Source organism: Ornithorhynchus anatinus, chromosome 2 (assembly GCF_004115215.2).
Source record: "Ornithorhynchus anatinus isolate Pmale09 chromosome 2, mOrnAna1.pri.v4, whole genome shotgun sequence".
NCBI lineage: Eukaryota > Metazoa > Chordata > Mammalia > Monotremata > Ornithorhynchidae > Ornithorhynchus > Ornithorhynchus anatinus.
Genome location: NC_041729.1, coordinates 70,238,168 through 70,382,346, shown reverse-complemented (window position 1 = coordinate 70,382,346; position 144,179 = coordinate 70,238,168). Strand labels below are relative to the sequence as shown.

Sequence of the window (144,179 nt, the reverse complement as noted above, 5' to 3'; positions counted from 1 at the left end):
CAGAGCATTGTGCTTGGAAGAGTACAGTATAACAATAAGCAGGCACATTGACTGCCCACAGTGAGCTTACAGTCTAGTCTCCAGTCTTACAGTTTGCAGTTGATGAAACTGAGGCACAAAGAAATCAAGTGATTCAACCAAGGTCACAGAGCAAGTAAGTGGCAGAGCAGGGATTAGAACCCAAGTCCTCTGCCTCAGAGGCCCGTGCTTTAACCACTAGGTCACACTGCTTCTCACGCTGCTTCTACCTGGGGACAGACTTTGAGTGGTTGAGACTGTTGGTCCCAGATTGGCTTTTTCATCCATATCCACCCCCATGCAACAGTCAGTGATGTTATATACAGTGTACAATCTAGCTACCCAGTCATCTGAAATTCTCTCATTTCCCCCCAAACTCTGGGTAGAGACAAATGTGCCATTTTCAATATTTCTAATGCTGCTTTTGAATGTTTTTTTCACCTCACTTGTTTTCTGTGGAATCTCAGATGTTCCCTTTATCCTCGGCAGTGGGACTGAACAATCTTAATAACCCAAAGCCTAATCTCCCCATCATTCCAAGTCATTATTTTGGGTGTGATTGGCGTGCCAGGTAATCTGCCTGCCTTTGGGTGATTTTTTTTTTGCCACCCACAAATAAAGGTGGGGATTGTTTTTGTTCATGTGTTTTTGTTCCCATTTAGCCTCACAAGAAACCAATGAACAGGAGAACCCATTTTCACTTACTGTCAACTTTTTCTGCTTTAATCTGAACCCTATTCCCTTCCATCCAGAGCTTTTTAGACAGCTTCCAAGATTGCATGTGTTAGTGATCACATTTATATCTACCTGGGACTCTGCAGCTCAGAGCTTCTCTACTTCTGACTCCAACAGACCTTTCGCAGGCTCGCATACTGTAAGAACAGCCAAACCCACTTTCCCAGAAAAGACAGATCATCTTTGGGAACCTGTGCCAGGTAAAACCCCAGTGGAAGCCTCATTAGGAGCACAGGTATCTTCTGGTGATCTCTTGGTTACTCGAAAGGAATTATCTTAAATTTGAGATATGGTTCATCATCACAGAGCGTGCCAGCTGTTTCAGAAAAAAATGCTCACAATTGTTATATTGTACTCTCCCAAGCACTTAATACAGTGCTCTGCACACAGTAAGCACTCAGTTAACACGATTGACTGACAGTAAGCGCTCAATAAATACAATTGACTAAGGAGATATTATTATTATTATTGTAATTTTGGTATTTGCTAAGTGCTTAGTATGTACCAAGCACTGTTCTGAGCACTAGAATAGATCCAAGTTAATCAAGTTGGACACAGTCTCTGACCCACGTAGGGCTCCCAGTGAAATATCCATCATCTCTTCAACAGGACCTATTGCAGTGGATGACAAGGCTTGAAATCCTCCCCAGTGTGTCATTTCTCTTCTTTCCTCTCCTCCACAGTAGCAAAGAGGACCACATGCTCTCCGTGGGTGTTTCTGCTACTCAAGATTAGAAATTTAATGCATACCATGTAATTACCTTGCAACAGCTCATAACAAATAGGCTCGTTCTCTTAATTACTCCCAAGTATCCAAGGAATTTGACAGCACTGGTTGTGAAGTTGGCATTTGTTTATGCAAACACATTATTGAAAAAGTTAAGTAAGCTAAACTTAATACTGAGAAATGTCATGGTTTGAAATCAAAAACACATTGCCTTTGTACCTTAACTTGGATTATAATGCTGGGCGTTTTCACTGTCATTAGGGACAGTAAAAACAGAAATTCTCCCTTAGGATAATGTGTGTCTTATTGAGAATTGAATTTGCGTTATCCTGGCTTTGTGAATTCATCCACGATCTCACCACATGTTTCTTCCCATTGCCCTTTCAGAGTCCCATGTTGCTTCTGTTCAGACCTTGAGCAGGAGGGAGGAAAATGAGAAAGTTAAAAATAGATTTCATGAAAAGCATTTTCAAAGCCCCCAAAAGGGACTGGGTAATTGCTTGTAGGAAACAAACTTTTAGCTTCCAAGCAGTCAGATTAAGTTTGGTCCGGCTCAGAAAAGATCAGAAGTTCTCCTTTTGTGGGTCCCAAGTTATGAGCTGCTGGGGCCTATCCCACCCTTGCTGGGTCCAGGGCTGCATTCCCCAATAGCCTTCCAAAGCTGAGTCAGAGGAGTCAGAGAACCTGGGTTCTAATCCTGCCACTGCCACGTTTGCAGTGTGGTGGGCAGTGAATGTCACTGTTTATTGTTGTGTTGTACTTTCCCAAGTGCTTAGTACAGTGCTCTGCACACAGTCAGCACTCAATAAATAGGATTGAATGAGTGAATGACCTTGGGCAAGGCACTTAATTTCTCTCTGCCTTAGTTACCCCACATGGGACAAGGATATGTCCTACCTGATTAGCTTGTATCTATCCTAGTGTTTACCTACAGTGCCTGGTTCAGAGTAAGTGCTTAACAAATGCCTTTAAAAAAAAATTAAAAAGCTGGCTTGGTATTGGTCCTGAGAACAGAAGGGATAAGATCTGAATGGCCAGCATGGCCTATGCAAAGTGAATTACACACTGATGTGTGACCAAAAGCACTGCACAGGGATGAAAGAGGAACAGAACTAAGGTGGGTGATTTGAGATTTCCATTCTTAAAAGGTTTATGGGACTTCGGCTATGCATAGATATGTTTGGATGCTTACCTGAAGCTTTTATTGTGCGATGCTAGGTACAGTAGAATTTGGTATAAATGCATTTAGCTCTCTTGGTAAAACAAGGTGGCAGTGGGCTGAGCCAAAAGTTGTAGTAGTAATATTAATAATTGTAATATTTGTTAGGTACTTACTATGTGCCAGGAACTGTACTAAGTGCTTGGGTGGATACCAGCAAATCAAGCTGGACACAGTTTTTGTCTCACATGGGCTCACAGTCTTAATCCCCATTTTACAGCTGAGGTAACTGAGTCACAGAGAAGTGAAGTGACAGAGAAATGAAGTGACTTGCCCATGGTCACCCAGCAGACAAGTGGCAGAGCTGGGATTGAACCCAGGTCCTTCTGATTCCCAGGCCCATGCCCTCTCTGTTAGGCCATGCTGCTTCTCTATAGTAGTAGTACTAGTGGTGGGATTTATTGAGCACCTACTCAGCTCTTTGGGCTTTATTAACAAATTTAAATATTTCCTTTTTGCAAACAGCACATCTGGAGTTTTCTGTGCTCTTGCTATCATGGAGCAATATAGAAGATCACTGTGGCCTAGTGGATAGAGCAAGGGTTGGGGAGTCAGAAGGACCTGAGGGCTAATCCCGGCTCCACCACTTGTCTGCTGTGTAAACTTAAGCAAGTCACTTCACTTCTCCATTTTAGTGCCATTGTTCTTGTCTGTCCGTCTCCCCCGATTAGACTGTAAGCCCGTCAAACGGCAGGGGCTGTCTCTATCTGTTGCCGACTTGTTCATCCCAAGCGCTTAGTACAGTGCTCTGCACATAGTAAGCGCTCAATAAATACCATTGAATTGAATGAACTTCTCCATGCCTCAGTTACCTTATCTGTAAAATGGATATTAAGACTTTGAGCCCCATGTGGGACAGGGACGGTGTCCAACCTGATTAACTTGTGTCTACTCCAGCCCTTAGGACAGCACTTGGAATATAAGTAAGCATTTAACTATTCATTCATTCATATTTATTGAGTGGTTACTGTGTGTAGAGCACTTTACTAAGTTCTTGGGAGAGTACATTAGAACAATAAACAGACACATTCCCTGCCCACAAGGAGCTTAAAGTTTAGAGGACGAGCTTATTGCTAGTAATTATTAAGAGCACTAAGGTGCTGGGAGTTGATAGTCACTATCAGCAGATGGTCCTGGTAGAGATTGATCTCCTTGAGCAGAGGCTGAAAGGAACCTGGGCCAGGACCTGGTTCCTGTGAAAGGAAATATCCCAAAGCAACTAATCCAGGACCAAAATTTTTTCAGTGCAGTGGCGGCCAGGGAGGCCCTTCCAAGCTGGTAAAGAGGTAGCATCTCTGCCCTCATGGGCCTTATTTGGTGAGGGGCAGCAGCCCCAACTTCTGCTTCAGCCCCTGCTGTCTTCCATTTTATTCAGTCAGTCACTGCACTGAGCACTTGGGAGAGTACAGTCTAACAATACAACAGACACGTTCCCTGCCCACAACAAGCTTACAGTCTACAGGTAAGGATGGTATTTGTTAAGCATCTACTATGTTTCAAACAGTGTTCTAGGCGCTGGGGTAGATACAAGGTAAGCAGGTTGGACATATTCCCTGTCCAACATGAGGCTCACAGTCTTAATCTCCATTTTATAGATGAGGTAACTAAGGCCCAGAGAAGTGAAGTGACTTGCACAGGTCACACAGCAAGACAAGCAGCAGAGATGGAATTGGGACCCAGGTCCTTCTGACTCCCAGACCCGTGCTCTATCCACTAAGCTATGCTGCTACTTTACTCCATGGTTCTGTTCTGTATGCCTGGTGTGCCCTTGGAGCTGGAAGTAGCTAAGATGGAGATGGAGCCAGGGTAGCAGCCCCATTCCTTAAGCACTCAAAGAATATGACTGAATTGAATTGAAATTCCTCTGCTGGCAGGACCCAGGCCCCAGCCTGGCCCAAGAACCTCCCCCTGGAGGCCCCATTCTCACCTCTTCCTCTTCTAGGACAGCACATGCTTTCCTATGCCTCTGTCACCCTGCCCACCTTGGGATAATGCCTATTCCTCTCGGCCTCCATCCCTGCAACTTTCCCCACCATACATGAAGCTGCTTGTCTGCAATGATGGCCACATTCCCAATAGAATTTTTTTTTTAATTTCACTCCTAGGCTTCCTACTTCAGTGCCCTGAGAGAGCAAGAGAAAGATTCAAAAATGCCACAGTATGAATCACAGAGGGACAATCTTAGAAGCAATCTTACAGCAGTTTTTTAAGCTCATTGATGGCATCTCTCCATCAGAAGCAACAACTTACAATGCAAAATACATAAATAATTCTGGTACTTGTTAAGCATTTACTATGTGCCAAACACTGTTCTAAGCACTGGAGTAGATACAAGTTAATCAGGTTGGACACAGTCCCTGTCCCACGTGGGACTCACACTCATCTCCATTTTGCAGATGAGGCAACAGAGGCACAGAGAAGTGAAATGACTTGCCCAAGGTCACATGGTAGACAAGTGGTGGAGCCAGAATTAGAACCCAGGGCCTTCTGACTCTCAGGCCTGTAGTCTACCCATTAAGCCACATTGCTTCTCTATATTGATTCTATAACTGATGATTGACCTTCTTGCCCAAAATGTCACAGAAATCATAATAATCACATGAGACTAGGAATCCCAATTCATAAGATTTAATATGGGGATCAGGACCTTTGGAGGTAGGGGGCCAGGAGACCCTAGGTAAACCCAGTTTCCCCAATCTCCTCAGATGGCTGTGCCAGCAGGGACCTCAGAACACCAGAGATCACAGTACCCAATGTTACTGGAGGCACTGAGGCAGAAGCCAAAAGAGCCCTGTCATCATTTTTGGATTATAGCATTCAATAACTTTTCAAAACAAAACAAAACTCTCAGAGTTTTCTCTATGTAAAGCATTAACTATGCACATCTGAAGAATCAGTTACAAGGGCACTTATTCAAGCTTGCCTTTGGGAAACTGATGTCACCCACTTCCTCTTTTATAGAAAGCCCAAACCAATTTTAACTGAGTATGTTGTGCAATTTATTGAAAGATGGTTGTGAACCCTCCCATGTGTTCTTCATGCTTCTCAATTTAATTATAAGGCTGAGAGCACCCTTGAATCATCACTCTTTTAAGTTATTTCTCATCTCCAAGTCTCCTATTTCCTGAAAAATAGTGTTCTGTGTACTAGGAGTAAAATCTGGAATACATTTGTGACTATTTTTATCCCCTTTATATTTAAGTGTGATGGTGGGAAACCTCTTGAACCAAGTGGCAAATTTTAAGGTACTAATTCCCTTAGGTCCCCACAACCTCTCTTTTTGGCACTGGTTATGTCTATTAACTCTGCTGTATCGTACTTTCCCAAATGCTGAGTATAGTGCCCTGCACACCTTAAGCGCACAACAAATACCATTCAGTGACTTATAAAATGACTCCACTTCTTTTCAAAGGCAGCCTACCCCTGGGAAAGCCAGAATAATAGAGACATTATTGATTGTATTTCAGTAATAATTCCTTCTTAGTGATTTAGAGGCCAACTAATAGATCTGCTTGAATTTCCTCCAGATGTTAGTGTACCTCAGTCCTTGTCAATGGTTGGAAAATATTCTCAGTGAGAGCAAAGGTTTGAATTTTCCTACCTCAGTTCCTTTTGTTGGCACTCTTTGCAGTTTCTGCCTCTGTTTTAGCCCCCTCTAGGTAGATTTTCCTCGTTAAATGAAGTACTGTCTTACATTAACGCTGAAAGTAAGTCAGACCTGAGAAAAAGACCCAGAGCAGCTGTTCTGGGCTTGTGGGAGGAGCAGGAGATGATGGGGGAATCTGCCTTTCTTCTGGCCCCCCACAGATCTACCCTCCACCATTCCCTGCACCACCAAAAACCCCCGTGGCCACCGGGACAGTGTTCCCATCAGACTTTTTAAACAATTTCAGCAGTGTTTGCATGCAAATATATGTTTATAATTTTAGGGCTTCCGTTTCTAGATACTGTTCATATGAAGCCGCTACATACTGCTGCTGATGAAAAAAACACGCACCAACATAAAACTCTTTCTGTTAAACTAGAGCAACGGCTGATTCCCAAAGCCAAATTGAAGCCAGCAGCCCCACAAAATTTGTTTGAAAGAACAATTTGCTCTAACCAGCTCAGTGCATTAGCTTGCTTTCTTTTAAGTGTGTGAAATCTTCTGGGTATTTTTTTATGGTATTTGTTAAGTGCTTACTGTGTGTAAAGCACTATTCTAAATGCTGGGGTAGATGCAAGCTAATCAGGTCGGACATAGTCCCTGTCCCAAGTAGGACTCAGAGTCTAAGTAGGAGGGAGAAGAGGTATCGTTCCACATTTTACAGTTGAGGAAACACGTGCAGAGTAGTTTGACTTGCCCAAGGTCACACGGCAGACAAGTAGAGGACCAGGATTAGTACCCAGAATCTCTGACTCCCACGTCCATGCTGTTTCCACTATGGGTTCTAATTCTATCCCCACCACTTGTCTGCTGTGTGACCTTGGGCAAGTCACTTCACATCTCTGTGCCTCAGTTACCTCATCTGTAAAATGGGGATTGAGACTGGTAACCCTATGGGGGGACAGGGACTGTGTACAACCTGATTTGCTTGTATCCACCCCAGCACTTAGTATAGTGCCTGGCATATAGTAAATGCTTGAGAAGCATCATGGCTTAGTGGGAAAAGCCCGGGCTTGGGAGTCAGAGGTTGCGGGTTCTAATCCCGACTCCGCCACTTGTCAGCTGTGTGACTTTGGGCAAGTCACTTAACTTCTCTGTGCTTCAGTTCCCTCATTTGTAAAATGGGGATTAAGAATGTGAGCCCCACATAGGACAACCTGATTACCTCGTATCTACCCCAGCGCTTAGAACAGTGCTTGGCACATAGTAAGCGCTTAACAAATCCCAGCCTTACTTAACAGATACAATCACTAGGCCACACTACTTCCCAAACTGTGGGGAACAGAGTGGATTGGCACTTTTAAATATGGCAGATCACTGCTTCTGGGAAAGTTTAAATAGCTAATCACTTTGCTGATTCATGGAGGGTATTTTTTCCTCATGTCCAGTTTAATCATCACTGTCATTTGAAAAGCAACAGAGTTGAAGACATTGGAGAAGTCCAATCTAGGATTCAGGAAAGGGGTTCAGCTGTGAATACTAGTTCCTGAAGTGTTCCCATCCACAGAAAAAGCTCACCTCCAATTTCTCCACTCAATCTGGCATTTGTACCATGACTTAGGTTTCAAGGAAAAATCTAGGTCATAGGATAGCCCAGTTTCCAGGCTCTTGTTTAATCTGTGGCTTCTCCTAAACCTACAGCTTCCAAGATGTGCCAAATAGAATTTATTAGAATGTAGTTAATGCAATGAGGACATCTGTGGCGCCTCACATGTCTTGAAGCAGCATGGTCAGTGTAAAGAGCACGGGCCTGGGAGTCAGAGGACCTGGGTTCTAATACTGGTTCTGCAGTCATTGTGAAGCGACACAATGTCCCAAAATACTGTACTGTTTTTATACGTTTTCTTTTAGTTCAAACTCCATAACTTGATGACTGATTTAGTTGATACAGCATGTACTCATTTAACCACGGACAAAGACCCAGAAAAGAAGCATTTACAGGCTTCACTTCACTTCTCTGTGCCTCAGTTACCTCATCTGTGAAATGGGGATAAAGACTCTCAGATGGGGCAGGGATTGTGTCCAACCTTATTAGCTTGTACCTACCCCAGCACTTAGAACAGTACTTAGCATACAGTAGGTGCTTAACAAATACCACAGTTATTATTATTACTGCAATAGCTCTCTTGCTGTTTTCCCTGCCTCCAGAGTGGAAGCATCCCATTCTTACATTGTGAACCCCTTTGAGGGGCAGGGACTGTGTCTAATTCCCTCCTCAGTATACTTTCCCAGCACTTAGCACAATGCATACAGTAGCACTTAATAAATACTATTTCTACTGCTAAATAAAGAAGTAGCAAGATATTTATTTACACAGTCCTATAATCTGTAAGCTTGTTGTGGGCAGGGAATATGTCTACCAACTCTGCTATAGTGTTATTTTGTATTCTCCCAAGCGCTTAATACAGTGTTCTGCACATCGTAAGGCTCAATAAAAAAACATTGATTCATCACGATTAAAAGGAAGCTAACCAGAGGATTCTTACAGTTGGAATTTAGAGTTGGGTCACATGTCAAAACATCTTTCCATAGTAAGGTCGAACATATTTCATTGTCTCAGGATGCAAAAGTTTTACCCTTACTGTATTAATGCCTCAGTTACCTCATCCATAAAATGGAGATTAAGATTGTGAGCTCCACATGGGTTAGGGACTGTCCAACCTGATTATCTTGAACCTACTCCAGCACTTAGTTCAATGCCTGGCACATAGGAAGTGCTTAACAAATACCATTAAAGAAAATCAGTCAATGGTATTTATTGAGTGCTTACTGTGTGCAGATCACTGTAATAATGTTGGTATTTGGTAAGCGCTTACTATGTGCAAAGCACTGTTCTAAGCACTGGGATGGATACAGAGTAATCAGGTTGTCCCACTTGAGGGTCACAGTCTTCATCCCCATTTTACAGATGAGGTCACTGAGGCACCGAGAAGTGAAGTGATTTGCCCAAAGTCACACAGCTGACAAGTGGCGGAGGCGGGATTAGAACCCATGACCTCTGACTCCCAAGTCCGTGCTCTTTCCACTGAGCCACGCTTTAAGTGTTTAGGAGAGTACCACACAATGCGATTTGGTAGACACAATCCCAACCCACAAGGATTTTACAGCCTGAGAGAGGCAGTACTTTAATGCTCATCTTACGGGTAGCTTTCTGTGTTTCTCTGAACTGACGGTATCAATCAATCAATCAGTTGTATTGATTGAGTGCTTTCTGGTTGCAGGGCACTGTACTAAGTGGTTGGGAGAGTATAGGTCAACAATATAACACACATTCCCTGCCCACAACAAGCTTACGACCTAGAGGGGTCTAGGGTACATATTAAAAATCTATTCTTCATACTTATACATTCACAAAAGTTTGGCTCAGTGACTGAATCTAATTCAGTTCAAGAAATATAATTCATAATCTCAAAGCCCAGAAATAATAAAAAATAGAGTGCTAGTAGGATCTCTCCAGATATTTTACATCTTCTCATTGGTCTATTTGAGGAGTCAACAAAATTTATTCTATCAAGACTCTGAGGTTCACTTTACTGGGTCTCTGTCCATCGTTAAATGAGTGCACGCTGTATCAACTAAATCATCAGGTTATGGAGTTTGAACTGGAAGAAAATGTACAACAACAATACAGTATTTTGGGACATTGTAGATTTCATGGTTCTAGTCTAATGAGGCATTATTATAGTTATTATTGTTATTATTGTATTTGTTAAGCACTTTCTTTGTGTCAAGCACTGTTCAAAGAGGTATTAATCAGGTCAGATATAGTCCCTCTCACCACATGGGGCTCACAGTCTGAGTTGGAGGAAGAACAGGTATTGAATACCCATTTTACAGATGAAAAACAGAGTCATTGAGAAGTTAAGTGATTTGCCCAAGGTCACACAGTAAGATAGTGACAGAGCTGGGACTAGCACCCAGGACCTCTGAGTCCCAGGTTCAATCCTCTTTCCCCTAGGCCATGCTGGCTAGTGCTAGACAAGACCTGGAAGTTTCCCATCAGAGTTGAAAAGATCCAAAGTAGTCATCCTGTGCCCTGTTTGTTCTTTGAAGCTACCCATTCCCGATTCTCATCCCCTTACAATCCCTGCTCCCTGTGATCAGAGGGAAAATTTAGCACGTGTGGCAATGACTTTGAGCAGCCTCCGATATCAAGTGCTGAGGAGTGAAAGAGTAATAATAATAATAATGTTGGTATTTGTTAAGTGCTTACTATGTGCCAAGCACTATTCTAAGTGCTGGGGTAGATACCAGGTAATCAGGTTGTCCCATGTAGCGCTCACAATCTTCATCCCCATTTGACAGATGAGGAAACTGAGGCATAGAGAAGTTAAGTGACTTGCCCAAGTTCACACAGCTGACAAGCGACGGAGCAGGGATTGGAACCCACGACCTCTAACTCCCAAGTCCGGGCTCTTTCCACTGAGCCACAGAAGTGCTCACTCCATGGGGACCTCTGGGGATTGGGCACACAGCTGAGATGGTTTCATTGGTTTGCCCCTATAAACATTTGGGTGGGAAAGTTGGTGTAATCATCCCCCCCCCCCCATACACACCTTGTATTTAGAAAAGAATAAGAGCAAGTTGTTTTCTCCACCTCTTGCTCCTGTCAGCTGCGGCTGGAATTCTCACAGTCACTCTGAGGGTGGGGTTCCCAAGGTATGAGTCGACACTGGGATCTCCATAGTCCCCGTAAGAACTGGGCATAGGCTGGGGTCTTCACGACCTGAAGTGGAGTTGGGGGTCTCCGCAGCGTAAGCCAAAGATGGGCCCTGAATGATGTTAGTATGAGTGTGAGTTGGGAACAAACAAGGCTGCCACAGTGAAGTGTGCAAGAAGTGTGTCCATTATATTGTCATATTGATCTCTCCCAAGCACCTGGTACAGTGCTCTGCACACCGTAAACACCCAATAAACACGACTGATTGGTTGATTGATTGACTTATGTGGCATGTGAATGTGCAGGGCTGAAACATGCAGGCGGACAGGTCCAGGGTGTAGACAAAAGGAGTCTCTCGTGATCAACCCCTCTGTCCAGTAAGAACCAGAGATGAGGTGGTGGAGAAGGAGGTGACAGTCTCATTTTGTTAGGGCTTATTGCATGGTGCCCCATCCCCAATGCTCCACCCCAACAAAGTTCCACCCCAAGTTTGCCCCTACACTCAAAAGAAAAGTTGTTGAGACTTTTATGACAAGATTCCCACCAGTAGTGACTTAATCTAATGGGGGAAGACAGTCTAACTTGAAACATGAAGTAAGTGCCAAAATTCAGACATGTGGTCTTAACTAAACACATTCAGAAGAAACAGTAGTTAATAGTGACTAAGGTGGTCAGGGAAGAAGTGCAAGTTTATACTAAATTGCATATGCAACCAACCACCCAAAGCATGCTCTTAATGAACACAGAGAGGAGTTACCAATTTTCAGATAGGGAAATCATCTGGGTAGACACATAAGTGCACATATACACTCACACACACACACACTCTCTCTCTCTCACGCACACTGTCTCTCACACACACACTCACACATACTTGGACCTCTCAGTCCTATCCCATATGTTTATATTTTGACAGGATTGAAACCAGGGAATCTCAGGTAAAGAGCAAGGCATCACTTACTATGCACTTACTATGTGCCAAGCACTATGTTAAGCACTGAACTAGGTAAAACAAAATCAGGTCAGATTCAGTCCCTGTCCTTCTTGGTGCTCATAGTCTAGGATGAGCGGGTATTGAATTCTCATTTTACAGGTGTGGAAACTGAGGCACAGAGAAGTTAAATGACTTCCCAGATATGGTCATACCAAATATCAGAATGAGAAAAATATTTTTCCATTTCAGACTTATCTGAGGCCAGTTTAATTTTATCTGCATGTTTTACCTCCACGTTTCAGTTTGTCATGAGTGAAAGAGAGGGACAGAAGAAAGAACAGGTAAGGCCTGATTGTCCCTTCTCGATTTGCCATTGGCTGAATAGTTGTGCAACTCTGAACCAATTCCTTTCTGGGTTGCTTCAGGAAGTATTAAGGAGGACCAAGCTCTTTGAGATTTTCAGATGAAAGGTATCAAGGCTGCTTACGGTATTATAATGGTAATTAATGAAAGCTACATATGTTGTTGAAAGATGTAGATGAGATAACTGGGCAAGTATCATGCAAATGGGAACCTGGAAGACCTGAATGAATGTTTCACCGACTTACTCTTCTGGTTCCCATGGAAATTATTTTAAATGGAAGCCGCTAGGCGTTCCCAGAAAAGAAGTGGCAGCCCCCAAACCCCAAGTTAAAAAGTCAACCAAGAATTGGCATAAGTAATACTTAAAACATTCCTCAACTATGTTTTATCAATACCCATCTAGTAAAAACAGATTGAAACCGTAATTTTAGTTCCACATTATTGCTGCTTTGACTTCATATTATACACTTAACTACTGTGCTTGAGTTAGGGGTTAAACCTTAATTACAGACTAAAACCCTCTCTAGCTGCCACAGCTAGTTCTTAGTTCACATGGCAAATCTACATCATTCAGTATGACAACCTAGCTAAAGCAGTCTACAGTGGAAGAGTTAATTATGGCTATAGGGTGCATGCACTATCTTGCATGTGCCAAATGTCTTTTAAGGAAGGGTATTAATGCAATCTTCTTCGGGTATTGTTGTGTTTGAGTCTTCCATTTTGAGAGCTCGTAATTGCAGCTCTGTGAGGACAGGGATTCCATCTACTAACTGTATTGTATTCTCCCAAGCACTTAGTACAGTCCTCTGCACCCATTAAGTGCTCAAGAAGTGCTACTGATTGATAAATAAATGCCAATGATGATTGTGGTATTTGTTAAGTGCTTAGTATGTGTCAAGCACTGTACTAAACCCTGGGGTAGATACAAGCTCATCAGGTCCCACATGGCGTTCATAGTAGGAAGGAGAGCAGGCACTGCATCCCCATTTTGCCAATAAGGGAACTGCGGCACGGAAAAGTGAAGTGACTTGCCCAAGGTCACACAGCAGGCAAGTGGCAGAGTAGAGATTAGAACCCAGGTCCTCTGACTCCCAGGCCTGGGCTCTTTCCACCAGGTCATGAAATGTGGTTGGAATACTAAAATGTTGTGAGTGACCATCTCTTTGTAATACCTTCTCTCCCAGGCAATACCTCAGATTGGAATAGAAGCTCATTTTTATTCATTCAAATTTTTATACCAATATTTTAGAGAGATTAAATTATGTTTAAATTATGAAATCCCCATAAAAACTCTGTATTTCTTTCATTTTACAATTGCTCCAAGTTTTCAGAGAGAACAAAGGAAATGCCTTTCTTTTTATGATCTAAATGTAATAGCTTGTAAGGTGGTAGGACTTGTCTCGGTCGTATGGGTTCTTGCGAAAGATTTTACTACAATAAAAATACCAGTCAGTTTGAGCAAAGAAAGAACAATCAACTTATATACTTGGGCTTTAGGAGTTTACAAGAACGCCACAATTAACTGTCTACTCCAAGTAGTGCAGCTGTCGAAGGATTTAATATTTTACCTTGCATTTCATTGAAACAGCAGGGAATGAGCTGAGTGATGCAGAAACTTGCAATTAAAAACAACCTAATTGATCATTTAAAGACCATCTGGAAAACTTGCCTCCAGCCCAACTGCCAGACAACACAGGACACTGAAGATTTAAGCAAAATAACTGCACCACTGTTACCTTGTTGGAGGATTTGACCCTAGTAGTGTGGCAAGCCTTCTATTCTGGCCTAACGGCCTGCGTTTAATGCTTAGAATGGGTTCTATTCAGAAATAAACAGGATTTCTGAGTAACTTTGATTCCTGTTGGTGGCATGCTTCCTTCTCCATTAAGAAAACCTAGGGAAAGGAGAATAGGGCTTTGGGGGAAAGAGAGGATCCTGGTAGTAAAACCATACATGGAAGGAGAGAACAAAACAGATCTTCACTAGACAAGTAAAGCCCAGAAGCGAAGCCAACATTGTCAGTTAATTACTCAATCAGTGGTATAGATTAAGCATCTACTGTGTGCAGAACACCGTATTAAACAATTGGGAGAGTACAATGCAAAAGAGTTGGTAGACGTTCCCTGCCTCCAAGGTGCTTACAGTCTGGAGGTGGACACAGACATTGATATAAATAAATAAATTATTGATATGCACACAGTGATGTGGGACTGAGGGTGGGGTGAATATTAAGTGCCAAGAAAGTACAGATTTAAGTGCCTAAGTAACACAAAAGGGAGAGGGAGTAGGGGAAAAGAGGACTTAGTCAGGGAAGGCCTCTTGGAGGAGCTGTTATTTAATAAGGCTTTGACGGTAGAGAGAGTGGCAATCTGGCATGTAAGGAGGGGAATTCCTAACCACAAGAATGATTGTGGGCAGGGGGTCCGCAGCAATATAGATGAGATCATGGTACAGTGAGTAGGTTGGCATTAGAATAGTGAAGTGTGTGGGCTGGGCTGTAATAGGAAATCAGGTGAGTGCTTTCACGTCAGTCACTGAATTGCATTTATTGAACGGTCACTCTGTACAGATCACTGTACTGAGCGCTTGGAAGAGTACAATATAACAATAAACACACACATTCCCTCCCAGCAACAAACGTACAGTCTAGTGGAGAGAAAAACAGTAAGGAATTTCTGTTAGATGCTGAGGTAGATGAGCACCCACTGAGGTCCTTGAGGAGTTGGGAGATGTGGACTGATTTTTTTTTTTTGAAAAATAATCCTGGAACTTTATCATTTAAGCACAAAAATGGTTTTACCTAAATTGTCTAGTTGACTTAACATTCAATTAAAATTTTTTTTTTTAAAGTATTTGTTAAACTCTTATAATGTGCCAGCCAATGAACTAAGCTGAGGAGGAGATAGAATATAATCAGACTGGACACAGTCCATCTCTCGCATGGGGCTCACAGTTTTTATCCCCATTTTATCAATGAGGTACCTGAAGCACAGAGAAGTTAAGTGACTTGCCTAAGGGCTTTCAGCAGACAAGGAGAGGAGCTGAGATTAGAACTCAGATCCTTCTGAATCCCAGGCCTGTACTCTATCCCTGTTCACTTGGCTTTGACTTGTAAAATTCTCACATTTTGAAAAATATGGACTTTCTTGTGTCCCACCCACTTTAGTTTTCTATATAGGGCTATTGATGATGATAATAATCATAACAGTTATTATTCATTCATTCATTCATTCAATCATATTTATTGAGTGCTTACTGTGTGCAGAGCATTATACTAAGCAAGTGGAAGAGTATGATACAGACACATTTCCTGCCCACAACAAGTTTACAGTCTAGAAGGGTGGAGACAGATATCAATACAAGTAAATAAATTACAGACATGTACATAAGTTCTGTGGAGCTGGGATCAGGGAAGAGCAAAGGAAGCATGTCAGGGTGATGCAGGAGGGAGTGGGAGAAGAAGAAAGGGAGGCTTAGCCTGAGAAGGCCCCTTGGAGGAGAAGTGCCTTCAATAAGGCTTTGAAGAAAGGGGAGTAATTGTCTGTCAGATTTGAGGAGGGAGGGCATTCCAGGCCAGAGGCAGGACATGAGCTAGGGGTTGGCGCGGTGAGATAAGTGAGAAAGAGACACAGTGAGAAGGTTAGCACTAGAAGAGTGAAGTGTGTGGACGAAGTGAGAGTAGCAAGGTGGGGTAGGAGAGGGCAAGGTGGTGGAGTGCTTTAAAGCCAATGGTGAGGAGTTTTTATGTGATGTGGAGGTGATGGGAAACCACTGGAATTTTTTGAAGAGTGGGGTGACACGTTCTGAACACTTTTGTAGAAAAATGATCTGACCAGCAGAGTGAAGTATGGACTGGAGTGGGGAGAGACAGGAAGCTGGGAGATCAGCAAGAAGGTTGATGCAGTAATACCGGCAGGATAGGATGAGTAATTGTAACAATGTGGTAGCAGTTTGGATCGAGAAGAAAAGGTAGATTTTAGCCATGTTGTGAAGATGGGACTGACAGAATTTAGTGATGGATTGAATATGTGGGTTGAATGACAGAGAGGAGTCAAGGATAACACCAAGGTTACAAGTTTGTGAGACAGGAAGGATGGTGGTGTCTACAGTGATGGGAAAGTGAGGGTGAGGTCAGGATTTGGATGGGGAGATGAGGAGTTCAGTCAGACAGCAGGCAAGTGGCAAAGCTGGGGTTAGAACTCAGGTCTCTTCCTGACTCCAAGTTCTGCTTTCTTTCCAATTACACAATTCTGAAAGAATAAAAGCGAAAGAAAAATAGACGGAAAGTCACAGGATATGATTACATCATGAGCATCCAAACCTCTTTGATAATGGGATCCTCTAATTCCTCAGTATAATTATATGCTTTGACATTTTTTAGTAAACACAAGTGCCTGAAGCTACCAAGAGTCCATATTGTTATAAAGTTTTGACTTTTAGAATAAATGTGATCCTATGTAGTCTAAAAATGTATTAGGACAGTCCCATTAGATAACAAAAACTCATTTGTTTTTGGATGGTCACTAGCAACATCACTATAATAGCTCTTCCCAAGGGTAAATTCCTTGATCCATGTAATGGTCCACTGAATCCTGGTTTTGCCATGCTTCTTACCATCAGGGCCGGCTCCAGGTATTTAGCTGCATTGAGGCAACTCTTCCCTTTCCGGACCAAGTCATTTTGTTATACTAGGTATGCGTATACTTTACTGACATAAGAGAGAAATGTGGTGGGAATCCCCTGGGCCTAGAACTTTTCTCCAGTGGGGTTCCTGACCCTTCACCTTGCACCAGAACCACTGCTTTCCTCCCACAAGTCTCCATTCACCCAACCACATTTTTTCTGTATTTTTTTATAACTGGTATTTGTTAAGTGCTTACTATAAGTTGAGCACTGTTCTAAGTACCAGGGAAGACAAAAGATGATCTGGTTGGATTCAGTCCCTGTCTCACATAGAGCTCACAGTCTAAGTCAGGGGGAGGAGAAGTGAATTCCCATTTTTCAGATAAGGGAACTGAGGTACAGAGAATTTAAGTGGTTTGACCAAAGTTACACAGTAGAGAAGTGGCAGAGGAGGAATTAGGGCCTCTGATTAGGGCCTGGGTCCTTCCCACTCAGTTTGGATTCTTTAAACAATCAAGCAGTGTTAATTTCATTCATTCATTCATTCATTCATTCATTCGTATTTATTGAGCGCTTACTGTGTGCAGAGCACTGTACTAAGCACTTGGAAAGTACAATTCGGCAACAGATAGAGACAATCCCTACCCAACAAGGGGCTCACAGTCTAGGGTGGGGAGACAGACAACAAAACACAACAAGTAGACAGGCATCAATAGCGTCAAAATAGACAAATAGAATTATAGATAGGTACACATCATTAATAAAATATATAGAATAATAAATATGTACAAATATACACAAGTGCTGTGGGGCGGGGAAGGGTGTAGAGCAGAGGGAGGGTGTAAGGGTGGTGGGGAGGGGAGGAAGAGCAGAGGAAAAGAGGGACAGTCTGGGAAGGCCTCCTGGAGGAGGTGAGCTCTCACTAGGGCTTTGATGGGAGGAAGAGAGCTAGTTTGGCGGAAGTGAGAAGGGAGTGCATTCCAGGTCAGAGGTAGGATGTGGGCCAGGGGTCGACAGTGTGACAGGCGACAATGAGGCACAGAGAGGAGGTTAGCAGCAGAGGATCCAGTGTGTGGGCTGGGCTGTAGAAGGAGACAAGGGAGGTTAGGTAGGAGGGGGCAAGGGCATGGAGAGCTTTGAAGCCAAGAGTGAGGAGGAGGGGATTGGCATGCCCAGGGCCTTTCTATAGAAAGATAATCTGGACAGCAGAGTGAAATGTACACTGAAGTGGAGAGAGAGAGGAAGTTCATTGTAAGGTCGTTGGTAATTGACCTTATGGGTAGCTAAGGATCCATTTCCTAAGAATCCTTCACACTAATTATTCAACTTCAGGAGATAAAGTGCTCAAAACATTATTTTTTTTGTTTTTAATCTCACAAGAATCAGGAAATTGATTCAAATTATTTTAATAATTTAATTTATTGAATGCTTACTCTGTGAGCCCTATACGAAGTTCTTGGGAGAACAGAGTTGGTAGACATGTCCCTGCCCAAGGACCCTACCTGCTAAACCTGAATTTAGATTTTGAATTCTCTCTCAAGAGTTGTTAGTTTTTTTGTTCATTTGTTTGATTTTTATAATAGTAATAATATTTAAGTGTTTACTATGTGTCAAGCACTGTTCTAAACTCCGGGGTAGATAGAAGTTAATCAGGCTGGACACAGTCCCTGCTCCACTTGGGGCTCACACTCTTGATTCCCATTTTTGAAACAAAAACTCTCAGGCTTCAGTAGGTGCCTTTTGTCTTGGTGTTGTGACACATCTCAGTGTCAAGGAGGGCAGCCATCTCAAGGAACACTCAGATTTTGGTGTCATTGTCTGCCTCAGAATGTGGGGTTGATTCACTTTTCTGACCCAATTTGGCATTTTTTAGGTTCTTATGTTGTAAGGAAGACTGTTTCTGGATTCTGGCCTGAATTCTGTAGAGCTGTGAGGAAACCATATGCAGAGTGCTTTTTTGAGGAAGTGCTGCAATTACTTGGGAAGTTGGGAGGGAACAGGTTAGGAAAGATTCAAACCAAGGGAAAAGAAAATAGAAAGTACAGCAAGCTAGTTTACTTAAGCAGTAAAAAAAGGACCAAGAAACAAATAATCTAAATTGGTGCTTTCCGGTCATGAGTCACAAAATTCCTTTTGATTTAAGAGTAGGCCCAAGAATAGAATTGAAAATGAGAGCCCATTTTTTGATCAAATAAGACAGCAGTGCTGAAGTTAGTTTTTCCCATTCACAGATATTTCGGTTGGTAGCAATAATAACTTTAGATGCTTTATATTCAGAAGAAAACCTTTATCATCAGACACTCAAAAATTAAATGTATGAGATTTTAGCCAAAGACTAAGGTATTAAAATAAGGATTGTAAATGGAAAACCAAACAAATATATCATCAGCCTTTGTCAGGAGTGAATTTTCAAACTGTGCATTAAAATTCATAAGTTCAAAATCTTACTAATGAAACAAGTGTAAAATACCAAGGAGCCTCAATAAAATTGAGAATTTTTTTTCCCAAAGTTGAGCCTCCTTCTAGACTGTAAGCTCGCTGTGGACAAGGAACATGTCTACTAAATTCATCACACTGTACTCTCTCTCAAGTGCTTAGCACCGTGCTCTGCATACAGTAAGCACTTAATAAATGTGATTGGTTGATTGATCGACTGGTTTTTAAGAGGTTCGAAAAAGGAGAATCTGCTTGGGTCTTTTGTTTTCATTTTTGTATGCTTTGGTATATCTGATTCTGAGCTGGGAATGGAGGTGAGTCTAACTGCTATTCATTCATTCGATCCTATTTGTTGAGTGCTTACTGTGTTCAGAGCACTGTACTAAGCACTTAGGAGAATACAGTATATGAGGATAGATGTTAAATCCTTAACTTAGGTTCTGACCTGTAATATAACCATGGGCATCAACAATCAGTTGAAAAATTTCTGATAAAAGTTTTGGGAATTTGAACCACCTCCCCACCCCCACCCCCCACCACCGGCCCCATCCCTGTGCTGTTAGTTTTGAGTTATTAGTTGGTTGAACTGTGCCTGCCAAACAGCTGAATTTCTGTCTCTCAGTGGAAAACGTTCTCTGGAGATTTAAAAGGCCCCAGTTTTTCCCTTGTATCCCTGTCAATTCATCCAGAATAATAATAATAGTAATCATATTTGTTAAGCACTTAATATGGGCCAAGTGCTGTTCTAAGCACTGGAGTAGAACACAGTCCCTGTCCTACATTGTGCTAACGGTCTTAATCAACAGGGCTGCTTGTTGATCCTAATCTCAATTTGACTTCTACTGCTTTCCACCCATGGGGAGATCTGGGAGTGGCCGAGGGTGGGTGGGAAGGGGGAAAGCAGTTGAGTAGAGCTCTGCCCCAGCTCTCGGACTGCATCTCAGCCTTCAACTACCCTCTCTATGTGGATGACTCCTAAATCTACATCTCTATCCCTGACCTCTCTCCTTTTCTGCAGTCTCACATCTCCTCCTGCCTTCAGAACATCTCTACTTGGATGTCCTCCAGACACCTTAAACTTAACATGCCCAAAACAGATGCTCATCATCTTCCCACCCAAACCTAGTCCTCCTCCTGACTTTCTCCTCACTGTAGACAGCATTGCCATCCTCCCTGTCTCACAAGCCCGTAATCTTGGCGTTATTCTTGAGTCACCGCTCTCATTCAACCCAGTTATTCAATCCATCACCAATCTGTCAATCAGGGTGTGTGCGTGTATTTGTGCGCACACACGCTATAGTGTCAAGCATGTTGATTGTAAATGCTATTGTGAGGTTGGAATCTTACTGAGTAGTCTTGGCACTACTTTGGTTTGGCATGTTTTACTGTAATGCTTTGTGTTGTCTCGGTGAGGAAAAAGGAGAGTCCTTTCCTTTTGGCACTATGCTCATTTCCTCTTCTGACTACAGGTGTCTGGTTCTGTGTCCATCTATTTGGTGTTTTTTCTATATTGTTTCTGTTTTGTGACAGGTGAAGGAAAGCCTTTTGTTGCTGCCATCACCACCACTGCTATTTTCTATAGTCTTAATTGTCCAAGCAAATTAATAGTAATAATAATTATTATTATGGCATTTGTTAAGCACTTAGTAGGTGCCAAGCACTGTTCTAAGCACTGAGGTAGGTAACACTAGGTAATCAGGTTGTCGCACATGGGGCTCACAGTGAACGCTGAGGTTAATTTACCATGCAACACAAGCTCTTAGTAATTTCTGATTTAGCCAAGAGATTCCATTTGCATGAAATAGGATCATGATTTTAAAGTTCACTGAATCTCCCTGTAAACCAAGGAGACTTGTTTGGGGAGGGAATCTCCAGTTTTCCATCTTGATCTTGAATGATTTACCAACTCTGTTATATTGTACTCTCCCAAGCGCTTAGTACAGTAAACAGTTCACGGTAAACACTCAATAAATATGATTGACATTGATTAATCCTATCCATTCTAGCTTCACATCAATGAAATTTTCACTTCCCTCTCCATCCAAACTGCTGCTATGCTGATCCAAGCATTTATCCTATCCTGACCTGATTATTGTATCAGCCTCCTCGCCTTCCTCCCTGCCTCCTGTCTCTCCCCACTCCAGTCCATACATCACTCTGCTGCCCAGTTCATTTTGGTAAAAAAAAAAAAGTTCAGCCCATGTTTCCCCACTCCTCAAGCATCTCCATAGGTTGCCTGTTTACCTCCAGCCAAACATCAACCCCTTATCATTGGCTTCAAAGGACTCAATCAAGTTTGCCCCATCCTATCTTGCCTTGTTGATTTCCTTTCACAACTCAGTCTGCACACCATGCTCCCCTAATACCAACCTACTCACTGTACTTCAGTCTGGTCTATCCTGCCACTGATGCTTTGCCCACGTCCTGCTTACCTCTGGCTTGGAACACCTTCCTCTCCATCAATCAGTGATATTTATTGAGTGCTATAGTGTGTAGAGCACTATATTAACTGCTTATGAGAATGCAGTCCAGCAGATTTGGTATGTATGTTCCTGGGAGGCAGCATGGTATAGTGGAAAGAACATGGACCTGGGAGCCAGAGGATCTGTGTACTAATCCCTGCTCTGCCACATGTCTCCTGTGTGACCTTGGGCAAGCCACTTTACTTCTCTGTGCCTCAGTAACCTCATCTGTAAAATGGGACTTAAGACCAAGAGCCCCATGTGGGATAGGGACTGTGTCCAAAGAGATTAGCTTGTATCTACCCCAGCACTTAAGAGCAGTTCTTGGCACATAGAGCTTAACAAAGACCACAATTATTGTGATTATTATTATTACCCACAGTGATCTTACAGTCTAGGAGCTTATAGTCCACATATGTGCCAGACTACCATACTCCATACCTTCGAAGCCTTATTATGATCACATCTCTTCCAAGAGGCCTTCCTCAAATAAACCTTCATTTCCCCTATTCCCTCTCCCTTTCACATTGCTCTTGCACTTGGATTTGTACCCTTCACTCACCCCATCATCAGCCCCATAACACTAATGTACATCTCCATAATGTAATTTAATGTCTGTCTACCCCTCCAGACTGTAAGCTCTTGTGGGCAGGACATGTGTCTACCAACTTGGTCTATTGTTTACTCCCAAGCACTTAGAACAGTGCTCCACACACAGTAAGCTCTCAGTAAATATGATTGATTGATTGATTTGCAGACCCTCATGTTAGATCAGGCAGCTCTTCTGGCTGAGGGACCTTTCCCACATTTCCAGGAATCTCCTCTTTCTTCGTCTTCTTTTTCAACCTCAAGACACAGACACACAGACAGAGAGGCGCGTGTACGCACACACCCACCCCGTTCCCCCCTCCCAACAGCTCTTTAGGTTTACATTTAATTAAATATTTTAGTTATGCCACTGTGTTTGCTCATTGATATTTCTATAGTAAATTCAAAGCTGAATCCCAAGATTGCATTCAACCAAGACCCAGGGAAATGAAAGGTAGATTTAAAAAAAATACAGATAATTCAATAAATCCAAATTCAATTTTGTTTTTAACTCTAAAGTTTGTCTCCACCTAAAACAACTTCTGACATCAGCCATAATAATGATAATAATTGTAGTGTTTGCTGAGTGCTCTGCTATGTGTCAAGTACTGTTCTGAGAGCTGGAGTAGATATAAGATTATCAGATTGGACACAGTCCCTATCCCTTCGGGGGCTCACAGTCTAGGTAGGAGGGAGAAACAGATAATGAATCCTTATTTTATGGATTAGGAGACTGGGGCACTGAATGGTTAAGTGACTTGACCAAGTTCACAGAACAGGCAAGTAGTGCAGCCAGAATTAGAGGCCACCTCATCTCATTTCTAAACCCATGTTCATGCCCTGCCACACTGCTTCTCTACTGCAGCCACTTCTGAGAAGCAGCATGGTCTGGTGGAAAGCAAATGGGCGTAGGAACCTGATTTCTAATCCTGGCTCTGCCACTCGCCCGGATGTGACCTTTGGCATCACTCTAACTTCTTTGTGGCTTAGTTTCCTCATCATTAAAATGGAAATTTAATACCTTTTCTCTCTTCTATTTAGACTATGAATGTCATCCTCTAGACTGTAAGCTTGTTGAGGGCAGAGAATGTGTCTACCAACTCCATTGTATTGCACTCTCTAAAGAGTTTAGTACAGTGCTCTGCACACAGGAAATTCTGGATAAATATAACTGAATGACTGATTGATGTGGAACAGGGACTGTGTCTGACCTGTTTATCTTATGTCTACCCCAGTGCTTAGTCAGCCAGTCAATAGTATTTACTGAGTATTTATTATATGCAGAGCACTGTACTAAATGCTTGGGAGAGTACAGTATGAAAATATAACAGACATTCCCTGTCCACAACGAGATGACAGTCTACTTGGCACAGTGCTTGGTACAAAATTCTTAACTAATACCACAATTATAATTATTTAGAAAATCACAACACCTTTGATGTGTGCATAATAATAACAATAATAATAATGTTGGTATTTGTTCTATCCTCCCACCCAGCACCATGAACACCAACCTCCGTCCCTTGTAGAAGCAGAAGATGGATCAAAGCCACAGCCACAATATTAAGATGTTCAGAGAGGTGAAGCTCTTTGGAGCCCTAAAAAGGGAGCAATTAAATGTTTTCCTCCTTTCCTCCTTCCTCCTCTACTTCTGTCCTGCTACCTCCACCCTTAAATTATAATCCCCCCTGGGCAAGGGACCACATCTGAAACTCCAAATTCTTCCCTGTCTTTAGTACAGTATCTCATACATTACCAGCATTTAGTACATAATAATTATAGTATATGTTAAGTGTTTACTACATGCCAAGCACTGTACTAAGTGCTGGGATGGGTAGGAGATCCCTGGGTAGGACACAGTCCCTTCCCCACATGATGCTCACAGGCTAAAGAGGAAGGAGACCAGAAATTCCCATTTTACTGATGAGAAAACCGAGACACAGAGAAGCTAAATGACTTACCCAAGGTCACACAGCAGACTGTGACTCTAGACTCTGAGCTCATTGTAGGCAGGGATTGTCACTACTGTTTTTTTGTACTTTCCCAACCGCTTAGTTCAGTGCTCTGTATACAGTAAGAGCTTAATAAATATGATTGAATAAATGAATGAATGAAATGGTGGAGTAGGATTAGAACCCATGTCCTCTGACTTCCAGGCCCATGCTCTTTCCTCTACTCCATGTTTATCATTGATTGATTGATTGATTGATGTCATTTCAAATGTGCTGATTAAAATCATGATTATATCACAGGAAAATCCAGGGTTAAAGAATGTCATCTGTTTATTTTCTGGAGATATTCAAGCAATATTAATGTTAACTTAACCTATTGATATCAAAACATTAAAGGATCAGTAACATTTATTTGTCATGGCTTTGAAAATATAATTTCCATTGGTTTTTTAGTGGTATTTGTTAAGTGCTTACTGTAGTAATAATAATAATAATAATAATAATAATAATACTTGTTAAGCACTTACTATGTGCCAGGTACTGTTCTAAGCAGTGGTGTAGATGCAAGATATCTGGATTAGACACAGTCCCTGTCCTACATAGAGCTCAAAGTTCTAATCTCCATTTTACAGAGGAGATAACTGAGGAACAGAGAAGTTAAGTGACTTGCCCAAGGTCACAGAGCAGACAAGTGGCAGAGGTAGGATTAAAACCTGTGTCCTTCTGAAACCCAGACCCATGCTTTATCCACTAGGCTCTGCTGCTTCCCATTGGCTCCTACTGACAATGTTTTTGTTATCTGTTTCCTGTTTGATGGTTCATCGAGATTTTTAGTTCTGTTTCACATGTTTTCAAACCACCTAGTAATTTATTCCTGGTTATTAGTCAATAGTAATAATTGAGTATTGCCTATGAGCAGAGTCAACTACTATGTCCTCTGGAGATTTTAGAGGAAATCAAAGTATAAAACAATGGTTCCTTCCCTCAAGCAGCTCAGCCTAAGTGGAAAGATAAATTAAGCAAATACTGCATTCAGGTTTAAAATAAATCAAATTTGGTTAAGCAGGGTGATCAGACTTTCAGTAGTATTTATTCAGTGCTACTGTAAGCCAAAGAGTGGGAGAACAACTGAGTTAGTACAGATCCCTGCCCTCAAGGAGTTTACAATCTGTCAGGGGAGCACCAACACTGGGAGCCCAGAGATCAGGGTTCTAATTCCTGTTCTACCACTTAATAATGTTGGTATTTGTTTGTTAAGCGCTTACTATGTGCAGAGCACTGTTCTAAGCGCTGGGGTAGATACAGGGTAATCAGGTTGCCCACGTGAGGCTCACAGTTAATCTCCATTTTACAGATGAGGTAACTGAGGCACAGAGAAGTTAAGTGACTTGCCCACAGTCACACAGCTGACGAGTGGCAGAGCTGGGAGTCGAACCCATGACCTCTGACTCCGAAGCCCAGGCTCTTTCCACTGAGCCACGCTGCTTCCCCACTTGCCTGCTGTGTGACCTTGGGCAAGGCACTTCACTCTCTGTGCCTCAGCTCCTTCACCTACAAAATGGAGAGTAAATATCTGTTCTCCCTCCCTCTTAGGCTGTGAATAGTAATAATGGCATTTGTTAAGCACTTACCTGTGCCAGGCACTGAACTAAGCACAGGGGTGGATACAAGATTATCAGGTTGGACATCCCTGTCCCACATGGGGCTCACAGTCTTAATCCCCATTTTACAGATGAGGTAACTGAGCCTCAGAGAAGTTAAGTGGCTTGCCCAAGGTCACACAGCAGACACGTGGCAGAGCTGGGATTAGAACCCACAACCTCTGACTCCCAGGCCCGTGCTATTTCCACTAGGCCATGCTGCTTCTCTTGTGGACTCCACGTGGGACAAAGACCATTTCTGTTCTGCATATATCTGTTACCAATTTGTATATTCCAAGCGCTTAGTACAGTGCTCTGCACATAGTAAGCGCTCAATAAATACTATTGAATGAATGAATGAATATATCATATCTACCTAATACTTAGCACAGTGGTTAGCACACAGTAAGTGCTTAACAAATATTACTATTATTATTATTGTTATCATGATCAGTCAGGCACTAAAATAAATTTCAGATAGGAAGAAAGTGGTGAAATTTAGAATATTTAAGGTATGTACAAAAGCGCTTTAGAAGACTGCCAGTAATAATTATGGCATTTGTTAAGTGCTTATTCTGTGCCAAGTTCTGTACTATGTGCTGGGGTGGATATAAGCAAATTGGGTTGGACACAGTCCCTGTCCCTCAGAGGGCTCACAGTCTCAATCCTCATTTTACAGGTGAATTAACTGAGGCACAGAGAAGTGAAATGACTTGTCCAGGGCCACACAACAGGCAAGTGGTGGAGCCCACATTAGAACCCAGGATCTTCTGACTCCCAGGCTCATGCCCTAACCACTATGCCATGCTTTCGGTGACCCAAAAGAACTGAGCAGGCAGTTGTGGGGATGTTTGCCCCACCCTAACCCCCACAGCACTTATGAACATATCTTTAAATTATATATTATAAATTATTGATTTACGTTATGTCTTCACCTCTAGACTGTAAACTTGTTGTGGGGAGGGAACATGTCTGCTAAGTCTCTTGCATTGTGTACTCTCCCAAGCATTTAGTACAGTGCTCTGCAACAATAAGTGCTCAATAAATACCATTGATTAATTGATTGGGGATATAAGACGGGGACTTCTTGTCTGCTGTGTGACCTTGGACAAGTCACTTAACCTCTCTTTGCCTCAATTACCTCAACTGTAAAATACTGTGAGCCCCACATGGGACATGGATGGTGTCCAACCTGACTAGCTTGGACCTTCAAAAACCTAGTCTCACAGGAGAGAAGCCTGCAGAAATCAGAGATTAGAGAGTCAAGAAGGGAGCTGAAGGAGTTAGAGTTGAAGCATTTGGTATATTCAGAACAGCACATCCAGGAACAGCTTTATGTTAGTCATAGATCAGATTACAAACCACCCCCTCCCCAATTAAATTGCAAATTCCTGGAGGGCAGGGCCCATTTCCCTTATATCTATTATACTACTTTTCTCAAACACTTCAAACAGTGCTGTGCAAACACTAGTTGTTTGGTTTTCAGTTTGTTTGTTTGTTTGTTTTATTGTATTTGTTCAATGATTACTATGAGTCAGGTACCATACTTAAAGCACTGGGGATGATACAATCTAATCAGTTGAACACAGTCCATGCCCCACATAGCTTTCACAGTCTTAGTCTTATTTTTTAGATGAAGTAACTGAGGTACAGAGAAATTAAGTGACTTGCTCAAGTCATACAGAAGACAACTGGTGGAGTCAGGATTAGAATCCAGGTCCTCTGTTTTCCAGGCCCATGCCCTTTTCACTAGGCCACGGTGCTTCTCTTTCAAAAAGCACAAGTGACTGGTTGATTAGCCTTTTTGGCCTCATTCCACATAGGTGGTAGCTTCATAAATAAAGGACATGAGTGCTCACATATGTTAATGGAACTATTCTTCAACAAAATTAGTTCAGTTCAGAAGCATATTGACTACATTAATGAAAAACGAATATTGCATTCAGAGACACAGCATGGCCTAGTGGAAAGACCTCGGCCCTGCAAGTCAGAGAACCTGGATTCTAATCCTAGCTTCTCCAATTGCTGGTTGTGTGACCTTAGGCAAGTTACATAACTTCTCTGTGCCTCAGTTTTGTCATCTGTAAAATGGAGATTCAATATCTGTTGTCCCTCTTAGACTCTGAACCCCATATTAGGCAGGAACTGGGTCTGACATGGCTGCCTTGTATCTACCCCAGTGCTTGGCACATTATAATTACCTAAAAAATACTACAGTCATCATTACTGGTGATAAAAAGGAGACTTATTTTCAGCAGTCTTTCTGGGGCACTAAAAAAGGAGAAAGCTACAAGAGAACTCCAGATAAAAATATCTTGGGAAGGAAGATATTTTGGTAGAGTGGATGGTCACTTGTCGAAAAATGAAGACTCTATCAATTAGCAGAAAATTATATAATTTAATCCACAGAACACGATGTTCACAATCCCGGAGAGACAACACTACTAATGACGAGCAATATTCAAGTGTGTGGAATGGAAAACAGAAACCATCACATCTTGGCTCTTACTAGAGTGCGAAAAGATGGAAACCTTCTGGAGCAGTAACTGACAATTTACAGACAATGGTTGATGTTCCGGATATGCACTCTCTGCAGATCTGCCTGCTTAATGACCCGTCTGACTTGGATCTTAACAGTCACTACAAAGAATGTGGCTGGAGAGCCATTTCCAGTTGGCAGGAAATATGTACTGCTTCACAGGAATAAGGAAGTGACTGCAACTAACCAGGAGAGTGGACAAATGTTATGGACTGCTGGATTCGTTTGAAAAAACTGAAACCAAGGATCAGAGGCTAATAGGGAATATCTGGTACAAAGGTTGAGTGTAGGTGTTTGGATGTGTTCTAAACTAAACAAGTTATGCACAAGTTAGGAAGTGAACTGGGGCTAGAATTGAAAAACAAAGCAGATATCTCTGTACTAAGAACAACAGCAACAACAAACCTAGTTCATGTATCGCTACCTTGGAGCTTTGCAGTGAACATTCTCATCATTATTAGTATTTGTTGAGGCTATATTAAGACACTTAGACATAGACTGAAGCTCCCTGTGAGCAGGGAACATGTCTACCAACTCTCCCAGTGCTTAGTACAGTGCTCTGCACACAGTAAGTGCTTAATAAATGTGATTCATTTACTGATGTAAAAAGACTAGGCCAATGTATGAGTTATGTCCAGGATTTTGTCCCTTTTTAAACAGAGCTTTCATTTTAACATCACCTCAAACTTGCTGATTGCAAGATGTAGACAAACACTTTCAGTCTGATGGGGCAGAGAGAAATTCCTTGGCCTTAACTTTAGGATCTCGTTGTATCATCGTGATTCAAACTTCACCAACTGAATGACCACTTTCCACTGAAGTCACAGTGAGTAGTAGGCTCTCAGATTTTATTATCAGCCTAGTGTTGTAGTATTGGGAATCTGGACCCTAAGTCTTATGCTGAATGGCAGGCGAGGTCAGTTGATTACACAGTGAAATCAGTGATATTTATTGAGAGCTTACTTAAGTGTAGAGCACCATACTAGGTGCTTGGAATAATAATAATGATGGTATTTTTAAGTGCTTACTATGTGCTAAGCACTATTTTAAACGCTGGAGTCGATACAAGGTAATCAGGTTGTCCCACGAAGGGCTCACAGTCTTCATCCCCATTTTATAGATGAGGGAACTGAGGCACAGAGAGGTTAAGTGGCTTGTGCAAAGTCACACAGATAATAAATGGTGGAGCCAGAATTAGAACCCATGACCTCTGAATCCCAAGCCTGTGCTGTAAGAGTACAGTAACAGATTTGGAAAACATGCTCCCTGCCCACAAGAAGTTTACAGTCAGGAAAAGATATTGTAGCTTTACCTTTCCTTTCAGTCAATCCATCACTCACATTATTGAGTGCTTACTGTATGCAGAGCACTGTACTAAGTATGTGAAAGTACAGTGTAACAATATAGAGAGTTTGTAAACACATTCCTGGCCCACAACTAGCTTACAGTTTAGAAGGGAAGACAGACATTAATATAGACTGTGAGCCTGTTGTTGGGTAGGGATTGGCTCTGTCTGTTGTCTAATTGTACTTTACAAGAGCTTAGTACAGTGCTCTGCACACAGTAAGCACTCAATAAATGATTGAATGAATGATATAAAAAAGTAAGTTATGGATGTGTATGTAACTGCTGTGGGGTTGAGGCTGAGTAAAAGGAGCAAATCAGGGAATAGGTGAAGAGGAAATGAGGGTTTAGTCAGGGAAGCTATCTTGAAGAAGATGTGTTTTCAATAAGAGTTTGAAGATGGGGAGAGTAAGCATCTGTCAATATGAAGAGGGAAGACTTTCCAGGCCAGAGGCAGGATATGGGAGATATGCCGGTGATGAGATAGACAAGATCAGGTTTGAGTGAGTAGGTTGGATTTAGAGGATCGAAGTGCATGGGCTGGGTTGTAGTAGAAGGGCAGTGAGGTGGGGTAGGAGGGGGCAAGCTGATTGAGTGCTTTAAAGTCTATGGTCAGGAGTTTCTATTGAAGCAGAGGTGGATGGGCAACCCCTGGAGGTTCTTGAGGAATGGGAAAACAAGGACACGTTTTTGTAAAAAATTGATCCAAGCAGCAGAGTGAAGTATGGACTGGAGGAGAAAGAGTGGAGTGGAATATGGAATGGAGAGGCAAGGAGGTCAGCAAAAAAGCTGATACAGTAATCAAGGTGGGGTAGGATAAGTGCTTGAATTAACATTGCAGCAGTTTGGATGGAGAGGAAAGGGAGGATTTTATCAATGTTGTGAAGGCTGAAAGAAACAGGATTTAGTGATAGACTATGTGGGTTGAATGAGAGAGATGAGTTAAGGATAACACCAAGGTTATGGACCTGTGAGACAGGAAGGATGGTGATGCTGTCTCCAGTGATGGAAAAATCAATGGAAGGACAAGGTTTGGGTGGGAAGATAAAATGTTCTATTTTGGACATTTTAAATTTAAGGTGTTGGTGGGACATCCAAGTAGAGCTATCCTGAAGGCAGGAGGAAATATGAGACTCAAGAGAGAGAGACGTAGATTTGAGAATCATCTGCATAGATGTGATAGTTGAAATCATATGAGTGAATGAGTTCTCCAAGGGAGTGGGTATAGATGGAGAATAGAAAGGGAGCCAGAACTGTACCTTGAGGGACTGCCTCAGTTAGGGGGTGGGAGACGAAGGAGGAGCCTGTGAAGGAGACTTAGCATGAGTGGCCAGAGAGACAGGAGGACAACCGGAAGAGGACAGCGTCAGTGAAGCCAAGGTTGGATGATGTTTCCAGGAGAAGGAGGTGGTCGACTGTGTCGAGTGCAGCTGAGATGTCGAGCAGGATTTGGATAGAGTAGAGGCTGTCGGACCTTTGAGAGGGCGGTTTCTGTGGAGTGAAGGGAATGGAAGCTAGATTGGAGGGGTCAAGGTGAGAACTGGAGGAGAGAAACTTGAGACAATGGAGATAGACAACTTGCTCAAGGAGTTTGGAGAGGAATGGTAGGAGGGAGATGGGACACTAACTGATACTTCTGATGCTTATACTGATACAGATACTTTCCTAAAGTACTTAATAATAAAAATTATGGTATTTGTTAAGCCCTTACTCTGTGCCAGAGCTGTACTAATTGCTGGAGTACATACAAGATCATCAGGTAAGGTCACAGTCCTAAATAGGAGGGGAACAGGTATTTAATCTATTTTACAGATGAGGAAACTGAGGCTCAGAGAAGTTAAATTATTGACAGAGGTCACACAGCAGACAAATATGGGAGCAGGATTAGAGCCCTGGTCTCCTGATGCCTGGGCTCTCTTCATGCAAGCATGCTGCTTCTTAGAGGGCTATTTTTCATTTGTTTTCCTCAGATTCCTCCAACAGTTACTCTTTGTTTGTTGTATCTGACACTTCTCAGATACATACCTGAGCCAGTCGCATATCATTTTAGGTTTTCCATATAGAACAATATATATGACAATAGTCAAAGAATCAATCAATGGTATTTACTGTGTCCTTACTGTGTACAGAGCACTGTATTAAGCACTTGTGAGAGTACAATGCAACAAAATTAGCAGACTCGTTCCCTGCCCATAATGAATTCATACAATTAGATTTGCTTCCTTGAAGTGAAATAATGGACCCAAGGAATCCTTTAATGTTTGTGTCCACTGGAACATAATACTCAACCAAGTCTATCAGTCCCAGAATTTTTAAAGGAATAGGTACCCTCCTTGACATTCACCTTCATGATTAGGGAATGTATTCATTCATTCATTCAGTTGTATTTATTGAGTATCTACTATGAGCAAGGCACTTTAGTAAGCACTTGGGAGACTGCAATACAACTACAAATAGACACATTCCCTGCTCATTCATTCATTCATTCATTCATTCGTACTTATTGAGCACTTACTGTATGCAGAGCACTGTACTAAGTGCTTGGAAAGTACAATTCAGCAACAGATAGAGACAGTCCCTACCCAACAACGGGCTCACAGTCTAGAGGGGACCTTCTACCACCTCTAAATTTTCCACTCAGTACTTTTTTATGGATCTGTTATTGTGAATTTAATTAAACACTTTTTAAGCAGATAATTTCTGCCCACACAATATATTGTAACACATTCTCTGTGCTTACAATGCACTTCATGAAGTACCACATCCTTTAGTCTATCAAGCCTCCTTTAAAGCTTTGGTGGTTGACTCCAGAAAAATAAATTAATTTTTATTTCTCATAAACAGTTATATGTCCTGCTTTTCTTTTAGATTATTAATAATTTATGCTTCAAATATATACTCTGTTATAATAAAGCAGGCAGATATCTCTCATAGATGTCAAGGATCCAACTCATTAATGTTAGTAACATCACCTGAAATACTTGGATAAAAGAAGCAGCATGGCCTACTAGTAAAGCACAGGTCTGGGAGTCAGAAGGACCTGGGTTCTAGTACAGGCTCTGCCACTCATCTGCTGAATGACCTTGTGTAATAATAATAATAATGTTGGTATTTGTTAAGCACTTACTATGTGCAGAGCACTGTTCTAAGCGTTGGGGTAGACAGAAGGGAATCAGGTTGTCCCACGTGGGGCTCACAGTCTTAAACCCAATTTTACAAATGAGGTAACTGAGGCACAGAGAAGTAAAGTGACTTGCCCACAGTCACACAGCTGACAAGTGGCAGAGCCGGGATTCGAACCCATGTCCTCTGACTCCAAAGCCCGTGCTCTTTCCACTGAGCCACGCTGCTTCTCTGGGCCTCAGTTACCTCATTTGTAAAATGGGGATTAAGACTGTGAGCCCCATGTGGGACCGGAACTGAATCCAAACTGATTTGCTTATATTCCTCCCAGTGATTTCTTGCCTCCCAGTGCCTGCCACATAGTAAGCACTTAAAAGATACCACCATTATTATTATTATTGTTAATAAAAGGCACTAGAGACTGTAAATTAATAAATAGAGAAAGGAAAAAAGAAAAAAGAGCCCTTGTGGACGTATAGCAAGTCCGTAGCCAGAAGCAGAGTAAGAATGGTCAGCAAAAACTCCTTACCCTTTTTCCATGTACTTGGGTCTGTACCCCTTCAACACCCCAATCCCAACCCCACAACACATATATATATATATATATATTCCAGTCATTTCCCTTATCTGTAATTTATTTTAATGTCTGTCTCCTTCTCTAGTCTGAAAGGTCTGTGTAGGCAAGGATCATGTCCACCAACTCTATCACATTTTACTCTCTCAAGCACTTAGTATAGTGCTCTGCACTCCTAAGTGCTCATTAACACCATTAATCGATTGATTATCTCTTAAAACCCTGAGATAAAACTCTGAGTGCTTGGCAAAGCAGATACCGGGCATAGTGGAGAGCGATTCAATTCTGTCATGAATATTTCTCACCACATCTTTTTCCTGTAGCATGAAGAGCTAGACAGTTCCTCAAGTTTTTTTTTTTTAACAATTTAATTTATTCCCATTCTCTGTGGAATCAACTAAAATACCTGTGAGGCTTTAGGAAGTGCAGTACTGATTACATTAAGATGTCATTAGCAGATCTATTTGTGGAGACCCAATTGGTAGACAGTGCAAAAAGCTACTTTATGAATGCTTTAATTTGCATATTTGAAATGATTAAAATAATTTTAATAAATTGCCCAATTCTTGTGAGATTAAAACCAAACCAAACAAAAAAATAATGTTTTGAGGACTTTATCTCTTGCAGTTGAATAATTAATATAAAGGATTCTTAGGAAATGGATCCTTAGCTACCTGTAAGGTCAATTACCAATGATCTTACAATGAGCCTCCTCTCTCTCCCCACTTGAGTGTATATTTCACTCTGCTGCCCGGATTATCTTTCTATAGAAACGCTCTGGGCATTCATTCATTCATTCATTCATTCATTCATTCATTCATTCAATAGTATTTATTGAGCACTTACTATATGCAGAGCACTGTACTAAGCGATTGGTATGTACAATTTGACACTCCACTCATCAAAAACCTCCAGTGGTTGCCTGTCAACCTTCGCATGAAGCAAAAACTCCTCACCCTTGGCTTCAGAGCTCCCATCACCTGGCTCCCTCCTACCTCACCTCCCTTCTCTCTTCTCCAGCCCAGCTGGCACACTCCACTCCTCTGCCGCTTACCTCCTCACGGTGCTTCGTTCTCGCCTGTCCCACTGTCGACCCCTGGCCCACATCCTACCGCTGACCTGGAATGCCCTCCCTCCTCACATCTGCCAAACTAACTCTCTTCAAAGCCCTTCTGAGAGCCCACCTCCTCCAGGAGGCCTTTCCAGGCGGAGCCCCCCCTTTTCCTCTGCTCCTTGTCCCCTCCCCAGTACCCTTACTCCCTCCCTCTGTTCTACCCCCTTCCCTGCCCCACAGCACTGGTATATATTTGTACGTATTTATCATTCTATTTATTTTATTAGTGATGTGTATATATCTATAATTCTATTTATTTTGATGCTATTGATGCCTGTTTACTTGCTTTGTTGTCTGTCTCCTCCCTTCTAGACTGTGAGCCCGGGGTTGAGTAGGGATTGTCTCTGTTGCCAAACTGTATTTTCCAAGAGCTTAGTACATGCTCTGAACACAGTAAGTGCTCAATAAATACGATTGAATGAATGAATGAATGATGTATTATCGTGGTCATGACGGTAAGCAGGCACAAACCTACCTCAAGGATGTTTTGCGAAAAGTACTATACTTTCGGTTATGGCTTGGAAAATGGTTATGGTTTGTATGAAAGACTACACATAAATATGAGCCATTATCGCCCACCTGAGGGAATTGGTTTGGAGAAAACATTAAATTAAACCATTTTGAATTCATGTGTCAAAAACCAAAATTTATTTCAAAAGTCCCCAAATCACATAAAAGACAAATCCAAAGAAGACATGGACCTAGCTTTGTAGCTTTTTAGATTTTCAATTTTTTACAGTATTGCTTTAAGTTGGTGGTCTAAGCATCTTTGTGGTTTAGAACAAAATGCTTTTTTGGTTTCTCTCTTCCTGAAATAATCCAGTAAAGCACAAAAAATACACCAAGCCTGAAAACTCATGTTCCGTTAAGAACAACTACATAAAATGTCCTGCTTTGAAATCCACTATGTCAGCACCTTCTCGGAGTGTGGTGATGTACTCAGTGGGAGTTTGGGAGATGGTTTCATCAGACCAGAAGTTGATGCTCAATCAATCAATGGTATTTATTAAGCAATTACTGTGTGCAGAGCATTGTACTAAGCACTTGGCAGAGTACACTAGAACTCAGAGGAGCCAAATGAAGGCTCTTGGAATTAGGGCTCCGAAGGAGATTTTCAGGAAAGACCACGGGGACCGTTGAATCTGGTGCCAGTATCGACATTGACCCAAACCAACAGGATGTTTTTTTCTTCCCTTGCATGGCCAAAAAGCTAATTCCTTGATGCTGACATTAGATGGCCAAGGCTTCAGAAATTAGGGCTCAGTAACCCTACCAGTTTGGAGGATCAACTTGGTACTGCAAGTTGATTAGTCTTTAGATGGTAAATTCATTGTGGACAAGGAACATGTCTACCAACTTTATTTTCCTACTCTCCCAAGTGCTTAGTACAGCAAGTACAGCTTAGTATAGTACAGAGAAGTAGCATGGCAAAGTGGATAGAGCAAGGGCCTGGGAGTCACAAGGTCATGGGTTGTAATCCCGGCTCTGCTACTTGTCTGCTATGTGACCTTGGCCAAGTCACTTCACTTCTCTCGGGCTCACTTATCTGTAAAATGGGGATTGAGGCTGTGAGGGACTGTGTCCACCCCGATTTGCTTGTAACCACCCCAGTGCTTAGAACAATGTCTGGCACATAGTAAGCTCTTAACAAATACCATAATTATTAGTGTTCTGTGCAGAGTAAGTGCTCAGTAAGCTTGTTGTGGGCAAGGAATGTCACTGTTTTTTGTTGTGTTGTACCTTCCCAAGTGCTTAGTACAGAGCTCTGCACACAGTAAATGCTCAATAAATATGATTGAATGAACGAAATATGATTGATTGATTGTTGAGGACAGACAAACTGGGACAGTGAAAGGCTGGCAGAACCCTGTGAGAGCAACCCACTTCTAGGGCTCTTGGGATAACTTTCTCAGCAAAGGGCAATCAGTGATCATTTCAGAGGATAAGCTTTAGTTTGAGCCGTTGCACTTTCCTAGAATAGAGACATCAACATAACAGAAACATCTAACCCCACTGCCTTGGATAGAGAGGGCTACTCTGAGAGAAGCAGCAGAAGAAAGACTTGCCTTGTCTTATGCTGTCCAGTCGTTTCCGACCCACAGCAACGCCATGGACACATCTCTCCCAGAATGCTCCACCTCCATCTGCAAACGTTCCGGTAGTGTATCCATAGAGTTTTCTTGGTAAAAATATGCAAGTTGTTTACCCCTGCTTTCTTCCTCAGAGTAAACTTGAATCTCTGCCCTCAACTCTCTCCCATGCCACTGCTGCCCAGACAGGGGAGTTTTGACTTGTAGCAGATTGCCTTCCCCTTGCTAGCCATTGCCCAAGATAGGAATGGAATGGCTATGCCTCTCCTCGACTCTCCCTCCCTTATCAGAGACTGAGAGGAAGGCCTAGGCTGAGGAAAATGAGGGAAATCACTCAAGGAAAAATGAAAACCCCTCTTTAAGGGGACACTGAAAGAGAAGAACAGACTATGGCCCATCTTAAAAGCAGGTCAATAGGTGCACTTGGATTTACACCCTTTAGTCACCCTTCCCTTAGCCCCTCTGCACTTGTGTATGGATCTGTAATTTATTTATGTTAATGTCTGTCTCCCCCTCTAGCCTGTAAACTCACTGTGGGCAGATAATATGTCTGCCAACTTTGTTGTGCTCTCCCAAGCACTTAGTACAATGCTCTGCACACACTAAGCCCTCAATAAATATGATTGATTGACTTGTCCAGCAGAAATTTGGGCTGGAAGGAGTCAGGTTGCACCAGTGAGGGGCCCCCTGGAGGACATCTCAGGGAACAGGAATGTGTTTGTTTACTGTTATGTTGTACTCACCCAAGTGCTTAGTTCAGTGCTTTGCGCATAGTCAGTGCTCAATAAATACAAATGAATGAATGAATAATAATAATAATGGTATTGGTTTAGCACTTATAATGTGCCAAGCCCTGTTCTAAGTGCTGGGGTAGATACAAGGTTATCGGGTTGGATGCAGTCCCTGTCCCAAGTGGGGCTCACAGTCTTAATTCCCATTTAGCAGTTGAGCTAATGGAGACAGAGAGAAGTAAAGTGACTTGCCCAAGGTCACACAACAGACAAGTGGAAGAACCCCGGTCTTTCTGGATCTCAGACCCCTGCTTTATCCACTGTGCCATGCTGGTTCTCAAATGAATAAATGAATGAATGGAATAGACACCAGAGGGTGAAAGATGGACACTCCCCTAGTAATAATAATAATGATTATAATAATATGATGCTTTTTTTAAGCACTTACTGTGGGCCAGGCATTGTACTAAGTGTTGGGGCATATACAAGCAATAGGGTTGGACACAGTCCCTGTGCCATGCGGGGCTCACAGTCTCAATCCCCATTAGTACAGATGAAGTTACTATGGCACAGAGAATTGGGGTGACTTGCCCAAGGCCACACAGCAGACAAGAGACAGAGCTGGAATTAGAACCCATGATTCTCTGAATCCCAGGTCCATGTTAATAATAATAATAATGTTGGTATTTGTTAAGCGCTTACTATGTGCAGTGCACTGTTCTAAGCGCTGGGGTAGACACAGGGGAATCAGGTTGTCCCACGTGGGGCTCACAGTCTTAATCCCCATTTTACAGATGAGGTAACTGAGGCACAGAGAAGTGAAGTGACTTGCCCACAGTCACACAGCTGACAAGTGGCAGAGCTGGGATTCCAACTCATGACCTCTGACTCCAAAGCCCGTGCTCTTTCCACTGAGCCACGATGTTCTATCCACTACACCATGCTGCTTCTCAAGAGAGAAGCACTATACCATGATATTTCAGTAGAGAGAGGGAGTGGGTTTCCTCTAAAAGGAATAATTGCACAACCTGGATCATCACCCCAGAATGGGGCTGAGAACAGTAGAGAACTGAACCAAAGTTCCAAGAAACTTCAAGCCTCTCCGTCTTTCTCCCCACCCTCCTCCTGAACCTGCCAAGGACAGTAGCCCAGAGACCCCTAGGGGACTTGGGATGCTGCTGGCTGAGACATGCTGGTGAAGGCGGTGCCCAGAATGCCTTTATTGAGGGAGGCAAAGGGAATACAGCAGGATAGACTGGGGATGTCTGGAGGGGAAGGCAGGATGCGAACTAGCAAGCCCAGTTTGGAGCCTGGTTCAGTGCCATGCCCTCAGTGGGTGTTCAATAAATGCTTGATGTTGATGATGAAGCCTTGTTAACCCTGAACCTCCAAGTATCACCCATGACATATGCATTACTCATAAACTAATTCATAAGAGGTTTGATTTAAGGATACTTACTTCAGAAAACCAGTGATTTTATTTAGCTTTTATTTAAAATATCTTCCAAACCTTGAGTTTTGACTTAGACTTGGTTTCTTTGATTCCTGAGCTATTGTACCTACCTTTGGAGCTGCTGCTGCTGCTGCTGATAATAATAATAACAAGAATGGTATTATTTGTTAAGCACTTGCTCCGTGCCAAGTACTGGAGTAAGCACTGGAGTAGATACAAGATTATCAAGTCAGACAGTTCTTGGTTCGCCAAATTAATCACTGTGGTGGTAATAATAGTAATTATTAGGGCATATGTTAAGTGCTTACTATGTGCCAGGCACAAGTTTAAGCACTGGGGTAGACACAAGGTAATTAGGTTGGACACAGTCCCTGTCCCACATAGGGCTCACAGTTTTAATCCCCATTTTACAGATGAGAGAAATGAAGCAGAGAGAAGTGAAGTGACTTGCCCAAGGTCACACAGGAGACAAGTGGTGGAGCTGGGATAAGAACCCAGGTCCTTCTGACTCCCAGGCCCATGCTCTATCCACTAAGCCATGCTACTCTATCCACTAATACCATGCTGGAATTAAATAATTATGTGCCAAGCACTAGAGAACACACAAGATAATCAGTTAAGACAGTGTCCCTGCCCCACCTGGGGATCACAGACTAAGAAGGAGGAAGCTCTTTAATCCCCATTTTCCAGATGAGGAAACTGAGGGCACAGAAGTTAAGTGACTTGATAAAGCAGGCAAATATCAGAATCAGGTTAGAGCCCCCATTTCCTTAACTCCCATACCCATGTCTTTTCCACCAGGCCATGCTACTTAATAATAATAATTATAATGATGATGGTATTTGTTAAGCACTTACTATGTACAAAAGCACTGTTTTAAGTGCTCTCAGGTTGTCCCACATGGGGCTCACAGTCTTCATCCCCATTTTACAGATGAGTGAACTGAGGCACAGAGAAGTGAAGTGACTTGCCCAAAGTCACACAGCTAACAAGTGGTGGAGCTGGGATTAGAACCCATGACCTCTGGCTCCCAAGCCCGAGCTCTTTCCACTGAGCTATGCTGCTTCTCTAAACTCATTGCGGGCAGGGAATGTGTCTTTTTATTGTTGTAGTGTACTCTCCCAAGGGCTCAGTACAGTGCTTAGCACCCAGTAAACACTCATTAAATACAATTGAGTGACAAACTAGGCCACCATGCTTCTCATGGTAATGTCTTGGTAAAGTCTTGGACGCTGGGTAATTCTCATAACCTGAAGCTAAGGGATGATATAAGAAAACAGACAGAAATACCCAGATCATTCCATCTGTGTGGGCTTGAGTGATGGTAGGTAGTTAGTACTGTATAATACTTAGTCAGTCCACAAGAATGTTTTGAGCTCTTTGGAGATCCACACATGGAGCTATATTCAGTGCTTGGTAAAGAGTAGATATGCTTCCAACTCAAGGTGCTTACAAAAGGTGAATGCCTAATGAAAACGAACTACAAAACATTTGCTGGTATGGCATTTCATGATAAAAATGACCTTCAACATTACTGCTAACAAGAACAGTAAATTAGGCAAGGAAACAAGCCAACCCACTGCAAGTTGAAATTTTAATGCTGGTTTATAAGTGTCCTTTCAGGATAAAAAAAGTCACTTACCCCTAACATTCTCTCTAGACTAAAAGTAAGAATGAAAGGCTAAAATCTTGAGCCCATTTTACATGAGGTGTTTCATTAGAGGTGGAGTTCGTTTTAAAGTGTCTGTAAATGGCCCACAAAGTCCATTCTTTTGTTGTTGATAAAAAAGTAGGCAGCTTTGCACTCTATTGCCACTCCAAAAGTGACACATGGTTCTTACACAACAACGTATACTCTTTGGGAGCAAGATGGATAGTCATTCCACCCCCACCCGCCTTTTGTATAGTAAGTGCAGAGAGAATGAGAAAGAAGGAGGGGAAGGGGGGAGAGGAAGAGGGAGACAGAGAGGGGAAGGGGGGAAAGGAGGGGGGAGAGAGGGAAAGGAAGAGAGAGGGAAAAGGAAGAGGGAGAAAAGGGAAGGCGGGGGGGGGGAAAGAAAGAGGGAGAAGAGGGAGGACAAGGGGGGTAAAGGAAGAGGGAGGGAAGAGAGGGGGGAAAGGAAGAGGGAGAAAGAGGGGAAGCAGGGGTAAAAGGAGGAGGGAGAGAAGGAGGAAAAGGGGGGCAAAATAATAATAATGTTGGTATTTGTTAAGCGCTTACTATGTGCCGAGCACTGTTCTAAGCGCTGGGGTAGCCACAGGGGAATCAGGTTGTCCCACGTGGGGCTCACAGTCTTAATCCCCATTTTACAGATGAGGTAACTGAGGCACCGAGAAGTTAAGTGACTTGCCCAAAGTCACACAGCTGACAAGTGGCCGAGCCGCAATTCGAACCCATGACCTCTGACTCCAAAGCCCGTGCTCTTTGCACTGAGCCACACTGCTTCTCAAAAGGGAGAGAGAGGGAGGGGAAGAGAGGGGGGAAAGGAAGAAGGAGAAAAAGGAGGGCAAGAGAGGGGGAAAAGGAAGAGGGAGAAAAAGGAGGGGAAGAGAGGGGAAAAGGTGGAGGGAGAGAGGGAGGGGAAGAGAGGGAAAGGAGGAGGGGAAGAGAGAGAAAAAAGGAAGAGGGTAAGAAGGAAAAAAGAAAGGGAGGAAGGGAGAGGAAGAGAGGAAAATGAAGGGGGGGGGAAGGAGGACGGGGAAAAGGAGGGGGACTTGAGGAAAGGGAAGGGGGAAAAGGAGGAGGGGACAGAAGGGGAAAAGGAGGGGTGGAGGAGGAGGAAAAAAAGGGAGGGAGGGGAAGGGAGCGGAAAGAGAGAGGAGAAGAGAGAGAAAAAAGAGGGAAAGGAAAAAGGAGGGCGGGAGTCCGGGGGCGGGGCAGCGGGCCCTCCTCCTCCCGCAGTTTCCCTCCGGCCCCGCCACCTGAAACCCGAGCCCGTCCACCCTGTCCCCCGCCCCGTCCCGCCCCTTTCCGTCTGCCTGCCCGGGAGGGAGCTCCGCAGCTCCCAGCCCGCAGCCCGGGGACGACGACGACGAGGAAGAGGAGGAGGAGGACCAGGACTCCCGGGAGGGAAGGCGGGGGAAGCGACCCCTACCCGCACGCACAGACAGAGCGGAGCGCGCAGCGCAGGAGGAGCGGGAGCAGGAGGTGCAGCAGCAGTAGCAGCAGCAGTAGCAGCAGCAGCAGCAGCAGCAGCAGCAGCAGCAGCAGGAGGAGGCGTTCTGGAAAAAGGGCGTGCAATCCCACTTGGGTGCGAGCAGCGGCGGCAGGAGCTGGGGAGCACCATGGGGGCCTGGAAGCGGAGTCTGTAGCGGGAAGAGAGGAGCAGGAGCAGCAGCAGCAGCAGCAGGAGCAGCAGCAGCAGCAGCAGCAGGAGCAGTAGCAGCAGGAGCAGCAGCAGCAGGACCAGCCGGACCAGCAGGAGCAGCAGCAGCAGGAGGAGCAGGATCGGGAGGATCCCCGCTGCTCCCGGAGACGTTTCCCTCGGCGGGTCCGGGCCGGGGCCGCGCATCATGGAGCCCGTGACCAAGTGGAGCCCCAAGCAAGTGGTGGATTGGACCCGAGGTGAGAGGAGGTCGGCCGGGGGCGCGGATCAGGATCAGAATGTTGGTATTACGGAGTGCCCAGCACTGTTCTGAGCGCTGGGGGAGAGAGAAGCTCATCAGGTTGACCAACACGGGGCTCACAGTCTTCACCCCCATTTTAATAAATACTAATAATCAGGTGGGTATTTGTTAAGCGCTTACCGTGGGCAGAGCACCGTCCTAAGCGCTGGGGGAGATAGAAACTCATCAGGTTGGCCCACACGAGGCTCACAGCCTTCACCCCCATTTTAATAAATACTAATAATCATGTGGGTATTTGTTAAACGCTTACTGTGGGCAGAGCACTGTCCAAAGCGCTGGGGGAGATAGAAGCTCATCAGGTTGGCCCACACGAGGCTCACAGCCTTCACCCCCATTTTAATAAATACTAATAATCATGTGGGTATTAAGCGCTTACTATGTGCAGAGCACTGTTCTAAGCACTGGGGTAGTTACAGGGTAATCAGGTTGTCCCAGTCTTCATCCCCATTTTACAGAGGAGGTCCCTGAGGGCACAGAGAAGTGAAGTGACTGGCCCAGGGTCACACAGCAGAAGCGGGATTAGAACCCATGACCTCTGACCCCCAAACCCGGGCTCTTGCCACTGAGCCACGTTGGATGGAGCCGCGGACCCCGGCATCGGACTCTCCGACCCGCTGCAGCCCCCGCCCCCAACCCTGAACCCCAACTTCTCCAAAAAGCGGCTTCTCCCCGGTCCCTTTAAACTTTTCCCAGCGGCCAGAGCCATCCGTCAATCAATCCATCAGTCGATCAAATTGATCGGGCGCTAACTGCGTGATGATGATGGTATTTGTTAAGCGCTGACTATGTGCAGAGCACTGTTCTAAGGGTTGGGGTAGATACAGGGTCATCAGGTTGTCCCACGTGGGGCTCACAGTCTTCATCCCCGTTTCACAGATGAGGGAACTGAAGCCCAGAGAAGTGAAGTGACTTGCCCACAGTCACACAGCTGACAAGTGGTGGAGCCAGGATTAGAACCCACGACCTCTGACTCCCAAGTCCGGGCTCTTTCCAATGAGCCACGCTGCCTCTCTATTTGTTAAGCGCTGACTACGTGCCGAGCACTGTTCTGAGGGCTGGGGTAGATACAAGGATAGTGAGGTGGTCCCACGTGAGGGTCACAGTCTTCATCCCCATTTTACAGATGAGGTCACTCAGGCAGCGAGAAGTGAAGTGACTGGCGGAGTCGGGATTAGAACCCACGACCTCTGACTCCCAAACCCGGGCTCTTTCCATGCGCAGAGCAGCGGAATCGCCCAGGAGCAGCAGGGCGTAGTGGAGAGAGCACGGGCCTGGGAGTCCGAAGGTCATGGGTTCTAATCCCTACCCCGCCACTGGTCTGCTCTGTGACTTTAGGCAAGTCATTTCGCTGCTCTGGTCCTCAGTGACCTCATCTGAAAAAGAGGACTAAGAATGTGAGCTCCACGTGGGATCGGGATTGGGTCGAACTTGATTTTGCTTGTATCCATTGCAGCGTTTAGTACAGTGCTCGGCCCATAGTAAGCGCTTAACAAGTACCATAATAATAATAATTATTATTTATTGGGTGCACAGTGTGTGCAGAACACGGCACTAAGCGCCTGGAAGGGTACAATAGAATTAAGTGGGGAAAGTGGGCAGGAAAAGTATCTGATATTCTAGTGTCCTCTCGCAAGGGCTTAGTGCTTTACACACGGTAAGCGCTCAGTAAGCACACTTTATAAGCATAACGAGTTAGTCGAGTTAGTCTAGTGGGGGAGACACTTAAATATAAATAGATAAATGACAGAATGGATGTGAGTGATGCGGGACTGGTGGAGGGGTGAATAAAAGGAGCAAAGCCAAGTGCAGGGGAGATGCAGAAGGCAGTGGGGGAGTAGGGAAAGGGAGGGCTCAATCCGGGTAGGCCTTTTGGAGGAGGTGTGCCTTCAATAAGGCTTTGAAGGTGGGGAGAGTGAACGTCTGTCGGGGAAGAAGAGGGAGGGGGCTATAATCGCTGCAGGCCGTCTGGGACCTCTTGACTGTAAACTCACTGTGGTCAGGGAATAATAATCATAATAATCACAATAATTGTGGTATTTGTTAAGCGCTTACTATGTGCCAAGCACTGTACTAAGCGCTGGGGTGGATACAACCCAGGTTGGACACAGTCCCGGTCTCACATGGGGTACACAGCCTCAATCCCCGTTTTACAGACGGGGGAACTGAGGCCCAGAGAAATGAAGTGACTTGCCCAAGGTCACACAGCAGACAAGTGGCGGAGCTGGCATTAGAACCCATGACTTTCTGACTCCCAGGTCCGTGCTTTATCCACTATGCCATGCGGAAGGCGTCTGCTACATTTGTACCCTCCCCAAACGCTTAGTACAGTGCTCCCTACACAATACGCGCTCAATAAATGCGCTCGACCGAGGGACTGGAAGAGCCGGCCCCGGGGGCACAGCGTTGTCAGCAGCGCGTACTTTGTGCTGAGCACTGGGAAGAGCACACGCAAATCCATCGCGGTCCTTGTCCCACGTGGAGAGCTCCCTGTCCGAGGGAAGGGGCGGGAGAACTCTTCTGTAATCCCGTTTTGCAGAGGTGGAAACTGAGGTAGAGAGAAGTGACTCGCCCTAAGTCACCAAGCAGACGAGGGGCAGAGTCGAGATTAGAACCCAGGCGTCCAGACTCCCAGCCTAGTGTCCTCTCCACCAGGCCACAGTGCCTTTTCGAGGGTCCCGTGCGAAGTGGCCAGAGAGGCGGTCTGAGGCTGTGTTTGGACACTTAGGCAGAATTAAGAGCGAGATCCGTTTTGGGGAGGGAGCTCCCGTCCGGTGTTGGGGAAGAAGGGGACGTGGAGGTGGGTTGTCCTCAGTTTATTTTGGACTGGGATTGCAATTTCCTCGGGCTTCCTTTGTTGCTGAGCCAGGGTGAGCCACTTCCAGGCACTCTCACTCTCAGCTGACTTGCTCGCTTCTCCGAGGCCCCAGGAACCCAGTGGGAAAGGTCATGAACCTCAAAGAGAAGGGGGGCTGTCCATCAGAGCAGGAAACCAGGGGCTTTCTGAAAACACTAGCTCTTTCAAAACACACCACCTTCTTTTCTAAGGTGTTCCTTAGATGGGTTTATAACAGGACCCCATCTACCTCCTGTGTGGCATTTCCAAGCGAGCAATGGTATTTGAGTCCTTACTGTGTGTAGAGCCCTGTACTAAGCACTTGAGACTGCGGAGTTGGTAGACATGTTCCTTGCCTGCAAGAAGCCTTTAGTCTAGAGAGGGAGACAGGCATTAATATAAATAAATCTTGGATATGTGCAATCATGTGCATATCCCAGAGAGGGATGATCAGATGGGCTGTTTCCAGTGGGGTAAAAGGGATTGTTGGAATCCCATTGATCTTTTTGGCCCCAACTGCCCATGTGGCTCAAGTATTAATATTGTTTTAATTAATGAATTAATTTAAATCACTATTAATACCGGTATTAATAACAGTAATAATAACAGTAATGGTATTTGTCAGTGCTGACTGTGTCAAACACTGTTCCAAGTGGCAGGGTAGATGCCAGCTAATCAGGTTGGTCACAGTCCCTGTGCCCCTTGGGGCTCACAGTCTTAATCCCCATCTCTACAGAGGAGGGAACTGAGGCACAGAGAAGTGAGGTGACTTGCCCAGTCACCCAGCAGACAAGTGGCGGAGCCGGCATTAGAACCCAGGTCCTTCTGCCTCCCAGGCCTGTGCCCTGTCCACTAGGCAACGCAGCTTCTTTGACTGTAGAAGCCAAAGAGGAGCTCACTGGTACTGGGGATCACACCAAGCGTGTCCACACTAAATACTACCATTATCTACTACTACTACTTCTACCACCACCAGTACTGCTCCATGTATTTTTACATGTCTACTGAAGGTACATTATTTCAAACTTTTGGGCCATCTCATTTTGAAGTCCAGGACAGAAAGAGACCAGTAGTCTCTCTGGGGAACAGTTGGGTCGAGGCTTGGAAATAAATAGTCTGTAGACTTCTGAGAGTTAATGAGTAGGAAAGACCTGATTCGGTGCCTTTTTCTAAGTTGTTTGGAAACTTCTGTTTTGTCAAGAGACTGGGGCTGAGCGAGGCAGGGAGTCCCACCCTTATTGCTGTGGGAGTGTGAACAATTGGCTCTGCCTTCTCATCTGGAAACTCCTGGGGGCTATAGTCCCTAACACCCCCGCAAATTTGTCACCTAAGCTTTCAAGTCCATATATGGTAAAGACAATATGAGGGCAGGGCAGAGAAACTGTGTATAAGAAGGTTGGGCCTGTCAGAATATTCTCCAAACCAAGATTTGCAAGAACTATACCACCTCAATCAAAAAGTGGTATTTACTGAGCACTCTCTGTGGGCAGAGCACTAAGTGCATGCATCGGAGAGTGCAGTGCAAGTACAGGACAATAGAGTTCAGTCAGTCAGTCAGTCGTATTTATTGAGCTGTGCAGAGCACTGTTCTAAGTGCTTGGGAGAGTGTAATATAACAATATAACAGACACAGTTCCTGCCCACAACAGGAGTTTATAAACAAGAACAACAATATAAACGAGAGTTTATGATCTAGAGGACTATCCTTAGATAAGATTACATAATGACCAGAATCCTTTTGTTCAGGCCTGCCTCAAAACAATGATTAAGAAACAGCAGGTGGCAAATGTTAGGCAGTAGCTGGTTTTTGTTTAGGAAAACAAATCCCACAAATAGATACAGTGATCACCACCCTGTGGCAGAGTCTCATCACCCTATCAGGTACCATACATCTGCCTCTGGCTCAGTTTTTTTTATTATTATTTCTAGGTGATTCCCAAATGACTGAAGTTTTGTTCTTTATTATTCCGTCACCAGGAAATAAAACGACTAAATCATGCTAACCAGTTTCCAAATCTCTGCAGCAGATAACTTGAGCTCATTGTGGGCCAGGATTGTTTATTGCTTTTTATTGCTCTATTGTACTTCCCCAAGCGCTTAATACAGTGAGCGCTCAATGAATACGATTGAATGAATGAGTCCTTGAATGGGGCTTCATATACAGGACTCTCTATTCACCCCAGTGCTTTTGATTGGAGTATAAATTCCTTTTTTTTTAAATGGTATTAAGTGCTTACTATGTGCCAGGCACTGTTCTAAGCACTGGGGTACAAACTAATCAGGTTGGACAGAGGCCATGTCCCACATTTGGCACACAGTCTTAATCCCCATTTTACAGATGAGATAACTGAGCCACAGAGAAGTGAAGTGACTTGCCCTAGGTCACAGAAAAGACAAGTGGTGGATGTGGAATTAGAACCCAGGTCCTTTTGACTTCCAGGCCCTTGCTCTATCCACTAGAATGCACTGCTTCTCCCTTGTGGATAGGGGATATGTTACTTTTGTTGTGTTCATCCCAATAAGTACTGTTACCATAGAAAGCATTTTTACTGATCTCTGAAGGAGTGGAAGGTGGATAAAACTTGCAGTCACTGGATCTGGAACCCCAGTCAGTCAATCAGTTGTGTTTATTGAGTGCTTACCGAGAGCAGAGCACTGTACTAAGCACTTGGGAGACTACAATAAAACAGAGTTGGTAGACACAGTCCCTGCTCACAGTCTAGAGGGGCACCTAGGAGATTGGGATGTTGTCAGTCAAGGTTGAATCTGTTTGGAGTCACGCCCTGAAGTTTATTTTCTTCTGATTAGCTATGGTATTTATTAAGTGCTTATTATGGGCTAACCACTGGGGTAGAAATAAGTGAATTAAATCAAGCACAGCTGACTTTTAATCTAAGAGATAGGGAGAGCAGATGTCTGTGTTTTCTCCCCTCTTTCGCAGAGGCACAGAAAGCCTAAGCAACTTGCATAGGAAGCCAGTGGCAAAAATGGGATTATCTTTCCATCAATCATGCATGTTTATTGAGCTCTTGCTGCACTATCTTGGGAGAGCACAGTATAACAGTTGTTAAACACGTTCCCTGCCAACAACGAGTTTGCAGTCTGTAGGATTAGAACCTGATCAATCAGGTCTCTTGACTCCAAGTTCTCTGTTCTCTCCACGAGGCCACAGTGTCTCCCCATTCATTTTGTGTATTTTCTGCAGAATGTATCCCACTCTTCCTTTTTGAGGTTTCTCCCACTCTTAACCTCACCCAACTTCCCACTTAGATTGAGGACCTTCTGGGCTAGGTGTATTTCTCCAAAGTATCACGTGTTGCATGTGTAAAATAATAATATTTGTTAAGCGATTACTACGTGCAAAGCACTGTTCTAAGCGCTGGGGAAGATACAAAGTGATCAGGTTGTCCCACATGGGGTTCACAGTCTTAGTCCCCATTTTACAGATGAGGTAACTGAGGCATAGAGAAGTTAAGTGACTTGCCCAGGGTCACACAACTGACAAGTGGTGGAGCCGGAATTAGTACCCATGACCTCTGACTCCTAACTCCGTGCTCTTTCCATTGAGCCATGCTGCTTCTCATAATAATAATGGTGGTATCTGTTAAGTGCTTACTATGTGCAAAGAAGGGTTCTAAGCGGTGGGGGGGGGGGATACAAGGTGATCAGGTTGTCCCATGTGGGGCTCACAGTTTTAATCCCCAGTTTACTGATGAGGTAACTGAGGCCCAGAGACATTAAGTAACTTGCTCAAAGTCACACACCTGGCAACCAGCGGAGCTGGAATTAGAACCCATGATCTCTGACTCCTAACCCCGGACTCTTTCCACTGAGCCACGTTGCTTCTCTAATTATGGTATTGGTTAAGTGCTTTCTGTGTGCCAGAAGCTTTCTAACACTTCATTCATTCAGTCTTATTTATTGAGTGCTTACTGTGTGAAGAGCACTGTACTAAGTGCTTGGAATGTATAATTCAGCAACAGCTAGAGATAATCCCTGCCCAACAACAGGCTCACAGTCTAAACGGGGAAGACAGCAAAACAAAACAAGTAGGCATCAATACCATCAAAATAGACAGAATCATAGATATATACACATCATTAATACAATAGAATAATAAATAATTTATACAAATATACCCAAGTGCTGTGCAGAGAGCAAGTGGGTAGAGCAGAGAGAGGGAGTAAGGGGAATGGGGAGGGGAGGAGGGGCAGAGGGAAAGGGAGGGCTTAGTGTGGGAAGCCCTCATGGAGGAGGTGAGTGGTGTGGTAGATTCAGGGTTGGACCCAGGCCTTGTCCTGCATGGGCCTCACACTCTAGGTAGGAGGGAGTAGGATTTAATCCCCATTTTACAGATGAGGAAACTGAAGCACAGAGAAATTAAGTGATTTGCCCAAGATCCCCCAGCATACTAGTGGCAGAATGGGGATTAGAACCCAAGTCATCTGACTCCCAGGCCCATGCTTTTACCTCTAGGCCCAACTGCTTCCCTGATTAATACATCCGTTAATACTATATAAGCAATGGTTCCAGGGGAAGAAAGGTTTAAAACTTAGTTGCAAATGGAGTGAGCACCTACCAACTACCTGGTAATATAGACAACTAGAAATGAGCATAACACAACCAGCCAAAAGTGAAAGTTTCACATCCTGTGAAACATCTCTTTCAGGAGTGGAAACTTGCATTTTATTATATTGGGGGAAGATTTGTTAGAAAAGGCAGATTGAAATGTGTTTTTAGCTTCCAATTATCATCTTGTGACTTAACTGAGAGGACTTTCTTATGTGGAGGAGGGGAAAGGTTTTCTGCTGACCTGAATTTGGGGCACAATATGGTTTGTCTCAAGGCTCTGAATACTGAGTAGCGCACATACCCATGGTCAGCCCCGGGCGACACTTTGTAAATACTATATTAGTGGCCATTTGATACGATGACAGACTGCTCTGTGTGAAATCAGTGATAGGATTCCATGGGCTACAGTAGGAAGGGTGAGAAAGTGTCTCACTTCATAAAAAAGCTACACTTTATGTCATGTACAAATTATTTTAATGACTAGGGAGTGACCCAGTTTTTGGCGAAATAGTAATTCAGTGGCTTCTTTCCTTGTTTGGCCTGGGAACTGAAAACCTGTATTCCTAAACTTAGTTTTTTATTGGATAATCACTTAAGAGTTATTAATTGTGGGTTGGGTTTTTTTTTGCATACTCCCTACTTTAGTAAGTACCTCTTTAAGCAGTTCTTACAAAGGTTTCTGCTCAGCAGTGTTGAATCAGTCGAAATGTCATGATAATCCTTAGGTGAAAGAAATGCAAAATATCTATATTCCTGAATACAATCTGCAGCCGAATCTCATGTTTATGAAATTAGAGCCATGTGTTCTGAAGAGAGGAGGTTGATGGCTGAATGAACAAATTAAATCTGTGGCTATTAAACTTTAGCATTCAAACATGACTCTAACCTCTTGCTTCATATAGTCATTTCTCCAATAAGACAGCTTTGCATTGTTGAAGAATGCTATGTTAAGGAGAACTTGTGTGTTATTGTTCATTCTGTGTTCGTAGACACAGTGCTTTCTAATGACATTGTGTTCTGTGCAGACAGAAACACTCTATTGGAACAACGTTTCCTAATTTCCTCTCAGTGTCTTACCTAAAAGTTGAGCTGAAAACATGCATTGCAGAAGAGCTGACTGTTTTTTAGGAATTTAGGAGGCTTGACTTCTATGACTGTATTTTTATAACTCTATCTTTAGAGTTCATTATGGTATTAATGCAGTCTCCAAATTCCAGTCACTTGTGAAGTTGGTAAATGCATGACAAATTTGTGTTAATGAGGTGGGAACAGGGAGAAACTCTTTGCATCCACTGAATTGTAAACTCCTTGAGGGCATAGGCAGTAAACATGCCTACCAACTCTGTTTTATTAAACTCCCGTAGACGCTTACTCCAATGCTTTGCACATAGTAAATGCTAAATAAATGCTAGTGTTGATAACTACCAACTCTACTGTATCATGCTATCCCAAGCGCTCGGGTCAGTGCTCTGCACACAGTAGGTGCTCAGTAAATATCACTGATTAGTTGCCTGTTCCCGATTTACTCTTGGGCATTCTGTTTGTAATTAAGCATGTGATTGCCAAGGCATATTATGCTACTCCACGGCCTTCCATAGAAGGGTTTCGGTTTCTTTGCTAGGCTGAGGACTTACATTTATTGTCTTTCTTTTTTTTAATTTTTTTAAAAATCTGATGACTCTGGGTCTGTGAATTTTAAAGATTAGCTCTTTAGGCTTAGCAGCTAATTAGAGTAGAAATAAATCTTACTGCTTGCTTATATGTGCAAATACCTCCCAGCAACAGCACAAGGTAATTCTCGGCATGGTTTTTAGCAGGTATTTCTCTTGGGAAATGCATGTTCTGTCTGGAAGAGTTCTTCTTACAGGTATATGGTACTGGGGAAAATTGCAGTGGTGGGAGTCATCAGTGGATCAGTGGGCAGTGGTACTGAGTGTTTGGACCTGCTGCCATATGGCTAAACTAGCCACTTGCCTTTCTCACTATTACTTGGTGGGAAAGGGCTTCTGGAGAAGGGAAGGGTGTTTCTTGTGAGGGGGTGTGGTTTTCCCCTTTCTCAAAGATTTGGACTTTGATGGGAGAGGGCTATGTTATTGTCATCTGTGTGGCTTTGGGCAAGTCACTTAACTTCTCTGGGTCTTAGTTACCTGACTTGTAAAATAGGGATTAAGACTGTGAGCATCATGTGGGACAACCTGATCACTTTGTATCCCCCCCCAGTGCTTAAAACAGTGCTTTGCACATACTAAGTGCTTAACAAATACCATCATTATTATTATTATATAATATACAATTGTTATAATAGACAGTATTTGTTCAGCACTTACAACCTGTCAAACACTGTTCTAAGTCCTGGGGTAGCTACCAGTTAATCAGGTTGGACACCCTCCCTGTCCCCCATTGGGCTTAAATACTGTAATTATTATTAATAATGGTGTTTATTGAGCATCTACTATGTTCAGAGCTTGTTTTTCGCTGTCGAGTCGTCTCTGACCTATAGCAACACCATGGACACATCTGTCCCAGAAAGGCCTGCCTCCACCTGCAGTTGTATGGTAGTGTATTCATAGAGTTTTCTTGGTAAAAATATGGACGTAATTTACCACTGCCTCCTGTGCAGTAAGATTGAGTCTCCACCCTCGACTCTCTCCCATGCTGCTGTTGCTAAGCACATGGAGAGAATACGATACAACAGATATATTTTCTCCCCACAGCAAGGGCTCACAGACTTAAAAAGGAGGAAGAACATTTTACAGTTGAGGAAACTGAGTCTCAGAGAAGTTAAGCGACTTGCCCAACGTCACCCAGTAGGCAGTTGGCAGAGCCCACATTAGAATCCAGCAGAACCCAGCTCTTCTGACCCCCAGGCCCATGCTCTTTCCACTAGGCTAGATATTAACTTTGCATTTATTAATGAGAAATGGGTGTAGTAGTTTTAATAGAGAACTCTAAGCCCACTCCTCAAAGTCGGATGAAAGATGGTTTGTTCTGCTAATGCCACAGCATCTTAGCTTTAGTTTTGTGGGGGTCAGGGAAGAGTGGATGAATGATATGCTCCAGGCAAATTCAGAGCTCACCTTTGATCAAGACCTTAGGTTGGGGCCAGTTGTCTTAATGGATACATCACTGGAGGAGTGTGAGTACTCTATCTTTTCTTTCCCCAGATATTTACAACCAGAGCTAACATTTTGGGTCAGTTTCAGCTCAGTGAACTGAAACCTCTATTTCTCCTTTCCTGACCTTTGGAGAAAATCAAACTGCCCTCCTTCTATAACCTCAAATATGTACTCGTAATGCAGGGTCTTTACTGTTCTTAGCCACCCTTCTATTTTCACTTCTTTCCATTTGGCTTCCACAGTTCTGCATTGGTATCTTCATTGGCTTCTTACAGTTTCAACAGGTCAACTAGGATTTACCTAACTTTTCAATGTTTATTTCCCTGTGGTTTTCCACTCCAGTGAATGCACAACAACAATAGAGGACATTCCAGGCTTGCCCATTAGTTCCTTGAGTTTGTATGCTTGTGGTTCTTTATTTTTATGCAGTTTGTCGATTCTTAAAGTTACAAGACAAGTCATTTAGCCTTGAACTAAGTATTCCCTTCCTTTGATCTCCATTGTCTCCGCGATGTTGTTTTGATGCAGTTGAGTTTAGAGAGCCTCTATTCTTCTGAATGACATGAGAAGCAGCATGCCCTAGTGGATAGAGCACAGGCTGGGGAGTCAGAAGGATTTGGTTCTAATACCAGAACTGCCACTTGTTGCCTGGGTGACCTTGGGCAAGTCACTTAACTAATCTGTACCTCACTTACCTCACCTGTAAAATGGGGATTAAGGCTGTGAGCCCCATGTGTGACAGGGACTGTGTCCAACCTGATCAGCATGTATTTACCCCAGTATCTGGCACTTAGGAAGCGCTTAACAAATACTTTTTTAATGAATAAAGTCGATTATATCTGCCTTACATAGAAACGTTAGGACTAGAAACTTTCTCTTTGTGCTTGGGATGAACTCATAATGTTGGGTGGAGCTACAATCGTAGCAGTCATTCACCGGTATTTATTAAATGCTTACTTGTGTGCCGAGCACTGTGTTAACAGGGAGATCTCCCCAGGACATATGGGTTGAAAGGGGCCCATCTGAGATCCTCTGAAGGTCCACATCCCCCCCCCTTTGTGTGTCTTGTTCCTGTGTTGTTTGTGCCCTCACACTTAAGCTTGGAACTAAACACCATTGAGTGTCTATCTTGGATGTCCACATTTGTGGTTCGGGCTGGCTTCAGTCTGTCATGTGCTTTGAGGGCGCAGCGTGATGATAGTCTAGTGGAAAGAGCATGTGTCTGGGAGCCGGAGGACCTGGGTCTAATCCTGGCTTTTGCCACATACCCGCTGTGTGACCTGTGTGACTTCACTTCTCTATGTCTCAGTTCCCTTGTCTGCAGAATGGGGATTCAATACTTGCTTTCCTTCCTACTTAAGACTGTGAGTCCCATGTGGGACCTGATTATCTTGTATCTACCCCAGTGCTTAGTGCAGTGCTTGTTACATAGTAAGCACTTAACAAATTCCACAATATTTATTATTGGGTTCTCTGTGTGTAGCCATCAAATAGTAGCTTTCTAGACTGTCCTGCTGCACTCTCCCATGGCAGCCTGGTCCTCTGTTCCCTTCCACACTTTCCAGCTCCTCCATACTGTCCATTTCTGACACCTTCCAGCAGGGACCCAGAAGTGGAGCCTGGATTTACCTTGACTTAACCCCTCCACCCACCCCCATTGGGGACCCAGGCCCCGAAGCAGGTGGTGCCCAGCTCTGAGAGTGGTTCATTTTCTGACCTAGTTTCTCTGTGGGCATTGTTAGACACCCGGGATGAATTGCTTTACTCATTTTGGAACTGACATTCGGTAGAACTGTGTAAGAATGGCTTTGAGAGTCTTGTGAACACCTATGTTGTCTTTCTCAGGATGTTTGTATGTTATGTTCCATATTTCCCCAAACTCTGATTAAATAATCAAGTTTAAAACTTGGGGGTAATAATGAGCCTTGCTGCCAGGAGTTTTAGTTTAGCAAGAACTAAATTAGACCACTTACCACTTTTTTCCTTTTCTATTACCGTGAACATGATTGAGTGTCATCAACAGGTCTGCGATTACCCATGGGGTCATGTAAAATTGTTTTTCATTAACAAGCTTCATTCATGTCATTGGTTTTTTTTGGGGGGGGGGGCATGTAGTTGCTGGGGGCTGCAGTTTCTGAAGCTATTCAGCCGTTCTATGAAATGAGTTTTTGTGAAAGTGGATATAGCCCAGTCTGTTTTCTTTGACATCAAATGGCTGATCAAACAGTTTTTTGAACCAAAGGAACAAGAGTGGAAAAGCAAAATGCAATGGGGTTATTTTAAAAACAGTTTTAAAATATGAATCCTCAACAGATTTTTAAAAATAAGGAATTTCCTGTATACAACCATTTCACAAATTGTGTTGCAAAATAATAAGTGTGTAGATAGTATTTGGTGGGAATAGGGCTAGTAAATGAAGAATTTGTATTTTTTTTCCCTTAATATGTTCATCAACTGTGGCTTTTTCTTTTGGATAACTTTCAGTATTTCTACTCTGAGTAACATTTAATGAGGAATACCTCCTTGTTGTTGAGTTCATTGTCACTGAGGCCACCTCACAAACTGTGTTTCGGGAGGAATAAGTTTCTTTCCTTTTAATGAACATGCCTGAATTGAGCAACTCTAGGATTGTCTTCCCTGGCATGCCACTGTAATCCATTCTGCTGTGAGTTTGTATTATAGGTTTGTGCTTTTGCTTTGTTTTTTTTCTCTGACATTTGATTCTAAAACTGTGAGAAACTGGCTTAATGTGTGCATGGTGAAACACCTGTTAAAAGTTGTCATCCCTATCTTAACATAGATTCGGGCTGAACTTTAGCAGTTGATCCCCCATATCAATAGCATTTAAGAGAGGAAGACTCCCTCCTCCACTAACATTTAAAATGTTAGCAATAATCACACTGTACTTAAAAATACTCAAACTGAATGCCTGTGTTAGGGAAGCTTGTCGTACGGGATGTGAGGTGGCTTGATTAGAAATGTCTCTTAGCCTATGTGCAGATTAGACTGACAGCCTGTTGGTGAAATAATTCAAGGGAATGATGGTGGGGAAAGCAGTTAGTGTGAGAGGGACTGGTTTAAAAAAAATAAAAACCCAAAAAAGTCAAGGGATTTTTCCTGCCTTCTGCCTGTAAAGGATCATTGTCTGGAATTCGAAGAGGGGGAGGTCCAAGACCATCATTAGGAATGGAACCTACTGGCTCGGCATAGCCTCAAGCTTAGTCCCATCCTCATTTTCTTCCCATCATTCCTTTCACCTATCAAACAAACTCACATTTTGTTCTTGGAAGTTGAGAGCAGAGCCCTGGCAGCAAGCATCAGGAGGACGCTGGTGCTCCTGATTTGATCTTGAAGAAGTTTTAGGGAATTTTGTGATAGCAGGTGGGACCAATGAAGAGATAAGACTGAAGATGGCTGGAATATCTTACAAGTTGTTGGAAGAGGAGGGTGAAGAATGAGATGGTTATGTGAAGTCTCATTAGTGGGCTTCAAATGGGTGAGGCAGCATTCCCCTCCACCAGGGCTTATTCTGTTGAAGGAGAGGTGCCTAAAAGGGAGGGAAGCAGTTGAGAGGGGAGTAATTCCCTTTAATTACAATAATAATAAGGATAGTCTGGTATTTGTCAAGTTCTTACTGTGGGCCACGCACTGTACTAAGGTCAGGGGTAGGTAGAAGGTGATCAGGTTGGACACAGTCCCTGTCCCACATGGAACTCACAGTCTAGGTAGGAGGGAATGGGATTTAATCCCCATTTTACAGATGTTTTTTGTAGGATTTAATACCCATTTTGCAGATGAGAAAACTGAGACACAGAGAAGTTAAGTGACTTGCCGAAGGTCACCCAGTAGATAAAGGCAGAGTCAGCATTAGAACTCGTCCTCTGACTCCTAGGCCCATGTTATTTCCACTTGGGCCACACTGCTTCTCTCTTAACACTGCTTTAGGGAAGGCATAAAATAGAATTTTCTGACTGTGAGAATTGATAGACAATGATGTTTTTGTAGAACCTCCATATTTAGGGTATTTTTATAAACAAGTTAACTCATTTGTGAGGGGAGGTGATTAACTAGTTCTGCCCTGCCTGGAGGCAAGGGATGGGCTAGATGATTAATTCTTAGTATTCAGCTTTTCCAATTTAGGTGTATTGAGGAAGATAACTCTCTTTTTTCCTTCTCTCTCTCCCCACACCAACCAGAGACTTGACTTAACCTTAAAGAAATAAATGAAATTTTAAATGTGGCATGATTTTGATTTCAGAGGCCCTAATATTGGGATTTTTTTTTTAGCCATCACTCTTAATGTGAATACAATTTTCCAAAATAATTGATGCCTCTGGAGAGGCCTAGATAGAAAAGTCACAAGGAAGAAAGTAAAAAATCAGATGAGTTCACGAGTTACAATGATGCTAAGCAAAGTTCTACCCAATTCACACTGAGAAGCAGTTTGGCGTAGTGGAAAGGTCATGGGCCAAGGAGTCACAGGACCTAAGTTCTAACCCTTGCTCCACTACTTGTCTCCTGTGTGACCTTGGGTAAGTCACTTGTCTTGTCTATGCCTCATCACATCCGTAAGATGCGGATTAAGACTGAGAGCCCCATGTGGAACAAGGAACTGTGTCCAAGCTGATTATCTTGTATCTCCCTCAGTACTTAGTACAGTGCCTGACACACAGTAAGCGCTTAACAGATACCATAAGATAAAAAAAAATCTTCCATTTCTTTTTAAAAACTGTGGGTATTTTTTTCACAGAGCAACAGAGCACAGTGAGTGCTCCAGAAACCTTCATTCTCTTTTAAGCTTTCAAGGTATTTTAAAAATGTTTGCTCCCATTTTTATCCTATTAATCCTTTTAAAGTTGATTCCTTTTGTGGAAGAGTATGTGCTTCTTAGCTTTGTTCATGCCCTAGTGAACTTTGCTCTGCTACAAAGTTCCTTCCAGTTGGCTATTGCTGTTCTTCCTTTTTGGATTTGGGTACCGGAGAGTGGGGTAGGGGACTGAGGGGTTTGGAGAAGTTAACAGCCACATACATATCTGCACATACTGCTAGATTTTAGTAACTTTGGTTCCATGCCAGGCAGAAACAAACACTGAAGAGGAATTTGAAGAACTCATTATAATTGGCATTGTTGATTTGTAAGCAAGAATGATTTTAAACATCCTCTATTTCCTGTCCAGTAATTCCCCTATGTTGATCTCTCTGTGGAGAAGTAATATTGTGAGGGTTGAGGAGCACACAGGAAAATTGAAGAGTCATTTCATTCTGGAAAGGTTTTGGTTTTTTTTTTTAAGGCTCATTTTTATGAATTCCAGTGAGTAAGTCACATTTTCCCAAAGAGGTTACTTTCCTGATTCCTTTAGAGGAGAAGATGTAGCCTGGGACCCGAGGTGGAACTTTTCCCCTCTCTTTGGCTCCCTGCTGGCTTGGGAAATAATTGCCTTTACCTAGTAACAGCATCATCTTTGGGTATTGGACCCAGGGATGTTCTTTAAACAGGCTTTGAAGATGAAAGCCTGGAAGTTCTGATTGCAAAATCCCTTGATTCCTCTCCAATTCTCATTCTATGAAATTGATTGCAGAGTTAAAAATGTATGTGAAAGCCAAATGAGTGCTAAAGCACACAATCTTTTAGGCAAACTTTTATTCCAAGGAGCACAGGGGAAACTACTGCAGATATTTTTACCATTTTGTAGGTTGACCTGGATCATCTCAGAGTGGGAAGTTGCTGGCCTGGATTAAGACTGACACCACAGAGTAACTGTTCAGGGCTCAGGGAACATTGTTCTAGAGCACTGATGTTGACTGCTTCCGGCCAAGCAGCTAACATTCATTTCTGCCCCATAGTCAGTCTTATTTACTGAGCACTTATCATGTGCAGAGCACTATACTAAGCACTTGGGAGAGTACACTATAACAATAAACAGACTCCCTATCCACAACAAACCTCTGCCTGTATCCAAATGGAAGCCAAAACTGAACTGTCGCTCCCCATCCCCACTCCAGCCTTGCTGCGAGACCATTGACAACCTTAATTTGGCACTTGGTGTGTGTGTGTGTGTGTGTTGGGGGGTTGGGGGTCAGTATTAATGCCTGTCAAGCTTGAGTAATGTAGTCCTAAGGAGGGAACCTTCTAGGTAACCTTGGGCCATCTCTTAACTCCTCTGTGCCTTAGTTTTCTCATCTGTAAAATGGGGATTCGGTACCTGTTCTCCCTCCCCCTGGAGTGGCCATCGGAGTTCTTTATAAACACCTCCCCACCCTCTATCCCTGCCACTCCACTTCAGATATTCTAAATGAATAACTGGAGCCCAGATAATTCCTTGAGAATCAATCAGTGCTGTTTATTGAGCATTTCTTGTGTGAGGAGCTCTGCACTAAGCACTTGGTAGAGTATAGTACCACAGAGTTGGCACGCATTTTCCCTGCCTACCAGAAGCTGAAAGCCTACAGGGGAGGGGGAGATGGACAATAAAATAAAGTATGGCTATAAACTGAGAGGGTGGGGTGAATATCAAGTGCTTCAAGGGTACTGATCCCAGGCCATAGGTGAGAAAGAAGGGAGAGAGAGTAGGGAGGATGAAAGTTGGGAAAAGCCTATGGGAGGAATTATGATTTTAATTTAATGTTTTGAAGGTGGGGAGAGCCATGGTTTGTGGTATATGGATGGGGAGGGAGTTCCAGGCCAGAGGGAGGACATAGGGGTTCGACAACAAGGCAGACAAAATCGAGATTCCTTGAGTAGGTTGCGTTGGAGGAGCAAAGTGTGTTGGCTGAATAGTAGGAAGTCAGTGCAGTAAGATAGATGAGCTGATTGAGTGCTTTAAAACCAGTGATAAGGAGTTTCTGTTTAATGTGGTGGTGGATGGGCAACCATTGGAGGTTTGTGAGGAGTGGAGAAATGTGGACTGAACTGCTGATTAGAGTGATCAAGGCAGCAGAACGAAGAATAGGCTGGAGTAAGGAAGTTGATGCAGTAGATTGAGATGGGGTTCAAGGTAGTCATACTTGCGGGCTGTTGCCCCAAATCACACTTCTTATTGTGATTAGGGTAGCATTTTATGGTGGTATCTCCCATGATGTTGAGAATAAATGACCTTTAGGGGCTTATTAATACCAAGCACTGTGCTAATTGCAGAAGATAAAATACAGTCAGTTCAGACATGGTCTGCTTCTCACTTGGGACTCAAAGTCTAAGGGAGAGGAAGAACAGGTATTGAATCCCCATTTTTCAGGTGAGGTAACTGAGGCACAAAGAAGTAAAGTGAATTGCTCAAGGGCACCCAGCAGGGAAGTGGTGGAGTAGGCAGTAGAACTCAGGTCTTCTGGCGCTCGGTCTTGCGTACCTTCCTCTAGGCCACACTGCTTCTCGTCGCAAGTGATGGGTGAACCTCAGGTCAGGCACAAAAGTTCGGGGATCAGGAACCAGCCTGATGAAGGTTACTATGATGTCTGTGGTTTGTGCATTGTCACCTGTGTGCTCTTGACGTAATCACACACACATCTGCTGGAGATGTGGGTACAGCCTCCTCCCCTCTAGACTGTAAGCTCGTGGTGGGCAAGGAAGGGGCCTGTTATTATGTTATATTCTCTCAAGCACATAGTACTGAATTGTACATACAGTAAGAGCTTAATAAATATGACTGACTGATTGTAGCAACCATATGGAGTGGCAGAAGTACTGCACATTGCAAAGTGCATGCATGATTTTTATTAGGAAACCTGTTAGAGCTAAAGTGACCAGCATAGAGACAGTGCTATGCCATGCATTAGTAGGTACTTGCCAGGATATCCACCTCAGTAGCCACTGCTCTATTGCCTGTCTTCTTCAACCAGATGTTTTCAGCATTACGGTGGAGACTGTCAGCCCTAGAGGTGCCTCCTTTAGAGTTTATTCAGGCCTTATTCACTTATGAGAAGCAGCATGGTGTAATGGATAGAGCATGGGCCTGGGAGTCAGAGGTCATGGGTTCTAATAATGGCTCTGCCACTTGTCTGATGTGTGACCTTGAGTAAGTCACTTCACTTCTGGGCTGCAGTTACCTCATCTGTAAAGGGGGGATTGAGACTGTGAGCACCAAGTGGGACAGGGACTGTCTCCAAACTTATTTACTTATATCCCCCAGTGCTTAGTAGAGTGCCTGGCAAGTAACAAGAGCATAACAAACACCATTATTATGATACACTACTGTTGTCTCCTTTTTTTTTTTCCCTCCACTTGTTTGGGTTTTCTACTGCAAAGGTTTTGTTCAGATAAGATAGGCAGTCTTTAGCGGATGTTACCTTTTTCTTTTTTCTGGCCAAGGAGGTGCTGAGACTGAATCTGTATCATGCAAATCAAATTTCTATAATGCCTAGTGAGGAGGAAAAAGATTCCTAGACCCTTTGAAGATGAGTCACAGGTTTGACATTCAGAATTTAGGAGCCATTCAAATTAGCATTCACTTTCTAGGTGTTGAGTTCATCCCCGTATTACAGGTTCTGCTCATCTGAAAGGACTCAACTAGGGTTTGGTTGTGGCAAGGTAAAGGAAAAAAACTTAATGGGTGTGTCTATGTTCTCCTAAAACCATCTCTTTGTGTTGTAATGTTTTCCCAAATTGTTATGGGCTCAAATGGTTCTTTGGATTAAACATGCACTACAGCTATAAGGAAGCTTTACAGTTTCTCTGTAAATAAGATCTGTACCCTTTATTCACCCCACCCTCAGGCCCAAAGCACTTATGTACATATATGTAATTTATTTTAATGTCTGCCTTCCATGCTCTAAACTGTTAGCTCCTTGTGGTCAGGGAACCTATCTACCAACTGTTACATTGGACTCTCCGAAGCATTTAATAAAGTGCTCTGCATACAGTAAGTGCCCAGTAAATATGATTGTAGTATGAAAATTGCAGTTGAGAGAAGAGTTAGAGGTAGGGCGACTAGTGGAAAAGTACTAGGATGACATGAAAGACCTATCCTTGACCTGGTGAGCACAATCAAGTTTCTTATCCACTGTGGTTCTCAGTTCTCTCATCTGTCAAGTGCATGTAATGTCTGCCCTGTACTCTCAACAGGGATATCGAAGAACACAAAGAGAATCAATAAAATACCCTGTAAACTCCAGATATTAGCATTTCATATTTATCACTGAGAATGCTCTGACAGGGGTAGGTGATAACCTGATAACCTGACTCACCCCTCTCCTTGATAAAACAAAGTTGTATTTGACTAGAATGACTCGGTGTAAATTACTTTACTCTTTTTAGCATCATTGGCTGGCTATGATAGCCAAGCAAGTTGAAATCTGTTTTTGCTCAACAAGGTATCCTATTTTGGAAGTTGGAGGGCAAGACTTAAATCATAGGATATTGTTTACCTTCTAAGACTATCAATTGCAATAAAAGGTAAAGAGCCTTGTACTTTTAAAGGAGGGATGGGAATAGAAAAATATTTTCAAGTAAAGGTGCCAGGGATTGTTACATACTTAATCTCATTTTTCACAAACATCATATATAATTCGTTAAAAATACTTATAGTAAATTAGACCCCATTTGAGCAATTACATTCTAAAAAAAATTTAGACGTACAGTTTGTGTTTACATAATTTAGCACGTGACCATAGGCCTGGGAGTCAGGGGACCTGGATTCCAATTCCGGTTTTGCCAAATGCCTGCAGTGCGCCTTTAGGCTAGTCACTTAACTTCTCTGTGCTTCAGTTTCCTCATCTGTAAAACAAGGCCTGAATACCTGTTCATCCTTCTACTTAGACATTGAACCCCATATGAGGCAGGGACTGTGTCTAACCTGATTGACTTTTATCTACCCCAGTGATTAGAACAGTGCTTGACATATATCTATCCCGGTACTTAACAAGTACCACCATCATCACAATTTAAATTTTTTTTAAGCAAACTTTTCTTTGGAATAGGGGAACAAGAAAGAAGAGGAAAATAAATGAAGGTGTCCCACTTACATTAACTGGGGAATCCTTCATTCATTTTATTTGTTTTTGATTTAAAATTGTACAATGGATATGCTGAAAGGGGAACCTTGAAGTATGTCAGTGAGGGAGATGTGATGACCCTTTGTTTGGGAACTTTTTTGCTACAGTCAGCCAGATAGATTGTGGGCAGTTTTCATATGGGGATCTCAAAACATTTTTACTCATTTGTGGGGAATCGTTTAATAATAATGTTGGTATTTGTTAAGCGCTTACTATGTGCCAGGCACTGTTCTAAGCGCTGGTTTAGATACAAGGTAATCAGGTGGGTCACAGTCCCTGGCCCATATGGGGCTCACAGTCTTAATCCCCATTTTACAGATAAGGTAATTGAGGCTCAGAGAAGTGAAATGACGTGCCTGTGGTCACCCAGCAGACAAATGGCAGAATCAGGATTAGAAGCCCCATCCTCTAACTCTCAAGCCCATGCTCTTGCCACTAGCCCATGCTGCTTCTCACTAAGTTTCTCGTTGAGTCATTCATCATATTTCAGGATCTAGGTATCCAGCTTCCTTTGGTGGTGAGTTGCCCTTAGTCACCATAAGGAATAGAAATACCTGTATTAAATTACGGAACTTATTTCCATTTGGGCATAATTGTTCTTGTTAACATGCAAGCAACCATATCCAGCTGATGTTTTTACATTGCCATGCCAGTCAGATTGCAGGTGAAATGGGTGGGGTGACTGCCTAGGTTTGAGGCGCAGGCTGTAATGGGGCAGCTGCTGCCGTGGGATCTAGCCCTGCCACCCAAAAGCCCCTTTCGTGCCCCTGCTTCCAAGTAGAGGGATGGGTGTGGGTACCTGGGGAGACCCTGAGTGCACAAGGAAACATTCATTCATTCAGTTGTACTTATTCAGGGCTTACTGTGTGCAGAACTCTGTACCAAGCGTTTAGGAGAGTACAGAACAACAATAAACAGACACATTCCCAGCCCACAACGAGTGGGCAACCCACCTCACTAGGTGTGGGTGTGGATGGAATGAGAGCATCATCTAGACTGTAAACTCGTATGGGTGGGTAACGTGTCTGTTGTACTCTCCCAAGCGCTTAGTACAGTGCTCTGCACACAGTGGGTGCTCTATAAATACAATTGACTGACTGCCTGGGACCATGAATGTTTTGGGTCCCTAGTCTGTTTATGTTGGGCATGAGACGCATTGCAGTGCAACAGCAACAACTGCTATCTTCCTGCAGGAAACTGGGCAGCAACCGCTGCTTTCCGGGTTTGGCATAGCAGGATCATATCTCCCTGCCACCTCTGGTACGCCGTCCTGGAAGTGCTTGGGGTGGAGAAGTCCCTCCCTAGCTTGTTACGGCTTTGTAAACGTTAGGGCCTCACCCCAAAGCTTCCCTTATAGAAGGGGACTCTGGGCTCTTCGTTGCCCTAGAAGGGTTGGGGAGACTGGGGAAGGGTGGGTGACACAGGTTGAGCCAGGCAGAATGACTTGGGATAACCATATTTGCCAGTGCTGTGTGAAAGTTCCTTTGAGGGCCTGCAAGTGTTGTCAGCTTCTGGAACTGACCAGTTTACTTCAAGGATGCAGAATTGGACACTGAGGGAAAACTAGGGCCCATTAGGGGATGTTGGAGACAGCACACAGGTGATACAGCTCTTTACCGAATTCACTACCTGTTGGAATGAAACTTTTCTGATCATGCCTATTGGAGAGACTGACTTCCTCAAGGGTTATTAACTGAGTTTGGTAGAGAGAAAATTATTTTTTTTTACAGTTCTGCAATGAGTGAATATTACAAACCTGAGAAAGGGGAATAATTTATTATTATTAACAGTGATAATACTTGAAGTATTCTTAAGCACTTACTCTATGCCAAGCACTGTACTAAGTACTGGAGTAGATATAAGACAATCAAGTCTGTTACAATCCCTGTTCCACGTGGGGCTCACAGTCTAAATTGGAAGGAGAACAGATGTTGAGTTGCTGTTTTACAGAAGAGGAAACTGAGACACAGAGAGGTGGCTGGTCCAAGGTCACACAGCAGATGACTGGAGCCTGAATGAGAACCCAGTTCCTCTGACTCTTAGGCTTGTGTTCTTTACACTAGGCCATGCTTTTTCCTTATTTTTATGATGTTTTGGTGAAATTATGTGTTTGGGAAAGTAGAATTGAAAAGTACACAGGTCACATGTTAAAAGGAATAACTCTCCACATTTCCAAATTGAATGCTGACTGACATTTGCTCTTTTTCAATTACAAGATAAAGAGCTGTGAAAACCACTTTTCAAGCATGGTTAAAGCATCGAATTTAGTGAAAACCCCAATAGGTACAGTGCCATATACATAAAACTGGATCCTAAAATGCATGACCCATTTGATAAACAGTCTCTAGACTGTGAGCCCGTTTTGGGTAGGGATTGTCTTTCTCTGTTGCCGAATTGTACTTTCCAAGCACTTAGTACAGTGCTCTGCACACAATAAGCGCTCAAATACAATTTGAATGAATGAATAACATTAAATAACAAATCTTTACTTTTTTTCTCCCTCAATGTGCTTGTGTTTTCATGTGTCTTGCAAGCTGCTAATAGTAGTTCTATAGTAGGCAGGACCTGAACAGATGGTGAAAACTGGTTACTTTGAATACGATTTTAATTATGTTTTAACTCAGTTTAAAAAATTACAGGTTCACTACCTTATCCTCCCTTTACTGTGAAGTTGTTTCTTTTAACCGATTTGGGCAGTATGTAAATGTATGCATACAAGGGAAAAGCCAATGAGTAATAATCTGTGTCATAATGTACTAAAACAGTTCCACATGGCAGCATCGGAGTCCAGCCAAGTCCAATTAAGGAAAAATCAGCTCATTTCTTCTTGGGAGTCAAGAAGCATTTCACAAGATTGGCTGGAGCCACTTCCACTGTGGGAATAGACATCAGAATGGTAATTACTGATGTTCATTATTCACCAAGACTGCTTCCCTTTAAACTATTCCTAAACCACAAATACCCATCAACCTCTGAATGAAGCCGGCTGGTAGGTGCATTTTGAGGGGAAGAAAGTGACTGCATTAGTATTCAACCACAATTATCTAGTAGATAAGCCTCATGTGAGAAATATAAACAAGCAACATGTAGCATAATGTTAGTGTTTAACAATAAATTTAGGCTCAAAATTGGCAGGCTCTATGCTGTTCTTTTTGCATGTTGGTGGGCTTGTTAAATGCTTCAGATGGCATCCTGGTGAGCTATTTAGGAGATAAAGTAAAGCTCTGGAAAGGTGCAGTCTGTGAAACTTGAAGATTCTAATTTTTTTTTATTGGTAATTACTGAACATTAAAACCACTTGCCTTAAAAAGAAAAATAGTACCCCCTAGTAGCCAGTGTCTTTTCAGATGCTGATTATAGCTCTTTCTAGACAATTTTTAATCCAAGGATATTCACTAAATTTCATTGAAGTGGGTCCCATTGTTTGTTCTTAGTTTCTATTTATCATACAGTACCAAGAATTCCTTCTTATACTTAGCTTTAAGTGTTTCACAGATTAGGAGTTGAAAATTTAGAAAGTAAGCGGCGTGTCCTAGTGGAAACAGCACGGGCTTGGGAGTAAGAAGGAACCTGGATTCTAACCCCAGCTCCACCTCTTGTCTGCTGTGTGAGCTTGGGAAATTTCCTTAACTTCTCTGTGCCTCAGTTCCCTCAACTGTAAAATGGGGATTAGGGCTGTGAGTCCCACTTGGGATATGGACTGTGTTCACCCTGATTACTGATTACCTTGTATATACTTCAGTGTTTAGTACAGTTCCCGGTGTATAGTGAGTGCTTACCAAATACCTTAAAAAAGAAAGCAATGAAATGTGCATAGCCCTTCTTGGCTTTCAAAGTTGAAGTCTGAGTTTCATTGTGAAGGAAAACCAGTGGTTTGTAGAACCAGGACCTTGAAAGTTTTAAGCACCTGGGTGAGTACAATGGACTGTGAGAACTAGATTCCTTAGTTCACTAGGTCCTAGTTTTTTTTTTTTAATGGCTTTTGTTAAGTAAGTGCTTACTATGTACCAGGTACTATACTAAATGCTGGGTTAGGTACAGTCGGTTGGGACACAGTGTCTGTCCCAGATAGGGCTCACAGTCTTAATCCCCATTTTACAGATGAGGTAACTGAGGCAGAGAGAAGCTAAATGACAGCAGTCAAGTGGTGGACCTGGGATTAGAACTCATGTCCTCTGTCATTCCCGGGCTCTTTCCACTAGACCACACTGCTTCCCTATTCAGGTTGGTGACAGCATATCATCTGGCCCTGATTCTTATCTGGGGGCATATGTGAAGAGGAAACCTGAGTTGCATTCAGTGAACTGAGGGTTAAAGGGCGCTTAACTTCCACTCTTCCTCTCAAGCTAACTTCACTCCCCCTAATTTTCTGTCAACTACTATCAAGAAAATATGCAACAATATTTATCTAACAATCAACAAATGGTATTTGAGCCTTGCTATATGCAGAGCACTGTACTAAACTCTTTGGAGAGTATAATACAACAGAATTAGTGGACATATTACCTGCTCATAATGAGGTTACAGTTCTAGAATTGTCCTTGGATTGAGAAATTGCAAACATTTTCTGTTTGCTCTCTGTGATGTAGATGAGTAGCAGGAATCCATCCCTAGAGGTTTAGAAATACTCTTGCCAGCACACAGTCTCTGGTTGATTTCCCAAGGTACATGGGCACCTGCCCAACAGAGCCCCTCTTGCCGCGGCCTGGCTTTGCTGGGTTTAGACTCGTGAAGACTTGGAGTCAGTCCTGGATTTTGTGGGCAAGAATCTCCCCTGGTTTAACTTTTCCCACCCGGTTCCTTGCTCTGGTCTCTGAAGTCCACTAGACTGGGAGCTGTTAGTGGAGTACTAAGTGCTTAGTACTGTGCGCTGCACCGAGTAAGTGCTCAATCACTACTGTTGATTGATTGACCTTTGCTTGGGCTGGGTGCTGGAGAGAGTTACTTTATCCCTGATCCCTGGAGGTCATCTTTTATGAACTTTCATTCTCACTCGTGTCCATCTGTTTTTTTTTTAATTTATTATGTAATTGCTTTTATAGAGTTTTATTATTTAAACCCTGGCCCATGTACGTTTGGCGAGTAATGTTCTCTTGTCTTCTTCCTTTAGATGGTTAACTCTTTGAGAGAAGGACTCTATTTCCAAATATACAAGTGCTCAAAAAGTGAGGCTGATGATGCCTTCTTACTGAATTCATCTTTTTTTTTCTTCTGGCTATTTATGTATTGGCCTATTGAGATCAGGAAAAGGTCAACATGACTGTAAACAAAAATCAATTTTAAAGCAAGATTTATGGAGTGTTTTCACTTTTGAAAACATGCTCTATTTGAGTAAATACTATTTCAATTTTTTTTTTTAGCTCCATTAAGAAAATGAAAAAAAATCTTCCCCAGTCAGTCGATGTACACATCATCCATTTGGAGAACAGGTTTTTTATCAGTCTAGATAATTGCCTCACTGGTGATGTGCCCAACTCGTGTCTTGCCTCTAATTATGTTAAAAAATCCCTCAGGGGCGCTAACACATTTATTTCATTATTGGCTCAGGTCGAGACCCAGCTTGACAGACGCCATAGAGAAACCAAATTATCCCGTAAACAATGAGTTGTCCTTTCTCTCCTGAGGATGACTTTGCAGAAAATATTTTGGAAATGCCATATTTGTGAGGACTCCATTTTTCCTAGTTTCCTCACCAACAAAATTGGCAGCATTTGCTCTTAACAAGAATTCAATCAACATTTTACGTTTTAGTCTTATTGTGTTATCTAGTAAAAAGCCAACCACCAAATTGGCAAACATTCATTCCCATACCTACTCTTTTTATAAATTCTGGAATTGTAAATCATCAGGTTTTTTTTTGTTTTTTTTAAAAAAATTTAACTGATATTTGTTAAGCACTTACTTTGTGCTAGGAACTGTACGAAGCACTGGGGTAGATTCAAGTTAGGTTGGACACAGTCCCTGTCCCACATGGGTCTCTCTAACTAGATAGGAGGGAATAGGATTTAATCCCCATTTTTGTAGATGAGGAAATGGAGGCCCAGAGAGGTTAAGTGACTTGCCCTTGGTCACACAGCAGACAAGTGGTGGAGCTGGGACTGGAACCTAGGTCCTTCTCACTTCCAGGCCCCTGCTCTTACCACTGAATCATGTTGCTTCTCACTAGCATTTATTTAACAGCTTCTGTGTGCAAAGCACTATCTTCAGCACTTGGGAACCTACTGTAGAAGTAAAGTCCCTGGTCCCTACCGGTGGGGAATTTATAATCTAATAGAGTTTAGTACATAAGTCATTTGTCTTTCTACTCAACTTTCTCTTCTCTTGTAGGGCAGGCAACCCTAGCCAGCTTGGCATTTCATAGGGGCAAAGTTTTCACAGAGATTACCACTGCATTCTAGTTTATGGCACTCTGGCATGATACTTCTTCTTGTACCCAAGATTTCCAGAATGATCAAACCCCTTGTATCCATCCTGATTGGGCTGTTGCCCTGAAATATTAGGCATTGGGAATGTAGTGTGTTTTCAAAATAGTGTCAACTGCTAGCTGTTTGAGAGTTTTGCCTTTGAGTCCTGTAGCATTCAATAGTGTTTTTCTAATAGTAAGGAGATAGAAAATCTTCTATCTAATGTTAATCAATAGTAGTTATTTAGCGCTTACTGTTTGCAGAGCACTGTACAAAGCACTGAGGAAAGTACAGTATGACAAAGTTCAGTCATATTTATTGTGTGGTTACTGTGTGCAGAGCACTGTATTAAGTGCTTAGGAGAGTACAAAACAACAATAAGCAGACACATTCTCTTCCCTCAATCAAGTTTATAGTCTAGAGAGGGAGACAGACATTAATGTAAATAAAGCAGTTACAGATATGTACGTAAGTGCTGTGGAGCTGGGAGGGGAGATGAATAAAGGGAACAAGTCAGGGCGATGCAGAAGTAATTGGGATTGTCTCTATCTTTTGTCAAATTGTACATTCCAAGCGCTTAATACAGTGCTCTGCACACAGTAAGCGCTCAAATACGATTGAATGAATGAATGAGAAAGGAAAGGAGAGGTTAGTCAGGTAAGGCCTCTTGGAGTTGGTAGACTCATTCCCTGCCGACAGCTAAACCATTCAGAAATAAGCTAATTTTCTGAGAGATAAATATAGTTTGGCTACCCTTGCTTTCTCCTTGCTAACCAGGAACTTGTGACGTGTCAACAAGTATGGAAAGAGAAGAGGGGAAAAGCATAGAGAAGATGGGCAGGAGGGAGCTATGGGAATGTCCTGTCAGTTCTTGGAATGACCTTATCTTTAAAATCATTTAATCATTATTGTTATTGACTGGTTACTATGTGCAAAGCACTGTACTATGTGCTTAGGAGAGAACAGTACAACAGAATTAGCAGACACCTTCCCTGCCTATAATGAACTTACAGTCTGATGGGGGAGATAGACATTAATATGAGTATGAATACATAAAATGGGGATTAAGACAGTGAGTCCCATGTGTGACCTGGAATTGGGTCCATTCTGATTCGCTTATATCTACCGTGGGCTTTAGTACAGAGCCTGGTGCATAGTAAGCACTTAAATACCATTTAAAAAAAAAAAAGAAAAAGAGAGCTGTTGAGGGGTGTGAGCTCTAGGACTTTTGAGGGTTTCTGTTCTGCTTTGGGGACAGTGTGTCCTGCCTTCAAATGGGCAAATTATAATAAGGCAGGTGTTTGTGATTTGACCACATTTAATGGCATTTTTTTCAATCTGCAAAACTGACTGGACTTTTTGGATTGAATTTACTGTGTTTTTATTAGCAGATGCCTTATGTTTGAGCTGTTTGCATGCTTTTTAATTATATGCCTTTTTCATCATTGGCCAATGTTCCTTTTTTAATTGGAAGGAGTGGGAGGAAAACTTAATTTGGGGTAGATTTTAAAAGGTGAAACACCTTTGATGATTTTCCTAGAAATGTTGAAACCTCTTTTTAGTAATATCACTAGGAAGTGTGAGAAAGGAAATGGAAGAAAAGGACAAACAATTCAGGAGTGGCAACTGCCTTTTTAATCAGTCGGTCAATCAGTGGTATACTGAGCACTTAGTAAGAGCAGAGCACTGGACTAAGCATTTGGGAGAGTACAAGCCAATGGAGTTGATAGGTTTTTAGGTTTAAAAATAATTTTATAGTCTGTCATGGATATGTTGATGTGACTTAATGGAAAGAGCTCAGACCTGGGAGGAAGGAGACCTAGATTTCAATCCGATGCAAGCATTTATCTGGTATTTGACCTTGAGTAAGCCTCTTCTGTGCCTCAGTTCCTCACCTGTAAAATGGTATTAAAATACTTGTTTTCCCTCCCTCTTAGAGGTGAGCCCAATGTGGGGCGGAGACTGTGATAAAAAATTAAGGCCTTTATTAAGCACTTACTAGGTGCTAAGCAATGGAGTAGATCCAAGGTTATGAAGTTCATTCAATAGTATTTATTGAGCGCTTACTATGTGCAGAGCACTGTACTAAGCGCTTGGGATGAACAAGTCGGCAACAGATAGAGACAGTCCCTGCCGTTTGATGGGCTTACAGTCTAATCGGGGGAGATGGACAGACAAGAACAATGGCAATAAATAGAGTCAAGGGGAAGAACATCTCGTAAAAACAATGGCAACTAAATAGAATCGAGGCGCTGTACATTTCATTAACAAAATAAATAGGGTAACGAAAATATATACAGTTGAGCGGACGAGTACAGTGCTGTGGGGATGGGAAGGGAGAGGTGGAGGAGCAGAGGGAAAAGGGGAAAAAGAGGGTTAAGCTGCGGAGAGGTAAAGGGGGGGTGGCAGAGGGAGTAGAGGGAAAAGAGGAGCTCAGTCTGGGAACGCCTCTTGGAGGAGGTGAGTTTTAAGTAGGGTTTTGAAGAGGGAAAGAGAATCAGTTTGGCGGAGATGAGGAGGGAGGGCGTTCCAGGACCGCGGGAGGACGTGACCCAGGGGTCGACGGCGGGATAGGCGAGACCGAGGGACGGTGAGGAGGTGGGCGGCAGAGGAGCGGAGCGTGCGGGTACAGTGCCTGTGCCACATGCAGTTCAGAATCTATTTTATTCCCATTTTAAAGATAGGGAAACTGCAGGCCAGAGAGGTTGTGAGTGGTCTAAGGTCACGCAGCAGGCTAGTGCAGATCGGCCTCTTCTGTATGCAGAGCACTGCACCAGGTGTTTGGGATAGTACAGTGTAACAGAGTTGTAAACCTAATAATAAGAGTGGTATTTAAGCACTTACTATGTGCCGGGCACTGTACTACATGCTAGGATAGGTACAAGGTAACTGAGTTGGACACAGTCCCTTTCCAACACTGGGCTCACAGTCTTATTCCCCATTTTACAGATGAAGTAAGTGAGGCATAAGGAAGTAAAGTGACTTGCCCAAGGTCACACAGCAGACAATTAGCATAACCAGCATTAGGACCCGGTTCCTTAAGACCCCCAAGCCCATGTACTATCCACTAAGCTATGCTGCTTCTCCAACCTCTGAGATTAGGGTTTCAAATAAAAGCCCTCGTTGGAAATTGAAGATGAGTACCTCTCGCCCATGTCCTGCCTCTGGTCTGAAACATCTTCCTTCCTCAAATCCGATAGACAATTACTCCCCCAACCCTCAAAGCCTTATTGAAGACACATCTCCTCCAGGAAGCCTTCCCTGACTCAACACCCCCCTTTTCTCTTCTACTCCCTTCCGCAGTGCCCTTATTTTCTCCCTTTGTTCTTCCCTTATCCCAGCCCCAAAGCATTTATGTACATGTGTAATTTATATTAATGTCTGTCTACCCCCCTCCTCCTCCTCCTCCTCCTCCTCCTCCTCAGACTATAAGATTGTTGTGGGCAGGGAATGTGTGTTTATTTGGAGGTGTACTCTCCCAAGTGCTTAATACAGCACTCTGCACACAGTAAGTGCTAAATAAATACGACTGAATGAATGAACTAATGTGACCAACCTGTCTTGAGTTGCCAAACACTGTAGCAGGATCACAGAACTTCTTATTAAAACTGGCTAGTGACTTTCTGTTTGTAGGGACTCCCTAGGGTATTCCGAAGTGCTCCACCCTTAACCTGTAGCCCTGAGGGGTTACAGAGCACCCTTATTAAAAAAAAAAAAAGCCTCTCTTATAGGTCACTCAATCCTCAGATCTCATCAGCACCTCCTGCTTAGGAATGCCACAGCTGGCTGCATCAGAGATACATTTGGAACCCAGGAAAAACTCGAATTGCCTGGGGAAAACGAGTTACCAAATAGGAGTTGATTTAGGAAGGTCAGGACTGTTTTCTGGGTTAAAGACATACTGGGGTTAATGTACTGGGCCTTGTGGCAGGTGCAGAGCTCAAGCTGCAGGTGACATATCACTCATTTGTTAATTTCAGGTGCTGTTGGGCCTAAGCTATAATGCGGCATATGCATTCCACATTCTGGGTAGCACATGACACACTTTAGAATGATTGCCGTGCGTCTTTTGTGGCCTTGGAGGAAACAGGTAATGAATGATAGGAAGCAGCTGCTTGGCATGAAGCGGAAGAACGCAGAACTTTAAGAGCAACTTAGAGTTCAATACAGAAGCTTAGTGGGGAATCCTTCCAGGGTTGTGGAATGCTGTCCTTATTTACATCTCTAAGCTTCCAAACCATGGTGAAAAATCTATTAAAGGCACAGGTGCCCCCTTCTTGGTGGGTGATGGGAACACACTGACCCTCTGCACCCCACTTTTTATGGCATTTAAGCACTATGTGCCACACATTGCACTAAGAGCAGGGATAGATAACGAGTTAATCAGGTTGGACAAAGTCCACATCTGACATGGGGCTCACAGTTTTAATTCCCATTTTACAGATGAGAGATCTGAGTCACAGAGAAGTGAAGTCACTTGCCAAAAGCCACACAGCAGACAAATGGCAGAGTCAGGATTAGAACCCAGCTCCTTCTGACTCCCAGGACTATGTTCTCTCCACTGGGCTACACAACTCTTTGTCATGGACGTCTTAGTAACCCCCACAGATTCCGGAAACAGGTCTTGCTCTGCTTAGCAGGACATTCCCCCCACCTCCTGTCCACCTTCTCCGTGGTTGTCACCTCACTGGTTGCTGGTTAGCAAAGAGAAAGTAAGAATATCCAAACTATGTTTCTCTCTCAGAGATTTTGCTTATTTTTGATTGGTTTAGCTGCTAGCTCCCTGTGAACAGGGAATGTGTCTACCAACTCATATTGTACTCTCCCAAGCACTTAGTACAGTGCTCTGCACAATGTAAGTGCTCAGTGAGTACCATTGATTAATTGAATAAGGATCTAATGTACAATTTTTGTGGACCTAGTACCACTCCATAATTAATGTCTCTCTGCCCTTCTAGACTGTAAACTCTTTGAGGGCAGAGATCGTGTCTACCAACTCTATTGTACATTCCCAAACACTGAGCACAGTGCTGTGCACCCAGTAAACACTCGATGATGATAATAATAGTACTTGTTCAGTGCTTTTTATGTGCCAAGCACTGTTCTAAGTCCTGGGGTAGATTCAAGTTAATCAGGTTGGACACAGTCCCTGTGCCACATGGGGCTCACACTCTTAATCCCCATTTTACAGATGAGATAACCGAGGCCCAGAGAAGTTAAATGACTTGCCCAAGGTCACACAGCTGACATGTGGCAGAGCTGGGATTAGAACTAAGGTCCTTCTGACTCCCAAGCTTATGCTCTATCCACTAAACCACACTGCTCCTTTGAGCCACGATAGCTGCGATTGATTTTTCGCCCTGTCTATTTCCTTTCTCCTCCCCATTTTCTGTTTTCTTTGGCTCCCTTTCTTTCATCCATCTTCTTTCCTTTCTCACGCCCCCTCAAGTTTAAAATGAGAAGTAGACACCCCTGACTCAAGGAATTAGAGAAATGACTATTTTTCTGAGACACTTGAGTGGTTCTCAACCCATGGTATAGCCTGGGGCCTATGTCCCACCCCTGAGGTAGGAAGGAGGGAAGGAAGGAGAGAGGGAAGGGGTGTGTTCTGTGGGGGGCCTCGTTTACCTGCTGCTGGGCTGCCAACACCCTTCAATCAGTGGTATTTATTGAACGCGTACTATGTGTTCATTCCCTGCCCACAGAAAGGTTACAGTCTAGAGAAGCAGCATGACATAGTGGATAGAGCACGGACTTTGGAGTGTGAAGGCCACCACTTGTCTGCTATGAGACCTTGGGCAAGTCAATTCCCATCTCTGTGCCTCAGTTACCTCAGAGAAATGAGGATTAAGATTATGAGTCGCATGTGGGACAGGGACGGTGTCCAACCCGATTTGCTTGTATCTACCCCAGTGCTTAGTACAGTACTGGACATATACTAATGCTTAAGTACTGTAATTATTACTTTTATTATTAATGGAGGAGCTTACAGTCCAGAGTTCAGACCATGATGTGCTCTGGCATCTTGTGGAATAGTCTCAGGTCAACAGGACAGCCGGTCCCAGCACTGAGTTTTTAGCTCTAGGTAGGCATACTTTTTTATGATTGCCTCTTCTGTGGAATCAAAGGAACTCCTTTAAACCCAGGTAAGAGGGAAAAAACAAAACTCAACAACAATATTTTCTTTTGTTTCTCCTAGTTGTTTTTATTCAAGGGGGAACAGGTAGAGTAATATTAATAATAATGTTGGTATTTAAGCGCTTACTATGTGCAAAGCACTGTTCTAAGCACTGGGGTAGATACAGGCTAATCAGGTTGTCCCACATGAGGCTCACAGTTAATCCCCATTTTACAGATGAGGTAACTGAGGCACAGAGAAGTGAAGTGACTTGCACGGGCTTTGGAGTCAGAGGTCATGAGTTTGAATCCCAGCTCTGCCACTTGTCAGCTGTGTGACTGTGGGCAAGTCACTTCACTTCTCTGTGCCTCAGTTACCTCATCTGTAAAATGGGGATTAACTGTGAGCCCCACGTGGGACAACCTGATTTCCCTGTGTCTACTCCAGCGCTTAGAACAATGCTCGGCACATAGTAAGCGCTTAACAAATACCAACACAGCTGACAAGTGGCAGAGTCGGGATTCAAACCCATGACCTCTGACTCCCAAGCCTGGGCTCTTTCCAGTGAGCCACGCTGCTTCTCTACACTGCTTCAGTAGAGGCCTGAAATAAAGCCTGGGGGTTTTAGAATGAGGTAGGAGAGAAAGGTGGGACATGAACCTTTGCATGAAGCCTTGTGACACAACCTTATGGATCAAGTCAAATGTGTACTGTTTCTAGGACACTTCCCTCAGGATTTGGTTCTCACTGTCTTGGGCCTGTGCTAAAAATCCAAATTGTATTGCTTTTTTTATGGAAATGTGGGTGTATGGCAGTTTCAGGGTGGTTATTTCTCTTCCAGGAATATTTTGTTTTTACTGCATTACTCTGTTGGATTATCTACCTAGCTCTTATTTTGGAAGCCTGTCTTATTTCCAGTAAGATGAGGTCAATTTTCCTATCCAAGGACCTTGTTTTTGATCTCTTAGGCCAAACTGTGTATCAGTAAGATCCTCCCCCAGACAAAATCTACAGAATCCAACTCTGAGGATTGTTTCCTCCTCCCACTCTCTCCTCACCCCCCAACCTCTGCTTATAAGGGTACCATTTTTTAAACTGAAAAGGTTTGTACTTTTATTTGAGTATTCTTAACTGTAGGAGAAAACTAACAAATTTTTAATAGCTGTGCATCATTTGTTGCCCCTATACCTATTCTTGAGCAAGAGGTAGGATGAAAAGTTTCTACCATCACATAGTGCCTTTTGGAAGTACTAAATTTATGTTCTAATCAGTGGTATTTATTGAGTGCTTACTGTGTGCAGAACATTGTACTAGGCACTTGGGAGTGTATACAGTACATGAGTTGATTATCAAGTTCCCTGCTCACAATGAACCTGCCCGTCGTTTAGACTGAGAGCCCATTGTTGGGCAGGGATTGTCTCTATCTGTTGCTGAATTATACATTTCAAGTGCTTAGTACAGTGCTCTGCACATAGTAAACTCTCAATAAATACGATTGAATGAATGAATGAACTTGTATTCATGGCATCTCTAGGGAACCTCTAAACCTGGATTGATTTTGAGCAATCTTGTTTTTTAATGTGGGCAGGGAGTATGTCTGCCAACTCTTTTATATTGCACTATCCTAAGAAGATGCTCTGTATACAGTAAGCCCTCAATAAATACCATTGATGAATTGGTTCATTAATGTCTTCCCTAGCCTCTGTCCAAGAGCAGGAGACTAGTTAAAGTGACATTAGGCAGGCTGAGAGAACAAGATGCCCTCTGTGAATTTCAATTTATGTGGTGATACATTAAGCTAATGTCAGGTTGGTCAGTGGTGTTGTCTGGCATTAAGAGTAGATGCCCTGCTAATCAGTCCTTCAGTCAGTGGTATTTCTTGAACATCTGCTGGGTGCAAAGCCCTCTCCTAAGCGATTAGGAGACTACAGTACAATAGAGTTGGTAGGCATGTTCCCTGTCCACAAGAAGTTTAACAGTGTAGAGAGGGAGCTTACAGAACTCAGGGCTCTAGACTTCCAGGATAATTAGTTTGGACAGAGCCCTTGTCCCACATGGGGCTCAAAATCAATCAATCACTGGTATTTATTGAGCTATTACTAGATGCCAGAATACCCGTACTGTGTGCCAGGCACTGTTCTAAGCGCTGGGGTAGTTACAAATTAATCAGATTGGGCACAGTCCCTCTCCCACATGGGTTTAACAGTCTTAATCCCCATTTTACAGATGAGAGAACTGAGACCCAGGTAAGTAAAGTGACATGCACAACCTCAAACAGCACACAAGTGGCAGAGCTGGAATTAGAGTACAATATAACAAAGTGGGTGGATACTTTCCCTGCCTCTAAGGAGCTTACAGTCTAGAGAGGGAGACAGACATCAATATGTGTATATCTGTATTTACTTAGAAGTGCTGTGTGGCTGAGGGTTGGGTGGATTTGGTCGGGTGATTAAAAGGTACAAATTCAAGTGCACAAGGGAGAGAGAGTTAGGGGAAATGCTGTTCTGGAAACAATTCCTCAAACTCCAGCTAGTTGGTAATTTTTACAGCATTCTCTGGTTGGATGACATGACAATCTTAAAAAATTGGGTCTGAGTTTTAGGAATGTCATCTCCATTGCCAGTGCGTTGTAGGCTCTCTTTATAGGTTCCCCCCCATCCCCTAAAATACAAGGACAATTGCTTTGTCTATAGCAATTCCAGAGGGAATGCTGTCACTTATGACTTCACAGGAGAGTATTCAGACAGATGGGGAAAAAATGCCTTAATTCTATGGGAATTTGCCAACCATTTGTTGTTCCATGTGTGCAACATTCTGGAATGATGAGGGCCTGGAAAACATGATGCAAGGGGTTAGGGAACATAGATTTGTGTTGCAGTCATCCCGACTCCTAAGCACTAGGAGTAATTACATGAGTCAAATTAGCCAATTGGTCTTGAGCCATAAAGTAGCAATCAATCAGTGGTATTTGTTGAGTACTTACTATGTGCAGAGCACTGTGCTAAACCCTGGGTGAAGTACAACAGAATTAGTAGACACATTCGCTGACCATAATGAGCTTAGGGTATAGCGGTACATGGTTAAAAGTGGCACAGACATGAGCTCCCTCTTTACAGTGAGCTCGTTGTGGGCAGAGGATGTCTACCAACTCTTATATTGTACTCACCCAAGCGCTTAATACAGTGCTCTGCCCACAGTATGTGCTTAATATATACGAGTGAATGAATGAATAAATATGATTGACTCAGAGTGGATGGCCAACACTGGGTTGTTTTTTGAACTCAGAATATTTACTATTTTTGACTATATTTGTGTTTTTGATTTTTTTTTTCAAATTTATGACTGCTTCTAATAGTCTTAAAATGTATATAATTAGAAAAAAAATAAATTCACTATAGCTAACATTGAAATGAAATCCATCATAGATAATACCTGGAGGGAAAAAAATGCATCAGCATTTCAGAATAGGCATTATGATTGGGGCTTTGGACTTCTCATTTTCTTCTGACATTTACTAGAGGCTTCAGTGCTCTTCACAGAGTAAGCTCATGCTTGTCACATAATCACTTTTTTCTGTGGCCATTCTTTTGGCTCCTTATTGTAACAAGATACACTTTACACTCCTTCGCTCTCTCCCTCCTTCCCTCCTGTTTCTTAGTTAAAGTTAAGGCAGAGCCTCTGAACTCTTTTCCTTTATGTTTTTTTGGGGGGAGGTCATCAAAAATAAAACTATTTTTGACACTAGGGTTGGTTGGAAGAAAAACTAAAACAGACAGTTACTCTCCCCACCTTCAGAGTAATTCCAGGCAGTTATTCTCCCCACTTTCAAAGCCTTATTGAGGGCACATCTCCTCCAGGAGGCCTTCCTTGACTAAACCCTCAATTCTTCTTCTCCCACTCCCTTCTCCATCACCCTGATTTGCTCCCTTTATTCAGCCTCACAACACTAATGTACATATCTACAATTTATTTATATGAATGTCTGTCGCCCCCTCTAGACTGTAAGCTTGTTGTGGGCAGGGAATATGTCTACCAACTCTGTTATCTTGCTATATTGTACTCAAGTGCTTTCAATGCTCTGGACAGGGTAGGTGCTTAAAATATGATTAATTGATTAAAACTGGTTTTAATGAGGTATTATTAGCACCTGTGCTGTAATAACAGGGCTTTCCAGTGTATCACGCCATGAGAAGGAATGGGGTGTCTCTGCTTCTGGTCTAGGTTTTCACTCTGCCTAAGGTTTCAATTATTTTTAAGCAAAAATAATGGAGCATAAACCATGGAGGGGCAAGTCGACCTCTGAATTGGAGTCTGTGGTAATGAGTTACTGGTCACTTGGTTTCATTTTGAAGTGTTACAGCTACAGCAAGTTAATGCTCTTAAGGGAACCGTGAGGGCAGGAAACGTTGTCATGGTCTCAGTCAGCTGTCTCCTTCCAATTGAATCTCCTCTCCCACTGTAGTCCAGCCTGCACCCTTCGCTGCTCTAACACCAACCAACTTATTCCTTTTTCATCTTTTTAGCGGTCCACCCTTGCACATGCCCTACCTCCTGGCTAGAATTCTCTCCTCCTGCATTATCATACAGACCACCACTCTCCCCATCTTCAGAGCTCTGCAAAAATCACATCTCCTCCAAGAAGCCTTCCTGATTAACCTCTCATCTCCCCACCCTATTCTCCCTCTCTTCTACATCACATAGGTACTTGGGTTCATACTGCATCCTACTGCCATAGCACTCATGTATGCATCCTTATGCTCTATTGCATCCTCTAACTGAAATGTAAATGTCTCTTCTCCCCAGTAGATTGTAAATTCTTTAAGGGCAGGGATTGTGTCTCCCAACTGTACTCTACACTCCTAAGTACTTAGTACAGTGCTCTGTACACAGAATACACTCAATAAATTATGCTATGTTATCTAAATGGAACTTTTATCAATCAGTGTGTTTTTAGGTAATGAGATGAGAGATTTTTCTTCTTGCTATTCATGGAAGACCAAAAAATGGAGTAATGGGTTATAAAATGGACACATATCTACCAATCCTGTTGTATTTTCCCAAGCACTTAGAACACTATTCTGCACACAGTAAGCTCTCAATAAATACCATTGATTGATTATAAACCTGGACACTTAATCCTTTCCCAAAACAGGTTCCAATTTGGTAGGCTGCATGAGTCTTACTTTGAGAAGGATTTCATGGTGATTTTGCAAGGCATAGCAAATCTCACTCTAAACCAGTATGACTTGTACTGCATTTCAAAATCTTGATCTTGTGGCACAGTGAGAATATCATGACCCCCAAGTGCCCTCAAGTGCCATGCTTTTTTTTCTTTGAATAAAAAATGTATTTAGAAATATGCAAAAACAACCAAATTGGATTTAAATTAAGAAATGGTAATTATTTCTGCTTCATAGGAGAGCACAACAACTTGGATTCTTCATGCTCAGGACTGTGAAAGCTTGTCATCAAACAAGTAGGATCAAGTAAACATTTTAAAATAAACTAGGTGTAACTCCATGAAAAAAGAATGGTGCAGTTGAGCATTGAAAGACTTTTTGACTTTAGTAGTACTTTTCCTCTGTTGCTGTTATCCTCTTAACTACTAAACTGGATCATTATGAAATAATGCTACGAGTCAGTCAGAGAATGACTAGTCTTATAAGTGCCCAAGAAAGCTGTCACTGACTTTGCTATTATTGTCAGGTTAGTAGCACTCTGGATGGGTTGGGTTTGTTGCTGAATCGTACTAAAGCAGAAATGGGGTCTTGTGTTCTTATACATTTGGGGACATTGCTGTCAGAAATGTCCATCAAAGCGCTTTGCGGAGTTATGCTTCAAACTGTCTGGGCTTGCCTGCACCAAGCAGGTGCTCTTTAATATTTTAATGTGTATTACGTTTGTTCGTTCGATGAAATTGGCTTTGGAAAGTAGATTTTGCTGAAACTTGAAAAGCTAAGTGCCTACAGCCAGCGGGTGGACAAGCTCTGCTTTATTGGAAGTTTCCTTAACAATTTTACATAAAGGATACATTGTAGCCAAGCGCAATGGGTTACTTTAATGCCAGCACTTTTGAGTAATATGCCCTTGAACTCCTCTCTAGTAGGACAGACTGCAATGTATTGGCCTTAGCAGTTCCCTTTGACCGATAGTCTAGCCTTTCTGGAATGACTTACTTTGAATGTAACCTTGGACAGCCTTTTGCCTGGAAACTAGACCTTATTTTTATGACTTTTTTTAGCTCAGCAAAATAATGCTGCTTATTGATTTTGTCCATGGAAGGCTTTGGAGTAGTTTGTGTTAGAATAGACTTGCCAGAGGCCTGTACTGGGTTGGGCCTCTCAGGGCAAAGATCCAGAAATGTCTAGGACCCATGATCGTAATGTGTTTCTCTCAATGGTTGGCTTCTGAAATAACCACTACTACAAGGCAGTTAAGAAAAAGTCCTTTCTCACGAGTCATTGGCCTCATCTTTGCTGCCTACATCACTGTTTCAAGATTTACCTCTTAGAAATCTCAACCACAGCTAATGCTAAGAGGCTAATGCTAAAATGTTAATGTAAAGGCCATCCCCAGCTAAATCCTCGTTTCCTCTAATCCCACTCCCTTCTGCATTACCCTTGCACTTGGATTTGCTTCTTTTATTTTCTCCTCCCCCTTCTTCCCCCCCCCATCCTTATGTGCATATCTGCAATTTATATGGCTGTCTCCCTGTCTAGACTGTAAACTTGTGGGCAGGGAATGTGTCTGCTTATTGTTGTACTCTCCCAAGTGCTTAGTACAGTGCTCTGCACTCAGTAAGTGTTCAGTAAGTGTTGCTGAGTGTTCAGTAAATACGATTGATGCGAAAGCGAGTAAAAGCAAGTGATGGGCTAGGAGGAAGGATGGAGCAGCTTATAATATTGTCTTGCTTCATGGTCACCTGTTGACCTTTCTGCCATTAGAATTACAGTGGAGTGGTAAAAAAGGAATGCTGCCCTCCATCCGGAAATTCACGCAGGTGAGCTGCCCAACCTTTGTAGCTGCTGCTGCGGAAGCTGAAGTGTCCAGGGTCCAGTGATGCCAGCTATCTGTAAAAATGAGATACCCCTGGCAGCTGAGACCTAGGGAAGATGTTGATATCCTTTAATATTCATTCAATCATACTGAGCGCTTACTGTGTGCAGAGCACTGTACTAAACACTTGGGAGAGTGCTTGACACATAGTAAGCACTTAACAAATGCCATCATTATTATTACACTACAACAATAAACAGATATTCCCTGCCCATAGGGGAGACAGATATTAATGCAAATAAATAAATTACAGATATGAACATAAGTGCTGTGGGGCTGAGAGGGGGGAAGAACAAAGGGAGAGAGTCAGGGCTACTAGAAGGGAGTGGGAGGAGAGGAAAGGAGGGGCTTAGTCTGGGAAGGCCTCTTGAAGGAGATGCATCCTCTACAAAGGCTTTGAAGTGGGGGAGAGTAAGTGCTGGATTTGAGGAGGGAGGGAGTTTAATACCATAGCAGTGTGGCCTTGTGGTTAAAACAGGGGCCTGGGAGTCAGAAGGACCTGGGTTCTAATCCTAGCTCTGCCACTTGTCTGATGTGTGACCTTGGGCAAGTCATTCACCTCTCTGTGCCTCAGTTACCTCATATGTAAAATGGGAAATAATACTGTGAGTCCTGTGTGGGACATGAATTGTGTCCAACCTGATTAGCTTGTATCTACCCCAGTATTTAAAACAGTGCCTGGCACATAGTAAGCACTTAACAAATGCCATAAAAAAAAAAAGGGTTTCAGGTGGCAATACTTTTGTTATTTTGGCACTGACTGTGTAGATTTGCAGACAGTTGGCAACCCTGCAAAATATCCTGCTGCCTTAACAATTCCATAAGTTGGCTGGGTCTAGGCTCTAAGCCCATTTTGGGCAGGGAAGGTGTCTATAATGCTCTCCCAAGTGCTTAGTTCAGTGCTCTGTATACAGTAAATTCTCCAAAAATATGATTAACTGGCTGAATGGGATGCAACAATATCAATCAAATTGTGTTTATTGAGACCTTACTGAGCTGGGAGACATGTTCTCTGCCCACAGTGAGTTTACAGTCTAGAAGACAATATAGAAATGTTTATTCAAAATAGAAAAAAAAATGTAAATGTTTGTAATCTGGGGATTACAGTGAAAATGTCTCTCATCTGTTATCAGGGCCAGTACAACAGATAGGATAAGAAATCCCTTACCTGTTCAGTGGAAGTTTGGACCAGAGACTCCTGGGAGATGCAATCTTTGAGTGATGGGGTGGTCAGGGCAACTCTGGTGCAAAGCACTGAGCACTGTCTTTCAGTCAGTTATATTTATTGAGCACTAACTGTGTGCAGAGCACTGAACTAAGCACTTGGGAGAGTACAATATAACAGACACACTCCCTGCCCACAAGTTTACAGGCTAGAGAGGGAATCAGGGATGTAGAATTTGGACTTTTTAGAATATAGAAAAAGATGCCACCGCCTTGTCCCCAACTAAAGAATAGTTTGATGCCTTTTTGAATTCTTCCCTTGACTGTTGAGGAATATTCAGTCTTTGTCTGTGACGGGTGGTGGTGGGAGGGGCATGGGGAAGGGGGATGAACGCTGAGCTGCTGATCCTAAATTGTGTTTTGAATCCAGCCCTTGTTAAATTAGAAGGGCTTAGTTACTTCAGTCATTTTGAGAAGCCTCCTCTTGGGTGTAATGTTTAAAGTTCTTGTCAACATCTATGCAAGTGCGTGAATTTAGTTCAGGTGTTTCTTTTGTTGTTGTTTTTGTGCTAAGAAGCAAGTTAGTACATGACCTGCCGAACAGGGATGATTCTTAAGTAGAAAGTGTACCACAGACAGTTTGGTTTCTAGAGTCCTGAGGGCATATGGGTGTATAGTGAATTATACTGAAACTGTACCTCTTATTTCTATAATAATTTCTCTCTTTTAATGGATTCTCTTCTCTTTGATAATCTGGAGATTAGCAATGAATTACATAATTTTATAACTTCCATTCCCGGAGGATTAAATTAACTCATTACTAAAATTCTATCTTAGATGCAAACACCTTAGAAAACTCAATAGCTTAAAATGAGTACATCATTCATGAATCTTGTGGGCACATCTCCTCCAAGAGGCCTTCCCAGACTCAGCCCCCTTTTCTCCCCAACTTCTCCGTCACGCTGATTTGATCCATTTGCTTTTCTGCCCTCCCATCCCCACAGCACTTATACACATATCTGTAGTTTATTTATTTGTATTGGTGTCTGTCTCCCCCCAGCTCCCTAGACTGTAAGCTCATTGTGGGCAGGGAATGTGTCTGTTTATTGTTGTATTGCATTCTCCCAAGCACTAAATACAGAATGAATGAATGAATGTTGCATGCACTTATGGATTCTAGATTCTTAAAGAACAAATACTTCTCATAATATGCCCCAAATCGTTTGCCAGTGCAAAGATGTACACTTTGTCTAATCAGTAGGAACAAATATGCATGTGCCAAGTCCATGGGTCGAAGTAGAGGGATTTTGTACAAAATAATGAAAGCAATAATAATAATTGTGATAATTGTGATATTTAAGTGCTTACTATGTGTCAAGTACTGTACTAAGGGCTGGAGTAGATATGAGGTAATTAGTTCTCATGGGTTCCACAGTTTGTCAGAGAGAGATCAGGTATTGGACCCCCATCCTGCAGATGAGGAAACTGAGGCTCAGAGAAGTTAAGTGATTTGCCCAAGGTCACCCAACAGACAAGTGGCAGAGCTGGGATTCGAACCCAGGTCTTCTGACTCCCTGGTATATACTTTTCCATTAGGCCATGCTGCTTCTTGTGTTAAGTGCTTAATATGTGCCAAGCAGCTAGGCGCTGGGATAGCTACAAGATAATTTGATTAGACACAACCACTTTCTCACATGAGACTCTTAGTCTAAAGTGATAGGGAGAACAGGAATTAAATACCTGTTTAATCCCCATTTTACAGAGGGAAAACTGAGTCACAGAGAAGTTAAATGACTGGCCCAAAGTCACACTGCCAGTAAGCGCAGAGCTGGGATTAGAACCCAGGGCTCCGATTTCCAGGCTTGTGCTCTCCCCCCTAGGCCATTAATTTAGCCATACCATTTTCAAATTTTCCACTGATCTTCCTTTTTACATGCAACAGTGAAAAGACAGAATAAAAATGAGGACACTATGGGTGACAAAATGACATAAGGAAGCATTTGAAAAGGAATTTTTACAAAGAGAAATAAAGAGAATAGTGAGAACTTTAACATTTTCCCTTCTGTTCTGACCACTTTTTAGGTAATCGACATCACTTGATGAGTCAAAACTTTTGAAACTAGGTCGACAGAAGATAGCAGATCATTTGTAGAAAATGGTAAAAATTTCTCCCACTGAAACCCGCACAGACCCCTTTGTGACTCCCAAAAAGTGGTGTTATAGGTTACTTACAATGCAAGCATATTTTAAGAAAAAAAAAACTCAGTAGGATTTCAGTGAGGGTGAGTTTTGTAGGTCTGTGTATTTTTATTGAATTGATATCAACAAGACAAAGATCTCATCACCCACATTCTAAAGTGAATACTTTTTTTTTTTTTTAACCAGAGGAAGGGAAAATAAAATGTGATGACATCTCCAGGCTTCTGTCTCATTTGCGTTCCGGAGATGTGTTGTCTCGCTGTGCTGTTCACTTCAATCCAGTTTGGATGAGGTAGAGTAGGGATCAAAAACCTATGGTATATGAGCTACATCTGGCTCTTTTAATTTAAAAAAAATTTTTTATGGTGTATGGTAAGTGTCAGCCAGTGGGCTAAGTACTGGGGTAGATGCAAAATAGGTTGAATGCAGTCCATATCCCACATGGAGCTCACAGTCATAATCCGCATTTTGCATATGAGGTAACTGAGGCACAGAGAAGTGAAGTGACTTGCCCAAGGTCACAGATAGCAGGTATATGGCAGAGCCAGGATTAGGACCAGGCCTTCTGACTCCCAAGGCTGCGCTCTTTCCACTAGGCTATGCTGCCTCACTTCTTGGAATCAAATGTGGCTTTTGAGCAAAGGCTCCCATTTGCGGCCATGGGCACTGTGAAGGAGACTCCATTAACTTTACTTCCACAGCAAAAACATATGTGGGAAGCTGGGCAGGAAGCATCTGGGGTGCCTTGCCCCTCTGAGCTGGAACAGAGCTGAGGGCCAGTCAAGATGGTGACTCCATGTCTCACCACTGAGCATCAGCTCAAGCTATCCTCATACCTGCCGCCCCTTCCTCCCCATTCCTGGCACACCCCATCGTCAGCAAGCAGGGTTGTAGTCAGGGCCGATCAACCAAGCTGCGCAAGGAAGGAGGCCGCTCACCCTGCGTGAAGCCGGGAACAGGACTGGGCTCTGAGCTCACTGGTAGTTCCCCTCAGTGGGCCTACCTTTGCATCAGAAAACTGACATGAGCTTTCTAGACAATCCCTCCTTCACAACCCACTTTAACTTTGACAAAAGACACTGCTGGGGGAAAGGAAAAAGAGCTATCTCTTGGTCTGTGAATGAAATGAATTCTCTCACCTCTCTCTTTTCCCTCAACCTCTCCCTCCCTACTCCTTTTGAGAGGGAGAGAGGAAAGCAAGTGTTGCAAAACTGGATACAGTGGTTTTGAGTTACTGAGTTACAAAACACCACTAAGGAAAGGGTATGTTGTTTTTCCCACAGCTATGTGGTTTGTTTTTACATTCAGCTCAATAGTTTGTTTCTGTTTCAAATACCACCCTTCATTTTTCTCTGACACCCTGATCCTTTAATTGTATGAATTTCTCCTGTGGCTGCTTAAGGATTAGTATTTTATATAATAATAATGGTAGTTGTTAAGCGCCTACTATATGCCAAGCACTGTTCTAAGCGCTGGGTTAAATACAAAGTAATCAGATCGTCTCACATGGGCTCACAGTCTCAATCTCCATTTTGTAGATGAGGTAACTGAGGCAAAGAGGAGTTAAGTGACTTGCCTAAGGTCACACAGCAATCAAGTGGTGGGTACAGGATTAGAACCTATGACCTTCTGACTCCCAAGCCCATGCTCTGTCCACTAGGCCATGCTGCTTCTTATAAAGAGATGGAAACAAACTCAAACAAAATCACATGGTAAGACCTAGTTTCACATGGACCCAGTTCTGCAGGCCCAGTGCAGCAAAATCATCTGAGTCAGTGGGAATTATCAGAGTTTAAAAAAGAAGCTAAGTAGAATTATATATTATAAATAATGTATTTATATTAATGTCTTTCGCCCCTCTGGATTGTAAGCTAGTTGTGAGCAGGGAATGTGTTAAAGCGTATGTTATTGTTGGTATATTGTACTCTCCCAAGCTATCAGTACAGAGCTCTGCCCACAGTAAGCACTCAGTAAATGCGATTGATTGATAGATTGAATCAATATGCTAAGTAGTCTCTACTGTCGACAACTGCATCGGTGACCTCAAGGCTAAGGGACAGAACCTTGACAAGTGTTGACATCATAAGTAAGAGGGTTGTACCCAGTTTCCTGGATCAACAACAAATACAAGTTCATGGTTATACAGCAGCTTGTAAGTGTTCAACTTTATATAAGAAACTACGACCCTGTATGAATTGGGAAGGAGGTTTTTTTTTTAACATATAACTATACAATTGTTTCTCCTCCTCTTCTGTTAGTTGACAGATTCTAGTGCAAATATCTGTGGACCTCAGTAGTGAATTCACTGGACATCATCCTTCATTGACCTTTATTTTCACTCTACCTATTTTGCCTCCCAGTAGTTTTAGTTTTAGCAGTTTCAAATGATTTGAGGCTGTGAGCTCATGGCCAGGAAATGTATCTACCAACTGTTGTATTGTACTTTCCCAAGTGCTTAGTATAGTCCTTTGCACACAGTAAGTACTCAATAGACTGTAAACTCATTGTGGGCAGAGAATGTGTCCACTAGCTCTCTTGTATTGTGCTCCTCCAATCATTTAATATGATGTTCTGTACATAAGAGCTCAATAATTACCATTGATTGATCTATTTTAACTTCCCCTATATGTAATTTATTGAGTGTCTGTCTCCCTTGCTGGATTGTAAACTATTTGTTGGCCAGGGATTGACTGGCTTAGGGGATAGAGTAGGGCCTGGGAGTAAGAAGGATCTGATTTCTAATTCAGGCTGTGCCACTTGTCTGCTGTGTGACCTTGGACAAGTCACGTAACTTCTCTGGGCCTCAGCTACCTCATCTGTAAAATGGGGATTAAGACTGTGAGCCCCATTTCAGATAAGGATTGTATCCAACCTGTATCTACCTCATCCCTTAGAACAGTGCTTGACACACAGTAAATACTTAACAAATGCCATTATTATTAATAATAATAATACACTGAGTACGGTGATCTGCACATAGGAGCTCAAATGCTATATTGATGGACTTGACCAAGGTCTCTCTATAAGCCAGTTGTGGAGCTGGGACATATACAGAACCTCCAGACTCTGTCCTGTGCTTTATCCCTCTGGGTCATATTGTCTACTCTTGTGTACTGTTGGGCTCAGTTATAAAAGAAACCAAATTATTTTGTAGATGCATAAGTACATCCTGCAAGGAATAAGTGTTGGTAATAGTTTTGTGTGTGAATCTGTGCATTTTGGACCCATCTCCTTCAGTTCCTTTACCCCAAGTGGGCTGGATATTCCAGTTCAGGGTTGTGGGAGGATGATGCTGCTGCTTTTCTTTTAAAGTGGTTTGAAGTTGTGCAGGCGATGCCAAGAAAAAAAGCTAGCTAGTTCCAACTTTAGGAGCCAAATTTCCTGGTTGGAACTTCAGCTGGATTTCATTACTTAAAAGTTCAGAAACCTTAAACAGGACTGTCCTCATTCCTGGTGTTGGCTTGGTTACCAGAATCCTTGAGCGGCAGAGTGCTCTGGTTATTTTAGCCTTCCTAAATTATCCTGCCAAAGATGTACCAAAACATCTGCTACTTTCTAACATTTGACTTCAAGTACAGTACTTTTCACTTAGTATCCAAGAACTTATTATGTGGTAACCAGCAGGATCTGCCCCATGGAGGTTGGTTCACCCATCAGTCAATCAGTGGTATTTATTGAGCCCTTACTGTGTATGGAGCATTGCACTAAGCATTCAGGAAAGTGTATTACATTAGACTTGGTAAACATGATTCTTACCCTCTAATGTGGGGAGACAGATGATGATGATAATAATAATGACGGTATTCAGAGCTTATTATGTGTCAAACACTGTTCTGAGCATTGGAGTAGATACAGGTTATTCAGGTTGGACACAGTCCTTGTTCCACTTGAGGCTCACACATCTAAGTAGGAAAGAGACAAGTATTGAATCCCCATTTTACAGTTGAGGAAACTGAGGCACAAAGAAGTTGTGACTTGCTCAAGGTCACCCACCCAGAAAGCAAGTGGTAGAGTATAGGGATATGTACAGAAATGCTGTGGGTTTGGAGGTGGGATGAGTATTAAGGAACTGATCTAATAGAAGCATTTCTGGATTTCTGTGTAACCTGGTTTTAATAAGTCCTTTGCCACTGGGTTCGTCATCAAACTAACCCACTACAGGAACAAAATGCTTTCTCTCCCATCACTTATTGCAGCCAAACTAAGGTTGTCATTTTCTCTAATTTATCTGGAGGCATCCATGGATTAGAGGTGTATAAGGGCTCATTAAAGTGGAAGACTGGGATTTGTTGAAATGTACTTTTTTATCTTTGAGGTTGATGCAGTATTGTCCACCAGACATCGTGTTGCCCCAGTTGGAAACAAAACCAGGGAGAATGATCCATTGGTTTTATCCAGGGTTACATTGTTTGTGCATTTTTCTGAGACCAGATCCATGAAATTAACCCTTCCTATTTAATTGGGGTGATATTTGTCCATGGTATGGACCAAGGAGAAATGTTGACCAATGGCCTAGAAGTAGCCAAGGAGATTTCTGGTTAAGTGAGTATTGTCCCAAGTAAACAGGCTGTTATCTCTTTCAGAAATGTACTTTACTTAAACGGTGCCATCTGAATTCTAAACATCTCCTAAATTAGCTCTGCTGCAATGGAAGGATAGCTACAGAGCTGAGTTACGTGTATGGGCATATTCGCAGATGACACGCAGATCTACATCTCCGCCCCTGTCCTCTCCCCCTCCCTTCAGGCTCGCATCTCCTCCTGCCTCCGGGACGTCTCCACCTGGATGTCGGCCCGCCACCTAAAACTCAACATGAGCAAGACTGAGCTCCTCATCTTCCCTCCCAAACCTGGTCCTCTCCCAGACTTCTTTATCACCGTGGATGGCACGACCATCTTTCCCATCTCTCAGGCCCGCAATCTCGGTGTCATCCTTGACTCGTCTCTCTCGTTCACCCCACACATCCTATCCGTTACCGAGACCTGCCGGTTTCACCTTTACAATATCGCCAAGATCCGCCCTTTCCTCTCCACCCAAACGGCTACCTTACTGCTACGGGCTCTCGTTGTATCCCGGCTAGACTACTGTGTCAGCCTTCTCTCTGACATCCCTTCCTCCTCTCTCGCCCCGCTCCAGTCTATTCTTCACTCCACTGCCCGGCTCATCTTCTTGCAGAAACAATCTGGGCATGTCACTCCCCTTCTTAAACAACTCCAGTGGTTGCCTATCGACCTCCGCTCCAAACAAAACTCCTCACTCTAGGCTTCAAGGCTCTACGTCACCATGCCCCTTCCTACCTCTCCTCCCTTCTCTCTTTCTACCGGCCACCCCGCACGCTCGCTCCTCTGCCGCCCACCTCCTCGCCGTCCCTCGGTCTCGCCTATCCCTCCGTCGACCCCTGGGCCACGTCCTCCCGCGGTCCTGGAATGCCCTCCCTCCTCACCTCCGCCAAACTGATTCTCTTCCCCTCTTCAAAACCCTACTTAAAACTCACCTCCTCCAAGAGGCCTTCCCAGGCCTTTTCCCCCCTTTCCCTCTGCTCCTCCCCCTCTCCCTTCCCATCCCCTCAACACTGTACTCGTCCGCTCAACTGTATATATTTATTACCCTATTTATTTTGTTAATGAAATGTACATCGCCTTGATTCTATTTAGTTGCCATTGTTTTTACGAGATGTTCTTCCCCTTGACTCTATTTATTGCCATTGTTCTTGTCTGTCTGTCTCCCCCGATTAGACTGTAAGCCCGTCAAACGGCAGGGACTGTCTCTATCTGTTGCCGACTTGTTCATTCCAAGCGCTTAGTACAGTGCTCTGCACATAGTAAGCACTCAATAAATACTATTGAATGAATGAATGAATGAATATTTGCTTTCCCTCTAATCCTTTCTTTGGAAGGACCACTGAGTGTTTAAGAAATTGGGAAACAGAAAAATGCGTGTTAGTCTGAAATTCCAATTGTTTACTCTTTAGCCCCTAGGGTTCCGCTACAGCAGTTAAGATGAGGTGCTACTTCTTAAGCTCTTACTACAGGCAAACACCCTACTAAATGCTGGGGAAGATACCAGTCGGACACAGTCCCATTCCCCCACAGTCAAGTCTCTAAATAGGTGTTCACAAGGGAAAACCCTAATCCTTAAATGGCTGTTGGGTTTAAAAATCTCTGGGGTGGTGAATGGTTTGGCGCAAGATGTGGTAATTCTAGACAGATACAGATCAGTCCATCAGTAGTATTTATTGAGCACTTCTTTTGTGCAGGGCACTGTACTACTACTACTAAAAATTATGTGGTTTAAGTGCTTACTGTGTGCTAGGCAATCTACTTGACCTGGATCGATCTCCACTGCAGATTAAGAAAAAGCATCGTCTGGTCTTTGATGGCCTGAAGTACAAAACCTATTTATCATTCCTTAAGGTAATGCGCCCTTATACACCTTATCTTTTGCTGCTTCTCTACAAGTACACCATTGAGACTAGTAGGAAATTACTAAATGTTTCTGTGAGGTGGGATGTGAAGGGAAACTTGGCAGTTAGTGTGTTTTGGTTTATTTTATCTCCTCTTTATCTGAGGAAGAGCTCCCATATGTATCATCTTGATAAATTCTAACCGTTGTGATAAACTGTTGTGATAAGCTTTAACCTGTTGGGGTGGGTGGGGCTTTTGATTTTTATTCTTTTAAAAGACCACTTTTCACTGTCCTTTCTATAGCAATCTTTCTGAATAACCCAACTGGTTTTACTTGCTATTGTGATGTTGAAACATCAAAACACATCAGCTCTTAGAGCAGTTGAGAAAGTGACAGTCTGGTTTATGTGTTCTGCCATCACAATAATAATAGTAACAACATGCCATCACAACTTGGTAGCATTTATGCAGTCTTTTTTTTTTATTTAGAAATATCTTAGTTTCCCGTGGAACCTTGGGTTTCCTGAAGACATTAGAAATTGTTGGATACCAAGGTGGTTGGCTCCTCATGTAAAGATGGAAAGCATTTGAATCTCTGGGATAGCGTCCCATTTTAGAAGAAGAGCAGCTTCCTCCTGAAATATTTAGAATCCTTCACATGGAAGGAAATGTTTTTTTTCCCATTGTTTTGCTTGCTGAGATTCTGGTCTGTACCATAAGGATTTGGGAGAGTATAATGCAACAGAGTTGATAGACATGATCCCTACCCAGAGGGAGCTTACAGGCTGCCAGGGAACCCAGACATTAAAATTGATTAGGGTTAGGGGAAATGCTATAATTCAGCCAGTCAGTGGTATTTAGTAAGCATTTACTGAGTGCAGAGCACTGTACCAAGCGCTTGGGAGATTACAGTATATCAGGAGTTGGTAGATAAATTCTCTGCCCACAAGGAGCTTCCAGTGTAGAGGAGTTCATTTTAGCCCATACAACAATCCTGTGAGATAGGTGGGTAGTAGAGCATTCTTTCCTGCTTAAATTATGAGCCCCATATGGGACAGGGTCTATGTCAATGCAGAGCAGCGTGGCTCGGTGGAAAGAGCATGGGCTTGGGAGTCAGAGGTCGTGGGTTCTAATCCCGACTCCACCGCTTGTCAGCTGTGTGACCTTTGGCAAGTCATTTAACTTATCTGTGCCTCAGTTTCCTCATCTGTAAAATGGGGATGAAGACTGTGAACCCTACTTGGGACAACATGATTACCTGCTATGGGCTTTGGAGTCAGGGCTCATGAGTTCGAATCCCAGCTCTGCCACTTGTCAGCTGTGTGACTGTGGGCAAGTCACTTAACCTCTCTGTGCCTCAGTTCCCTCATCTGTAAAATAGGGATTAAGACTGTGAGCCCCACGTGGGACAACCTGATTCCCCTATGTCTACCCCAGCGCTTAGAACAGTGCTCGGCACATAGTAAGCGGGTAACAAATACCAACATTATTATTATTATTATTACCCCAGTGCTTATAACAGTGCTTGGCACACAGTAAGCACTTAACAAATACCAACATTATTATTATGATTACCTTTTGACCGCAGTGTTAAAAGCCTAATGCCTTAACATATAGTAAGTCCTTAGTAAATGTCACAATAATTTCAAATATTATATCAGTCTCTTCTCTTGCCCTTCAGAGCCGCTGAGTTTGGGAAGATAAGGGAGGCAGATTTGGGCAGAAGTGAAATGATGCAGGCGCACACACACTGTCTGTCTCTCTGTCTCTGTCTCTCTGTATGTGTCTCTATTTCTCTCTGTGCACCGTTGCTGTGGGCTATAAATATCAGTGAGGAAATGACCATGAAAACACCTTAAGGTTATCAGGAGGTTTGAACTTTTCACTCCGCCCTGCAAACCCTATCTCCTCCTCCCATTAACTGTCTCCTATCCCCTTTTCTGTTGGAGTGTTCTGGAGACTGGAAATTTTCACCCTCCCCGGGTAGACTTTTATTAGCAGAGAAGCCTTTATGCCTCAAATAGTGTTAATGTTGGCCAACTTGGGAAAGCTTTCAAAGAAGAATGCACTGTTATTTTTAATCAGTTGTATTTATTGAGTGATTACTGTGTGCAGAACACTGTACTAAGCCCTTTGGAGAGTACAGAGTACAATATGATATAAAAGAGTTGGTGGACACATTCTCTGCCCATAGCGAGCTTATTTCAAAAGCTTTATGTGAATGGCAAATGTGGTTGAGACACCCAGAGAACTCAGAATGTAGATATCTGTGTCGAAGAGAATTGTAAAGGAGGGAAATGTGTGCTTGGGTCGAATTAAGTTCAAAGGGACAGAAGTCTGAGCATTATTAGTTGACACTCTAAAGGGAATCTATAACACACCCTGGTGACTGTGGCCGCTGACCAAGAATCCTCAGAGGTCCAGCAACTGGCACCCGTGGTTTAAAAAAAAAATGGAAAGAGTGGAAAAACGTTTTCCCTTGAGTGGTAGGAAAATAGATAAGGTTTGGACAGTGACTTGTGAGATGGGAAATGCTATTTGCAGTGCCCTGGGTGTGCTGTAGGAACTGCTGGAGAAGAGCTTCAGGCATCTGATAGGATGAGAAGCTTGGCTATTTAGTGTAGGGTGGTTTGTGCTAACGGGTTTAACACACTAGAAAACTGAAGCAGAGGGGGGGCTATTTGCTTGCCTCTCAGTAATGGGTGATCAGTGTGCTTGCTGTGCCCTAGTTAATTATCTGATTTAGGCCTGTATAAAGGCAATCAGAAAAACTCTGCTGTATGGCAGCAAATTCCATACTATTCTAAATTTTCTGGAAATAAGTACTTTTCCTACTGCTTGAATGGTGTGAGAAATGGAAATTGGTTCCCTTGCTTGTCCTTTAGCTCAAATTATTGAAGGCCATGACCCAGTTGCTTTTTTTTTTTCGTCTCCTCTCCTTTCCATTCCTCCCTTCCCTTTATCTCACTTAGCTAGAGTTTCACTTAGCATGGAAATGACTTCCTTTAATCTTGGGACACTGAAACCAGCTGGAACCATCTACCGATGGCTATCTTGAAGAGTTAGCAAACCCTACCGTTAACTTTAGTTCCCTGCTTGGGAAAATATCATCGAGTGACTCTCTGCGTTGGTGGTAATTTACATACCTACACAAGATGGCTTTTTATTTTTTTTGGTGAGTCACGGAAAGATTGTGTGGACCTGTCTTTCTAGACGGGAAACTGCTGATGATCCCATGAGTCATGAAATTTGTCAGAAAGTGTCTAGAGGGGGTGTTTTGGTGACTCGGTGCCATTCCTAGTTTATTTCTAAAGCTGGACTAAGTGGATGACGTTACTGTCCTAAACTCTATAGGTGGGCCACCTGTAGGAGGGAGTTTGCATTGGGATGGGTCAATTTGTGAGGGTCACTTAGCTTCCCAATACAGGTGAGATTTTGGCTGCTGGTTCCATCTCCAGTTGCCTAAGATTTCGATGTTAATTGCACTGACTAATTCCACTTATGAAGCAGCAAGGCTTAGTGAAAAGAGCACAGGCATGGGAGTCAGAGGGCCTGGGTTCTATTCCTACCCCTGCTACTTGCCTGCTGCATCACCTTCGGCAAGTCACTTCACTATGTGCCTCATGTCCCTCAGCTGTAAAATGGGAATTTAGTACTTGCTCTCCTTCCTACTTAGACTGTAAGTCTCATGTGGGACAGGGGCAGTGTGATCTGATTGACTTGTATCTACCCCAGTGCTTAGAACAGTGCATGACACATAGTAAGGGCTTAACAAATTCCATAAAGTAAATAAATATCACTGCTGATGATGAAAATCTGCTACAACAGAGACAATGTCACCCTGTGCCCTCATTGGTAGCTTCTTCCTGAATACCTTAGCATTTGAACTTTATAAGAATCTATTTCGTGTGCTTAGCATGGTGCTCTATACAAAGTAAGCACTCAAAAATGCAATTGATTGGTTCATAAGTATCAGACTAACCTGGCATTGAATTCTAAAGTGAAGGACCTAAATGTTTATAGGAAACAAACTTCAGGGAATGCTTATGTGACCCCCTAAAAAAAGCAAGTTATTAAATAGCTTAGTAGTCAGATTTACTTGAATTAATAATTCTCTCCTCTCTCCATTAAAGGCTGAAAAGTAATGTGGTTTATGCTTTGAACATTTTTAATTCCAGTTTTCTTTAGCCACTCTGGAAAATGGAGTAATTGGCTATTACATTAGCAGCGAATCCAGTTATGACACGGAAAATACCCAACACTCGTTCCTTAGAAAAAATAAGAAAAAGTTGTTGAGAATGCCGATGTTAGCATATCATGGTCCAGCACAACCTAGGGATCCTGTGGCATTTGACTTCTGAAGCCATGGAGCAGCTAGATATCAAACACATTCCAAGGAAAAACCCTAGTGGTATTAATAATGCTGGTATTTGTTAAGCACTTACTATGTGCCAAGCACTGTTCTAAACGCTGGGGTAGACACAAAGGAATCAGGTTGTCCCACGTGGGGCTCACAGTCTTAATCCCCATTTTACAGATGAGGTAACTGAGGCACCGAGAAGTTAGGTGACTTGCCCAAAGTCACACAGCTGACAAATGGCCGAGCCAGAATTTGAACCCATGACCTTCATTCGTTCAATAGTATTTATTGAGCGCTTACTATGTGCAGAGCACTGTCCTAAGCGCTTGGAATGAACAAGTCGGCAACAGATAGAGACAGTCCCTGCCGTTTGACAGGCTTACAGTCTAATCGGGGGAGACGGACAGACAAGAACAATGGCAATAAATAGAGTCAAGGGGAAGAACATCTCATAAAAACAATGGCAACTAAATAGAATCAAGGCGATGTACAATTCATTAACAAAATAAATAGGGTAATGGAAATATCTACAGTTGAGCGGACGAGTACAGTGCTGTGGGGATGGGAAGGGAGAGGTGGAGGAGCAGAGGGAAAAGGGGAAAAAGAGGGTTTAGCTGCGGAGAGGTAAAGGGGGGGTGGCAGAGGGAGTAGAGGGAGAAGAGGAGCTCAGTCTGGGAAGGCCTCTTGGAGGAGGTGAGTTTTAAGTAGGGTTTTGAAGAGGGAAAGAGAATCAGTTTGTCGGAGGTGAGGAGAGAGGGCGTTCCAGGACCGCGGGAGGACGTGGCCCAGGGGTCGACGGCGGGATAGGTGAGACCGAGGGACGGTGAGGAGGTGGGCGGCAGAGAAGCGGAGCGTGCAGGGTGGGTGGTAGAAAGAGAGAAGGGAGGAGAGGTAGGAAGGGGTAAGGTGATGTAGAGCCTTGAAGCCCAGAGTGAGGAGTTTTTGTTTGGAATGCAGGTTGATAGGCAACCACTGGAGTTGTTTAAGAAGGGGAGTGACATGCCCAGATGGTTTCTGCAGGAAGATGAGCCGGGCAGCGGAGTGAAGAATAGACTGGAGCAGGGCAAGAGAGGAGGAAGGGAGGTCAGAGAGAAGGCTGACACAGTAGTCTAGCCGGGATATAACAAGAGCCTGTAGCAGTAAGGTAGCCGTTTGGGTGGAGAGGAAAGGGCGGATCTTGGCGATATTGTAGAGGTGAAACCGACCTCTGACTCCAAAGCCCGTGCTCTTTCCACTGAGCCACGTTGCTTCTATTAGACCCTTGAGCTGGCTGCAAAAGAACCATGGCTAATTTTAATGCACTTCATGGAACAGTTGGGTAGACTGGAGAAACCCAGAGGGAAAGGGATTGGCTGGGTTATTTGGGGCTGATTTCCTGTTGTCAAGGAAGGAGTAACAAGAGGCGGGCAATCCATATCTCTTCCACTCTCTCCTCTCCACAAAGCATTTTTTTATTTCTCCCTCATCACTTTCAACTTGGCTCAAGACAGGAAAGCTTCTTAATAACGGTGTTTCATTAAGGGTTTACTATGTGTCAGGCCCTGTAATAAGTGCTGGGGTAGAATACAGTGTTCAGGCTGGACACAGTCCCTGTCCCACATGAGACTCACAGATGGGAGGGGGATTTAATCGTGTGTTATGGACGAGACAACTAAGGCACTGGAAAATGGAAAAGCCAGGATTACAACCTACGTCCCCTGACTCCCCCGCTCATGCTCTTTCTGCTAGGCTACACTGCTTCCCCTTATTCACTTGGCTTTTCTCTCTGCTGTGGCCTTCTGGTGAGTCAAACTCTCTAGTTAAGGGAATGTATCCCGGATAAATCTAGAGTTTAGGCCAAGGATCCAGATAGATACACCAGAACAATTGGGTTTGAGGAATATGATTATTTATAGTGTAAATGCTAAACTGGATTATCTCTGTTGCCCATCTGGTCCATATTCAATCCCCAACAGGGGACAAAGGATGCTCGGAGAGGTGATGGGACGACTGTCCTCACTGACACTGGTTCTTGTCATTATGGATGACCACAGTCCTGACTGGCTGTGCTCACATTGGTACGTTGGCCATATCAAAGCCTTCTAGCACTGCTCATTTTTTCCTTATAGCCCTTTATTCATCTCTAGGATTCCTTTGGTACATGAATTTGGAATGTTCTGTTGAACTCTGGGTTCACTGAAGGAGGAGAGGTCACACAGATGGAGAATCATTCTAGTCAAACAAACACTTTAAATAATCTTTCTCTCATGTTCAACATAAAACTAGGTTTTGCCTTATGCCCAACAGAAGTAGATTCAGAGAACCACTGAAATGAGTTGGACTCCAACAACAGACTTTGAGCCCATTGAATGGCAGGGACTGACCAAATTATTTGATCAGATAATCTTACATCCACCCAGCCTGATGCTTAGTACAGTGCTTGGCACCTAGTAAGCTCTTAACAATCTTACAGTTATCATTTTAGAAAAAAGTACCAGAAACTTAAGCTGAATGACTTGGACTTTTTTGAATCAGTCAATCAGTCAAAGTATTTATTGAGTGCTTACTGTGTGTTTAGGAGAGTATAATATAACAGAAATAGCAGGCATGTTTCCTGCCCAAAATAAACTTCCATTCTAGAGAATGAATGCTGAGAGGTCATCCTTCTAGAGTAATAAAAAAAAAAAATAAAAAAAATAAAAAAAACTACATACTGCCCCCAGTCTGGGGTTCCAGTATCGCTTCAGGGTGATGATTGAGTATGCAGGTCATTTTATACTAAAATGGAACAAAGTGATCCTAATGATTTCTGTATTCTGTCTTTGTCAGGTTTGGATGATTGCCTGCAGCAATATGTCCAGAAATTTGAACGGGAGAAGATAAACGGCGAACAGTTGTTGCAGATTTCCCATCAGGATCTCGAAGAACTGGGCATCACACGAATTGGACACCAGGAACTAGTGTTGGAGGCTGTAGACCTTCTCTGTGCATTGGTTAGTTTGATGATGATCATGGTGTTCTTTCACAAGGGCTTTGGGTTTTTCTCACAACACAGCACAAACCAAATGCTGAATCCTCTTTAGCAAATGACCAACAGGTCAGATTTTTCCTTCTTGATCATTTGTAGTATATCTTAAAGCTCAGAATAAAAGGAAGGAAAAGATGAATTTCCAGAACAATGTCATGTTGTTGCTTCCTGAACTTTCAATAGGGAGTGTAACATGAAAATCCATACTGCTACATGAGTACAGGTCTAAACTGGTAGTAAAGGTGAATCCGGCTCTCACTGATGTTACTGTGAAAGCAGCTGCAAGTGGGATATCTGCCCTGTACATGTACTGTATGGAAATGGCAAGTAGTGAACATGAGAAGCAGCATGGCGGAGAGAGAACATGCCTGGGAATTGGAAGGTCATGGATTCTAATGCTGGCTCAGCCATGTGTCTGCTGTGTGACCTTCGGCAAGTCACTTTACTTCTCTGTGCCTCTGTTCCCTGGTCTGTAAAATAGGGATTGAGACAGAGAGCCCCATGTGAGACAGGGACTGTGTCCAACATGATTTGTTTCTATCCACCCTAGCGCTTAGTACAGTGCTTGGCAGGTAGTAAGCATTTAACAAATACCACAGTTATTATTATTACTATTGTTAATAGGTCTCACCAACTTATGACATGGTTAATTGACAAAATTGGATTTACTAATTTGCCAAAAGAGGTGGAACTTCTTCAGTTAGTTCATGTTAAATAAACAACCTAATGGTTTTTATAAATCTGTCTGCTCAGACATAAGTTTATTCCTTGGGGGTAAAACCACTTGGTCTTCTTTAAAGCACCTAGGCATGGTTGGGATTGTATCTAAACTTGCTAACATGGAATGATGTTTCATGGAAGCTTGAACAAACTTTGCTGCATTCAATATGTGTTAGTAATGTTGTGAAACAGAGCCACGGGTGTATACAGTTACATCACTGACAGTGGTGGCAAAGAATGCTCTTCTATTCTTTTACCATTGTGGCATTGTATGCATTTTTGTCTTAAAATGGGAAACTCTCTGAAATCTGTATTTTTTGTTTAGAAAAGTAATGAGGAAATTTGTTGATAAATGAGCCACTACCACGGGGATCCTGTAGCCAAAATGTCTCTGAGGATTTGCTTCCAAGTCAGTCATTGAACTGTACACTTGACTCTACTCCATGCCTGTCTTACAGTTTAGGGGAAATGTTGTTTTCATGAAATCAGGAAAAACAACATGGCCAAGTGGAAGAGAGTGGGAGTGGGAGTCAGAGGACCAGGGTCCTAATCTCATCTCCACCACTTATCTGTTGCGTGGCCTTCGGCAAGTCCCTTAATTTCTGTGTCTCAGTTACCTCATCTGTAAATTGGGGATTAAGACCCTGAACTCCCTATGGGCCAGGGAATGTGTCCAACCTGATTATCTTGTATCTACTCCAGCGTTTAGTACAAAGCCTGACATATAATAACTGTTTAACAAATACCGTTAAAAGGTCTTTCATTCTTATGTGATTGAAGCAGCAGATTTGGGAGTCAGAGGACGAGTTGTATTCCCGGCTCTGCCCCTTGTCCACTCTGTGACCTTGGGCAAGCCACATAACTTTTCTGCCTCAGTTACCTCATCTGAAAATTGGGGATTAGGACTGGGAGCTCCATATAGGACAGCCTGATTTCCTTGTATCTACCCCAGTGCTTAGAACAATACTTGGCACATAGTAAGCGCTTAACAAACACCATTATTATTATTATTAAAGCGATTCAGGATTCACTGAGAGCACTATAAGAGCCCTCCTTATTGGGCGTTCAGAATGGATGCCTTTTCCATGAGGAGACATTTCACTTTTTTTATTTTAGAAGGGGGTGGGGAGTAACTTTGCACAGTTCTGTTTAAAATGCGTTTCATATTTTTCTTGACTCGTTTCATTCTTCTGCTTCAGAGCAGAAGAATTAAAGCTTGGATTCAGTTTGGTTTGAGGGGAGAATCTGGTAGAATGTAGGTTGGGAGAGGGTGGTAGAAGGGAGATATTCTTTAGATACATTAAGTGAAATAATCGTTCTGACAGTCACCTCAGGGAATATGTTCATTTTCTCCCCTCCCTCAATCCCCTTTTAAAATATTAGGGATCAAAATGAACAAAGCTGGAGAAATGCCAGAACCTAAAGCTCTGTTTTATCTCCAACAATTTCCATCTACTTTCTTTTATAGACACAAGTTTTGTCCTCGGGCCCATTTTTGAAAATGCTTTGTGAGCAGGCTTCTAGTTAATGCATTCAGCAGAAAGCTCATGGGATGAGGTTCAGGATGGCATGTCTTCCCCTCAGTTTTGTGCGTGTGTGTGTGCGTGTGTGTGCATGCATACTTGCACGCATGTGGTGCCATACTTGCACACATGTGGTGTTGGTGGGTTTTTCTTTGGGTTAAATTTCATTTCAATCTGGTGCAAAGATGCTATTTTAGTTTTGGCAGATCACTAGTGAGTAAACCTTCACAGTGCATAGAAAGTAGTCTCCAATTAATACTAAAGTCGGCTGCCTGCATAGTTTTCCAAAAAGAGTTCAGACCGTACCTCCCCACTCCTCAGAAACTTCCAGTGTTGCCCTTTCACCTCTGCATCAAACAGAAAATCCTTACCATTGGCTTTAAGTCACTCAAACAGCTCGTGCCCTCTGATTTTACCTTGCTACTTTCCTACCACAACCCATCCCGCTTTGATCATTCGTCTTACACCATCCCTTTCAATGTACCTTGATCCTGTCTGCCTTGCCACCTACCCCTGGCCCATGGAGAAGCAGCGTGGCTCAGTGGAAGGAGCACAGGCTTGGGAGTTAGAGGTCATGGGTTCGAATCCTGGCTGGGCCTCTTGTCAGCAGTGTGACTGTGGGCAAGTCATGTCACTTCTCTGTGCCTCAGTTACCTCATCTGTAAAATGGGGATTAACTGTGAGCCTCACGTGGGAAAACCTGATTACCCTGTATCCACCCCAGCGCTTAGAACAGTGCTCTGCACATAGTAAGCGCTTAACAAATGCCAACATTATCATTATTATTATTATGTCCTTTCTTCTAGCTTGGTTCTCCCTTTCCCTACATATCCGACCGACCACCACACTCTTTCTTCAAAGCCGTATTCAAATCATATCTCCTCCGGGAAGTCTTCCTAACTCCTCACTTTCCCTATTCACTCTCCTTTCTGCTTTGCCTGTGGACTTAGGTCTATACCTCTTTTTTGATATTCACCGTACCCCCCAACTGCAAGGCACTTTGGTTCGTACCATTAAACTCTGCCATTCCCTTAGCTGTAATTTCTTTTAATGCCTGTCTCCAGCTCTAGGCTCTGTGCTCCTTGGTGGGCAGAAGTCATGTCAGCTGACCCTGTTGTGTTTTACTTTCCCAAGTGCTTTGTACAATGTTTTGCACACAATAAACACTTAATAGGTACCACTAACCTATTAAGAGTCCTGCAGTCCATTTGCACACCATTTTTTTTCCCCAGAAGAAAGATCTTTTAGTTATAGTGATGTGTACAGTTATCAGTCAATGGTATTTATTGAGCGCTGTGTGCAGAGTGCTACACTAAGCATTTGGGGAAGAGTACAATACAGTGGAGTTGGTAGACATTCTCTCTGCAGACAAGCAGCTTATATGACCAAGTGGTATTTGTGCTAAGAGTTTGCCCAGAAAGTAAGTTGCAAGTTGAGCGGAGGATTGGGTAATTAGTCAGAGCCACTGCCACTATCTTCCTTTCTAAGATATTCCTCAAGCCACTTTCCCATTACCCAGATCTCCTTACCCTGTGTTCTACATCCCTTGTCTCTCAAACTTCATATTACATATTTTTGTATTAGGTAAAAATCTTTGACAGACTAGGATGACATATTTTGGGAAGCGTTGAGTTGTAAATCCCGCAAATTTGGATTTGGCTAATTAATGTCTTGTTTATTGTAAAAAAAAAAATCATTATAATTTTTCATTTTGGGCACCACTGTAGTACTGCTGCCCAGGTACAGGTGACAGTTTCCCAGAAATATGGGATTCATGCTTTTGAATGATTTTATATTTTGCTGTCCCATGAGACTAGTCTATTAAATTGGAACTGTAATTCCCCTCTTCCCTCAAGAAGGAGGTAGTTTTATAAGAAAGAATGTAAATGTACAGCCAGGTTATGAAAGCCCATAGAACTGCCTGATCGAGTAAGCTCCTTGAAGGCAGGGATCATATCTCCTGACAGGAAGCAGCGTGGCTCAGTGGAAAGAGCTTGGGCTTCGGAGTCAGAGGTCTTAAGTTTGACTCCCGGCTCTGCTACTTGTCAGCTGTGTGACTGTGGGCAAGTCACTTAACTTCTCTGTGCCTCAGTTACCTCATCTGTAAAATGGGGATTAACTGTGAGCCTCACGTGGGAAAACCTGATTACCCTGTATCTATCCCAGCGCTTAGAACAGTGCTCTGCACATAGTAAGTGCTTAACAAATACCAACATTATTATTATTATTATTATTATTATTATTATTTTTATTATTATTATTATATCTACCAACTCTATTGTGTTGTACTCTCCCAAGCACTTAGTACAGTGCTCTGCACGGAGTAACTGTTCAATAAATGCCATTGATTGCTTTGATTAAATAGTATTCTAATCAGTACAATTAATTACTGAAGCTATCATTGAGGTTATAGAGCATCACAGTGGGAGGAGAATAAACATTTTAAATGGGTTTAGAAGCAATAGAGAGAAAACAGAGTAAATTCCCCCAGTTTTCTGGATTTGAGGTATAAAGGACTTTTTAGGACCAAGTAAGGTTTTGAAAGATTGAGAATCACTACAGGGAAGTCTGGGCAGGCTCAGACCCAAAGACACTGGTGTTTTTCTAAGTAGGGTAACAGTGGATATACTGGTTTATACTCACCAGTGATGAGACCTGTAACTGATCCCAAGTTTCAGAATAAACCAGGCGTTCCTGTCTGTCAAAGCCATTAGAGTACTTGGTGAAGAAATTTATGATACTTGGGCTATAGACATGAGAAAAAAAGTAGTTTCTCCAAAGATGAGACACCACCAGATCATGACAAGATAAACCCCCATCTTAGGTCATCCCATAGTCGTGATGTGACATGTTTCCAGCTTTGGGGAAAACCACTTTTACAGGTGACTAACCTGTGTTTCTGAGGCTGTCAGTCTGGCCCGGTTCATCAGGGGCACAGGACATGTCTTTTGTATTAAAGAAAATGTAAGAAATTGGTGCATTTGAGTGCAGATTTCCTGACTTCTTTAATGAAACCCCTTGCTAGCTGGTTGGATGTGTTTTTAGGGTGGGGAGGGGAGAGAGAGTTTAGCACGTGCTTTTAGGTAAATAAGTGCTTTGCAACCTTAAGACTGCATCAGTAGTGACTTAAGTTAATACGATTTGAACATTAAATGTTCTCTAGATGTCTCACTAGATTCAGATCAGTATTAGAGATAGAAATAGGCTTAGAACAACAGAGTGAAGCAGCATGGCTTAGTGGAAGGAGCATGGGCCTGGGAATCAGAGGATCTGGGTTCTAAGCCTGGCTCTGTCAGTTACTTGCTGGCAAGTTACTTGACTTCTTTGTGCCTTAATTCACTCCACTGTAAAGTGGGGATTCAGTGCTTTCTAGTTAAACCGTAAGCCTCAAATGTAGGACAAGGACTGTGTCCCACCTGATTAACTTGTATGTATCCTAAGGTTTAAAATAGGGCATGACACATCAAAAGCACTTAATAAATATAATAATTTTTAAAAATAATTTTGCATATCACTTCTGTGTCAGGTGACTATAGCAATTTTTTTTCCATCTGAGTAGTTATCATCTGTCAGTCAGTGGTATTTGAGTGCTTACTGTGTACAAAGCAAGGTTCTAAGCACTTGGGAGAGGACAATACAGTAATTTTTTAATGGTATTTAAACCCTTACGAAATTTAGATATGAGCTCATGAGGTTGAACATAGTTCATGTCCTGCATGGCGGTCACAGTGTATTCCCCATTTTACAGATGAGGTACCCATAGCACAGACAAGTTAAGTTACTTGCCCCAAGTCACACAGCAGAGAAGTGGCGAAACTTGGATTAGAACCTATGTCCTTCTGCCTCCCAGGCCTATGTTCTTTTGACTAGTCCATGATGCTTCTCCTAGTTGGTAGTTGGGAGACATCTATTGCTTAATGCTGTATTTTCAATTCAGCAAAAGGGGGATTGGGAACCGGTATTAGTCATCAACCTTTGGGCTTGGTTTCTGTAACAAACCTTGGCTCACACTCATGGAGTGGTTCCTTGTTGCTTTGCTTCTGTATGTGCCTAGTGACCAGCTTGGGCTTCTCCCATATATGCCTGTCTCTCTGGGGACTATGTGGCCAGACACCCAGTTTGAGAAACTGTATGGCCTAGTGGATAGAGCACGGGCCTGGGAATCAGAAGGTCATGGGTTCTAATCCTGGCTCTGCCACTTGTCTACTGTGTGACCTTGGGCAAGTGACTTCCCTTCTCTGTACCTCAATTACCTCATCTGTAAAATGGGGATTTAGACTGTGAGCCCATGTGGGATAGGGACTGTGCCTAACCTGATTTGCTTGTATCCACTCCAGCACTTAGAACAGTGCCTGGCACATAGTTAGCGCTTAACAAAAACCACATTTACTATTATTATTATCAGTATTATTATTATTATTATTCCAGTTGGTCTGCTTTTTATTTGGCCTGCTCCCTGCCCCCGATGCGGCACTGGCATCTTTTGGATTCATATCTTTATTTTAAGAGTGCAGTCTCCCTCCACCTGGGCTCTATCAACCAGATTCTATGGCTCTCGTGTTTAGAGGGACCCAGGAGAGGAACACATTGACTCTGGAGTAAGTGGAGGAAGATTAGGTTCTCTTGGTTTGGGAGGGTAATGCTCTAGGATCAAGTGGATTTCTGCAAAATGTATATGATGTCACTGTTTTGTTGTTTGCACAGTGTAACATATGTGGTGTCACGTGTTTTTCTGATGTCTGAGAGGACAGGAAGTGGCTCTCTCATCCTACAGGCTTCTCTAGCCTTTGGAATGATTGGCAGAACAAAGAGGCGTAAACCTGGAGTGATCCAACCAGTGGCCTTCCATGTTGACTGTAAAGTTCACAAGGGTGACTTGGAGACCAGAATAATAATCTACAGGCTCTGTAGCACTCAATCACCTTACCCTTTCCTACCTCAACTTGATACTCTCCTACTACAACCCAGCCCGCACACATTGCTCCTCTAATGCCAACCTACTCGCTTTACCTCGAGCTCTTCTATCTTGCCGCCGCCCCCTCACCTGTGTTCTCCCTCTGTCCTGGAACACCCTTCCTCCTCAAATTCAACAGACAATTACTCTCCCCTGCCTTCAAAGCCTTGTTGAAAGCACATGTCCTCCAAGAAGCCTTCCCTCATTAAGCCCTCCTTTCCTATTCTCCCACTCCTATTAATGTCTGTCTCCCCCTCTAGACTGCAAGCTTGTTGTGGGCGGAGAATATGTCTATGTTGTACTCTCCCAAGTGCTCAGTACAGTCCTCTGCATACAGTAAGTGCTCAATAAATACGATTGACTGGTCACCCACCGGGATTAAACTCACCAATTAAGATTGGCATCAGCATACATTTGCACAGATTGTGTTCACTTATTGCCACACTGTGTCATTGAACACCCTCTCTTAGACCTTCCCTCCAAAATGGCTTCTCGTTCTACAGAGATGGTTTACATGAACAATTCCTTTATTTGCTTTATTTATTTTCTGGATTCTCACTGGCACAAGTGGCCCTTGAACAAGGTGCATTTGCATAGGCTGCATATCGATCAATCAAAGGTATTTATTGAGCACTTACTGGGTGCTGAGGAGTGTACTCTGCTCCTGGGAGAGTGCAGTACAGGAGATTTGGTAGACCTGATCCCTGCCCTCAAATATTTTTTAGTCTCGGGGGTAGGAGCAGGGAGCAGCAGTTCTTCCACTACATCCCAGCCCCTCCCTTTGTTCCAGCCTACTCACTGTGCCTCCCTCTCAATTCATTCTTGCTTCCAGCCCTTGCTCACTCCTCCTTCCTGCCTGGAACTCCCACCCCTTCACATCCAATAGACCCCCCTCCCGCCCCATCTTCAAAGCCACACTAAAATCACATCTCATTCATTCATTTGATCGTATTTATTGAGCACTTACTGTGTGCAGAGCATTGTACTAAGTGTTTGGGAGAGTATGATGCAACAATAAACAGACACATTACCTGCCCACAATGGAAGCCTTCCCTAACTAATCTCTCATCTCCTCAACATATTTTCACTCCTTTTTGCATCATCTCCATCCTTGAGCCAGTACCCTCTGAACACTTTCCTGTACATGTTTTTACTACCTGTAATGTAGTTTAATGTCTGTTTCCCATGCTAGATTGGAAACTCCTTTTGTTAGGGATATCTCTACTTATTCCACTGAATGCTCCCAGTTGCTTAATTCAGTGCTCTGCACATAGTAATTGCTTAGTAAAAATACTGATTAATTGAAAATGAAAAAGAGGATGTTGAAGGATAGAAGGAAGCTATTGATTTACTTTTTGGTAGTGTGTGTTTTGTTTTCATTTATTAAGCGCTTACTTTTTTTTTCCTTAATGGTATTTATTAAGTACTTACTGAACGCCAGACACTGTGTTATGCGCTGGGGTAGATAAAAGCTAATCAGGATGGACACAGTCCAGATGGGGCTCACAGTCTTAATCCCCATTTTATGGATCAGGTAACTGAGTCACAAAGAAATTAAGTGATTTGCCCAAAGTCACACAGCAGAGAAGTGGAGGAGGCGGGATTAGAACCCAGTGCTGTATGTACTAGACCACACTACCTCTTATGGCAAACAGTGCGGACCTATCAGACCAAAAAAAATCTTAAAGAGCAGTAAAAATATATTTCCTTGCCTATGATCAGTAGGAACTTCAGGATATCCTCTGTTCTTTCAGGAACAGGACTTTTGCACATGAAAGTGTGTGGTCCAGAAGGAGTTGGAAAGGAAACTTCATGGTTTCGCCATTAATCCCGTATTTTTACTAATTAACTACCAAGGCTGTTGTGTTTCATATCTGTAGCTGAGAGTGAACATGAGTGAAAGAAGCAATAAATTCCTCTCTCCCAAAGCACTGTGGGAGGAGGGGTGTGTGATTGTGTGTGTGTGAAGGGAGGATCATGAGTCAGTGATTTCATGAACCTTATAAAACCTGGGACACAAGCCTTTCCTTTTTATTCATCTTTCCAAGGCCCTGTAGGAAATGACACTACCGGATGCAGGTGCATTTTGACGTTACTAGAAAATTGTCTTTAGCGTGTGCATTTTACCTTTAACACTTGCAGGGTGTGAATCCAAGGCAGAAGCCCTTCTCAGTCTCCAGTGGTATCCCCATAGCCTCTCTTATTGCCTTGGCTTAACACAAATTTACCTGGCTACTGAGAGGCTGTCTGAGTCAATGAAAATTGGTCAGTCCAGACCTCTGAAATCCAGGGAAAATGTGGAAGAGTCAGACCAGCAGCTAAATGGATAGAGACCATAACAAGATAATAGAAGAACCATAAGAAAGGTTGCAGATTATGGCATTGGACAGGGCGTTCTGGAGAAAGTACATCCATGGAGTCTCTTTGCATCTGAAACAACTTGATGGCACATAATAATAATAATAGTAAAGGACAGTAATAGAGGCTGTCATTTTTCAATTAGGAAACCCCTTTCAATGAGAAATTACTCTGAGTACTAATTGCCCAAATATGAGCCCAGGTATTGAAAGAGGAAGAACGAAGTTGTCTGATGGTCAGTGCTTCCAAATACCGAATTGGGAAAGGCATTGTGGAAGTTTGAGGCAGTTGGTATTCTGACAATAAGCCAGCTGACCCCAGTGGCAGCAGTGAACTTGGAGGTCAACATTCTCCCAGACAAAAGTAGATGCCTGCAGTACTGGAGGACCTGAATAAAGCAACATGACCTAGTGGAAAGACCACAGGCCTGGGAGTCAGAGAACTTGAGTTCTAATTCTTGCTCCTCCACTTTCATTCATTCATTCACTCAATTGTATTTATTGAGCGCTTACTATATACTGAGCACAGTATTAAGTGCTTGGAAGAGTAATACAACAATAAATAGACACAGTGATATTCCCCGCCCACAACGATCTTATAGTCTTGAGGTGGGAAGACAGTAATAAAAATGAGTAAATTACATATGTGTACATACGTGCTGTGGGGCTGGGAGGAGGAATGAACAACAGGAGCAAGTCAGGGCAACGCAGAAGGGAGTGGGAGAAGAAGAAAGGGAGGCCTAGTCAGGGAAGGCCTCTTGGAAGAGATGTGCCTTCAGTAAGGCTTAAAAGATGAAGGAAAGTATTTGGTTTTTTTTATTTGAGGTGGGAGGGCGTTCCAGGTCAGAGGCAGGACAGAGGTGCGGGATTGGTGGTGAGATAGATGAAATTGAGGTACAGTAAGAAGGTTAGCGTTAACCTACTCTGGGTTGCTGCCCGGCTCATCTTCCTGCAGAAACGATCTGGGCATGTCACTCCCCTTCTTAAACAACTCCAGTGGTTGCCTATCGACCTCCGCTCCAAACAAAAACTCCTCACTCTAGGCTTCAAGGCTCTCCATCACCTTGCCCCTTCCTACCTCTCCTCCCTTCTCTCTTTCTACCGCCCACCCCACACGCTCCGCTCCTCTGCCGCCCACCTCCTCACCGTCCCTCGGTCTTGCCCATCCCGCCGTCGACCCCTGGGTCACGTCCTCCCGCGGTCCTGGAACGCCCTCCCTCCTCACCTCCGCCAAACTGATTCTCTTTCCCTCTTCAAAACCTTACTTAAAAATCACCTCCTCCAAGAGGCGTTCCCAGACTGAGCTCCTCTTCCCCCTCTACTCCCTCTGCCATCCCCCCTTTACGTCTCCGCAGCTAAAGCCTCATTTTCCCCTTTTCCCTCTGCTCCTCCACCTCTCCCTTCCCATCCCCACAGCACTGTACTTGTCCGCTCAACTGTATATATTTTCGTTACCCTATTTATTTTGTTAATGAATTGTACATCGCCTCGATTCTATTTAGTTGCCATTGTTTTTACGAGATGTTCTTCCCCTTGACGCTGTTTAGTGCCATTGTTCTTATCTGTCCGTCTCCCCCGATTAGACTGTAAGCCTGTCAAACGGCAGGGACTGTCTCTATCTGTTGCCGACTTGTTCATCCCAAGTGCTTAGTACAGTGCTCTGCACATAGTAAGCGCTCAATAAATACTATTGAATGAATGAATGAATGAGTAGCAAGGTGAGGTAGGAGGGAGCATGGTGATTTAGTGCTGCTTGTCTGCTGTGTGATCTTGGGCAAGCCACTTAACTGTGTCTTAATTACCTCATCTGTAAAATGCACGATTAAGACTGTTAGCCCCATGTGGGTCAGGATTAACTATAAAAGATGTAAAAGGAGCAATACATTCCTGTTTTCCAAGCATCGGGAGAGGAGGGTGGTGTGTCAGGGAGTGGCAGTGTGTGTGTAGGGAGGATCAATCTGATTATCTTGTATTTACCCCAGTGCTTAATAGAGTGCTGGAACATAGGAAGTGCTTAAGAAATACGATTAGGAAGAAACAAATGAATACCTGTGAATAATTACCAGATCAGCCCCTAAGTAGTTACAGGGAGATTAGCTTGTGAATTTGTCCATTAATTTTCACATTCCTTCCCTCCCAGAACTATGGTCTTGAGACGGACAATATGAAGAACTTAGTTCTGAAACTGAGGGCCTGTTCCAACAACTTACAGAACTACATCAGCAGCCGAAGAAAAAGTTCTGTTTACGATGGCAACTCATCTCGTAAGCCTCCCAACGAGTTTCTGACATCTGTCGTGGAGCTCATTGGGGCTGCTAAGGCATTGCTTGCCTGGCTGGACAGGTAGGTTGACATGGCCGCCCTTGATTTGTTTATTAAATAGAGATAAGCACCTAGACGGTGGCTTTTTTTTTTTCCAGGGAAAATGAACTCTTGGTTTTCAACCTCTGCCTGGGAAATTAAGGGTCCTTGCCCGCCTTCAGATTACCTTTGGAAAGAAAAGGCAGCATGGCATAGTGACAAGAGCTTGGGCTTGGGAGTCAGAGGTCGTGGGTTCAAATTTTGGCTCTGCCACTTGTCTACTGTGTGACCTTGGGCAAGTCACTTCACTTCTCTGTGCCTCAGTTATCTCATCTGTAAAATGGGATTTAAAACTGTGAGCCCCATGTGACTTGTATCTACCCCAGGGCTTAGAAAAGTGCTTGGCACATAGTAAGTGCTTAACAAACACCATAAAAAAAAGGTTAAAGGGAGGGGCAGTTTCAGGCTTTCTCTTGGAGAAAAGTGAAACTGATTTCGCTTGTGCTTTGCTGCAATTAAGTATTGATATAGTTGCCACCATACCTTCTGTTTTATGATTGCTCATATCCAGTCGTACTGCCTAGGTGCAATCTTCCTGACCCAAAAGGGATCCTTTCCATAGATCTACAGCCTGTGTTCTCTGATTAATTTTTAATCTCTCCATTAAACTCCCATGTCAGCACTTTTGCACCCCATAGTTTGTTGTACTCACAACCTCTGCAGGCCCTATGTACAGATCTCTTACACTCATTCACTTCCTCTTATCTGTATTTTACTTTAATATAGTGCCTGTTACCCCCCTTAAACTCTAAGCTCCTTGAGAGAATGCGCCTGCCAACTCTATTTTACTCTCCCTATTGCCTAGTACAGTGTGTCTAATAAGCGTTAGATTAATAGTATTGATTCCTTTAGAGTGTAAACTCCTTGTGGGTAGGGAATATGACTATCAAATGTGTTAGATTGGTCTCTCCCAAGTGCTTAGTATAATGCTCTGCACACAGTAAGTGCTCAGTAAATAAGATTGATTGATTGTTATTGTTCTGCTATGATTTTGCTGTGATAGTTCATAGAAAACCATTCCACAGCAAACAAAGGTTTGCTGTAAATAACTGACCCTGGATAGTATAAACTTTCATACACAGTGTCTGCAATGCTAGGAGCCCAATTGGTTCTTTGCCCTAAGGAATTTTTCTTTCTTTCTAGGACTCCGTTCACGGGGATCACTGACTTCTCTGTTACAAAGAACAAAATCATACAACTCTGCTTGGACTTGACAACTACGGTTCAGAAGGTCAGTTTTTTTTTTTCATTTTTTTTCATAGGTTTGCTCATCCTATCGAAACATCCATACCCTGACCAATGGAAGAAAAAAGAAAGTGCATTTTAAAACATGCAGTAATTAGCTCTTAAGTACCTGCTAAGGCACAAAGAATATTTAGTCTTTGGCTTTTGAGAAATTTCATTGTGTTCTCCTTGCTCATTCTGTTGCGTTGTCATATTTTTGCTATCTCTAGCTTCCTCTTTTACCCCTCCCGGCCCCCTGCTTTCTATTCATTTGGGCTACTTAAGTGTTTACTCTGTGACATGCATTGTACTAAACACTGGGATAGATTTATGATATCAGATCAGTCACAGTTCCTGTGGAACTTGCATTTTAAGGGGTAGGAAGTAGGGGGGCGGTGGAGAACAGACAGTTAATTCCAATTTTAAAGATGAGGAAGTTGAGGCACAAAGTTAAATAACTTGCCCAAGTTCACTCAGCTGCCTGGTGGCAGGGCTGAGATTTCACTCAGTGTGTTCTTTCCACTAGGGCCAAACTGGTCCTCAGTTGACCCAAGGCAGATAAATAATAATAATAATAATGATTATGATATTTATTAAGCACTTACTTTGTGCCAGGCTCTGTACTAAGTGCTGAGGTAGTTACAAGCAAATGGGATTGGATACAGTCTCAATCCCCATTTTATAGGTGAATTAACTGAGCCTCAGAGAAGTAAAATGACTTGCCCAAGATCTCACAGCAGACAAGTCACGAAGCTGGTTTTAGAACCCATTGCCTGACTACTTTTTTTGTTTTGCTGTCTGTCTCCCCCTTTTAGACTGTGAGCCCGTTGTTGGGCAGGGATTGTCCCTATCTGTTGCCGAACTGTACATTCCAAGCACTTAGTACAGTGCTGTGCACACAGTAAACACTCAATAAATATGATTGAATGAATGAATGATTCACCTTCTGACTCCCAGGCCTGTGCTCTATGCAGCACACCATGCTGCTTCTCGAGGAATGATCTGCAAAGGGAAACTTGTCCCTCAGATTGTGGTGCTTCTTGACTCTACCAGCTGATTTTTGGAAGATGGAAACCATGTTTTGATCTTGTGAACCCGGCTTTCTGCTACTGAGAGGCTCACTTTCTGCAGGTTCTTAAAGGCCTAGTGTATTCACTTGCTTTTAAAGCCATGTATTTACTTAGATGCTTTAGGGAATTCCATGGTTTGAGCATCTAAGAAGGCTTTTGACAACCCCCCCACCCCCAAAGAAAAACAACAGACCTATGCCACATATGCTGGGTTAATAATATAGTTATTCAACCTTGGCCTTTGAAGGCATTTTTGTCTATACATGATGAAAGCAAGTGAATCTTATCTCTTGAAAAAACACCCACAAGACTAGAGCAGGTGAGTTGCCCCACCTGACTCTATCACCTTCACGTATCTGAAACCCGAGCTTGCTACCATCATTTGTTTTTGTTCCAGTTGGCTTGTAAAACATTTTGCTAAATATTAACTAAGCTTGTACTTGAGTGTCCCAAAGAGCAAAGGTGAGTGGATAATTTGGCTCAGTCAGTCCTTTTCAGGGTAGATTTCAGTCTGTGGATCTTATTTTTGAGGCTTGTGTCTGGGGGCTTAGAGAGGGACACTTGAGTTTTCAGGTTGTTGGGATGGAACGATGTAAAATATTGCTTGAGAAACTTACGGGGGGTGAAAACTTGGGGAGGGAGTGGGGAGTAAAGATTGCTTCTCTTTCCCCTGCTTCTTTATTAGGTTGATATTTACCCTTACCATAAAAAAATGAGTGCCTTTAAGCTCTCCACTGACCTGACCCAGGGGAATGTAGTATGCCTACCAGACAAAAGTTTCATCCAATGAAGGCTATCTTCAATTTTGCCTTCAGGGTCCTCTCCCAGGGTTAGGTTGGATTCCTAATTTCATCCAGATAACTTGCAATATAAATTATCCTGTAGTTTTTATCTTTAATGACTCTATTCCGTAGGAGGCCTTTTAACCTGTGTATTTTCCTCAACTAAATCCAGTAGGTGCTTTTCTGGTTTATTTTTATTTTTTCATTCAGTGATTTCAATGAGCAGAATCAGTTGTTCACTCAGTGTAAACCAGGAGTACATTATACCCATATTCCTCTTAGTGCTCGTGATTGGCTCCATGCCATTCATGTTAAATGAAAGAGTGCTAAAAGAAATTTAGTTTTCCACTGGAAAAATGTAATGTGCATCAGTGCAATCCCAAGATGAAAAAAATAACCTAAACAATTTAAGTATATTTTTAAAAATGATTGACAATCATGCATGAACAAAAAGCATTGTAAATAGGTATGTCATGGGGTTTTTAATTAGATTGTATACATATGAAAATACTTAGTTCTCAAAGTGTTACATGTCAGAGACTAGTTAGCAAAATGTCACTCTGTGCTTGCCTATAAGACATCTGTCATTATCCAAAGCTAAATTGAGGTGGGCTTTAATGACACTATTCAAGTCGGGCAGTTTACTTAAAGGGGAGAGGAAAGGAAGTAATCCCAGCTAAACCTTTTAGTAAGAGAATGCTATAAGAAAAACTGGCATTATAATTAAATAACCCCGTTGAAGAAGCATGCTATTGGAGCTCCCTGTATTGAATTAGAACGTGCTTCTTTCAAATTCCCGATAAAATAGTTCAAAAATAAATTCTTAATGCATCACTGCTTTTGTTTCTGTGATAAGTCTGACCTCGTTTGATAATACCCGGATATGTGAAAGACTAAACAAATCTTCTCCCAAGACATCTCTGCTTGGTCAGCATACCTGCTGATCTGTTTTCAGGAAGATGGCTTTCTGGGTGAAAAATCCCAGGTTCCATTAAACCCTTCTCTACTTTGGACATTCTGATCTGTCCAATTGGAGGGAAATTCACAGGACCTCCTCCTTGTACTCCATATCAAGGTATCTGTTCTACTCTAGATCCCATCTTTAAGAATGAGGTGCAAGAACCTAAGAAGCAGCGAGGGTAGAGGATAGAGGCTGGGCCAGGGAGTCAGAAGGACTTGGGTTCTAATCCAGCTTACCACTTGTCTGCTCTGTGATTTTGGGCAAGTCACTTCACTTCTTTGGGCCTCAGTTCCTTCCTCTGAAAATGGGGATTAAGACTGTGAGCCCCAGGTGGGATGTGGATTATGTTCAACCTGATTAGCTTATATCTACCTCAGCGCTTAGTAGAGTGCCTGGTGCATAGTAAGTGCTTTAATCATAGAAATTCTTTGATCAGAAGATCACAGTGTTTTAAATTATGATGTGCGCCCCTTGTAAATTTTAAACCAATAGTGTTAGTAATCCCAGCCTTCGTATTGGAAAGCAGAAGTGATAAATTGCTTTGGCAGATTACTCTAGAATGTGTAAAAGAAGAAAAAAAAGTTTTTCCCGACACCACTATATTAAAAAAGAACTCATGCAGTTTGAATGCATCCAGTAAAGTGGAAATGGCAAAGAAGATTATTTTCAGTTATGGTTCAGTAACAAAAACAACTCACATAGGAAGAATTGTATTTTTAGAAGTTTGCTCCTTAAAAATATCCAGTGTACTAAAACTCGTTTGGGCTTTCCATTTTCAAAGGGCCTAAAAAAGAGAAAACTTGAATAGAAGGAAGCGCCACAGTAGAAAAATTCATTTCAGTTCAAAGATGACTTTCATGAATAGGCAGTGTTCTTTTTAGCACATCTCTTAATCTTCCTGAGTTGCAGCCATTTTATCTGCAAGATGAGAGACTAAAATTCTTTCCTCATATAATGGTTAGAGGAAACTGAGCCTACTGGAGCTTTAACTTCGGATGAGTGAATTAACAGTCTAATTTTTGTCCAAGTGTATCAGGTACACTCAGTCTCTCCATAGTCATTCATTCTTAAGAAAAATCCATTCTACTATTTAACCCAAACTTAACTTCCCCTCCTTTTATTTTGACGTGCAGTTTAAAGTTTTAATTGAACAATCTTCAGAAAATGGCAACCTAATTTTTCATCTCGTCTTTTTGCACAAACTGAGCATGTGTGCAAGCATTTTCAGTTAGGCCTCTTCTGAAAGAGAACAATGGTAACTTCTGTAACCTGCCAGCTGGGTTCATTCAGTGTTCAAAGTCTTTTGTGCCTAGGTAAATAATGCTTTGCATTCCATTCCTTTCCTTGTCATTAGTAGCATTCTTTAAGAGTAGTTTTTTGGCAGTGTCTTAATGAATGTTCTGTTGAGGTCCTTTCACATATGAAGTATTTGCAATATCTGACTTGATCTGGATGGTGCTTAAAATAAACTTCTGTGGTTCACCCTCCGGAGTTCATTATTTCAAAGAGACAAATATCAGAAAGTTCAGAACTGAAAGCTTCTGGTTGCCAGGCAGCTGCTGCCCAGTGAGTCGGGCTTTTCCATCTGTTTTATTGCTCTACCGTTGGGTTTCGGTTTCCTGCTTGCTCAGTGAGGGAACTGCCTAGAGAAGGTAGATGTAATAATAATAATAATAATTACGGTATTTGTTAAGCACTTACTATGTGCCAAGCACTATTCTAAGTACTAAGGGAGACACAAGGTAGTGAGGTTGGACACAACCCCTGTCCCACGTGGGGCTCACAGTCTTAATCCCCATTTTGCAGATGAGGTAACCAGGCACAAAGAATTTGAATTGTCCAAGGTCACACAGCAGACCAGTGGCAGAGCCAGGATTAGAACCCACGCTCTCCGACTCCCAAGTCTGGGCTCTTGCCACTAGGCCATGCTGCTTCTCAAACAGTGCTTGGCACATAGTAAGCGCTTAACAAATACCAACAATATTATTGTTATTATTATTATTATTATTATTATTATTATTATTATTATTATTATGTGGTATCAGCCAGGGGTCCGCAGTGAGCAGGGGTTTTGGAGGTAACCCAGAGCAATGTAGCTTCTTGTCATTGAGGCCAAACCAAGGTGGAGGAGTCCCGTTGGGTTGGGGACGGGATTCGGGCGAGTCTGTGGTTTACAGAGCCACCCATTAGTGATTGATTCTCCCGAGAATCCTCCAGTCCCTGGAGTCCTGCCTGGGTCGCAGTTCTGGTAGTCTGACCTTCTTTGCCATCCCTATGAAGAGCATTGGAGAAGTTGGCAAGGAGCTTGAGAGCATAAGTCAGTTATATTAATTGAACATTTATTGTGTGCAGAGCACTATTCTAAGTTTGGGAGAGTACATTTTAACAGAGCTGATACACACATTATCTGCCCACTGTGAGCTTACTGTCTAGAGGAAGCGTGAGAGAAGAAGGAGCCCGTGGGAGTATAGAGACAGTCCTTCCCCTCCTGACCCTTCAATCTCTCTTATGTTTGCTTATTCTTTTCTGCTTCAAGCAGAAGATCCTCACAGTTGTCTTTAAAGTGGTCCATCATCTCTCCTCCTATTTACCCATTCTCTTCTCCCACTGAACCCTATGTCGCATGCTTTCTCCCTCTGTGCTAACCTACTGATTGTGCCCAATTCTCATCACTCCCGGAAAAATACCCACCTCTTAATTCCACCCTCCCTCCTGCCTGGAACTCTCTCCCCTTTGCATTTTACAGACCGCTCTCTTCCCATCTTCAAATCAAAGTTTTTCTGAAATCTCATCTCCTCCAGGAGACCTTTCCCACTTAATCACTCATCTCCCTCACTCTGCTGCCTTCTCTACTGGCCACTAGAGCACTTTCACATCACCTAAGCACTTAGGGATTCACTCTTCACACACAAGCAGGGAGTCAGGAATCTGGGGTTCTAGTCCTGGCTCTGTCACATGGCTGCTGGGTGAGCTTAGGAAAGTCACTTAACTTCTCATCCATAAATGGGGAATAAAAATGCCTCTCCTCCTTCTCAGATTATGAATTCTGTGTGGCACAGGGACTGTGTTCGATCTGATTATTTGTATTTACCCCTATGCTTAGCACAGTGCCTGGCACATAATAAGCACTTCACCAATACCACCATTTCATTTCATTTCATTTCACAGTGCTTGGCACATTGCAAGCACTTAATAAATAGCATTGTTATTTTAAGTAGTAGCATTAGTAGTTAAGAAGACATTGGGTGGTCCAAATCAAGATTTCTATATGTTATTATTTTTTTGACTCAATTCATTGTTTTCTACACTTCTCTCATTTTCTTTAGGATTGTACTGTGGCTGAAATGGAAGATAAAGTCATAAATGTAGTAAGTGTGCTTTTCAAGAGTTCCAATCAAATACGTTTTGGGGGAGGAGGGTGAATGACCTGATTTCACAGTAAATTTCAAATTAAAATATTTGAATAAATACAGAAACTGTAATTATAAACTTTAAATAATAATTTTTCCAACTTCACTGTTCTCATGGTTTTGAGTTACTGACTATGTCCAGGGCCATCGATGTAAGATTTAAATAGGAATGATGAGGATAATTGTACATGGCATTTTACAGCTTGTGCCAAATGAAGAATTGTGGAAGGGAGGTTAGCCCAACTCAAGTAGAAAGTTTGTGCTGGAGTTCTGTAGCACAAAACATTTGCCCTTCTCAGCAGTAGTTCTCTTAGAACATCTCTCTTTCCACTAAGTGTTTTGGCTAGAACCCAAAGGAAGAATTAGGGACTATTCTTCTGGCAGTGCAGGTCTGTCTGGGAGATCAGACCTGCGAGAAGCAGTGCGACCTAGTGGATAGAGCAAGGGCTAGGGAGTTAAAAGGACCTGGGTTCCACTCTTGGCTCTGCCACATCTACTGGTTGACCTTGGGCTAGTCATTAACTTCTCTGGGCCTCATTACCTCATCTGTAAAATGGGGATTGAGACTGTGAGCCCCACATGGAACAGGGACTGTGTTCAACCTGATTAACTTGGAACAGTGCCTGGCACATAGTAAGCGCTTAAGAAATGCCATTTAAAAAAAAAACTTGAATCCATGTTGGAAAAATAGTGGTACACCTGTATGAACTGTCAAGCAAAGTGGGAATACTTGAGTGGCAGTTTTCTTTAACATGGAGCTCAAGAATGCAATCCCTGGATTATAGTAGAGCTTTAAAATATGGACTCCCCTGGCTCAACTGCAACTCTTCCTAAGTATATCAGAGATGTGGTTAAAGGGAGTGAAGTTCTTTTTCCAGCCTACTCTTTTCCTTGAAAACCTTTGGCTTAACGAACTTGGCAATCATTTGGGATCAAGGGGGAATGTACTGTGAAATATTTTTTTTTTTTAATATTTTGTAACTATTCATCATCACTTCCTCCTTTTGACAAAACCAGGCTGTATTCTTTGATAAGGACTTCCTCCTACTGATGTTTAGGAATTTTGCAGTGCAATTGCTATAAATATTGTTTTCCATAAATAGGGAGGCTAAATAAATAATGTTTCCCCAAGTGTTCATAGTCCCCTGCCCTTTCCCCCCTTTTCCTTTAAACCTTTTTACCCATTTAAGAAAAAGCATTGTTGGGAATTTCCTCATTTCATCAATTCCTTTCATTCAAATTTGAACATCGAGAAGTATTTTTAAAGGATGCTGTAACTGTAAAAGTACTGTATTTTTGTTTAAACTTCTTCATGAGCAAAACATTGGTACCTGGTGATAGAGCTTATAACTTGTTTGGCTTAAGTGAAGTTTTATCCATCAGTGGTATTGTGCGCTGATTAAGTGGAGAGTGCTGTACTAAGCACTTGAGAAAGTAGGTAGAAGGTGTTTTTGGAGTAGTGGCCATATGTTTTAGAAAATAGAATCATGTCCTTGATCATTCCAAGGAATCATCAACTAGCAAGAATTATCCTTGTTAGAGCTCTTTTCCTCAGAGAAGCTAGGGTGAGAGTATCTTATTGCTCCAAAACCATGACATTTTTTCCAAGTTTTTAGCTTTCAAATCAGTATGGGAAGGAAACTTTCTCGGGCCCTGCTAGGTCCCTTCCCACCCTTCTTCATGGTTCACATCATGGTGTCACGAAGATTTTGTATTCATCTTGTAGGTCTTTACTGCTATTGCATTCAGGTCCAGCTGAGTGCCTACGTCTGCCTCAAAAGATGAGTAAGAAACTCAGATGTAGTGTGTGAATGAATATGTCCAAGCCTTTGCAGGGTAATGTGATTTTTGAAAGTATTGGTTTCATTTGGAATTTCCATTTTTGACCAGATTCCACATGAGGCAAATCATGCAGTGTTAAGCCAAAGAGCTGTGGACAGCTAAGGATGACCATTTCTAGAATGTTAGTCTTGGGCAAAGAGCCAGGCTTTAGGAGCCCCTGAGGTTAGCAGAGCTGCCATCTTCTAGCCCTGATCTTTCCCTCCACCACTAAATATGGGGAACCTCGTGGCAACTGGTCAAGAGGGGGGAACATCCTTCCAGAAACAGTTGATAATCCGGTGGACTTCTTCACTCAGACTCTTGTCCAAAAATTCTGTATGCTTTTCCATCATTTTTTATGAATTTCGCTGAAGGGAAACAATTGCAGTCTTCTGTTTGTGTAGAAACTCGGCACCGTTGTTGTGGTGCTAAAACTGAAGAACTTTGAATTTTTTTCCCCCATTTCCAAATGAGTGCAACAAGTTCTTTTAGAATGTGTGTTTTCACTCTGGGTTTCGGCTAGAAGATGGTTTCGAGAATTAGTGAGCATTCATCCAAGTGTGCGAGCTTAGTTAAAGGATATCTTGAGGTTGGAAGAGCTGACTGGTGAGGCATCGAGTGCCATGAACGTTGTAGCACAAGTTTTCCTCAGCATGAAGTTTTATGAAAATGCAACCCCCACGGTTCCATTGAGCTGGGTGTATTAGTTTTGACCCCCTCAGACTTGGCTTGCATGGATGCATGTGAGATGTTTATTTGTTCCATTACTGTTTCTTCATTTTGTTCTTCACCATCATCATTGTTAGCCAGTTGTTGGCCAAGTATCATTGGGCAATCAAACAAAAATGCTATGGGTCAGTTACTCTCTGCCGGGGTGAGCTCTTTGGCTTTTCTCTTGGTATAAAGTCATATCAATCAGTCAATTCTTTCCGCTCCCACTGCTATTTGTTAACCACAGGATTAGGGAGTAGCTTGCTGGCGCCTCAAGTAGTTGGAAGCACAAGCATTTGTCAAACACTATTACCAATTGTCAAGTGCAGCCAGAGATTATTGCGTTCTGTATTTGGGAAGGCAGTTCAGCCTTTAAGAGCTAACTCCCCCCCCCCCCCTTTCAATTTTAGTCCAAGGTGTTAAATAGTATCTGTGACAAGACCATCAGATCAACAACAGATCCACTGATGAGCCAGTGTGCGTGTCTGGAAGAAGTCCGGCTGCCAAATGTTAAACCCGGGGAAGGCTTGGTAAGAATTTTCTAATATTATTTGTAGGAAGTACAAGCAAAGCTCTATTTTCAGTAAAGACGTATCATATTGTACACTCACTGGTAACATTACAGTGGTTAAAAATAAAACAAGGTGCAAATCAGATAGATAAAAAGCAGCACTCATTTTCATTACTTTTTGCACATGTGTGTGTTCGTGCAACACCTTAAACCTATCCTGAGGTTGAACTTTTAAGAAGAATTAATATTAAGAAAACTTATCAAATCTAGTTTTACAGGTTATGAATGTGTACGGTTTATGGTCTTGTGCTGTCATTGTATTCAAATTGAATGGAATTCGAGTAGAGAAGCAGTGTGGCCTAGTGGATAGAGGATGGTCCCGAGAGTCAGAAGAACCTGGGTTCTAATCCTAACTCCTCCCCTTGTCTGCTGTATGGCCTTGAGCAAGTCATTTAACTTTTCTGTGCCTCAGTTACCTCATCTAGAAAATGAGGATTAAGACCGTGAGCCCTAGCTGAGAACTTCAGCTGGGAAAAAAACGTCAAAAACGTGCACTGTGCCCTTGAAGTTCGGGCCAAGGGATATATGTCATTGGTTTCATTTTCTACTCTGTGAAATGCTGAGCCATCGTTTAGGGATGTTTCAGATCAAGTAATTTAGATTCTATCTCAGACTTTTGCAGACAGGCAAAGGCCTTATCTAAAGATGAAGCTGCCTTAAGGCTAGGAGTGACCAACAAAGATTTGGGTGGGATAACCCTGTGAGATTATGGATGAGAATATAGGATCTTGTCTTCTTTTTTTAATGGTATTTGGTAAGTGCTTACTATATTACAAGCACTGTACTAAGTGCTGGGGGTAGGTACAAGGTTATCTAGTTGGACACAGTCCATGTCCCATGTAGGGCTTACTATATTACTCCCCAGTTTTTTTCTGGTGAGGTAACTGAGGCACAGAGAAGTTAAGTGACTTTCTCAAGGTCGCAGAGCTGCAAGGGTTGGGGCCAGGTTTAGAGTTCAGATCCTTCTATCAGGCCCATGCTTCCTCCATGACAGTGGATAGAGCATGGGCCTGGGAGTCAGAAGTTCATAGGTTCTAGTTCCAGCTCTGCCACTTATCTGCTGTGTGACCATGGGCAAGCCACTTCACTTCTCTGTGCCTCAGTTATCTCATCTGTAAAATGGGCATTGAGATTGCAAGCCCCACATGGGATAGAGACTCTATCCAACTTGAGTTGCTTGTAATAAAGTAATAATAATGTTGGTATTTGTTAAGCGCTTACTATGTGATGAGCACTGTTCTAAACACTTGGGTCGTCACAGGGGAATCAGACTGTCCCACGTGGGGCTCACAGTCTTAATCCCCATTTTACAGATGAGGTAACTGAGGCACCGAGAAGTTAAGTGACTTGCCCAAAGTCACACAGCTGACAAGTGGCCGAGCCAGGATTTGAACCCATAACCTCTGACTCCAAAGCCCGTGCTCTTTCCACTGAGCCATGCTGTAGCCATCCCAGTGCTTAATACCATGACTGGCACGCTGTAAGGGCTTAACAAATACCATCATCATCACCACTGAACTGTGCTGCTTGACCTTGCTTACCTGGGTCATCCTTGGATTAAATGTAGCATGGTCTTTCCATTAATATCCCAGACCTTTTCACTCTACCTATTGGGTTTGGCCTGGTTCATGGTACAGCTGTACTGACTTTTCAGGACAGAAAATGGCCCCTATGAGAGTAATGTTTGTTTTCAGGAAAAAAATGCCATAATTTGTCTTATTGAGCTCATTTTCCATGTCATTTCACACCTTTTCCACTAAAGGGCTTTTTGTATGTAATGAATAGATCCCTGTACAGTTACCCCTCCTCTAGACATAGCAGAGAAAGGCCAGTCACACGTATATAAAAACAAAAACCTAGTAATCTAAATATAACTTTTGCATGTTTTTCCTAAGATGGTGTGGAGCTCACTTGATTTCCTAGGTAATGTCAATTAGGAGCTGTCTCCTCTGAAACACTTGTCAGATGTCCAATAGTACCTTCACTTTGTGGTATTCTTTAATAACACATCTCCAGGAGAGCCCTTGGCTATAGTGTTCACCCTCTAGCCACTGGAGAAAGTCTTAGTCTTATTTTCAGTTTTGAAAGGGAGCTAATCTTAGTTTAAATCAAATGACCTGAAAACTAGCTCCCCTCTAGACTGTAAACTCATTGTGGGCAGGGAGCATGTGTAATTCTGTTATATTGTACTCTCCCAAGCGCTGTAAAGTGCTGTGCCAATAGTAAGCCCTCAATAAATACCATTGATTGTAATCTAGAGCCACTGTTTTCTTCACCAGCTAGTTTAAAGTAGATCAAAGTGAGGACTTTAAAAGTAAAAATATGGTTTGTTTGGTTACTAGGCAAAGAAACAGAGGTAACTGTTTGTGAGAGTTTGGTTCTTTCTCAGAGGGCTTCATGAAAAAAAAACAAATGGAGGAAATTCCCCTGAACTTTGTTCCTTCAGGTGACACAATTTGCTAAATTGCCTGTGCTCAGATAATCTAGCACAGAAATACTGCTTTTAATTTTATTTGCTTAGATTTTTCCTCTTGATTAACTAACTTCCCTCTATTAAATGTGTTCATAAGTGTAGATTAGCCTTTGATTTTATGTGATTAATCATGGATTTTTTAATACAATTTATGGCTGTCCTAGGGCATGTACATCAAATCAACATATGATGGACTGCACGTTATTACAGGAACAACAGAAAATGTAAGTCCAGCTTAAGTGCCAGCACCCAAGGTTTGGAATTTAATTTTTTAAAAGTGCCTTCTGAGTGTCTTCCATGTAATTTTCAGGGTTTGTTTAGAATTTGCAGTGTTTTTGAAATTTTGCTCCCTGAAAGCATTTCCTAGAGCACATTATGAATGTTAGAGTAAAAAGCTATAAATACATTTACTTGTCATTACTAAACCACCAGTTTGACAAAATCCTCTTGATAGTCTCAAGGGAACCAGTCTAGCATATATCTCCAGCCACTTGCTGAAATGATAGTGTCACTGCAATAAAGAGGCAGGAAGTAAAAAAGAAGGAAGAGTCTTATGCAGTGATGTGAGAAATCTCTGTGTTTACACCTGAAAATTTTGGACTCTAACATTCAGTTACTCCACATTATTTTAGGAGAGCTGTGATTTTTCCTTTACACCATTTTTTTTTAATTAGAAGATATAGCCTGGTCCGTATCAACACTGCTCAACAGCAGTTTTCTCCTTCAGCAAACCCATAGATCCGTGCAATCCTTCCTTTAGAGAATGTGTATTCCAGCTCTGTTATATTGTACTCTCCCTAGTGCTTAGTACAGTGTGCTGCATATAGTAAGTACTCAATAAATACCATTTTTTATGGAATTTAAGCACTTACTCTGTGCTAGGCACTGTGCTGAGTACATACAGAGTAATCTGGTTGGACAGGTTTCTGGGTGAGGTAACTAAGATACAGAGAAGTTAAGTAAAAAATAATAATTGTGATGTGTTAGTGCTAACTATGTTCCAGGCATAGTACTAAGCTCTGGGGTGGATATAAACAAATAGGGCTGGATACAGACTCTGTCCCACATGGGGCTCTCAGTCTCAATCCCCATTACACAGATGAGGTAACTGAGGCACAGAGAAGTGAAATGACTTGCCCAAGGCCAGACAGCAGACAAGCAGTGGAGCTGGGATTAGATCCCAGGTCCTTTGAGTCCCAGACCCATGCTCTTTCCAGTAGAACAGACTGCTTCTGTTGATTGATTAGGGGCAATTTTATTTTTTATTTGGTTTTTGGAGGGTGGAAATTGAGAGTTTTATAAGATTTTCGTAAACTTGAAAGGAAGCAATTTGATTTTGAATTTTCAAATAAAAAACTACTACATTATAGGGTTGAAAGATGACCTTTCAAAAGCCATCCTGTTCATCCTCCAATTGTCCTTTGGGACAGGACATCAGTAATTGTTCATAGAGAGATGTGGTATCTCCTATGAAAAATATATAGAAAGACATTTTTTTCAACCTCCTTTTGGTATTCTGTTCTAGGATTTCATGCCACTTTCTAAATAGCCTAGAAGTTTTCCAGTAAAAGATGTTTCAACTCCAGGCAGTACTTATTTTCTGTTTTTTTTTTTCCCCCATTAAAAAAAATCACCATTAAACTATACCCTGTTGGAAACGGTGCTCCTATTATAATAATTTATTGTATTATGCATATGTGACAAAGCATTGTGCTATAAATATTTTAGGTTCAGGATATCCAGATTGGGCACAGTCCATGTCTGTCAAGGAGTTTACAGTCCAAGAGATAGGAAGAACAGGTATCTGATGCCCATTTATAGGTGGGAAAACTGAACCTCTACAAAGTTAAGTGACTTGCCCAAGGTCACACACACCAGTGGCAGATTTTTTTTTCCCATTCCATCATATTGCCTCCTCAGTCAGATTATCACCATCCTTATGATTACTACTATCATTATTGTAAGTAATAATTAATAATTTGGTATTTAAGGTCAGAGTTGAGCCCCAGTTTCTACTCAAGAAGAGTCACCTCACGCTCACTTTTGAAAGGCTTCATAGTTGCCCCAGTGCCAGATCTTGAGGCATGAGTTATATCCACTGAAAGATCATGAAACTGTAAATTGCCTAATTCAGGGAATCAGATTCTTCAGGTTCATAAAGATAACCATTGGCTCAGGCATTGACTTCCAGGTGACATAAAACCCGTTCAGTTACTGTAATGTTGCCGACTTGATCTTGAAGTGGGCCAGAATCTAAATCATATTTGGAGAGTTTGAATGAGTGAAACCTGCATTCACAACAGTTGGTTTTCTATAATACCAGTTTGGATAGGCATTTTTTAACCAATAAAACAGCAGGGTTAGTGATGGTTGAATGGAAACTTGATGTGGGGAAAAATGCAGGCCTACCTGATCCGAACCCATACTGTGAAGAAGGGCTGGGAACTGGATAGGCACCAATACTAATTGTGGTATATAAGCACTTACTATGTGCCAAGCACTGTATTAAGCACTGGGATAGATATAAGATGGTCTGGTTGGACACAGTCCCTGTCCCACATGGGACTCACAGTCTAAGTAAGGGTTTAGGTTCAGGAGGAGATGATAAATCCAAGTAGATTCTACAGTCATGGCACCCAACCTAGACGGCCTGTCTCTAGCTAGTGAATAATGATAAATTTAAGTTCTTGCCACATGCCAGGCACTGTACTAGGAGCTGGCATGGATACAAATTAAGGTGGACACAGTCCCTATCCTACATGGAATTCTCGGTCTTAATCCCCATTTTACAGATGAGGTAACTGAGACCCAGTGAAATGACTTGTCCAAGGTCTGGCAAGTGTCCAGACTGTCAACTCATTCTGGTCAGGGAGTGTGTCTACCAACTCAGTTATATTGTTCTCTCCCAATTGTGTGCTCCACTGCTCTGCACACAGTAAGCACTCCATAAATATGATTATTTCATATGAAGTGGTGGAGCTGGGACTAGAACACAGGTCCTCTGTCTCCCAGGCCCATCTCCTCTCCACTGGGCCATGCTGCTTCCCCCTAGCCACTGATGCCCAGTCATTGGACTTCTGGTGGAGAGAAGCAAGAATTTCTTCCTGGATTTCAGGCCCTTTTGTCCTTTACTAAACATTTTCCTGACAGCCTGCCATAGCCTAACCCCAGTGACTAGGTCAGTGGGCTTTGCTCAAGATTGCACAGGTACCTTCAAGCAGGCACTCCTTTGCCTAGAGGGTGAGAAGTCAAAAAAAACTGAGTGTGCTGAATGATACAAGCTTGTTCTCCCTTCCTACTTAGTCCCTGACCCACGTGGGGCTCGTAGTCTATGTCTGACGTGATTATTTTATATCTAGTGCTTGGCCATGTAGGAAGTGCTCAACAAATACCAAAATTATTATTAATTAGCATTAGTTCCATGTTACAGATCTAAAGACATGAGGCCTTGAGGAGGAAGGGACATTTTGGAGGCAAGTTTTCAAGGAGAACAGGATCCTGCCCCACTGAGTAACACAGCATTCCCGTGGGTGGTTTGTCTGGACTGATATCACTTCATACTGCACATTTTGCTAGACTTTCAGGTGAGCAATAAGCGGTTGTTATAGTTGCAAGTGAGTGTTTTTAAAAATATCCCTCACTGTAATCTTTCAACAAAGCTAGATAAGTCAGTGATGATTTCCATGCTTTTCTATGCCGCTTGCTCATTTTGTGCAGAATCTGTCATGGCTGGTAAGAACATTCATTGTTAATATCTAGGCTTGTTCTTACAAGGCTAATTTTTTGAAACCTTAAATATCAGACTAAATCATCCCACAAGTTTCACCTAAACTGCTCAGTCAGATACTTCGATCCAGAATTTGATGGCTCCTGAAAACAATATATAAAATATAGCAATATCTTTTCCCTTTAGCTCTTTGACTTGTGGGTAAGTGTATATATATTATATATATTTGTATATTCATATATGTGTATATATACATTATGATTAAAGATAGTATGCAGGAGATATAGCCATGCATGCTTATATATGTCATATGTGTGTGTGTATACATATATATGTCTATATACATATTTGTGTGTATATATAATATATATACATTATACATTATGATTAGAGGTTTCATGCATTAGAAACTACATTTAAAATGTCAGTGGGCCTGCAGTGAGTTGCATTCATATCAGAAATGGATTGTGCCTCTTTTATGTTTTTTGCACATTTCCAAACTACAAATACTACTTAGGAAGAGTTTGATAGATTACACTCCCTTGATTCTAGCAATCCACTTTTTCTGTGGGAGGGAATTGTTCGTAATATTGAATAGGGACCAAAATATACTTTTGAAAATTAGAACAGTATTTCTCTCCCCACTGAAATTACTGCTGTCATTATCCATTTCACTTTTTATTAGTCTTGTGTTAAAACACATAAAATGTGCTTAGGATTTATAATATAACAGTGAAAGAAACATGATGAAGTTTGAAATCCCTCCTAGGGTTTTAAAATACACTTCATGATTTAAAATACTTTCCATGGGCCTCATGTAAATTCAGCACTTTTTCTGTTTATAGAGTATTTGATATTATATATGTAAGTAACGTGCATTTTTATTCTGTTCTGGATATAAAATTTCCTTTGGCCAAAATTGGCAGAGCAAAACCAATGTTTCCAGCACTATTTATTACTGTATTTTTTATTGTTACTCTAGTGATAACTTTTTTTAATAAGTTCTAATGGGGGAGTAATATTCAAATAGATTATATAGTGTATACTTAACTGTATTAGTTACAAGTGGTGTGGTCAACCACCCTTGCAAGTAACTCCTTGGTGAGGCCCAGCATCATTTTATATTAAGGTTGTATGAGACATAATTGTGTTTGTTTTACTACCGAGATGTATTTAAGGTATTTGGTCTAAGATGACAAACTACAAAACCTTCTGGGATCCATTTTTGGTCAGGCTTTGCAAAATTGCAGGCTGTAAGAAAGCAGCCTTCATCGTAATTTCATGGGAGTAGGTGAGAGCAGTAACAACTGTTTTTATTTGCCTTTAGTCTCCTGCTGATAAGTCTCAGAAGATTCATGCAGGCGATGAAGTGATTCAAGTTAATCAGCAGACTGTGGTAAGCTCTAGCAATCATCCTGGATGCTACCTCTATAATTTTAATTTGTCATTTTTTGTTTAAATGTGTATTTTCACACGGAACTTTTTTATTGTTAAAACATATGAGTGTGACATTTTGTTTTGTTTTAGATATAATTTTTCCTGTATGATCAACTTCACTGTGGTGGGGCTACAGTCAAATAATATGAAGCCTGAATATTATCTTCAATGAGTAGCTCTCAGTGTTTATAAAAACTTGCCTTGCTACAGATTCACTGGAAGTAGTTTTTAATATGTTTGCCTTGAACATGCAAACTCTGACCTCAAAAAGCAGCAGAGTTTGCCATAATTTTAAGATGGAAGTTAAAAATATTTTAGCATTCTTGGATGACTAGGTGACAGATGGCCTTTGAAAATATTTCTTGGAGCAGTAAATATGCACACGATTGCTACTTGAGGATTTTTCAGGAGGGTATTATCATTTGGGTAAGAGAAGTACACTTGCATATAATGGCTCTGCCACTTGTCTGCTGGATGATTTGGGCAAGTCAGTTCTCTGAACTTCAGTTCCCTCATCTGGAAAATGGGGATTAAGATTGTCACCCCCATGTAGGGCAGGGACTATGTCCTACCTGATTATCTTGAATCTTCACCACTGCTTAATACGGTGCTTGGCCTATAGTAAGCACTTAACAAATACCACAATTATTATTATTATTATTAATATTAATAAAATATTTTTCTTAGGTCTTTCGAGTTGATTTTCTTTTTAGAGAGTGTTTTCAATGATGATTTTACTTCTGACTGATGCTCTTCCTGAAAGCATAAATTTGTTTCCCTCACTGGAGTTCCTTTCTCTTTGAAGGTTGGGTGGCAGTTAAAAAACCTTGTGAAAAAGTTGCGAGAGAATCCTACAGGAGTTGTACTACTGCTTAAGAAACGTCCCACGGGTTCATTCAACTTTACACCTGCTCCGCTGAAAAATCTAAGATGGAAGCCTCCTCTTGTGCAGGTATCTTTCACAACCAGAACTTGTACTGAGTAGGAATGATGTAGGTTAAGATGTGAACTTTTGTCTTTGTGCTCAGGCAGTTGGGATTGGTTACATAGGATCTAAGAAGTCTTGTTTCTATTTTTTTTCCTCTTTACAGATGTGCCAGAAAGTTTTAGAATTCTGGGTGGCTGGCCCTTTTTAGTGGGATAAATCTCTCCTCTATCAATGCTAAAAAAATTAACAAAGCATAAGCCCTTTCAGGTTATTCAGGGTGCATGCGCACACGCACACACATGTGTATGTTTATACACACACACACACACGAGTGAATTTCATCTGGACAGAACAATCAGGCTCCTAATCTCAGAGAGCCGTGATATTAAAATGGTGATTCTTTTTTATTACATGCAAATCCTTGGAAGAAAATGTATGAGATTTTATTAGTCCCTCCAAATTAAAACAGTTTGAAATTCCAGATGTTTCAATGTTAAGCATCACTGATTTCCTTAAATATTTGTGAATAGATTCTAGATGCTAAGTTTGAACACGAAATGTATATGTGGTGTGAGAGGCAGCTGTGTGGTATAATGTTTAGATTTCTTACCTGTGTGGCATTTCTAATACTTGAATGAAATCACCTGATCTCAGGACCCCCGTATCATCTGAATAGTAGTATAATGCCACTTCCATAACAAGCAGTATTAATTATATAATCATCTATCAAAGCTACAGTATGCCCTTATATATTCCTTATCCCCCGTCCCCCAACCATTGCAAAAAAGTCTGTGTTGGCTCGGTAAAGGGGTAAGAGGTGTTCATGCAGGCTTTTTCAAATGTCTCCTTCCTTCATTCCTCAGTATATTCTGTTAATGAGCCCAAATAAGTAAATATTCTTACTATGTGTATACAACACTGTATCATAAACTTGGGAAACTACAGTAGAATTGATATTTGTGTTCCTTATCTGCAGGGAGCTTGCAGTCTAGCTGGAATTGTGTTCTTGGGCACCTCCTTAGAGAATAATAATTGTGCTATTTATTAAGCGCCTACTATACCAGACGCTGTACTAAGCACTGGGGTGGATATAAGCAAGTTGGGTTGAATGCAGTCCTTGTCCCAGGTGGGGCTCAAGTCTCAATCCCCCATTTTACAGATGAAGTAACTGAGGCACAGAGAAGTGAAATGATTTGCCCAAGGTCACAGAGCAGATATATGTCCCCCAAGCAGCATGGCATAGTTGGTAGAACACAAGCCTGGGAGTCAGAAAGTCAAGTGTTCCCATTCCGGCTCTACCATGTGTCTTCTGTGTGAACTTGTCCAAGTTACTTCACTTCTCTCTGCTTCAGTTGCCTTATCTGTAAAATGGGGAAAACTGTGAGCCCCACATGGAACAGGGATTGTTTCTAACCTGATTTGCTGGTATCTAACCCAGCCTTCAGGCCAGTGCCTGGCACATAATAAGTGCTTAAAAAATTCCATTATTATTATTATTCAGCAAAGATCTTCTTGATCAGGAAATGTTTGTGAAAGTGACAATCCTCCTTGACTTCTCAGCTGCCCTTGACACTGTTGACCGTCCCCTTCTCCTCCATACCTTATTCCACCTTGGCTTCACAGACTCCGTCCTCTCCCGGTTCTCTTCTTATCTCTCTGGCTGGTCATTCTTGGTCTCCTTCGCAGGCTCCTCCTCCCCCTCCTATCCTCTAACTGTTGGGGTTCCTCAAGGGTCAGTTCTTGGCCCTCTTCGGTTCTCCATATACACTCCCTCCCTCGGTGAACTCATTCGCTCTAACGGCTTCAACTCTCATCTCTATGCAGATGACACACAGATCTACATTTCTGCCTCTGTCCTCTCCCCCTCCCTTCAGGCTCGTATCTCCTCCTACCCCCAAGACGTCTCTACCTGGACGTCTGCCCGCCACCTAAAACTCAACATGACCAAAACTGAGCTCCTCATCTTCCCTCCCAAGCCCTGTTCTCTCCCTGACTTCCCTATCACCGTGGATGGTATGACCATCCTTCCCGTCTCTCAGGCCCGCAACCCGGGTGTAATCTTTGACTCAGCTCTCTCGTTCACCCCACATATTCGATCCGTTACCAAAACCTGCCGGTCTCACCTTTATAATATCGCCAAGATCCGCCCTTTCCTCTCCACCCAAACAGCTATTTTACTGGTACAGGCTCTCATAATATCCCGGCTGGATTACTGTGTCAGCCTTCTCTCTGATCTCCCTTCCTCCTCTCTCTCCCCGCTCCAGTCTATTCTTCACTCCGCTGCCCGGCTCATCTTCCTGCAGAAACGCTCTGGGCATGTCACTCCCCTTCTTAAAAACCTCCAGTGGTTGCCTATCAACCTCCGCACGAAACAAAAACTTCTCACTCTAAGCTTCAAGGCTCTCCATCACCTTGCCCCCTCCTACCTCTCCTCCCTTTCCACTGCCCACCCTGCACGCTCTGCTCCTCTGCCACCCACCTCCTCCCCGTCCCCCGTTGTCGCCTATCCCGCTGTCGAACCCTGGGCCACGTCCTCCCGCGGTCCTGGAATGCCCTCCCTCCTCACCTCCACCAAAATAATTGTCTTCAAAACCCTACTTAAAGCTCACCTCCTCCAAAAGGCCTTCCCAGACTGAGCTCCCCCTTTTCCCTCTGCTCCCCTCTACCCCCCCCACCTCTCCTCAGCTAAGCCCTCTTTTCCCCCCTTTCCCTCTGCTTCTCCCCCTCTCCCTTCCCCTCCCCTCAGCACTGTACTTGTCCGCTCAACTGTATATATTTTCATTACCCTATTCATTTGTTAATGAGATGTACATCACCTTGATTCTATTTATTTGCGATTGTTTTAATGAGATGTTCATCCCCCTGATTCTCTTTATTGCTATTGTTCTTGTCTCTCTGTCTCCCCCGATTAGACTGTAAGCCCGTCAAAGGGCAGGGACTGTCTCTATCTGTTACTGATTTGTACATTCCAAGCACTTAGTACAGTGCTCTGCACATAGTAAACACTCAATAAATACTATTGAATGAATGAAGTGACTCAAGATGTGGTTCAAAGATGGAATAGCACAGGCCTGCAAATCAGAGGACGCAGGTTCTAATCCTTGCTTGCTCCCCCAGTTCCTGTGGTACTGGACTGTAGATTAGACTGTAAGCCCGTCAAACGGCAGGGACTCTCTCTATCTGTTGCCGACTTGTTCATCCCAAGCGCTTAGTACAGTGCTCTGCACATAGTAAGCGCTCAATAAATACTATTGAATGAATGTGGTATGACCTTGGGCAAGTCATTTAACATATCTATGCCTCAGTTTCCTGAAGTGTAGACTGGAGATTGAATATCTGTTCTTCCTCTTGTTTAGACTGTGAGTCACATGTGGGTAGGGACTCTTTCGACCTGATTAACTTATATCTACCCCAGCACTTGGAACAGTGCTTGACACATAGTAAGGACTTAACAAGTACCATTAAAAAAAAATCTCATTGATGGCAGCTGCAGTGAGAGTATACCGAGAAAGGCATAATTGCTAAGGTAACCAGATTCTTCTTAAGATTGTTCACGTTGTTGCTATTCTGTTGTTTCAGACCTCTTCTCCACCCACCATTACGCAGTCCCCCGAAGGCACCATGGATGCCTCACTGAAGAAAGAGAAACCAGCCATTCTGGACCTCTATATCCCTCCCCCCCCCTGACGTTCCCTACTCTCCTCGGTAGGCAGCTGTTTGAGTATGATGAATTCTGCACCTAAATTTTTTTTTTCCTCATTACAATTTTTTTTCTTTTTAAGTGGAAAAGGTTGATCAGTCATTTGAGAAGCAGCATGGTCTGGCAGATAGAGCCAGGGACCTGGGTGTCAGAAGGACCTTAGTTGTAATCCCAACTGCACCACTTGTCTGCTTTTTGACCTTGGGCAAGTTATTTCACTTCTGTGCCTTAGTTACCTCATCTGTAAAATTGGGATTAATACTGTGAACCCTATGTGTGGCAGGGACTGTGTCCTACCCGGTTAGCTTGTGTCTACCCCAGCATATAGTACAATGCCTGGCACATAGTAAGATTTAAGAAGTAGCATTAAAAAAATCAATTTTGTTTACTGACCACTTATGGCCTTCAGAGCACTATACCAAGTTCTTGGGAGAGTACAGTAAAACAGAGTTGGAAGACGTGTTCCCTGCCCATAAGGTGCTTATCATGAGGTCTAGAGAAGGTGGAAATCACTTATTTTGGCCAACTTCTTCTCAGTAAAATTGATGCTCCAGAATTACAAAATTGAAGCTTAGTTCTCTGGTGAAAATTAGTTGTTGATAGTAGGAAGCATTTTGGAAGCAGTGTTAACTCTAGGGGACAGCTCCACAATTTTCTTTTTTCTTGTTTATGGTATTTGTTAAGTGTTTTCTGTGTGCCAGGCACTGTTCTAAGCACTGGGGTAGATACAAGGTAATCAAGATGGACACAGTCCATGTCCCACATGGGGCTCAAAGTCTTAATCCCCGATTTACAGCGAGGTAACTGAGGCCCAGAGAAGTGAAGTGATTTGCCCAAGATCACAGAGCAGACATGTGGTGGAGGCAGGATTAGAACCCAGATCTTTCTGATTCCCAGGCCCCTGCTCTACCCACTAGGCCATTCTGCCATATAGTACTGAACAATCTCCTAGTAGTCTCAAAAGAATTTTTTTCTCCCCGAAGTGCTCAGTGTACTCCCAGAGAGTCACTGCAGAAACTGGAGAATTGGCACAACAGAGCCTCTTTTGCTGAGGCAGGAGAGTGGTAGTTGTGCAATTCAGGGAACATTTCTTAAGCTGACTTCTTCCAGACTTAGTTGGGGTTTTTGATTTGTCTCCAAAGCCCCTCAGGAGTATTGCAAAATGGACAACATTTTTCTAAGGTTCTGTCCTTTTGCCTTTTGATTAGAAGATATTTATAGGTTATTCAAAATGGAAACTGGAAATTCAACACTAATATGGAGGTTAATGTTGCATATTCATTCAATAGTATTTATTGAGCGCTTACTATGTGCAGAGCACTGTACTAAGCGCTTGGGATGAACAAGTCGGCAACAGATAGAGACAGTCCCTGCCGTTTGACGGGCTTACAGTCTAATCGGGGGAGACGGACAGACAAGAACATTAACTTTAGGGAGTGAAATGTGAGATTGAGTTATATGTAGTAAGCTCATGGAAATATTTATAGATGTAAAAAAATGTACAGTTTTTAATATGAACAATTATTCATAATACTGGTTAAAGCACTTAATGTATTTCAAGCACTGTGCTAAGTGATGGAGTAGATGTGATCTAGTAATGTGAGGTATTCAGTAGTGTTCAGTATTCTGAAGCAGCATAGCCTAATAGAAGTAATAGAAGCCTAGGAGTCAGGACCTTGGGTCTAATCCCCTATGTGGGCAGGGATTCTCTCTCTTTATTGCTGAATTTTACTTTCCAACCTCTTAGTACAGTGCCCTGCAAACAGTAAGTGCTCAATAAGTATGATTGAATGAATGGTCCTGCCACTTTCCAGTTGTTAGACTTGGGCAAGCTACTTAACTTCTCTGTGCCTCAGTTTCCTCATCTGTAAAGTGGAGATTCAATAGCTGTTTTCCCTCCTACTTAGACCGTAAGCCCCATGTAGGACAGGAACTGTGTCTGTCCTGATTTCCTTTTATCTACCACAGTGTAGATAAAAGGGTATATAGTATACAGTATATAGTATATATACTATATATATAATAATAATAATGTTGGTATTTGTTAAGCGCTTACTATGTGCCGAGCACTGTTCTAAGCGCTGGGGTAGACACAGGGGAATCAGGTTGTCCCACGTGGGGCTCCCAGTCTTAATCCCCATTTTACAGATGAGAGAACTGAGGCACAAAGAAGTTAAGTGACTTGCCCACAGTCACACAGCTGACAAGTGGCAGAGCTGGGATTCGAACACATGAGCCCTGACTCCAAAGCCCGTGCTCCTTCCACTGAGCCACGCTGCTTCTCCTATATATATATATACTATATATATATACTATATAGTATACAGTATATAGTATATACAGGGTATATAGTAAGCCCTTAAATACTGTAGAAATTAAAGAATGAAAAATGTTGCAGTACTTTTTGAGGATTCAATTGTTCCATCTACTCTTTCAGGGATGAGAAGGGCAGTTTTGTCTGTGGAGGATTCCCTAAATATAAACATCCTCTGCCTGGCTCGAAGGGCTCAGAATCCCCCAATTCCTTCTTGGACCAGGAAAGTCGAAGACGAAGATTCACCATCGCGGATTCTGATCAGCTGCCTGGATATTCAACCCAAGCAAATATTTTGCCCACAAAAATGAGGGAAAAAACCCAGTTTTCCGGTGAGTTGCTGCCTGTTTTGGGGAGCTATGTTGGGTTTGTTTTAAGACAACAGTTGGGTTTGCCTCTTCAACCCTCCAACCTTTTTTGGAACTGCTAGCTGAATTTGGCAGACTTTAAGGGTAATCTGAGGAAAACATAAACTTCAGTGAAATTCAAAGTATGAAACCAGTTATTCATCGCACTGCAACTCCTTTGAGTCATTACCCTGACTTGAATCAAACCCCAGCTGCATGAGCTTTAACTTTTTGTGTTTGGTTTTAACTTTTTGGTCTCTCTACCTCCCCCCCACACCCTCCCAATCATTTATAATGCTATGCATCTAATGACCTGTTTTGTAATTGTCCCTTAAAATGTGTCTCTCATCTTACAAACTGTTATAGCTGACATTTAAATACTTGCAGCATTAAGGTGGAAGTGTATCCTTAATGTGAACTGGATTTTTGAAATGCATCCTTAACATGAACTGGATTTTTAATGCAAAGGAACAGTTTTCTGAAGTCTAAACTGGCAAATACTTCTTCCCCCTTCCAGGAAAGCCTAGACCGTTGTCTATGCCTGCGGACGGAAGCTGGATGGGCATCGTGGATCCTTTTGCCAAACCACGGGGACAAGGGCGAAGAGGTGAGTGCCATTCAAACCCAATGAAAGGGAACTTTAACTTGGAGTGTCAGTGTGTTGTGATGTAAGAAACCTGGCATGAATGTTTATCTAAATAAAATCGCTGTTGTTTAGAAAGAGGGGGATAGAGTTTTGAGTGTGGTCTTCATTGAAATGGAAATGCTTAGACCCCTGAATTTCATTTAAAGTTGAAACGTGTGTGGTTTCTCTTTGTCCTTTATATGCAATTTTAATAGTGTTTGTCAAGTGCTTACTTATGTGCCAGGTACCACTGTACTAAACTCTGGGGTAGATAGAAGCTAATCAGGTTGGACACAGTCCAGGTCCCACATGGGGCTTATAGTTTTCATCCTCATTATACAGATGAGGTAACTGAGGCACAGAAAAGTTCAGTGACATGCCCCAGGTCACATAGCAGACAAATGGTGGAGCTGTGATTAGAATTCAGGTCCTTTAGGCTCCCAGGCCCAGGCTCTATCTTCTAAGCTACTCTGTTTCTCTCCATATTTCTCTTGTGAAGAGAAACTTTTATGGGTATGTGATTTCTGTGGGAGATAATCCTGGACAGGTACATTAGGGCAGTCCTAAAAGCATCCTTTGAAATTCGCTTGACCAGTCCAGAATTGTACCTGGCAAGCAAATCCTGGAATCATTTACTAGGACTAGTTGCCTCAATAGTTTGGGATATGAAATTGTATTTTTACAATGTACCAAATAACACTGATGACTGACTACTTTAATGCTGTGATAACTAGAGGAGAGCAGGAAAGGAATAAGCAGAGAAGAAAAAGGAGGGTATCAGCCTTAGAAAGATATAATAATGATGGTATTTGTTAAGCGCTTAATATGTGTCAAGCACTGTTAGAAGCACTTGGGTAGACACAGGTTGGACACAGTCCTTGTCACACATGGGGCTCACAGTCTTAATCCCCATTTTACAGATGAGGTAACCAAGGCCAGAGAAGTTGCTCAGGGTTACACAGCAGACAAGTGGCGGAGTCAGGAGTAGAACCCAGGTTCTCCTGACTTCCAGCCCTATGCTCTAGTCATTAGACTGTCCTGCTTCCCAATGTGAAGATGTGGTGGTGGGTTGACAGAGGTCTTGTAAAGAAAAGGAAGAGCCCATGAAAATGCAAAGGTTTATATCTGTCAAAATGCTAATATCCACAAATGCTCAGGATTTGGAAGATAAATCATCTGAAGCTTAAATTTAAAATAAAACCATATTACATATGTGTATCACTTTTTCTTCATGATACTGAGGATTGGGAGAAAAACTCTGTTTTTAATATCAGGATGTTATTTAATAACAAATTGCCAATGGATTTTGTGGTGAATTGGGGACTACCATGTAGGGGTCAGGTGTGGTTTGATCATGGGATTACTAGCTCATGAATGTGGCCTTTATTTCTAGTATGCAAAGTATGCCGACTTCTAATGTTGCAGATTTCATTCATACAGTAATATTTATTGAGTGCTTACTATGTGCAGAATGTAGTACTAAGCGCTTGGAAAAGTACAATACAAGAGTTGGCAGGCACATTCCCTGCCCATGATTGTAGTTGTAGTTTGTTCTTCCGAGGAAGAGTTTCCGCAATTGCTAAACCGAGACAAGGATGTGATGCCATCGTAAGTTTTGAAATGAGGAGAATCCTCCAAAACAATCAGCAGGTGGCAGGACTGCTCTTTGTTTAGCTTTGAGATACTAAACTTGCTCTTATTGCACTAGTTTGTCACTTGCCTTTGCAGTCTCTGTAGCTTAGTACAGTATAAGCACTTAGTACAGTGCTCTGCACACAGTAAGTGCTAAAATACGATTGAATGAATGAATGTAGATTGAAGTTGAGTAAGGGAATTTGGGTTAAGGAGGAGAAGAGTAATTGACATCTGGACAAACTCATATGAATACACTGATCCAAGTGAAAGTTTTTCCCATTACTGTAGACAGCACCACCTTCCTTCCTGCTTCAACAAGCCCATTACTTTGCATTATCCTTGACTCCTCACTCTCTTTGAACCCACATATTCAATCTATCATTAAATACTGTTGGTTTGACCTTCACATCACTAAAATCTTCCCTTTCATCCAGACTGCTATCATGTTAATCCAATCACTTATCCTATCCCACCTTGATTATTCTATCAGCCTCCTTGCTGACCTTCCTGCCTCTTGTCGCTCCCCTCTCCAGTCCATACTTCACTCTGCTGCCCGGATCATTTTTCTACAAAAACATCCATACCATGTGTCCCCACTCCTCAAGAAACTCTGGTGGTTGCCCATCCACCTCCGCATCCACCACTACTCATCCACCTTACCATAGGTTGTAAAGTGGTCCATCACTTCGCCCCTCCTATTTTACCTCCCTGATTTCCTACTCCACCCGAGCCTGCACACTTTGTTCCTCTATTGCTGGCATTCTCACTGTACTTTGATCTCATCTATCTTGCTGCCACCCTGTCGCCTACATCCTGCCTCTGTCTGTCGTTTGTGAGGAGGGAGGGTGTTTCAAGCCAGCTACTCCCCCCATCCTTTCAAAGTCTTATTGAAGGCACATCTTCTCCAAGAGGCCATCCCTGACTAAGTTCTCCTTTCCTATTCTCTCATTCCCTTCTGCATCACCCTGATTTATTCCCTTTATTCATTCCCCCTCCCAGCCCCACAGCACTTATATACATACCTGTAATTTATATTAATGTCCTTGTCCCTCTCTAGACTGTAGATTCATTGTGGGCAGGGGATTTGTCTGATTATTGCTACATTGTCCTCTCCGGAGGACTTAGTACAGTACTCTGCACACAGTAAGTGCTCAATAAATATGATTGACTGACTGACTGACTAGAAATGGTGCCAAGAGGTGTGTATGGATTTTCTTGTGGGTCTTGCCTGGAGGCGGCATTGCCTGGTGACCTGCTACTTGTATTATTCTGGGAAAGTCGCATCCTTACAATCCTCAGCCTGACACAGAGGAGGAGCACATTTTTACTCATGTCCCTGGAGTCACATATCACTGGTAAAAAACAAAAAACTCTTTCATGTGTCATGACATGATGTTTCCAATGCCATCACACCTCCAGAGATGTGGCAAACCTAGGAGAGCCATCTCTGTCACTTTTCTTCTGCGAGGTGAACAAATCAGAAGGATAATCAATGGGCACGTTTTAGATTCATTAGAAGTTTTTTTTTTCCCCTTAAGATTTGTTTTGTTTTTTTGTTTTGGTTCTTTTGGGGGATCTGATAATTCTTCAGATACCGGAGGAGAGGCAGGTACAAGACTGTTGCTGCAGGAGAGCAAAAACAAGTTGGGACAAATATCTCAACCTTAACAAATGCCATAATTATTATTATAAGAACAACCAAATGGAGGGAGGACATTTCTTTTTGGACATTATGCTCAAACCCTCATCAAAAAGTGTTGAGAATCTCTCCATTTTTGGCCTCCAGGATTAATGGGGTTTTTTTGCTTTCGAAGTGCTGCTCTAGCACTCGCTTCTAATAGTGGAGCCATAATAATAGTACTAGTATTGGAGCCTTCTCTGTATAAAAACACTGTACTTAAAGCTTGAAAGAAATGCACACTTGATAATTGGTTGCAATCCCTGATCCTCAAAGGGCTCTCATTTTAAGAAAAGCAGTGGGAGAGGGGACACTTATGGAAGGGTAAAATCGCAAAAACAATATAAAAGGCAAGGATAATGATAAATGCAAGAGGCACAGAGCATTATGGATAGGGAGCAGAGTTTCAGGCTGTCTGTGGCTCTGAGTCCTACAGACCCAGCTGTGGTTATGACCATAGCAGCCGCCAAGGCCTTCCCAGCATTTTGGAAAATCAAGAGTCTTGTTCTGCCACTGCTTGTCACCCTCCCACTGGAGATGGAGTTAAGGGGACCAGGGAAATATGAGCTGAATATTCTTTGTCCTCCTTCCTCCCCATGTGCTTGAGATGCATGATACCTTGAGGAAGTTCTCCCGGCAATATATCTCAACTGTCTCCCTACAGGTGATGATGTCCTCTGCAGGTATTTCAGTAATGAGAGGATACCGCCCATCATTGAAGAAAGCTTTTCCTCCCAGCATCGTTTTTCCAGGCCCATGGCTGAGCGGCAGCTTGTGCGAGGCACAGATTACATTCGAGGAAGCAGGTGCTACATTAATTCTGATCTCCACAGCAGCGCCACCATCCCGTTTCAGGAGGAAGGGACCAAAAAGAACTCTGTCAGATCCTCCCCGAAGTCATCCTCCGCAGAGCCTTCACTTTTCGTCAGCTGGATCACACGGCTCAAACTATTGACTCACTGAGGTTCCCCTCGGCAGAACACCGCTATCCATCCTCCTCAGTTCCTAAGTGCCTTTGTTTTTCCAGTGGGCCTTTTCTTATTGCATCTACAGTATTATGTAGCAGCTCTTAAATTTTTGTGGGAGAAAGGAGGAGAGTTGTCCACCCAGTGTCTCCTACACAAGAATAATTAGATATCAGGGCAGGGAGGAGAAGAAGGGGTAGAGATGGAGTCTGCTTTTGACAGACCCTGTGCTGACTAAATTAGACTGGTGGCATTTCTTGACTTTCTACCATTGTGTAATGGCCTCATCAGTGTGCAGGTAGGTAGACCTGGCAAATATCAACCTTACCCTTGCTTTTTCCGAGGGGAAACCAGTTTTAGAAAACTATGGTTTGCTGTGAGTTGAACAGCTGTCTTGATTTGAATTGTGAAATTGGTTCTACTTCCATTTTCTTTGTAAACCAGAGAGTAGTACAGGGGCCTTGTTACACTGCAACAGCACATGAGCATACATTTAGATACAGATTATCACCCATTGACGAAATCCATTCTTCAGTTGGTTATTTAAGGGTTTTTTTTGTTGTTACATATAATTCTTTTTTTAAGATTTGCTGGCAACCAAAGTACCTTTCAAAAATTAAAGTGACTCTAGGGCTAGGGAGTGCCTCAGAAGTTTGCATTTTGTTTAATGTAATATAGGAAATAAAATCAGGATATTGAAATTGTACATCCATAGCTTGGAAATTCCAGTGGTCAATCATTTTCAAGTTAGCATCAGGTATTTTGGAAAAAATCTCTTGGAAGCATTAGGGTATAAAAAATCTTGTTTAAAATGAATGTACAATATTTTGTTAGAATGGAAAAAAGTCTTATTGTGTTAAAAAAATAATTTAAATGTTCTAAATATAGTTGTATATTTTTCTTATTCATACCAACATGTGGTTTGTATATTCCTACTGATGCGCCATGCACTCATTAGCCAATGGTTTTTTTTTAAAAAAGACATCCCAGCAAATTTGACTCCATGAAGTTAACAGGTAACTAGTCCACTGAATAATAATAATTGTGATATTTAAGTGTTTACTAAAGTCTGGGGTAGACACAAGATAATCAGGTTGGATATAGTCCTAGTTTTGCTTGAGGCTTACAGTCTAAGTGCAAGGGAGAAAAGGTGTTTCATCCCTATTTTACAAATGAGGAAACCGAGGCCCAGAGATGTTGTGACTTGACCAGGATCACACAGGTGGTAAGTGGCAGAGGTGGGATTAGAACCCAGCTTCTCTGACTCCCAGATCTGTTCTCTATCTATGCTATGATGCTTCTCTTAATTCATATTAGTGAATAGTCTGGTGCAGTTCTATTGCCTCAGAGTTACTGTGGTAATGCATTTCTCACATGTGCTGATTAATGACCTTGCTATAAAAAGGGTTTTTTTTTTAATAACTAGGCTCTGCCTATCATTTTTGGGAAAGCCAATCCAGGATTGTCCTCTACTTAGATTCCAAATTAGAAACAGATGGAATTTTTAATATCACTAGGTCAAAGAGGTTTTAAAATTGAGATCACATTTACCAGAGGGGTCCTGGTGGTCAGTGGAAGGAATTGATGCTGGACAATTGATGTTGGAGACCTGGTCACCTGAATCTAGAACTTCAGCTTTGACTCCCAGATTCAGACTTGCTCATAACTTTTTGACTACTTTCAGCAGTGAGCTGTCTTTCTCTTTGTTGCATACATTCAATCAGTAGCATTAATGAGTGCTTACTCTCAGAAGTGCTTGCAAGGGTACAATAAAGGTAAGAATACTTGAACTCTGTCCTCAAGGATCTTAGAGTCTGGTGGGAGAGAGAAGTTAAAAAAATTTAAAGATAAATGAGGCAACAGACTATCGGGATTTATATGTAACACTTGTAGGGAGTGTTGGGTACCCCAGAATTAAGTGAGAAGTCAGTTGCATAGATGATGCAAAAGGGAGGGAAAATAAGCTGGAGAGATGAGCTCTTTAGTCAGGATAAGGCTTCCTGGAGGAGATGTGATTGCAGTAGGGCTTTAAAGATGGGCAGAGTGGTGGTTGTGATTGCAGTAGGGCTT

General features: G+C 42.6%; 1 protein-coding gene across 1 annotated transcript; it reads left to right on the top strand.

The window, feature by feature from the left end:
- The first annotated feature begins 42,356 nt into the window (after positions 1–42,356).
- Positions 42,357–143,023, top strand: CNKSR3 (CNKSR family member 3). Its single transcript, XM_029053607.2, is given in 14 exon segments — positions 42,357–42,536; positions 99,617–99,780; positions 111,510–111,712; positions 112,874–112,961; positions 119,094–119,135; positions 122,120–122,239; positions 124,918–124,977; positions 129,808–129,876; positions 130,723–130,869; positions 134,425–134,520; positions 134,522–134,550; positions 136,983–137,191; positions 137,724–137,813; positions 141,809–143,023. Coding segments are annotated over 14 exon segments (1,668 nt in total). The 5' UTR covers positions 42,357–42,484; the 3' UTR covers positions 142,108–143,023.
- The last annotated feature ends 1,156 nt before the right edge of the window (positions 143,024–144,179 follow it).